Below are 143,698 nucleotides of genomic sequence, written 5' to 3'. Positions count from 1 at the left end.
TCTTCTTTTTAATTGCTCTAAAAGACAATTGGTCATCTAAAGCAGTGGTTCTCAACCAGAAGCAATTTTGGAAATATTTGGCAATGTCAAGACATTTTTGGTTGTCACAATGGGGGCAGGATTAGGGATGGGAGGACAGTGCTATTGGCATCAGCAAGTAATGGCCAGGAATGCTGTTAAACATACTACATCCTAAAAAGGCAAGCCCCATACTGCAAAGAATTATTCAACCTAAGATGTCAAACATGTCAGACTGCTTCAGCCTGACTAATAAAAAAAAAAAGACACTATTTACCAATGTGTGGAATGAAAAGGGCGACATCACTACAGGTCCCAAGACACTAAAAGAGTAAGACAATATCACAAACAAGGCATGCCTATAAATTAAAAAACTTGGATGAAATAAATTCTTTATAAGGTGGAAACTACCAAAGCTCACTTAAGCACATAACCTATATAGTCCTACATCTATTGAAAACATTGTTAGAAATTCTCAACTACAAATTCAAAGCAACCTGTAGGCCAAGATCCCTTCACCGCCAAAAGGAAAACATCAGGACAAGACTAGCTCTTCTTACGACACATCTATTTGACAGATGTTTACCTTAGTGCTATCTGTCTTAATGCTCAGGCTTCAACCTCCTGCAAATTACAAAAACTCCAGAATTTCAAGTTATTTTCTTTCTCTAAGGCACCATTTCAGGGACCTAAATATTTCACATTCTTTGATGAAGACACCTTAGTGCTATCTTGCGGTGCTGACTTGATCATGGCTGAAAGGTGCCCTTGGCTTTTGCAAGTTGAATGAAATCATGGAAGCCTCTGAAATTCAGCCTCTGAAATTGATTCTCTCCAACTCAACTTGCTAAGACTTTTCTGCTTAAAGCTTTCTTTATCTCTTGTCTGGATACATCCATGTGCTGATAGGTCTTCCCACACTTCATGGGGCAGTCTCACTTCAGTAAAACACAGGTGTGGATTACTGAAGGGTGTGGAGATCTAAGGGTCTAAGATCTAAGAGTCTAAGGGTGTGGAGATCCAGGTTGTCAACTACAAATTGTCTCTTGCCATGGGCATTTGCCATCTACCTGTATCCCGGGCTGCAGTCCTCATGGTGCTCCAAATAAAACTTGACTCGCAACTCTGATGTTGTTGTTGTTGTTGTTGTTGTTTTAGTTGACAAGGTTCTGGGGTTTGGTCAGATAGTGTAGCTCATGAGGCAAAGCCCTTTAAGAGCACAGCTGAGAGCGAGCCTCATGGTTGAAGGGGTAAACAGTGGGTGGGCAAAGCAAACTCTTGGGTCAAGTAGCTCACAAACAAAGCCAAATCATTCTAGTGGGAGACACAAACCTAAAACTGAATCACTCTGGAAAATGTGGGCAATAAGAAAACAAACTGAACCATGCCACAGAAGGCAGCCCAAAGGCTGGGAGAATGGCAGCAAATGCCCTGGCTGCAGCCACAGCAGCTGGGTGGATCCCTTTCACAGTAGAGTGAGGTAATCCAGTGACATGGAAAAATCTCAATACTGGCTGACGCTGGGCCTCAGCTCTCTAACATACACTTCTAGAGCTATTTTCCAGTGAACAAGAGGCTCTAGGAGGACTGGGTTAAGACCAGCATCTAATGCACATTGGTTTAGAGCTAACATCTTTACTCTTTACTACATCTTTTACTTACATACTACTTTTAAGAACCATTCAAAACACTGGAGGTTAAGATATTCAAGTCCACCTGTTGTGCATTTCCTAATTAAAGGAAGTTTAATTAAGCTCAAGTGAGAGCTTAAATTTACAGATAACCCTCCATTCTTATCTCTACTTCAGACCAGGGCACCAAGCAATTTCTTCACCAAAGCCAGTTGCTTTTTGAGGTGGTATGACAAACAAAAAGAAGTCAGACCAAGGCTGCTGAATCCCATAATTTGTAACAACATAATGATTTGCAGTAAAAGTTGGTGAGATGACCACCTTCCCCCTCTTACTTCTTCCTTTCGCTGCTGCTGCTGCTGCTAAGTCACTTCAGTCGTGTCCGACTCTGCGACCCCATAGACGGCAGCCCACCAGGCTCCCCCGTCCCTGGGATTCTCCAGGCAAGAACACTGGAGTGGGTTGCCATTTCCTTCCCCAATGCATGAAAGTGAAAAAATAAAGTGAAGTCGCTCAGTCGTGTCCGACTCCTAGCGACCCCATGGACTGCAGCCCACCAGGCCCCTCCATCCATGGGATTTTCCAGGCAAGAGTACTGGAGTGGGTTGCCATTGCCTTCTCTGTTCCTTTCGCTAGTTTTTCAATAATTTGCTTCTGCCAATCTGAACAATTAAAGAGCCAAAGTAGCACAAACAGCTTTACAAGCACCTGAATTGATTCTAGTGGCAACAGCTGACAGAAGTTTGAGCCTTCTCTGTACACGCAACTATAATTTTGAAATTCTAGAGCATGGTTAGGCTGCAGTTCTTTAAGTGCTGAGGCCTTTAGTTTGAAGTTACTGGGTTAGTAAGGTTGCGGGTGATGTGGGTGGTAGGACAATGGTAGGTAGGGTACTTTCTGGGAAATGTGAGTTTTTTGAGGAGAGGCAGCATTTCCTGAACTTTTAAAGTAAGCCGTTCCCAATACTCCAAAATCTTTAGAATAGAGCTCTCCAAAAGAAATGTGAGCACACATATAAAATTATCCAGTAGTCACATTAAAAAGTAAAAATGAACTGAAATTAATTTTAACATTTAATATATCCAAAATATAATTTCAACAAGCAATTCATTTTAAAAATAGAATATTTTACTTTAAAAAGTGAGACTTTGAAATCTGGAGGGCTTTGTACATGTAGCTGCTACTGCTGCTGCTAAGTTGTGTCAGTCGTGTCTGACTCTGTGTAACCCCATAGACGGCAGCCCACCAGGCTCCCCCATCCCTGGGATTCTCCAGGCAAGAACACTGGAGTGGGTTGCCATTTCCTTCTCCAATGCATGCAAGTGAAAAGTCAAAGTGAAGTCACTCAGTCGTGTCTGACTCCTAGCGACCCCATGGACTACAGCCCACCAGGCCCCTCCATCCATGGGATTTTCCAGGCAAGAGTACTGGAGTGGGGTGCCATTGTCTTCTCCGTGTACATGTAGAGCACACCATATTTTAGACAGCCACACTTCAAGTGCTTAGGAACCACCTGTAGTTTGTGGCTACAGAATTGGAGGGCATAGCTTTAGAACCTCCTTCTCCAAGTGTCTCTCTTCTTCTGAAGGATATCAAACAAGGCAGCCTCTGCTCTCTGAATCCCCCATACCCACTTGCACCAGCCCTTCCAAAGCACCTGTAAAAACATTCCCAGGACACCCATTTATATGTGATTAGCCAATTCCTTACCTGCTTCTCTCCTTAGGCAAGCAGCAAAGCATTGTTGCCTTCAGTGATATGGCATTTCCACATTTTGCACATTCTTCAAAGGCCCTAAAATATGAGGCAGTGGGGAATGAACACTGGATCACAAAGGTCTCAAGATCCCAACAACTCTCAGTGTAGTCGGTAAAATCACCCCTCCTCTGTCTCTTGAGGTGTCAGTAGCTCAGAGGTCTAGAGTAGAAACCTTGTAATTATATTTTTATATAATTAAATGTCATCAATGAAGGCCTCTGGAAAAAGAGGAGAGTTGGCACATAATTTGCTGGGCCCAGTGAAAAATGAAAATATGGGTCCTTTGTTCAAAAATGAAGAACTTTAAGATTTTGACTACAGAGCATTAAAGCAAGCACAGGGCCCTCTGAGAACAGTGTCCTTCTGAGCCTGGAGTCCTAGAACTGCACAGGCTGACCCTCTACAAAACTGGTCCCCGTTGGGCTTGTGTCTTTGGATGAAGCAGGCAAGTGGTAAGATTCCCTAGACTATCCTTGAGGATCTAGACCTTAAAGAAGACTCCAAAATCGTATCTACTGGAATTCACTGGGGAAGAGAAGTTTTTGAGCCAATGAAAAACCTTGGAAAGAGGAAGTGAGGAGATGAAGGAGACAGGTAAGACATGTGCCTTCGTTGATTAAACCACTGATTAGTCAGGGTGATTCACACGTCGGATGTTCATAAGGTCAAGGTTGGGCAACAACAGACTTACATCTACAAAGGTGACTTGCGGGCCTGAGCAGGAATCCCTTTAAAGCTACTTCCACTCAACTTCTCACCTCTCCTAGCCAGAAACAGGTGGTGATGATGAGTGACCTCCAGAAGGTCTGTGAAGCCCTGTAGGAGTCTAAGCTGTGGCGTGGTTTGTAGCCACCGACCGTGCTTGGGCGGGCTGAGGGTGAGGAGGGAAATTTCTTACCTACGGCCAGCATCGGCTCTTTCTGGCGTTTGCACTTCTGCTTCTCCAGGAGGAGGGGCACACAGACCTCGAGACTAGGAGATTAGGGCCGGGCCTGTCAGCCCCTCGACTAGAGGCACTGCCAGGTCTGGGAACAACTAACCCGAACCACCTCTACTGTTCCTGAAGCCCGTGATGGCGCTGCAAAAGGCAGCTGGGGCCACTGTGGACCTGAGCCTCAGAGATCCTTCTTCCACTGGCGTCCAGGGGTCTCAACCGCTCAGGGCGTCCACCTGCAGCCGTTCAACGGAAATTGGTGTCTGGAAGCAGGCAGGGCCAGTCAGGGGTTTCCTGGGCAACAGGCCCCCCCCCCCGACCCCCCCCCACCCCCGCCCTCTCCCGGCCACGCCCCTCTGAGGAGTAGCCCAAGGGCAGGAAGGATTCTGGGGTGTGCTGCCGTTTGGGATGCTGTAGGGTTCCTACTCTTTATTTGTTCTGTGTCTGCCACCCAACAAGGACGCTTGGCACACTACATGGACTAATAATTCTCATGTGTCAGATAAACTAGTGAAAGATTTTCACACCTTGGCAGGTGAGGAGACGCCAAGGCCTCAAGGATGCGCCCCCCGTCCACCGAGCAACCTCCAGCCTCTCAGCACCACCACTCTCAGCTCCGAGTCTTCCTCCATCCCTATCGGCTCCTCTCCTTACTGTAAGTCTTCGCAGGTGGCACTAGTGGTAAAGAACCCACCTGCCATTGCAGGTTAGATGTAAAAGATACAGGTTCAATCTCTTGGTGGGGAAGATTCCCTGGAGAAGGAAACAGCAACCCACTCCAGTATTCTTGCCTGGAGAATCCCATGGACAAAGGAGCCTGGCGGGCTACAGTCCATAGTGTCGCATAGAGTTGGACACGACTGAAGCAACTTAGCACGGAGTCACTACTGGCAGTCAAGATGATATGCTCACATCACAGGCAACTAAAATTTAAACTGCTTTATTTAAAAATAATAGTGACAAAATTAGTAAGATTCCTGCTAATGCAATATCTATGCTAATTTAGTTCTAAATTTAAAGGAATGCAAAATCTGTTACATGCTAGCAGTTTACTGCTTATTCATCTTTGCAGTAAGTGCAATGGTACATCAAAACCTTTCTCAGACAAATTTGCAGTTGGAGATGCTATTATAAGAAGTGTATCTTATTTCCAAACAACTGGATATAAAAGTTTGAACTGAAGATATAAAACCCTTCCTAATTACACAGATTAAATCATATAACAGTAGAATAGGTGTCCTGTAAATACTCTGATATTGTTTTTATATAATTACACGTGGATTAATCACATAGATCTTTTTTACCATACTCAGAAGTCGGTACATTTTCAAATCTGGGAAAAAAAGATGGAGCCAGGATAAACACCAGCCATCCCAGGCACCAACCAAAGTGCTTAGTCGAATAAGTCCTGCTGCCACCTGTGTTCAGATACTTCTGCAGAGAATTTACAGTCATTATGCTATTAATTTCTATAGGACATCTTTCAAGAGGAGGTACCAGGCAGCTTGTTCAAGTGAGAGTATGGGTGTGGCTTGGTTCTCAGCATCAGCCCACCCACTGGCAGCCTTGGACATGTCAGTTCAAAGTCACTTTCCAATACTGGCTCATCAATTGTAACAAATGTACAATGCTAATATATCATGTTTAATGATAGAGGAAACTGGATATGGGGACATTTTACCCTCAGTTTTTTTCTGTAAAGCTAGAATTTCTTTATAGTCTTTAAATTTTTAAAAAGTCAATTTCATATTGATTAAGAAGATATGGTTAATAACGACCTTTCCAACTTGACTCATAAAAGAATTGTGAGCCCAATCCAATACATAAGGGTTGAATTTTACTGAACTATATTTCTTTAAAAAGCTTACACCACTTTATAAAAATCCTCTAGGATAGTTATTAAAAAAGAAAACCAAACCAAAAAACCCATGACTTTGAATCTCAGGGATGAACTGGGTGCCTAAGAATCTGCATTTTAGTAATCACCCAATTACCCAATTCTGAGCTTAAGGATATCACTTTAGGTTGTCACAATTCATCAGATTGAAGAAAAAAAAAAGCATATCCTTATTTAACTCATGCAAAGGTGGAAATTTTGAAAGATGTTGGTAAATGAAATTAACATAACATGACTTAAATTTGTTGATAAATCTCACCTTAATTTCTTTCATTTAATGATAACTTATTTTCTTACAGTTTGAGTTTTAACTTTGAAAAATATTTAAACCATATGTCAGTCTTCTACTTTTTACTTTTTTGGATTGAAACAAAGCATCCTAGTCATTTCAAATAGTGAACAAAATATTAAAAAAAATTTTTTATAGACAAGATTTCCTTATGCAGGCTAAGACATTCAAACTCTTATCTGTTGTTAATGTGAGATTTAAAAATACCATTGAAAGTTGTTCTCTTAGTTTTGGTAATTAATTCTACAATGCTCCTGAGTTGTGATGTTTTTGTAAGAGTACTATTGATAAATGATGTGACCAGCTGATCCTACTAACCAACTGCAGCTGATATTCAAAAAATGCCATCAAAATGTGTTTTTTAAAATTGTTCTGAAACAATTTGTGTATCAAATGTTAACAATTCCATTTTATCTATTTTCAGTAATTTTACAAAAAAAATTACCCTCTTTTTTGAAATATCAAAAAATTTCATATTTTGAGGTAATTGTACATACATTCATGTGCAGTTGTAAGAAATAATTACACAGAGATCCTCTGTGCCCTTTACCCAGTTTTTCCCAAAGGTAACATCTTACAAAAGTATACTACAATATCACAACCAGGATGTTGAGATTGATGTAGTCAAGATACAGAACATTTCATCACCAGAAGAATCCCTTCTGTTGCTCCTTAATGGTCATACCCACTTTCTACTTGTCCCCACTCCCACCTTTAATCCATGATAACTACTATAACTAATTTGTTCTCTATTTCTATAATCATGTAATTTCAGGATTGTAATATAGATGGAAACAGTTTATAACCTTTGGGGATTGGCATTTTTTAAGCAGTATAATTATCTGGAGATTCATCTCCATTGTTTCCTGTATCAATAGTTTGTGCCTTTTTGTTGCTGAGTAGTATTCCATGTTGGATATACCACAATGTAGCCAACTGAAGGACATCTGGGCTGATTCCAGTTTTTGGTCTTTACAAATGAAGTTGCTATGTACATTTGTGTACAGGTTACTGTGTGATAAATGCCCAGAAATGCAATTGCTGAATTGCATAGTAAATGCATGTTCAGTTTTTCAGAAACTGCCAAACTGCTTTCCAGGATGGCCATACGATTTTATAGTCCCATTGGCAAGCTATGAGTCATCCAATTTCTTTGCATTCTCACCAGCAGTTGGTGTTGTCAACATTTTGAATTTTAGTTATTCTGATAGGTAGTGTTATCTCACTGTGGTCTAAATTTGCATTTCTCAATAATGTTGAACACCTTTCCTGTACTGATTTGCAATCTGTGTGTTCTATTCAGTGAATTGTCTCTCCGTTGGATTTTTTGGGTTTTTTTCATAGTTGGGTTTTTCCCTCCAGCTTTATTAAAGTGAAATTGACAAATGAAATTGTAAGATATTTAAAGTATACCACAAAATGGCTTAATATTTCATCATGAAAGCTTTCTTCCCATTGAATTAATTAACACATCCATCACATATGTACCTTTTTTGGGGGGTAAGGGGGTGGTAATATTTAAGTTCTACTCTCTGAGCAAATTTCAATGATACAACACAGTGTTATCAACTGTAGACACCATGCTATACCTCAGATCCTCTGACCTTATTCATCTTATAACTGAAAGTTTGTTCCCTTTTACCAACCTGTCCCTATTTTACTGTTGCATTTTGAGAGCTTTTAAAATACATTCTAATTAGTAGCTCTTTGTCAGATATGTGTCTTGCAAATATTTTTCTCCCATTCTGTAGCTGTTTTTTCATCCTCTTACAAAGTCTTTCACAGAGCGAACATTTTAGCTTAGTTCTGTCACATTATTTAATTTTATGTTTTAGTATTTTAATATCTACCATGCAATGTGTTTTGTAATTTTTTGAATGTATATGTTTATTCTAATACTTTGAACATTATTTATTTTTGATCTAACAATTATTGTTATAACTGTAACTTAAAATAAAACCTTTAATCCTATGTCTGTTTAGACAGAATCTAACTCCACACTGTGAGTAATCACAAATTATATATCCTTTTGCTTCAGTTTTACCCCTCCATTCAATATTAGTTACCATTTTTCTTAGCATTTACCTTTGTACTGCTAAATAAACTTCCTTTAATTTCACTTGATTTATTAGTTTCCAATTATATCTTTTGAAGGCTTGCTATAAAGTGTGAGTGAACGCAGCAAATATTAATACTTACTTATTCTCCAAAATCTCTTCTCAAATCGGTTATATATGTTGTTCCCATGCAGTCAGGATTATTGCATTTACATTCTGCATTATTACCATAGTCCCCACCTTTGCTTTCATCTTTGTCCTACAGTCGGAGAAGGCAATGACACCCCACTCCAGTACTCTTGCCTGGAAAATCCCATGGACAGAGGAGCCTGGTAGGCTGCAGTCCATGGGGTCGCTAAGAGTCGTACATGACTGAGCGACTTCACTTTCACTTTTCTCTTTCATGCATTGGAGAAGGAAATGGCAACCCACTCCAGTATTCTTGCCTGGAGAATCCCAGGGATGGCAGAGCCTGGTGGGCTGCTGTCTATGGGGTCACACAGAGTCGGACACAACTGAAGTGACTTAGCATTAGCATTGTCCTACAGTAAAGTAGATCAATCTCAGTGCCAGTCCTTATTGTCTTTCTCACTTATCTCCTGGCTGACTGAAGTTCATCTAGTATTTTCTACAAGAAGGGCTCATCAGATGTTCCAGATGTTTATTTCTTGCCTTTTCCCTCAGTGACATTTTACTAGTGTGTTAGTCTTTGCTTACAATTTCTCTTGAGGATTGATAAGCATTGCTCCATTATTTTCTGGTATGGAAATTTGCTCTTGGGAAATCTGAGACCAGCCTTATTTTTCTCCTTTGAAAATGACTTAGTATTTTTGCATAACTCCCCAAAGAATTCTTTGTCTTTGAAGCTCAGTAGCTTAGCTTTGCAGTATGTCTCTGTGTTACTTTTCCTGGGACATTGTGTGTCCTTGCAATTTTGCAATCAAATTTTAATTTTTTTTAAAAAATATCATGGTGAAATAGTCATAGTTTTCAAGTTGTCTAAAACAGATTTTTTTTTTCTCCTGGTAAATGTCCTTCAAATCCTGTTTGTTTTCTTTTCCTCTCTTATTTTTAATAAGATATTTGCAGTTTTGGTGATCTCTTGGTGGGCTCATTTTTGACAGAGATGAGTTTTTTCTGTATCAGATATTTACAATATTTCCAGGAGATTCCACATGGAGGTGCAGCCAGGCCTACATTTTAAGTTAGCAGAAGTTTTCTTTTGGTTCTGAATTTTAAGAGGGTTTTAATGGGTTTTTACAGCCTTTAGTTCTTACTAATGATGGAAAAAGGCAGCTACAGGGGTTTTCACTTAAGTCTCTGTTCTCCCTGCACCACACAAGGTAGACTGTTACCTGAAATTATGTCTTGTTGTTGTAATTCAGTTTTACCTTTTCCACTTTTTACCTCAAAACCAAGTCCAGGGAACCTGCCATTGTATACTATATCCCTTCAGTTCCAAAAAAAAAAAAAGGTTCGATTTTTGCAATTTAGAGCATGCACCTGTCCTTAGAAGGTGGGCTTTATGTACTTCATGATCTATTTCTGATCATGTAGGCATTCTCTCCTTCACTCTTTCACATACTCCTCATGTAATTCCAGTTCACTGGAATTCTCCCCAATCCTTCCTGTTTCCTCTAGTTTTGTGCATAGAGGTTTCAGCAATCTCCTACTTTCTTTGAAGGAAGAGTTTGCATTTCTGCCTCTCTTCCTACTGGTTGCTTTTAGATTCCTTTCCAAGGAAAGGAAGAAATGGAAACTTTATGCCCCATCTTCAAACCAGAGGTCCTTACATTAAATTCTTACCTGGCTGAAGTTTAGTCAGTTGTAGCTTCCAGCCATAATAACTTGCTGGAGACATTCTGGATGCACAAAGAAACAGGAGTATGCAAGGGAAATGTGGCTGGTGAGAAATTTCCAGTGGTGGATATTTCTCTTATTGCATGTCTCCTTTTCAATATCTATATGGTGACTCTTCCCTGATCTTTGTCCTTTTCTGATGAGATAAAGGGTCCTGTTCATAATGTACATAGATGAAGGATGGTTTTTTAAGGTCCCCCATTACCTGTGTGATATGTGGTATCTCAGCCTTTGTTGTCTCTTCAGTTCCCATTTCATTTGTGAACCACCTGAAAATACCCTGCCGTCAGCCATGAATCTGCTGTACCTCATATCTTCTTCCAGCAGTGTACTTAATGTTTCCTACCTCCTAGAAACACGTGAAAGGAAACCAATACAAAGACACTTCAGTTTATGACACTGGAGGCAAAGCCTTACAATCTGCTCATTATGAAGGGATTTTTCCTCTTTGGAATCCTTCCTTGGCTGCTTTTGTAGGTCAACAGATTTCCCCCAAATCATCAAACTAAAAATTCCCTTACCCCTACTACCTTGCATGAGAGAAAAAGAATTTTTCGAGACATTGTATGTCTGAAAACATCTTTATTCCTCCCTCATTTTAATTAAGAAATTGGTTGGGTATAAGCTTCTAGGTTGAATACAATTTTATCTCAGAATGTTGGAGGTGTTACTTCATTTGCTAGCTTCGAAGACTGTGGAGAAATCCAATGCCTGATTCTTGAACTTGTGAACTTCCCCATCTCTGGGGAATTTTAGGATATTTTCTTTATTACTACTATTCTGAAATTTCATCATAATGTCTTACTGTGGTTCCTTTTGTTGTTAAAGTGCCACACTTCTGTTGGTTCCCTTAAATCAACAAATCTGTGGTTTTCAGCTTTGGAAAATTATTCCTTTCCGTAATTTTCTTTTTCTGGGAATTTTACTGTTCAAATGTTGAATCTTAGATATAAAAAAATTATTTTACTATGGTCAGGACACAACATGAGAGCTATCCTCTTAACAAATTGTTAAGGATACAAGTTGTTGTTGACTATAGGTACAGTGCTGTACAGCAATCTCTTGCTTAACTGAAACTTTATGCCCATTGATTAGTAACTCCCCATATCCCCCTCCTCTTAGCCCCCCACAATTCTTCTCTTTGATTTTGTGAATTTGATTATTTCAGATACCTCAAATGAGTAGAACTGATCTCAGAGAGTCCACAGTGAGCACTGGCGTAAAGAGGGATCTTAATTCCCTGTTCAGGAAGTGAACCTGGGTAGCCTGGATGAAACCCTGAAAGCCTAGCCATCAGACTAGCAAGAGCTAGAGGCCAGAAGCTGTTTTTCCCTGGATCTTTGCCCCCAGTGAAAAATGCATTTCTTATGGAGGCAAAATGGAGAAGGAAATGGCAACCCACTCCAGTATTCTTGCCTAGAGAACCCTGTGGGCAGAGGAGCCTGGTGGGCTGCTGTCCAAAGGGTCGCACAGAGTTGGACATGACTGAAGCGACTTAGCATGCATGTATGCATTGGAGAGGGAAATGGCAACCCACTCCAGTATTCTTGCCTGGAGAATCCCAGTGATGGGGGAGCCTGGTGGGCTGCTGTCTATGGGGTCACACAGAGTCAGACACGATTGAAGTAACTTAGCAGCAGCGGCAGCAGCATGGAGGCAAAAACTATGAATGCAGGTACAAAGTTTATTATTAGAGACACAGCACAACAATAAGCGGGAGAGCACACAGAAAACAGTTAAGATAGAAGCAAGACAGAGATGCACGCCTGGAGAGAAAGGGTGTGGGCATCCCCTTAAATGAGGAGGAGCATGGGAAAGAGGCAGTTAAATCATTTATAAAGGGCAGTTCTTCCAGGTCTTTGTTTACCTTTGGCCAGTTATCTAGTTTCTTTCTCCACACCTGATCTGCCCTAGGACCTCCCCCCTCCTGCCACACGTATGCACAGCTTTTGTCCAGGATAGATTCTAGCCCAGAGACCTATGGGATCACATATTAGCATCACATATTATGGGGTGGTGCCTCCTGCTTTTGACTCTGAAGGAGGCTTTCTGAGTATGTGAAATATCTCTTACTCCAAGGATGGGAAATATATGACCTCCTGATGCATTACTGAAACAAGGTTCTTGCCTCTCTGTTCTTGCCATGATTGCTATTTTAAGGTGTCCACAGGAGACAAAGCCTGGCTAGTTACCTTATTTCAGTCATTACTTCCATTTCAGAGAGCAAACAGGAGGCTGGTTGTAAATATATAACCTGGAGCCCACCTATCCCCTGTTTCATGAAATGTAAACAGGAGGCTAGTTGTAAGTGTCTGGCCTGAGGCCCATCTTTTTCTTGCTCCAATGTAAACAGGTGGCCAGTTGCAAATGTCTAGCCTGGGGTCCATCTATCTCCTGCTTCAGAATCACACATCATTTCTGTGACTGGCTTATTTCTGTGACTGGCTTATTTACATTAGCATTACTGTTCTCAATGTCTCTCTGTCTGACCATAAAAAAGGCTGAGCACCAAAGAACTGATGCTTTCAAACTGTGGTGCTGGAGAAAACTCTTGAGAGTCCCTTCAGCTTCAAGGAGATCAAACCAGTCAATTCTAAAGGAAATCAACGCTGAATATTTATCAGAAGGACTGATGCTGAAGCTGACGCTCTAATACTTTGGCACCTGATGCAAAGAGCTGACTCACTGGAAAAGGCTCTGATGCTGGGAAAGATTGAGGGCAGGAGGAAAAGGGGTGAATAGAGGATGAGATGTTTGGATGGCATCATCGACTTAACAGACATGAGTTTGAGCAAACTCTGGGAGATAGTAAACGACAGGGAAGCATGGAGTGCTGTAGTCCATGGGGTCGCAAAGAGTTGGACACGACTGAATGACTGAACAACAACAATTCTTGCTTGGGCCCCAGTCCTGCCTTTCATAGCTCTGTCTATGAAAGCCCACAGGTAAAAACCTCTCTCCTGACACCAAATGTCTCTTATTTCTTTCTTTTCCACTGTCATATTCTAGCTGCAGCCCACTGTAAGGCTGAGCCCCCCATCCCCCCGCCAAAGTCTCAGGGCTGACTGCCCAACCCTTCAATTCCCCTGGCCAAAGGCAATTCCTCTTATTCTTCTAGATTTGCTATTTCATATTTCTTCCTAGGAACTTTGTGGTTTCCTTTTACACTCTGTCTTAAACTCTCTTCACCTCTTTCTGTTACTCCCTTCATCTTTTCTCCCTTCTTTCTTTTTTTCCCTCTTGACTACTGACCTTAGGAGGTCAGTACTTATTCTAACACTACTTCCTTTAAACATTTCTTTCTGGACTTTCCTGGTTCTTTCTCTTTTTATCCCCTCTTTCAGTCTCTCTTCCTTTCTTCTATAAGTTCAAACTTCTCTTTGCTACTTTATTTCTTAGTCTCTATTTCTTTCTGCCTCTCTCTGTGTGTTTCTCTTTCTTGCTCACATTCTTAACCTCTTTTCTTTTCCTTTTGCTGAAAAAAACCTTAATGTGAAACATAAACATATGTAAAAGAAGGGCATAAATCATTAACCATTTGTGGTTAATGGGGCATAAACCTTTAAAGTTTAGCAAGTAATTATAAATTGGGCACCTATGTAACTTCTGCAAAGGTGGCAAATAGATTAATGCTAGGATTCATAGCCTTCAGTATGTACCATCCTGACCACAAATACTTCAATCTTCACAAGCCTCGGTTTTGTATATCAGTTTCTTGCTTTTCTTTAGAGTGTGAGCACTTCTGTGTGTCTCCCAAACAGTGGAGTTTAGTTTTCCCTATTTTTGAATGGTATCGCCATGGAATCATACTGTATATATTCTTGCATGTCTTTCTTCTTTCACATTGGGTTTGTAAGATTTATCAATATTGATGCTTGTAGCTATAATTCATTCATTTACATTGATTCTTATTATTCATTGGATGGACATGCTGCTGCTGATACTGCTGCTGCTAAGTCACTTCAGTCGTGTCCGACTCTGTGCGACCCCATAGATGGCAGCCCACCAGGCTCCCCCGTCCCTGGGATTCTCCAGGCAAGAACACTGGAGTGGGTTGCCATTTCCTTCTCCAATGCATGGAAGTGAAAAGTGAAAGTGAAGTCGCTCAGTCATCTCCGACTCTTAGCAACCTCATGGACTGCAGCCCACCAGGCTCCTCTGTCCATGGGATTTTCTAGGCAAGAGTACTGGAGTGGGGTGCCATCGCCTTCTCCATGGACATGCTGAGATTTATTCAACTATCTGACATCAAATTGTAATTTTCAGACGTCTTGGTTTGCCTTTAAAAATAAGGGCTGGATTTGCTGCCCCCTTGTGTCTTTCAACAACTATAACCACATCATTGTATAGATCTTACTCTTCACCGGCAAAGCTCCCAAAATCCGAGTTTCACCAGGCCAGCTCGCTCAAATTACACCTGGGGGCTGAGGAGACCACACCTTTCAGCTGCAAAGAGTTCTGAGGGAGAGGCCTTTATGACCAGCACAAAGCTCAGTGCTAACTCTATTGAGGTTTGAGTTACCAGGTCTGAAAGTGGGGAGGTGCCCAGGTGCCTAAAAGAATGTTTTTCAAAAAGATATCTTTTACAATGTTATTAACTCAGATACCAAGTCTTACTCTGAAAGCAGGCTGGGGAAATTCACTTCAATAGGCATTTTATTCTTTTATTCACCTGATGTTTATTGAGTACCATACACTGTTCTAGGTATTAGAATACAAAACTAAACAAATACAGTAAACAGGCACATAACTTTTAAGTTATTTTTTTGTCACAAGTTAGTGATAAGTATTAAAAAGAAAGCAAATTAAATGTAACGAAATAAAGGATAACCAGCTGGTTCTTCAAATGCCATTCAGAAAAGGTGACATGCAGAAAGGTGAATGATGTAACAGAGCAAGCCACGTGAGGGTCTAGGGGCGGAGCATAGATGAAGGGAACTACAAAGGCAAAAGCATTGAGGAGGAAAAGAACTAATTATGCTTGCAGAATACTGAGAAGTTTAGTTTGATGAAAGCAGAGGAGGGAGGCTGAGATTAGCAGGAGATGAGGTGGAGAGATAGGTAGAACATTGCAGGTATGGTAAGAAAATTGGATTTTACTCTGACAGTGATGGAAATCCACTGGAGAGTTGAAGTGGGGAGTGATGTGGTTTAATTTATGCTTTGAAATTACCCCTATGGCTCCTGGGTATAAAAGTGATTCGAAGGGTACAAAAGTATAAACAGGGCAGTAAAAGGGAAAACTTGCAAAAAATCCTAGCCAGAAGTGAGATAACTTTGGACTAGGTGAAATGGTGGAGGTTGTGAGAAGTGGTCATATGAAGGGTGTATCTTGAAGATTGAGCCCACAGGACATGCTGATGAACTGGTTGTGGTGAATGAGGAAAACAGGAGTTCAAGATTATTTCTGGTTTGGGCTTAGCAGGTAGTAGAGGGGTGGAGATCAGAGTGGTCAGGGGAAGAGACGCATCTCAAGTTCTACTGGGAGTGCATTAACTTTGAGATACTTATTATGTTGTAGCCACGCGTTCCGGGAAACAAACTCACTCAGAAGGGCAATGCAGATAGTGGAGTGCAGTTTATTACACCGGCGGGCCCAAGGCAGAGTCTCCTCTTAGCCAAGGACCCCGACCAGTTTTTGTGAAAATCTTATATACCCTAAGTGTATAAGGTTCCCTGAAACTAGTCTGAACAAAGGAAAAAGAAAGGTACAATCAAAGTTAACCCATGATCATATGCCTTAAGCCTAGGTAGTTAACACTGGACAATTATCAATAGGCCTATGGTCATACCCCAATAAGCATAATAGAATGTATGATTCTATTCGGTTACACAGATAATTAGGGTATTCTTTTAGGCGAGGGAGAGCCCTGGGGCTCTTCCTTTGGGGGCCTGGTTTTCCAGTTGGTCTGTCGTTTCCATAGGTACTGGGCATACAGCTCAAAGTCCACAGTCCGGCCCAAGATGGAGTCCTGCTTTCAAGATAGAGCCTGTTCTGTTTCCTCCTTCAACTACACATCCAGGGGGACATGTCCAGTAGATTGGTGGTACATAAGTCTTGGATAGAGACTAGGACTAGAGGTATACATGAAGGAGTCTTTTGGGCCTAGAAAAGAAAACAACAGTTTCAAAGGCCCTTGATGAATCATCTAACTTCGGAGAAAACAAAACAGAACTTTAGGTCCTGCCCTGATGCTCCAGGCTGGTTGCATCTGTCTGGGACTTACCACCCCCTGTCCAGAAACCTTCCAGCCCCTACACCTGCCCAGAAGACTTATCACCCCCTGTCTGGAAACCTTCCACCCCACCACACCTGCCCAGAAGACTTATCACCCCCTGCCCAATTACAAATGCCATCTCAACTAAAGAATACCCAAAACATCCTGCCTGATTAATGTTTCCCTTATCGCTTCCACAAACCTCACTATAAATATGGAGCCTCCCTGATCCCTCTCCATGCTCAGCCTGGTCGTTAGGCCAACTGTCGCCCCTCCTTGCCTGAATAAAGGAAACCTACTTCTATTGAGGTCGTCTTTCCCCATTCTGCCTCGGCCCGAACTATACCTTACAATACTTGTGGGAACCATTGTGGAACTGAATGAGATTACCAAGGAGTGAGAGTAGAAGAAAGCATGGCTGAGGACTAAACTCTGGGACACTCAACATTTAGACAGCTGGAAGAAAGGTGGGGCCAGCAAAGGAACCTGCGCAGGAATGGGCAGTGAGGAAGAAGGAAAAGCAAGAGAGTTTAGTATCCCAGAAGCCAATTTCTAAAAGTGGTTAAAAAAAGGAAAGTATAAACTGCTGTCCCCTTCACCCCTGAAAGTGCTGAAAGGTCAAGTAAAATGAGAATTGAGAACTGACAACTGATTTTCTGGGAGGAAGTCACTGGTGACTTTGGCAAGGAATGACCTTAGTAGGGCTGATGGGATGGAAGCTTGATTGGAAAGAATTGAGTTAAGACTAGAGGGAGAGATGAGATATTGTGTGAAGACATTCAAGAAGTTTTTAAGAAATGCAATCCATGCTCATAAGAAGTTGAGTTTATAAAGGTTAATGAATATTTCAGAGGGCTTCTGTGTATTGTGAGTTTATATCTGTTACACTATAGGTAGGCAAAGAAAAAAAAAGTAAAAAAAAAAAAAGCTTTCATGGTTTGGTGACAGGAAAACAACAGAAACATTTTGAAGAAATCCCTTTTGCATTTAAGTGGTGTAAAAGTGAAGTAGAAACACAAAGTCACCCTAGATTAGGCATTAGCAGAAGACAGCGCACCAACTAGATATGTGACATCATCATGGTGAAGGTGTGGATCAGGAGGGCGTACCAATCAGTGGCTGAGATTTTGTACATGATCTCCTTTAAAACACAAATTTAATAACCTTATATATTTGTTTCCTCTTACTTTTTCATTCTTAATTTTCTCTTTAACTGCCTATTTCTAACCTATTCAATGTAACTTTTAAAAAACTGTTTAACTATTGAATTCTTTATTTTTAAAAGCTGTTCTTACATTTTTTTTTTTTTAAATCAGGGAAGTGATTTTTTAGCTGACCCATGTAGTTACTGATGTGTTTGTAATTCTGGAACATAAGGTGAGAGGAAGGCATAACAACCCCCCCTACTGGCAGCACCACTGAACTACAAACCTCAGCCCTAGGAGTAAATAGCCTGGAGAATTCTTGGTCTTGCAGCCAGACAATACAAAGGCCCATAGTCTTGGGGTTGACTATGGAACAAAGGTTGGAGATAAAAGGGAAAGACTTGACTGTGGCCCAACCAGCTATGAAGACTGTTGTATGTATTGTATAAGAATCTGCCTGCAATGCAGGCAATTCATGGATCAGAAAGATCCCCTGGAGAAGGAAATGGCTATCCACTCTAGTATTCTTGCCTGGATAATTCCATGGACAGAGAAGCCTAGAGGGACTGTAGTCCATGGGGTCACAAAGAGTCGGACATGACTGAGCCACTATTTTTTAATATATTGTGTATGTGTGTGTGTGTGTGTGTGTGTGTGTGTGTGTATATATATATATCCCTCCATTCCCTTTTTGATTGCAGTCATGCTGTTCAAGCCGGTTGACATCTCTTACCTTTCATAGCTCCAGTGTGGGCCATGATTGGCCAGACAAGTGATGCAATTTCAGCCCCTTTGCACAGTGGTTGGACCAATAAGTGATTGCCTTGGCTGATCTAATCAAAGGTGAGGGGCAGGATACCATTATTTCAAGATTAGGAGAAATAAGCTTTTCTTCTTCCACTGGATGTGAAAAGAGAAAACATATATTGTCTGGCTCATGTTGACAGCCATCTTGCAACTACCAGGGAAGCCAGACGTAGTTTAAGTTCCTGTCTCAAAAAGTTAGAACAGAAAGATGAAAGGGGGAAATGGAATTAAATGGATTTCAATGATTCTGTTGAGCCACTTGGTCAAGGCTTCTTGAAACTCAACCTATCTCTGATTGAGGGTATCTAAAAGGTTGACTTTTAAGCAGATTCCTTTAATTGTTTATACTATTTGACTTAGAATTTCTTTTACTTGAAGTAATATAGAAGCCTCTATAAATCTACTGCCCTAACTTTCCCTGCTTCCAAAAGGGCAAAAGATTGATTCTAGAAGCAGAGGCAGGACTGAATGTCCAGTTGGTAAGTGAAGGGGCCCAGCTACAGGACAGATTGCAAGTTGCTGAGCAAGACACTAAAGAGCTAAAGAGCAGAGGGGCCATGTCTGGAAACCATGAAAGAGGGAGTCCCCAGTGTTTGGAGGGGGCAGGAAGGAGTTCTCAGAAAGCCTGACTGACACCAGAGAAGACCTGGCTGTAGTTTTTGGAAAGCAGACAAATGGAGGTTGTCCAGGCTTCCCTCTCCATCCTCCAGAGCCCTCAGCCCACTATAGAGACTAGGAAAACTCTGAGTCAATTTTATGGGGGCAGATATATCAAAGCTCCAGCCCGTCAACTCCATCCTGTCCATGCTAGCAGAATGCCAAATGACAGGTAAACTCAAGAATTGATATGCGGAAAAGGTGGACAAGGGAGGTGACATCACTGGGTCACCTTAGGGAGTGGGAGTAACCTTGTGATACTCTTCTCTTCAACCCTCGTTGCTACCCCCTCAGGAAGCATCCTTGATCCTGACTCATGGGGAATGCTGCCGAGGCTTTCTCATAATGTGGGACTCGGCAAAACAGTGGATGCCCTTCAACTCTCTCTTCAGTCTCTTCTTCTACCTTGTACAGTATTTCTCACCCTGTCTCCATTCTGCTGCAAGCCCTCTGCTTCCAGAATCATCTTGATTTTGTGCAAAGAGTAATGTTCTCAGGGTCAGGTGATCTAGGGTCTGAATCCTAGTTCTGCCCTGTAGTAGGTCTGTGACCTTGGTTAGTCACTTGACCTCTCAGGATGGCAACTTCCTCATCGAAAGAAAAACTCCGGGGGCAGTGGGGGGGAAGAAGAGCACAATCAAAGGCATGTTGTGGGTTTTGCATATTCCGGAAGTGAAGAGTTTGGATCTGACTGACCTGCCCAACTTTTCCTGGAAACATCATCAATCATCTGAAGTAAATACATCTTTGCTTCCAAATTACTGATGTATTTCTGAGTGACGCGAATGTTTTCTCTGTGCAAAGTCTTTGTGTGCACAGCGTGCTTCTCCAGATTAGTGTTCATCATGACTTTTTATCATATTTCTGTTTCAGCCATTCTGAAAGATAATTGTTTCTTCCCACTGTCACTCAGCGACTTTCATAACTGTTATACATACCACACAGTCTCTAATTTAGATCAAATTATGGGAAGATTCTGTGGAGAAGGAAACCTACTCCAGTACTCTTGCCTGGAAAATTCCATGGACGGAGGAGCCTGATAAGCTACAGTCCATGGGGTCGCAAAGAGTCGGACACGACTGAGCGACTTCACATTCACATTCATTTCAAATATAGCATTCAAGTTTGGTGAAAATTTGTCCACTTAGATTTGAATTTTGTTGTATCTCTTAAGAGACAGAACCTTAATTGCAGTTTTAAAGATAGAAAATATGGCTGGACACGTTATTCCAGGTAAAAGAGCATGTTCAGAGTATTTCAAACAGGGCTCAGTTTGGAAACCATTGAAAAATCAATAGCTTGGAGCCCTTGAGGAGGCTTCTTAATAACCCAGTTCTCATTTTCTCATTCCAAGAGTGTTACTGATACAAAGGGCTAACTCCCACCTCCACAGAAACTACCCAAAGGGGAAGAGCAGAGAGCCATCCTCAGTCCAGAACATTTTAGAGAAAACAGTGTGAGTGGATGATAACGTCTACACTGCTTCCTTGGCCTGAGCTCTAGGCATTTCTGAGGGTCACCCTCTCACAGAACTAAGAGAACTCAGTGGTGAAGTGAAGTGCAGCCGGGGAGGTCAGTCACAGCCCCAGGGAAGCTTTCCTGGGTTTGTTTTGAACATGTTTTTGAGGATGGTGCTCTTCACGCAGCTCTCAGTGGCTCCTTAATGAAGACCCATAGGAGAGGATTTGCTTAGGACTCAGCATCAGGGAGGGTGTTCTGCCTGAACACCTGGTTTGTTTCTGCTATGTAGGCGTGGAGAATCATCTTACTCTGTTGCCTTTTTCACATTGTTGGCTACAAACATTGAGCCAGGATTATATGCAGTGTGTAGGAGTACATGGAATTCATTTGTGCACCAACTCCAGTTCTGTATCCATCTTTCAGTTTGCTCTCTTTTACCCTCTCTTTTGTATTTACTAATTTAAAAAATGTTTCAGTATGAAATTTCCAAATGTACTCTAGAGTAGAGAGAATAGTATAATAAGCTTCCACATATCTATCCCCCAGACTAAAGTGATCAACAGCAACAATATCCACCCCCCAGACTAAAGTTATCAAGATTTTGCCACATTTGCATTATTGGTTCCTTTTTCTTTTGGTTCATGCTTGGAGAATTTTGAAGCAAGTCCAAGGACCTTGTCATTTTGAGCTTAAATACTTAAGTACGTACCTCTAAAAATTTTGGACAGGTTCTTAAAAATCCACAATGACATATGAAGTGAAGTGAAAGTCGTTCAGTCATGTTTGACTCTTTGTGACCCCATAGACTATACAGTCCATGGCATTCTCCCAGGCCAGAATACTGTAGTGGGTAGCTTTTCCCTTCTTCAGGGGATCTTCCCAACCCAGAGATTGAACTTAGGTCTCCCACATTGCAGGTGGATTCTTTACCAGCTGAGCCACCAGGGAAGCCCACAATGACCTATGATACCCAACAAAATTAAGAATTTCTGATTAGACTAGAGGCCTGATTAGATTCAGATTTAGTTTTCTGACATGAATATTTCATGATTAGTATTGTACAATTCCTCCAGCATTATATCAAGAGGCACATAACACCTGGTTGTATTTCTTTTCATGATTGATTCACCCTGTCCTGTTTTTTTTCCCTGAGAGGGAAGAATTTTATTTGGTTATTTATTATTCCATTTATATTTATTGTATGCAAATATTTATCTCTCATCTTTAGATCAAAGGTGTGCATGCTCAGTTGCTCAGTCATGTCCAACTCTCTGCAACCCCTTGGACAGGCTCCTCTGTCCATGGAATTTTCCAGGTAAGAATACTGGAGCAAGTTGCCATTTCCTACTCCAGGAGATCTTCCCAACCCAGGGATTGAATCTGGTGTCCTGCATTTCCTGCATTGGCAAGTGGATTCTTTACCACTGCACCACCAGATCAAAGGTAGCAATCTCTATGTATAGTTCTGCCCCTTGATTTTTTTCTTTTCTTCTCGTTTTAAGTCAAGAATATATCCTGGAGACTATAATAGTCTATAGAGACAATCCTTATTCTTTTGTTCAGCTCCATAGTTCTCCATTCGGTGGGTGTTGCCTATTTATTCATCTAGTGCCCTACTGGTAAGCATTTAGGTTGTTTTTAATCTTTAGATACTAAAAATAACATTGCAACCAATAACTTTTGGTGTATATCATTTTATATATTTGCCAGTATATATTAGGCCAAGATTTCTAAACTTGGGATTGCTGAGTTGAAGGGAAATGCATGTATTATTCTGTTATATATTTTGGGTGTTTTAAGATACAGAAAATATGGTCATATTTTGTGCATATTTGAATGCTGTTTTAAACTTTTTTCTAAGAAACTTTGGGCATGAATTAATTTTTATTTTCATTATTATAATAATACTTTTTGATGCAACAAATAAATTTATGATTGTATGTATATCTATTATCTATAGGCATAATTTTCTGTTGTGAAAATTAGTGTTAACCAGGGATTATCCATATACTTCCCTCTCCCCCAGCCGACCAAAGCCAGCACCATCACTGGCAGGTCAACCTTTTCTATTTCCACAGGCTTTTCCCATCCTTCGTACTCTAAACTTGTCATTGCCAGTCCAGTTTCCAGATTTTATGACAGAGAGAAATGACCTAGGGAGAAAAATAGAGGACTGGGAGATGAGAAAACTGAGGCTACAGAGGCTGGAGGCGGGCAGTGTGGTGGAAGGATGGGGGCAGTAAATGAGAGGTGCTAGGGGACACAGGAGGTGGAGAAGGGGAGGGGAATATGCGAAATGCTGCTAAGTTGGTGAATTTGATCACTTTGTCTCATTTTGGCAAAGCAAGTAAATAAAAGTCTTCTGTAATTACTTGTTTGGTTTTTATAATATGCATCTTGAACACAGTGCCATGTAGACTTGAAACTTTATGGACTATAATTTCGTCTTCATAATGTAAGCACCTAATGTGTTTGCAGATAATACCAGATTGAGATTTAAGTTGGCTGTGAGCATGCAGTCCGTATGTGTGAATCAATATGTATGTACCGACTATGTACTGACTGAAACCCATCCATGTACTTGGGCGCACCACATGCAAGGTAGGTGTGTCTCCTAGTTATGAGCAGACCTAGAAAGCAAGGCTGGGTCCTACCAGATACCACGTGTCCACTTACATCCTAGTGCTTGAATCCAGGTCTTCTGGAATGAAACTGTGTGAATCCCTGGCAAAGTTTCTAAAAAAGAAGAAAAAATATATCAATAGAAAATAAAGCCTGACTCTAAGCACAGTCAACATATTAACTAAACAGGACAGGCCAAGTTGTCAAGACGTTGGCAAGTGTGGCTGTCACATAAGAAACTCCTGCAGTCAGGTTTCCCATGATCAGTGCCCGAGGAGCTGCCACATCTGTCCTGCACAGGATTCTTTCATGGGAAAGGAGCCTTCTGGTGACCTTGAGGGCTGATTGGGACCCATTCCCCAAGGGTAGCGTTCTTATAATCCTCTACTTAGTTTATCTCCATCTGTGGAAGACCTGGGGCCTGAATTCTTTTTCCAGAGAGTTTAGTTTTTAAATTTCTCTTTGCAGCAACCTGGGGAAGTCACAGACCTGTGACTGCTTTAGCCTCTTTCCTTGTCCCAGGCTTCATCTGGGAACCTTGGGTTGATTCTGCTTTACTTCTGCTCAGAGTTTCTCTCTGGATTATTGTACTGATACACATTGGTAAATTGCCAATGAGGCGCCTCTCTCTTTTTCTGCCCACCACTAGTTTAAGCTTGACGTTTTAAAAGTAAATGCAAACTTTCCATATACTTAACTAATTTATGCTCACAAACATTCTGTGAAGTTATTATCCTGGCCCCTACCATGACCCCCCAAATCAGCCAAATGAGGCTACAAGCTTTAGAGGATATACATTCTTTCAAACTCACACTCATAGTAAGTGGCAGAGCTGTGGGTTTCAGTCCTGTTTGTTTGACTACAAAGTGCATGCTCGAAACCACCATGCTTCCTGCCAAATCCTCCCAGGGGTAGACTATGACCTTGGCCTTCAAACGGCCACTCTGCTGTTTTTCTTCATGTCAATCCACCTTTTGTGCTGCTAACAAACTGTCCCTTTTCGAACATGGCTGTCTAAGACAGCACCAGTCTAACCATCCTTAATATGCCATCTCCCTCCTTCCCACCAGAATGTGCAGAAATACACAAGGGACACAATTGTAAAAGCATTGCAAATTAAGGATAGTAATGGACTATTTGCTAGTGTCTGAGAAGATTTCCCCACTAAGTGAGATGTGGAGGGGCTTACAATGACAAACTTTCCCCTTGACCTGTGACACAGAACAGCAGGACTAGCCATGATGATGCTACAAAGCAGATCTGACACTCCCCTCCCGGAGGTCCTCTCTCCAGGCCATAGCAACCCTTCATCTCTAAGTTGTCACATCTACTGGACAGCAATTCCCTGGGTGGAGGGAGAATGGAGAAAGTGTATGTGTTAGATTCTTCCTGGCACAAAATCTAGAGCCTTGGGGGCAGCGCCTTCAGGGGCTTTGTTTCCTGAGACAGCACTGCCCTGCCTCTCCCTCCCTTTCTTGTGCCAAGAGAAGTAATAGATGAGCATAAGGTCGCTTGGGAAGGAGGCCAAGAGATCTCAGTGGGGCGGGGGAAGGGTGATTTAACAGGTTTTGTTGAGGGAGGCACTCAGGAGAGCCAGTAAGGGCTAGATTTCTATGTTACTTCGAAGAAAGGAAAAGAAAAAGATTTTAGAGGAATATGCTATGGTAAACAAGAGATGGATAAGTGAAAAGAACATTTAGGACATGTTGCTTTGTGTTACACAATATAATTCACTCCCTGGCAACCCTCTGAGTAATGTCAATAAAAATATAAATTATTTTTCATTGCCTCTTTTGAACTGTGCTTCTTTTGGTTGTAGAACTGTGTAATGAATGATTGTATGGTGGTCCAAAGTTACCTTTCCTTCACAGTCAGACAAATGGACAGTGGAAGAATCAAAATATTCCTTGTTAGTCAGAGTGGGTCACTCCTGAAGCCTAATTTTCTACAGGACAATCACCTCCCTCATGCGTGTGACCTGAATGAGGAGAACTCAGGCAAGCAGTCGGTAAAAAGGGTATCCATACCAACAATTTTCTGGAAAACATGGAGCCTTCATGGATCTCCTTTCAAATTTGAGCAAAGAGAAAAACAAACAAGCCTCAAATAAAGCCAAATAAAAATAAAAACAATCCAAGTGGAATCAACAAAACAATTAAGCCACAAAAAAGCATAGTGATACTCTACAGTTGCAAACGAAATACAAATTTAAAAGAAGTTACTATAGGAAACAAAAGCTTGCTTTAGAGTAATCTGCTTTCCCTTATTGGAGAAGGCAATGGCACCCCACTCCAGTACTCTTGCCTGGAAAATCCCATGGACAGAGGAGCCTGGTAGGCTTAGTCCATGGGGTTGCTAAGAGTCAGACACAACTGAGCGATTTCCCTTTCACTTTTCACTTTTATTCACTGGAGAAGGAAATGGCAACCCACTCCAGTGTTCTTGCCTGGAGAATCCCAAGGACGGGGGAGCCTGGTGGGCTGCTGTCTATGGGGTTGCACAGAGTCGGACACGACTGACCCGACTTAGCAGCAGCAGCAGCAGCTTTCCCTTATTTCCTCTCCAACTTCCTTTTCTTTCTTCCTGTGACTCCCTTGTTTCTCATAATCTTTCACTGTTCCATATTCTTTTTCTTCTCTTCCTCCCTGTCCATATGACCTCTCTTTCTTCCTCCCTCTCTAATGTTTCCTATTTTCCCATTATCCTTTTACATTTCCATAGTCCTTTCTAAGGATGCCAAGGTGGACATCTTTAACTCTTCCCCCCATTCTCTATCCTGTGTCATGGGGGGCATGTGGGATCTGAAGTCCCAGGTCATCTCAGCCCCTGAGACACCTGGGGTTGGGGGGGAATCTCTCTTCCTGTGGTTGCCTCCTTTTCAGAGTTCAAGTTCACGTCTTACATCAGATTCCCTTGGCTCTATGTTCACTTGTTGAGGCTTGTTAGGGAAGGCAAGCTGCACCAGGTGTGTGTGGCAGGAGTGATGCCCTATGCAGAGTCCAAGGGTGCCTTGGATTGAGTTTCCTGGAAACAAACTCAGAGATGCAGAGTTGTATGCAGAGTTTATTGGGAAGTGCTCTCAGGAGTTATACCTGTAGGGAGGTGAGGAAGGCAGGATTGGATAGATAAGAAAGGAACATGCAATATGGTTGCAACTGAGCAATAGTCTGCCCTATGTGGGGCTCTGGCAGTAAGATGGTCCTTTAGAGTTGTCTCGAATCAGGCTTGGGGGGGCGGGGGCAGCACTTTGGATCCTTGAATCAGCCAGTCATTGCCCTTTGGAAGCCTACTGTGAAGGGCAATTCCCAATGAGCCATCAGCAGTCCCAGTATTCCTAGGTGAGGGATGCCCGGGGCATCAGCAGAGAGGAGGGCATCTAGGTGGAGAGCTGGAGTGATATCTTGGGGATGGGCATAATATATATTCACCCATCCAATATACTTCTGCAGTCAGAGTGATGAATGAGATGCAGGGTAATCAGACAGGGGTTTGGCCTTTCTTTCAAGGTACAAAAAGATCATGACCAAACTAATAAAGGAGCAAGAAAAAGCCTACAAAAGGGACATATCATCTTTGGGGGATGATGCAAGAAGGGTCCTGGGTGAGGTAGCATTGAATTGGGCCTGAGAAAAAGGCCAGATTTTGATAGTTAGAGATGAGGGGTAGGTAGCAAGAATGTAGGCAGAGAGTTATCTGGAAGGAGTTCAAGTCTTTGCAGGTCATCAAGTCCCAGATTATTGTGACTAAAGAGGATCTAATGTCTCAAAGATAATGTCCATTAAAGACACTTTGGATAAAGCATAGAATGGGTAGAATGGAATAGAAGAGAAGCCCAAGAGACCTTGCCCTGGAGGTGTTTTCATATATTAATACTTCAAATATGGCAGGAAGATGCAGATGTTTCCCAAAGGCTTCTAGCATCTTTTATTTAATAGAAGTTTATTCACAGAGCCATTTCTATGGCTTGTGTCTTGAAGTGAGTGTTAGAAAAGTTCCAAGGGTCATAACTGCAGCTGCCTTTAAATATCTGAGGGGTGCCTTAAAGTGGGGGAAATGGCTGTCATTTACTCAATGTGAATTCATAAGGCAAACCTAAGATCACTAATGGATGAAACAGGAAAACAGATGGTTCACTGCATTGAAAGAAAGAGTTTAAAGGAAGACTGTTTTTTCAGAATTAGGTAGGTTTTGAAGTAGTGAGTTGACTATAGGAGGAGATATTCAAGAAGAAGCTGGAGACAATATTAGAGAGAAGATTCTTTCTTTGGAATTGGCAGTTTATCTAAATAAACTTTAAAGCCCATTCCAGCTCAGAGGGGCTTCCCAGGTGGCGCAGTGGTAAAGAATCCACCTGCCAGCACAGGAGACATAAGAGATGTAGTGTGGGTTTGATCCCTGCGTTGGGAAGATTCCCTAGAGAAGGAAATGGCAACCCACTCCAGTATTCTTGCCTGGGAAATCTCATGGACAGAGGAGCCTGGTGGGCTGCAGTACATGGGGTTGCAAAGAGTCAGACACAACTGAGCAACTGATGCCAGACACAGATGCCAGGTCAGAGATGATATAAGAATGACAAACATTTATTCAACATTTGCTATATACCAAATACTATTCCAAGCACTCTGAATGTATTACCCAATTTAATCCTCACAAGTTCATAAAGTGGGCACTATTGTTCATTTTGTATATAGGAAATTGAAACTAGGGAGATCTAAACACGTCATTTAGCCAATTGTCACATAACTATGAAGAGGTAGTGCCAATGAATGCAGAAGGCTGACTCTAGAATCTGCTTTCAAGTCTGAGCCTGTGGCATCATTGACCACCCCACATCAGTAGGAAAAGCCCAGGAATAACAGTGACAGACTCTGATGAGTTAGGAAATGTCCCCTCCACTCTGTCCCCTCCACTCAGTGAGTTACTTAACTCAGTCATCTATAAAGTGTCCACAAATAATGGTACCTTGATGAAATTAAAAGATGCTTACTCCTTGAAAGGAAAGTTATGACCAACCTAGATAGCATATTAAAAAGCAGAGACATTACTTTGCCAACAAAGGTCCGTCTAGTCAAGGCTATGGTTTTTCCAGTGGTTATGTATGGATGTGAGAGTTGGACTGTGAAGAAAGCTGAATGCCGAAGAATTGATGCTTTTGAACTGTGGTGTTGGAGAAGACTCTTGAGAGTCCCTTGGACTGCAAGGAGATCCAACCAGTCCATTTTGAAGGAGATCAGTCCTGGGTGTTCATTGGAAGGACTGATGCCAAAGCTGAAACTCTAATACTTTGGCCACCTCATGTGAAGAGTTTACTCATTGGAAAAGACTCTGATGCTGGGAGAGATTGGGGGCAGGAGGAGAAGGGGACGACAGAGGATGAGATGGCTGGATGGAATCACTGACTCGATGCACATGAGTTTGAGTCAACTCTGGGAGTTGGTGATGGACAGCGAGGCCTGGCGTGCTGCAGTTCATGGGGTCGCAAAGAGTCGGACACAACGAGTGACTGAACTGAACTGAACTGAGGGGGTCATATCACTGCTATTTACCTGAGGCAGGAATAAGATAATCAAGCCCTTGACAGCCTCTAAGTGATGGATGTTACTCAGCAAGTCGAGAGTAAGTTTGCAGATGCATTTCTTTGCTTCTCTTGCGAGCTTACAGGGGGACCAAGAATATATGACCCAGTTGTCCTATCTGAGTGGAGGTCCTTGTGGCCAGGAAGTGGAGCTATATTTCTTGAGGCCCAGCATATTTCTTGGGGCCTTGCCTTGTGAGTCGGCCTGGGTTCCCAGACAAGAGCACCGAGCCTGGATAGTTCTGGCAGACACAACCCTACCCTTAAGGGGCTTGTGAACTATTAGATTTGCTGTCACAGTCCTAACTCACTCACACTCCAGATAACATCGCAAGTGTAACAGAGGCATCAGAAAAGAGTTTGCAGTGGCTTAGAAGACAAAGGGCGTTTTCTCACAGGGCAGAGTGGGGAAATTTCCCAGCGCAAGCAGGACTTCAACTCATTCATTCAGCTTTCTTTGATGCTATGCCTTACACATCAGTGAGCTAAGCTGGAGGAGGAACTTGTTCTCAGCTCAGCTCTTCTTGGACAAGACGGATTATCCTGCCATCATGCAGCACAGTGGATAAGAGAGTGGGCAGTGCCATCAGATTTCAAATCCCTCCTTCACCACCTGCTGACAAGTGACCCATGGCAAGATGCTGAACCATTTCACGGCTTGAGTCATCCATGAAAAGTGGAAAAACAAGAGCTTACTTTATAGGGTTGATATGAGAGTAAAACATGAACCTTTAGCAGGGTGCCTGCTTGGCATATAGTAATATAGTGCTCAGTAAATGCCAGCAACCTTTATAAACATGGCAGTATGGAATATGTGGGCTGCTGCAGAGAACATATGCGCTCCCTCCCCTTCCACCGTATAGGGGGACAAGCATACCAGGCTGGGTAAACTGGTGCTCTATGAAAATGGCAACAAGGCATGTCAGGTAGAAGAAACAAAGAACAAAAAAGGAGGTGGATTCCAGGTCCTGTTCTGGAGAAAGAAACATCAGCAAGGGGGGTTGAGAAGGGCTGATGTGGTGGGAGCTGTGCTTGGTGAATTAGACTGAGAGCAGGTGATGGGAGAACTTCAGTCCCGTGGGGACTTATTTCCACACTTGTACATCCATCCTCCTTTGCAGGCTCTGCTGAGTTTATGTGGAATCAGAAAAGACCTGGAGGATACACTGATTCAGGTAAAGACAATCTTGAATTATCTGGATGTGAGGGTAGTTATTTCATAACTTTGGCCATTTAAAAATCTGAGGAGTTTTCTAAATAATCACCAGTTTTTGTTTATTTAGAAAATATTTCATGAAGAAAACCAACGGCATAGCAATATCTATTCATTGGGAAAATAGAAAGTAGCTCCTTATATGTTTCTGAGTATCTAAGTAGCTTTTTAAAAATTAATTTATTCTTTCACTGAAGGATAATTGCTTTACAGAATTTTGTTGTTTTTTGTCAAACCTCAACATGAATCAGCCCTAGGTACACACACATCCCCTCCCTTTAAACCTGCCTCCCATCTCCCTCCCCATCCCACCCCTCTAGGTTGATACAGAGCCCCTATTTGAGTTTCCTGAGCCATACTGAAAATTCCCATTGGCTATCTATTTTACATACGGTAATGTGTTTCCCTCTTACTCTTACCATACATCTCACGCTCTCCTCCCCTCTCCCCATGTCCATAAGTCTATTCTCTATGTCTGTTTCTCCATTGCTGCCCTGTAAATAAATTCTTCAGTACCATTGTCTAGATTCTGTACATTTGCATTAGAATACAATATTTATCTTTCTCTTTCTGACTTACTTCATTCTGTATAATAGGTTCTAGGTTCATCCACCTTATTCAAATTGACTCAGATGAGTTCCTTTTTATGATTAATAGTCCATTGTGTATATGTACCATGACTTCTTTATCCATTCATCTGTCAGTGGACATCTAGGTTGCTTCCATGTTCTTGCTATTGTAAATAGTGTTGCAATGAACAATGGGATACATGTGTTTTTTTCAGTTTTGGTTTCCTTAGGGTATATGCCTGGGCTTCCCTAGTGGCTCAGATGGTATAGCATTTGTCTGCAATGGCAGGAGACCTGGGTTCGATCCCTGGGTTGGGAAGATCCCCTGGAGAAAGAAATGGCAGCCCACTCCAGTATTCTTGCCTGGAAAATCCCATGGACCGCAGAGCCTGGTAGGTTGCCGTCCATGGGGTCGCAAAGAGTCGGACACAAATGAGCGACTTCACTTTCACTTTCACTTTAGGGTATATGCCTAAGAGTGGGATTGCTGGGTCATATGGTGGTTTTATTCCTAGTTTTTAAAGGAATCTCCATACCATCTTCCAAAGTGGCTGCATCAACATTCCCACCAACAGTGCAAGAGCATTCCCTTTTCTCCACACCCTCTCCAGCATTTATTGTTTGTAGACTTTTTGATGATGGGCATTCTGACTGATGTGAGGTGATATATCATTGTAGTTTTGATTCGCTTTTCTCTAATAATGAATGATGTTGAGCATCTTTGCATGTGTTTGTTAGCCATCTGTATGTCTTCTTTGGAAAAATGTCAGTTTAGGTCTTTTCCCCACTCTTTGATTGGGTTGTTTATTTTTCTGGTATTGAGTTGTATGAGCTGCTTGAATATTTTGGAAATTAATCCTTTGTCAGTTGTTTCATTTGCTATTATTTTCTCCCATTCTGAGGGTTGTCTTTTCACATTGCTTATAGTTTCCTTTGCTGTGCAAAAGCTTCTAAGTTTAATCAGGTCCCACTTGTTTACTTTTGTTTTTATCTCCATTACTCTAGGAGGTGGGTCATAGAGGATCTTGCTTTGATTTATGTCATCTAGTGTCCTGCCTATGTTTTTCTCTAAGAGTTTTATAGTTTTTGGTCTTATATTTAGGTCTTTAATCCATTTTGAGTTTATCTTTGTGTGTGGTGTTAGAAAGTGTTCTAATTTCATTCTTTTACATGTAGCTGTCAAGTTTTCCCAGCACTATTTATTGAAGAGTATGCCTTTGCTCCATTGTATATTCTTGCCTCCTTTGTCAAAAAGAAGGTACCCATAGGTGCACGGGTTTATTTCTTGGCTTTCTATCTTGTTCCATTGGTCTATGTTTCTGTTTTTGTGCCAGTACCATACTGTCTTGACGGCTGTAGCTTTGTAGTATAATCTGAAGTCAGGAAGGTTCATTCCTCCAGCTCCATTCTTCTTTTTCAAGACTGCTTTGGCTATTCAGGGTATTTTGTGTTTCCATATGAATTGTGAAATTTTCTGTTCTAGTTCTGAGAAAAATGCCATTGGTAATTTGATAGGGATCACATTGACTCTGTAGATTGCATTTGGTAGTATAGTCATTTTCACAATATGGATTCTTCCTACCCAGGAACATGGAATATCTCTCCATCTGTTTATGTCATCTTTGATTTCTTTCATTAGGGTCTTATACTTTTCTGTGTACAGTTCTTTTGTCTGCTTAGGTAAGTTTATTCCTAGATATTTAATTCTGTTTGTTGCAATGGTGAATGGGATTGATTCCTTAATTTCTCTTCCTGATTTTTCATTGTTAGTATATAGAAATACAAGTGATTTTTGTGTATTGATTTTGTATCCTGCAACTTTGCTAAATTCACTGATTAGCTCTAGTAATTTCTGATACTATTTTTAGGGTTTTCTATGTACAGTATCATTTCATCTGCAAACAGTGAGAGCTTTACTTCTTTTCTGATCTGGATTCTTTTTCTTTCTTTTTCTTCTCTGATTGCTGTAGCTAGGACTTCCAGGACTATGTTGAATAATAGTGGTGAAAGTGGACACCCTTGTATTGTCCCTGATCTTAGGGGGAATGCTTTCAGTTTTTCACCATTGAGAATAATGTTTGCTGTAAGCTTATCATATATGGCCTTTACTATCTTGAGGTAGGTTCCTTCTATGCCCATTTTTTTGAAGAGGTTTAATCATAAAAATGGAATTTTGGGTGCTGAATTTTGTCAAAGGCTTTTTCTGCATCTATTGAGATTATCATATGGTTTTTATCTTTTAATTTGCTAATATGGTGTATCACATTGATTGATTTGCATATATTGAAGAATCCTTGCATCCCTGGAATAAACCCAACTTGGGATCATGGTGTGTGAGCTTTTTGATAAGTTGCTGAATTCTATTTGCTAAAATTTTGTTGAGGATTTTTGCATCTATGTTCCTCAGTGATATTGGCCTATAGTTTTCTTTTTTTGTGTTGTCTTTGTCTGGTTTTGGTATCAGGGTGATGGTGGCCTCATAGAATGAGTTTGGAAGTGTTCCTTCCTCTGGAATTTTTTGAAAGAGTTTTAGAAGGATAGGCATAAGCTCTTCTCTAATTGTTTGATAGAATTCTCCTGTGAAGCCATCTGGTCCTGGGCTTTTGTTTTTTGGGAGATTTTTTATCACAGCTTCAATTTTAGTGCATGTAATTGGGTGATTCATAATTTCTATTTCTTCCTCGTTCAATCTTGGAAGATTGAACTTTTCTAAGAATCTGTCCATTTCTTTGAAGTTATCAATTTTATTGCCATATAGTTGTTCATAATAGTCTCATAATCCTTTGTATTTCTGTATTGTCTGTTGCAACCTCTCCTTTTTCATTTCTAATTTTGTTGATTTGATTCTTCTTTTTTCCTTGATGAGTCTGGCTAAAGGTTTGTCAATTTTGTTTATCTTCTCAAAGAACCAGCATTTAGTTCTATTAATCTTTACTGATATTTCTTTCATTTCTTTTTCAATTATTTCTGTTCTGATCTTTATGATTTCTTTCCTTCTACTAATTTTTTTTTGTTCTTTTTCCAGTTCTGTTAGGTTTCCAGTAACTTTAGGTTTAGACAACCTAAAGTTGTCTATTTGATGTTTTTATTGTTTCTTGAGGTAGGATTGCATTGTTATAAACTTCCCCCTTAGAACTGCTTTTGCTGCATCCCGTAGGTTTTGAGTTGTTGTGTTTTACTGTCATTTGTTTCTAGAAATTTTTTTATTTCCCCTTTTGATTTCTTCAGTAACCTGTTGGCTATTTAAAAATGTATTGTTTAATCTCCATGTGTTTGCGTTTTTTACATTTTTTTTTTTTTTATGTAATTGATATCTAGCCTCATAGCATTGTGGTCAGAGAAGATGCTTGATATGATTTCAGTTTTCTTAAATTTACTGAGGTTTGATTTGTGACCCAAGATGTGGTCTATCCTGGGGGATGTTCCATGTGGACTTGAGAAGAAGGTGTATTCTTCTGCATTTGGATGGAATGTCCTGAAGATAATAATGAGATCCATCTCATCTAATGTGTCATTTAAGACTTGTGTTTACTTATTCATTTTCTGTTTTAATGATCTTTCCATTGGTGTTAGTGAGGTGTTAAAGTCTCCTACTATTATTGTGCTACTGTCAGTTTCTCCTTTTATGTCTGTTAGTGTTTGTCTTATGTATTGAGGCGCTCCTATGTGGGGTGCATAGATATTTACAATTGCTATGTCTTCGTCTTGAATTGATGCCTTGATCATTATGTAGTGTCCTTCATTATCTCCTGTAATCTTTATTTTAAGGTCTATTTTGTCTGACATGAGGATTGCTACTCCAGCTTTCTTTTGCTTCCCATTTGCATGGAATATATTTTTCCATCCTCTCACTTTCAGTCTATATGTGTCTTTAGGTCTGAAGTGGGTTTCTTGTACACAGCATATATATAGGTCTTCTTTTTGTATCCATTCAACCAGTCTGTGTCTTTTGGTTGGCACATTTAACCCATTTACATTTAAAGTAATTATTGATATATATGTTCCTATTGCCATTTTCTTAATTGTTTGGGGTTGATTTTGTAGGTCTTTTTCTTCTCTTGTATTTCTTGACTATATAAGTCTGTTTAACATTTATTGTAAAGCTGGTTTGGTGGTACTGAATTCTCTCAACTTTTGCTTATCTGAAAAGCTTTTTATTTCTCCATCAATTTTGAATGAGATCCTTGCCAGATACAGTAATCTTGGTTGTAGATTTTTCCCTTTAAGTACTTTAAATATATACTGCCATTTCCTTCTGGCCTGCAGAGTTTCTCCTGAAAGATCAGCTGTTAAGCATATGGGGTTTCCCTTGTATGTTACTTGTTGCTTTTCCCTTGCTGCTTTTAATATTCTTTCTTTGTGTTTAGTCTTTGTTAGTTTGATTAGTATGTGTCTTGGCATATTTCTCCTTGGGTTTATCCTGTATGGGACTCTTTGTGTATCTTGGACTGGATTGACTATTTCCTTTTCCATGCTGAGGAAAATTTCAACTATAATCTCTTCAAAAAATTTCTCATACCCTTTCTTTTTCTCTTCTTCTTCTGGGAGGCCTATAATTTGAATGTTGGTGTGTTTGATATTGTCCCAGCAGTCTCTGAGACTATCCTCAGTTCTTTTCATTTTTACTTTATTCTGGTCTTCAGTAGTTATTTCCACCATTTTATCTTCCAGCTCACTGATTCTTTCTTCTGCTTCAGATATTCTGCTATTGATTCCTTCTACAGTATTTGCAATTTCAATAATTGTGTTGTTTTTCTTTGTATGTTTATTCGTTAATTTTTCTAGGTCTTTCTTAATTGATTCTTGCATTTTCTCCATTTTGTTTTCAAGGTTTTTGACCACTTTACTATCATTATTCTGAATACGTTTTCAGGTAGCTTGCCTATTTCTCTTCATTTATTTGGACTTCTGTGTTTCTAATTTCTTCCTTAATTTGTGTAGTATTTCTCTGCCTTTTCATTATTTTTTTTTAAACTTACTGTGTTTGAGGTCTCCTTTCCCCAGGCTTCAAGGTGGAATTCTTTATTCCTTTTGGTTTCTGCCCTCCTAAGGTTGGTCCAGGGGCTTGTGTAAGCATTGTATAGGGTGAGATTTGTGCTGAGTTTGTTTGCTTGGTTTTCCTCTGATGGGCAAAGCTGAGTGAGGTGGTAATCCTGTCTGCTGATGATTGGGTTTGTATTTTTGTTTGTTTGTCATTTAAATGAGGTGTACTGCACAGGGTGCTACTCGTGGTTGGGTGAAGCCCAGTCTTGTATTCAAGTGGTTTCCTTTGTGTGAGTTCTCACTACTTGATACTCCCTAGGGTTAGTTTTCTGGTAGTCTAGGGTCTTGACATTATTTTGCCAACAAAGGTCTGTCTAGTCAAGGCTATGGTTTTTCAGTGGTCATGTATGGATGTGAGAGTTGGACTGTGAAGAAAGCTGAGTGCCGAAGAATTGATGCTTTTGAACTGTGATGTTGGAGAAGACTCTTGAGAGTCCTTGGACTGCAAGGAGATTCAACCAGTCCATTCTGAAGGAGATCAGCCCTGGGATTTCTTTGGAAGGAATGATGCTAAAGCTGAAACTCCAGTACTTTGGCCACCTCATGCAAAGAGTTGACTCATTGGAAAAGACTCTGATGCTGGGAGGGATTGGGGGCAGGAGGAGAAGGGGACTACAGAGGATGAGATGGCTGGATGGCATCATTGACTCGATGGACGTGAGTCTGAGTGAACTCTGGGAGTTGGTGATGGACAGGGAGGCCTGGCATGCTGTGATTCATGGGGTCGCAAAGAGTTGGACATGACTGAGTGACTGAACTGAACTGAACTGAAGGTCTTGAAGTCAGTGTTCCCACTCCGAAGGCTCAGGATTTGATCTCTGGTCAAAAATGAAGATTCCACAAGTGGTTTGTTATGATATTAAGTGAGATTAAATAACATACCCCAAAATGAACACCAGACAAATGACAATTACAAAAGCAGACAAATAATGATTAAAATAATGGAATATACACATATACACCCATAAGCAAAATAAAAACAGTCCAACAAAAATAAAGTACTGTAGATTGACCAGGTGAACAAAGGAAATCAAAAATTATATTTACCAGTTAAGAACAAAACGGACTAAAGCACAAACTGAAAAACAAAATTAAAGCAGGGTCCTAAGTGGGGAATAAAGCAATGAAAACAAAATTTAAAAATATGTTGAAAGGAAAGGAAAGAAAGAAAAGAAAAAAGAATAGATAAGTATAGTTAAACAGAGGTAGATGAAGAAGATTTATATGCATTAAAGATTAAATGCAAGAGGAAAAGAAGAGTAGGAAAGGCAAACAAAGGAATAAATGTAGAGAAAATATAATTGGTTTTAAAAGATTAAAAACTGAAATTAAAAAAGAAAAGAAAAAAAAGGAAGAAGAAAGAAAAAGAAAGGAAGAAGAAAAAAAAAGAAAAAAGAAAACTCTACAGAACTGCAAAAGCCCAATGTAGAGGCAGAGGTTTATAATAATAAAAAGTGTGACTGAATATTCACATATACATATACACCCATAAGCAAAATCAAAACAGTCCAACAAAAAAAAGTACAATAGATTGACCTGGTGAACAAAGAAAACCAAAAATTATATCTATCAGTTAAAAATAAAAACTAACTAAAGCAAAAAGGTCAGTTTTTATTCCAATCCCAAAGAAAGGCAATGCCAAAGAATGCTCAAACTACCACACAATTGCACTTATCTCACATGCTAGTAAAGTAATGCTCAAAATTCTCCAAGCCAGGCTTAGGCAGTACATGAACCATGAACTTCCAGATGTTCAGGCTGGTTTTAGAAAAGGCAGAGGAACCAGAGATCAAATTGCCAACATTCACTGGATCATGGAAAAAGCAAGAGAGTTCCAGAAAAACATCTATTTCTGCCTTATTGACTATGCCAAAGCCTTTGACTGTGTGGATCACCACAAACTGTGGAAAATTCTGAAAGAGATGGGAATACCAGACCCCCTGACCTGCCTCTTGAGAAATCTCTATGCAGATCAAGAAGCAACAGTTAGAACTGGACATGGAACAACAGACTGGTTCCAAATAGGGAAAGGAGTACGTCAAGGCTGTTTTTGTCACCCTGCTTATTTAACTTCTGTGCAGAGTACATCATGAGCAACGCTGGGCTGGAGAAAGCCAAGCTGGAATCAAGATTGCCTGGAGAAATATCAATAACCTCACATATGCAGATGACACCACCCTTATGGCAGAAAGTGAAGAAGAACTAAAGAGCCTCTTGATGAAAGTGAAAGAGGAGAGTGAAAAAGTTGGCTTAAAGCTCAACATTCAGAAAGCTAAGATCATGGCATCTGGTCCTATCACTTCATGGCAAATAGATGGGGAAACAGTGGAAACAGTGACAGACTATATGTTCCTGGGCTCCAAAATCACTGCAGATGGTGATTGCAGCCATGAAATTAAAAGATGCTTACTCCTTGGAAGGAAAGTTATGACCAACCTAGACAGCACATTAAAAAGCAGAGACATTACTTTGCCAATAAAGGTCCATTTAGTCCAAGGTATGGTTTTTCCAGTAGTCACGTATGGATGTGAAAGTTGGACTATAAACAAAGCTGAGCACCGAAGAATTGATGCTTTTGAACTGTGGTATTGGAGGAGACCCTTGAGAGTCCCTTGGATTACAAGGAGATCCAACCACTCCATCCTAAATGAAATCAGTCCTGAATATTCATTGCAAGGACTGACACCAAAGCTGAAACTCCAATACTTTGGCCACCAGATGTGAAGAACTAGCTGATTGGAAAAGACCCTGATGCTGGGAAAGATTGAAGGCACCTTCCTAAAATGCCCTCCAACACTGTGTTGATCCCTGGACCTGCTGTGGGGGCAGCTCAGATTCTAATCTGGTCCTACTCCTGTGTGTTCTTGCCTCCAAAGTCCACAGCTATCAGAATTAGTGCATTTTCTTTTTTGGGAGCTCTCAGTGTCCTTTTATATATTCCATAGACACAGAGTTTGCCTAGTTGATCATGTGGATTTAATCTGCAACTTGTTCAGCTGGTGGGAAGGTTTTGGGTCTTCTCCCTTAGTCACACTGCCCCTGGGTTTTAATTGTGGTTTTATTTCCACCTCTGCATGTGGGTCGTCCACTGGGGTTTGCTCCTGAAGCTTCCTTGGAGGACTTGGGTCTGTCCCAGTGAGGGCCAGGTGTGGAGGTAGTGTAGATGCTTGGCTTGCAGGGGTTCTGGCAACACCAGGTACTCAGGGGAGTTGGCAGCTAGGTCAGCAGGAAATATAGTGCTCTAGAAGGGTATGGCAACCAGTATTGGCCAATAGGCTCCAGTATTCTTCAATGGAGAACCCGCCTGACAGAGAAGCCTGGCAGGCCATGGTCACCAGTGCTGCAAAGAGTTGGACACGACTGAAACAACCCTGCATGCACAGACACAAGACTTTTTTTGCCTGTGGTAGCTCTGCCCCAGTGAGGGCTGAGCATGAAGGTGGCGCAGCTGCTTGGCTTGTGGGGACCCTGGTGGTGCCAAGTGTGCAGGGACATGGACTGTCTCCATAGCAGGAGTTATGGCCCTATCAGAGTCTTTTTTCTAGCCTTTTGTAGCTGGCGATCAGAAGAGGTCTTTGGCCAGTCTTTCTCCATAGCTTCGCCCGTTCAGGCATTTAGAGGGCTGCCTTGCCTGGGGTCCTTCTCTGTTGTCTGGAGCATCAGGCACATAGAGGGGACCCCCTGGCTGGGGTCCTACCCTGTGGATTGGTGTGTCAGGCACTTAAAGGGGCACTCTGGGTGGGTTCCTACTCTGTAGTTCTGTGCGTCAGGTGTTTGATGGGCCAGCCTCTCTATTGTTGAGCTGCTGACGCTGGCCTGTGGGGAGAGAAAGGCTATGGTGATGGCTCCACCTCCTAAGCATGACTCAGCATATCGCCTTGCTTCCATGGCTGCCTGGCTTTCCTCCACAGGCACTTCCCACCACAGCCTCCTCCCGCACATGCCCTCAATCCATCTCTCCACAGGCAACAGCAGCCCTCACCTTGGGATTGCTCCACAATCCCTAAACTCCAACTCCCAGCCACTGCACCTTCCAGGGGACCTGCATCCCTGTCCGGGGTATGTATGGCTGAGGCAAGGACTATTTGATTCTCATTCCATTTAGGCTGCCACCGATCAGCTGTTTCACTCTCAACCTTAAATGTTTCTCCTCTGACTCAGACAATTGCCCTGATGTGGGAATCAGACCCCTGATTCCCCCACCCACCGAGGGCAGGTCCAGTCCTACTAACATACCTGTTTTTCCCTCTAGTTCCTTCATCCTACTGAGTTTTGCATGGATCTATATATTCTTTTCCACTCATCAGGTACTCCTGTCCACTCTCAGCTGGTGTTCTGCATGCACTTCTGTGTCTGAAGGTGTATTCCTGAAGTATCTGTGGAGAGAGATGTACTCCACGTCCACCTACTCCTCTGCCATCTTATTCTCCTAGGTGGGGTTTGAAGAGGGAAATCCTACCTTTGCCAGAGCTTTAGGTGTTTCATGTAACTGTGGGCCCATAAGTGGTTAGGACAAAGAAGAAACTTACAGATATGTGGTACAATTCTATTAACCTTAGGGTCACAGAAATGTAGGACCAGAGAGGTCAGCTTCTCTGGGTAACATAGCAAGTCAGTGACAGAATGGAGACCCACCCCCCCTCAGTTTTTCTTGCTCTCATTCATTCCACAATCTTTCTACTTCTCTCTCTTCTTGTAGTTTCTGAGAATTTATATATGTAGATATGTACTGAATATCATATTATATATAATATGCAGGGGTATGTGGCACCATATAGTCAGACAAGAGGCCAGTTGCTTCCAGAAGCAGGTCAGGTGTCCCAGATGTTAAAATGCAATTCAGTCAAACAATGGCAAAGAGTCCAAAGAAAATAGTCAAGGTAACATTTACGTTGAAATGGCTATGCATGCCAAAATCCTTCTCAGTCAGGCACAAGTGGTCTGGGTACTGCCTGGGTCACTATAACCCATGAGCTCACTCTGGGGCAGACTTGGCTCATTCTGGGCTGGTGTGTTAATCTGTTTGAGCCTTCTAGACTTGTTCCCCATGGGCACTCAGATAAGGGGCTGAGAGAGGGATAACTTAGGAGTTTGGGATTAACAGATACACACTACTATATACAAAGTACATAAACAACAAGGACCTATGTATAACACAGGGAACTATGTTCGATATCCTGTAATAACCTATGGTGGAAAAGAATCTGAAAAATTACAGATATATATGTATAACTGAATCACTTTGCTGTACAGCTGAAACTAACATGACATTGTAAATCAATGGCACTTCAATTTTAAAAAGAGGCGGGGTTCATTTTCTATCTCCTTCACTCTGGCCCTGTGATTGCTTTGACCAACAGAATATGATAGGAATGATATTCTGGGATTTCTGACCCCAGACTTAAGAGGACTGGCAGCTTCCATTTCCTTCCTCTTGGAATGCTCCTTCCTGGAAACCATCCACCATGCAATGAGGAAGCCTAAGTAGCTGAGGAATGCCATAATAGTGAATAAGGAATTCTGAAAGTCCACAAGTGCCAGAGCATTATGAAGAAGGAAGAGAAACCTATATCCATAGTACTTGTCTATTTTGGTTAAAAACAAAGTTCTACCTATTTTCATTTCCCTGATGGAAATGGTCAAGTATAATCAAACTGCCACCAGTTTGATTAACTGGTGGTTAACTGGTTCCCCATGGGACTGTGCCCCCAGTCAAGGGTTCAGTGTTGATCTCTGCTCTTCTCATTTGGACACTCAGCAGTGAGCCTAGAGAATACCTTATTTGCCACTATGATATTCTGCATAGCATTGCTTGGGTTTATGCTCACAGAATTCATTTGTCTTACTAAATATCCCATCACTCTAAAGCGACTGACCTGAATAAACAGTGGGAGGCCTTTGGAAGACTCAGTTATAGAGCCATCTAGGTGACCTTGCAGGGCTTCCCTGGTGGCTCAGATAGTAAAGAATCTGGCTGCAATGCAGGAGAGCTGAGCTTGATACCAGGGTGGGGAATATCCCCTGGAGAAGGGAATGACAACCTACTCCAGTATTCTTGCCTGAGAAATTCCATGGACAGAGGTGCCTGGTGGGCTACAATACATGGGGTCACTAGGATTTGGACACAACTGAGCGACTAACACACAGCTGACCTTGTAGGACTTGGGTATTATTCTCCAGGATGTGGCATATACTCTGAATTAGCAACCAAGCTTTAGTGCTGTTTTCCTCAGGCTCAAGTATTAAGAGGTGGAAAAGCTCTCTCAAAATTACCTCTGATGGTACACTAGTGATTTTAGTTCAGTTCAGTTCAGTTGCTTAGTCGTGTCCGACTCTTTGTGACCCCATGGACTGCAGCACACCAGGCCTCCCTGTTCATTACCAACTCCCGGAGTTTACTCAAACTCATGTCCATTGAGTCGGTGATGCCATCCAACCATCTCACTCTCTGTCGTCCCCTTCTCCTCCCTCCTTCAATCCTTCCCAGCATCAGGGTCTTTTCCAATGAGCCAGTTCTTCACATCTGGTGGCCAAAGTATTGGAGTTTCAGCTTTGGTGTCAGTCCTTGCAATGAATATTCAGGACTGATTTCATTTAGGATGGAGTGGTTGGATCTCCTTGTAATACAAGGGACTCTCAAGGGTCTCCTCCAATACCACAGTTCAAAAGCATCAATTCTTCAGTGCTCAGCTTTCTTTATAGTCCAACTTTCACATCCATACGTGACTACTGGAAAAACCATACCTTGGACTAAATGGACCTTTATTGGCAAAGTAATGTCTCTGCTTTTTAATGTGCTGTCTAGGTTGGTCATAACTTTTCTTCCAAGGAGTAAGCATCTTTTAATTTCATGGCTGCAATCACCATCTGCAGTGATTTTGGAGCCCAGGAACATATAGTCTGTCACTGTTTCCACTGTTTCCCCATCTATTTGCCATGAAGTGATAGGACCAGATGCCATGATCTTAGCTTTCTGAATGTTGAGCTTTAAGCCAACTTTTTCACTTTCCTCTTTCACTTTCATCAAGAGGCTCTTTAGTTCTTCTTCACTTTCTGCCATAAGGGTGGTGTCATCTGCATATGTGAGGTTATTGATATTTCTCCAGGCAATCTTGATTCCAGCTTGGCTTCCTCCAGCCCAGCGTTGCTCATGATGTACTCTGCACAGAAGTTAAATAAGCAGGGTGACAAAAACAGCCTTGACGTACTCCTTTCCCTATTTGGAACCAGTCTATTGTTCCATGTCCCATTCTAACTGTTGCTCCCTGACCTGCATACAGATTTCTCATGAAGCAGGTCAGGTGGTCTGGTATTCCCATCTCTTTCAAGAATTTTCCACAGTTTGTGGTGATCCGCACAGTCAAAGGCCTTGGCATAGTCAATAAAGCAGAAATAAATGTTTTTCTGGAACTCTCTTGCTTTTTCGATAATCCAACGGATGTTGGCAATTTGATCTCTGGTTCCTCTGCCTTTTCTAAACCAGCCTGAACACCTGCAAGTTCATGGTTCATGTACTGCTGAAACCTGGCTTGGAGAATTTTGAGCATTACTTTACTAGCATGTGAGATAAGTGCAATTGTGCAGTAGTTTGAGCATTCTTTGGCATTGCCTTTCTTTGGGATTGGAATGAAAACTGAGCTTTTCCAGTCCTGTGGCCACTGCTGAGTTTCCAAATTTTCTGACATATTGGGTGCAGCACTTTCACAGCATCATCTTTAAGGATTTGAAATAGCTCAGCTGGAATTCCATCACCTCCACTAGCTTTGTTCATAGGGATGCTTCCTAAGGCCCACTTGACTTCAAATTCCAGGATGTTTGGCACTAGATGAATGATCATACCATCATGATTATCTGGGTTGTGAAGATCTTTTTTGTATAGTTCTTCTGTGTACTCTTGCCACCTCTTCTTAATATTTTTTGCTTCTGTTAAGTCCATACCATTTCTGTCCTTTATTGTGCCCATCTTTGCATGAAATATTCCATTGGTATCTCTAATTTTCTTGAAGAGATCTCTAGTCTTTCCCATTCTATTGTTTTCCTCTATTTCTTTGTATTGATGGCTGAGGAAGGCTTTCTTATCTCTCCTTACTATTCTTTGGAACTCTACATTCAGATGCTTATATCTTTCCTTTTCTCCTTTGCTTTTCACTTCTCTTCTTTTCACAGCTATTTGTAAGGCCTCCTCAGACAACCGTTTTACCTTTTTGCATTTCTTTTTCTTGGGGATGGTCTTGATCCCTGTCTCCTGTACAATGTCACAAACCTCTGTCCACAGTTCATCAGGCACTCTATCAGATCTAGTCCCTTAAATATATTTCTCACTTCCACTGTATAATCGTTAAGGGATTTGATTTAGGTCATACCTGAATGGTCTAGTGGTTTTCCCCACTTTCTTCAATTTAAGTCTGAATTTGGCAATAAGGAGTTCATGATCTGAGCCACCATCAGCTCCCGGTCTTGTTTTTGCTGACTGTATAGAGCTTCTCCATCTTTGGCTGCAAAGAATATAATCAATCTGATTTTGGTGTTGGCTATCTGGTGATGTCCACGTGTAGAGTCTTCTCTCGTGTTGTTGGAAGAGGGTGTTTGCTATGACCAGTGCTTTCTCTTGGCAAAACTCTATTAGCCTTTTCCCTGCTTCATTCTGTATGCCAAGGCCAAATTTGCCTGTTACTCCAGGTATTTCTTGACTTCCTACTTTTGCATTCCAGTCCCCTATAATGAAAAGGACATCTTTTTTGGGTGTTAGTTCTAGAAGGTCTTGTAGGTCTTCATAGAAACGTTCAACTTCAGCTTCTTCAGTATTACTGGGTGGGGCATAGACTTGGATTACTGTGATATTGAATGGTTTGCCTTGGAAATGAACAGAGATCATTCGGTTGTTTTTGAGATTTCAGTGATTAGTTAGTGATTTTAGTTAGAGTTTTTTGTTTGTTTGTTTTTGGTTTACTCTTTGCTTCCTATCTGCCACAACTTTGGACTCTGCTGGTTCAGAGGTCTTGGTTTCCAAGGGAGGAATGTTTCCATCAAGGAAGAAAAAAATGGTTTAATTAGGTGGAAGTTGAGATTACCACCTGGGCTCTTTATACCAGCAAATCAACAGATCATGGAGGGGCTTACTATTTGGGTTCAGAAAAGGTAGGTCATTTTAGGAAGGACAATTCTTTGTTATGGAAATGTCAGGTGTATTTAGATCCTTGGTCTCCAGGCACTGTGTGCCAACAGAAACGTCTAGTCATTGATCCAACCAGAAACATACCCTCTCCTTCCCAAATGCCCTTTAGGGATATGGAATTGTTCATGGTTGAGAATCACTTGTCATTAGTGTGTTATTTTAAGAGTGAGGATATTTATTTTTATAACATTTTGATAAGCAATAATAGAATAATAAACTTCAGGAAATATTTCTGCTTGAGCCAAATACCAAATTAGAGACATGGTTTTCTTCCTTCTTTCTCCCCCACTGCCACACTATTTTCTACTTGGGGATTTAGCTTTAAACTATTTAATGGATTTAAATTGTGATCACAAACTTTGAGAAACTGGTCAAGGTGATGCCATTGGCTTTAAAGACATCTATATTTGAGACAGGCTGGGACAAGGGCCCCTTTGCTGCAGTGCTTACAGCTGGACAAACATACCCTCAAGCAAAAAAAAAAAAAAAAAAAAAAAATGAAGAAACTATAAGGGGCTAAAAACAATTGCAGGCATGTGCAGTTGGGGCAAATTATGAACATCAGGATATGAAAAGACCAAAAGCCCACTGCCACTTCAGACGGGTTCAAAGCAAAAGCAAGGTTCTGTGCATGCCCCTTGCCCTTAGTACAAGGGTCAAACTACCTAAGCTACCCCTCTGGCACGAGCCCTGGACCCACCCCATACAAAGAACTAGCTCATTGCTCCCTTCAGGGAATGAGCAAGAGAACCCCTTACTTGTTTCTACCCATTCCTGCTGTAGCACAAGTCCCAGCAAAGCCTTGCCTGAATTTTTCCTCTGGCCTCTTATCAATTTGTATTGATTAAAGTCCAAGAATCCTGATGCTAAAAGACTGGCAATCTCTAAATTGTGGATTTCATGGCATCAGAGTTCATTTGACAGAGAGCAAGTTGCAATACAGTAGGGTTATTTGCCTTGATAGAAATATTATTATATTAGAGAAAATATTCTCCTATACAGAAGGATGTATTACATAGAGCTCCACAATAGTAAGCTCAGGTTCTAAATTAAACTTAATTTGTGCCAATGGGAATTGCATCAGCTGGTTACACACACACATGTGGACACACGCACACACACACAAACACACACACAACTCTGGTGATTCTTACCTTCTGTGTTCTTGTCTTTCATCATAATGTTTATTGTAGCAACAACTGCAAAATACTTCTAGAGAATTTGTTCCTGATATCAGGTAATACACTTTGGTTTCACAACGAGTTCACAGAAGCTTCTCTCAGCTTCATATACTTCCTGGAAATATCCTCAGTTTCCACTCTCTCCTTGGCCTGTGGCTGCAATGTAAGACAGCTCCTATCACACCTCTGAGGCTGGTTAGTCAGTTTAAGTACTTCTCTGGGTATCAACTGCCTTAACTCAGAGACAAGAACACTGACTTGAAGGATAAAAATTTAATGAGCCTAAAAATCCTTTCCAGCATGAATGTGCAGTGGTTCTGACTTAATTTCTGTCCTTCTTATTATGTCCTGTACAAAGCTAGTGGATTGACACCTCCCCAGAGATCTTTAACTATGTAGCAGCCCCCAAATGGACAGACCCTGGCCCCAGGCACTACCTGCAATGCCTCATGAGAAGCATCCTTCTTCCATCCAGTGGCCTCCAGCCTACATCTTGCCCTCCAAGGATTCAGGTTTCTAAGTATAAAGCTCCGTGAATTCATATGTGGCTACAGTCAGAGGGGACCTTAGCCTTGCCCTCTACTCTAATTCTTCACTGAACAGATGAACAAACTGAGGCTAAGAGAAGTGACTTGACCATGGTCACAAAGGAAGCCAGTAAAAGGGCTGAGGATATATGTTGATATCTCCACCTTCCAGTTCAGTGTTCTCTACACTGACCCTGGGTTGCTGCTGCTGCCGCTGGTAAGTCACTTCAGTCGTGTCCGACTCTGTGTGACCCCATAGATGGCAGCCCACCAGTCTCTGCTGTCCCTGGGATTCTCCAGACAAGAACACTGGAGTGGGTTGCCATTTCCTTCTCCAATGCATGAAAGTGAAAAGTGAAAGTGAAGTCGCTCAATCGTGTCAGACTCTTTGTGACCCCATGGACTGCAGCCTACCAGGCTCTTCCGCCTATTGGATTTTCCAGGCAAGAGTACTGGAGTGGGTTACCATTTCCTTCTCCGCTGAACCTGGGTGCCTCTCATCAAATGTCTATGACATCACAGGAATGGTGAAGCTGCTGATATTACCTCTGTATAGAGATTATTATTAAGATGAAATAAATTAAGACATATACAGTACTTAGGAAAATGCCTGATACCTCGCTTAAGTGCGAGTGATTGCTGTTACTATGCAAATTAAAAATGTATTCACATAAAACATCCACATACATTTTGAAATGATATATATAAATATATTAGGATACCCAAGAGGATATAAGAGCATTCAAAAAAAAAAAAAAAAGAGAGAGAGAAAAAAACCACCTAGGCAAGTAATTTCAGAGCTCCTGCTTTTAATCACCAGAGACACTGCTTCGTTATTATCCCACTGCCTATCTGAATAAACTGAGGCTAAAATAAAGGATGCCAAAGCATCAAGCATTCATGCAAAAGCAGAAGAATCACTTGGAAGACAGTCTCGGGTATCACATAGGCAATTTAGGCTGTTCTTTTTCATCCTTAAGCTTCAGAATCTGTAGGCTGTCTACAAGTTATGCTGTTGCAAGAGCCTGCTTATGTTCTAGCCACATCAAGCTTCTACAGGGAGTAGAGCCACAAGTGTGTTTTCCAACTGCAGGAAGCATCATCTCTCATGCCTGAAATGCAGGCCCGTGAGCTTCAGCAATAAGCTTTATTCAAATAGGAAGTGAGTGTAATTGTGAAATGTTGGGAAAAATTAATGCCCCCCCAAAGAGGGTTTCCTAAATAAATTATGCTCAACCATATAACAGCATATAGGCAGCTTCTGAGATGGAATAATATTAATGATGTATGTGTGTATATATGCATACACATGCACACACACACACATATATATACACTTGTACATGTACAGAAAAATAACAGGCAGGGTGTGCACATCATAATATTAACAGTGACTATCTTGAGCATGGGTATTAGGAAGAATCTTATCTTTGCCTCGTTTGATCTATATTTTCCAATTTTTCTATAAAAAACCTGTATGACTTTTATAAAGGAAAATGTATTAAAGATTAGCCAAAGAGGCACCAATAGTAAAGGTTGTTTTCCCCATGGGTATTATGTTCCTCTTCTATAATCAAGTTGAAGATTATCTTTTCTGCGTCTGCCAGGCTGATGCAATGGTCCCACCTTTGTGCACAGGTGACTGCTCTTCTACATGGCTGTCACAGCACAGATTCTGTTGCATTCTGGTTACTGAGTACAACTGTCTGGCATACACAGAGCCTGGCACATGGGTATGTTTGACAAACGAATTGATGGATTGGTACAGGCTCAAAAGCTTGGATTTTGCCAGGAGCTCTGCCATTTATATGCTAGGTGAGTCCCAGTCTCCTGATCTGTATAGTGGCAATAACAGTTGTGGGTCAAGAGACCTCCAATTGTTTTTGTAAATGGCAAAGTGCTGGTTGCAAGACAGGTGAGGGTGCAGAGAAAGGGTTTATTATTATTGCTGCATCTATTAACAGGTCTGCATCTTCCCATCCCTTATTTCTCTTTAGCTCCCAAAGGCATCACGGTTACCACAGCAGCCAGATGCTGATGATACCTCCAGGGAGAGCAAGGTAAAGCTGAGCCATTTCCCAGGTCCTCGCCTCTGCATGCCCTTGGCAGGCCATAGTGAGATGATCTGAAGCTCACTCTCCTTTAAGGCCCCCCACCCTGTCTAAGGTCGCTTAGATTCACAAACTGCCTCCGAAGCCTCAGTTTGGGGCCCTGAAACACCCCTTCAGAGACTCCCTCCTTCTCAACCTCTGTCTCTTGGCTCACTGCCTGGTTGCCGTGGAAACAGGTTCCACTGCGGACAAAGGAGGGAGCTGGGTCCCGCTTCCTCCCGGTCCTACTGATGAGGATTTTTAGACCGTGGAGACTGCGCTGCCCTGCCCTGCACCTGCCCTCACTCCCCGTGTTCTCACTCAAGTGGAGCTTGCCCTCCCTCGCCCCTGACGAGACCATGTGTAAAAGTGTGACCACAGATGAATGGAAGAAAATCTTCTATGAGAAGATGGAGGAGGCAAAGCCAGCGGACAGCTGGGACCTCATCATAGATCCCAACCTCAAGCACAATGTGCTAGCTCCAGGCTGGAAGCAGTACCTGGAGTTGCATGCTTCAGGCAGGTGAGTAGCCCAGGAAACAGGCTCTGCAGGCAGCCCCGGGGATACCTTTCCAGAAGAGACAGAAACGTGGAGAACCCATGTGCTAAGGGTCAGCTTTGCTGTGAGGCCACTGTAGACTCGGAGGCAGAGGAAGAGGAGCTAACTGGGAGTTGGGATATGTGAGTTTGACCCCAGTTCTTCCACTGAGCACCTGGTAACTTTCCCTCTCTGAGTCATAGCTCTAAGTGCTGATATTTTATCTATTTTTATATTTAATAACCTCTTTGATAGCTCAGTTTTAAAGAATCCACCTGCAATGCAGGAGACCCCGGTTTGATTCCTGGGTTGGGAAGATTCACTGGAGAAGGGATAGGCTACCCACCCCAGTATTCTTGGGCTTCCCTTATGGCTCAGCTGGTAAAGACTCTGCCTGCAATTCAGGAGACCTGGGTTTGATCCCTGGGTTGGGAAGATCCCCTGGAAAAAGAAAAGGCTACCCACTCCAGTATTCTGGCCTAGAGAATTCCATGGACTGTATAGTCCAGGGGGTCACAAAGAGTTGGAGGACATGACTAAGCAACATTCACTTTCAACCTCTTAAAAAGGTTGAAAGCCAAGAGAAGGGGGACGTGCTTGTGGGTCAAGAGATCTGTGTTCTGGTCCTGGACCAATTCAGTTTCAATCTATTTAATTCAGCTTGACTTAATATAAAATACTGAACACATGAAGTATGTTGGAAACTAACTCTACTCTTCATGGCCTTTGAACAATCCAGTTTCCTTCTTGGATCTCTTTCCCCACTTGGTGGAAGAAAGGGTTAGATCCTTGTTCCTCAGGGAACAGTAGTATCGGCATCACCTGGAACTTGTTAAAGATGCAGAATCTTGGGTCCCATTCTAGACCTACTGAATCAGAACCTGCATTTCAACAAGGTTCCTAAGTGATTCGTACTTACAATAATGTCCAAGATGACTTTCCAGTACTCTTGTCCGTGGGTAGATTATGTAAAGACTTGCCGCTGGGGCACAAGGTTTGGAGGCTGAGTGGTGCAGCCTGGGGGTCAGAAGCAAGGCCTTCCTTTCTACTTTCCCTGGTTCAAGTCACTCAGTTTAATTCAAGAAACATCTACTGGGCACCTGTTATGTGTTGGATACCAGCTCTGCCTCTCACTCACTGTGTGTTCCACTTTCTTACTCTCTGTGCCTCAGAGTAAAACAAAGGGCTAACTAGGTGACTCCTAAGGTCCCTCTAGTTCTGACATTTTCCATTCCAAGTTTTGTAGTTTTGTTTCAGAGAGGGGAAACTGTCCCCAAAGGATGTGAGTAAAAGAAAATAGATAAAAAATGAAAATGTGGAACCCCTTACCCAGCTGACAGGACAGATGCTAAAGGACTGGACACTCGTTGACAGGGCCCAGGGCTTGTGGGGCTGAGTGAGGAGGGCTGGTGTCTCCTCCGGACCCAGCTGACAGCCTGAGAGCCCCAGCTGGCTCCAGTTAGCTCACTCTGGGTGTAGACTGCCTCCATATCCAGGACTTCAGACACTTTAATCTTGGCACTGGCCCAGAGGCTAAGAAGCCATAACGGTGTCATTTTCTCCTGATTTGGGTCTAGCCTGTTCACAGTCAGTGTTGACAGGTAAGAGCGTGTGGATGGATTTTGCGTTTTCTAGGTGATGTGGGCCATCCCTGCTATCAGACTCAAAGGATATTTGAGCAGGAAGAACTCTTTTCGTGCAACGTGCACGTTTTACATGTGAGGAAAGCTGCCCAGAGCCACTCTCCTAGAGGCAAGGCCCTTGGGCATTGAGATGGAGGGCACTGAGGCTTCTGCAGGACACAGAGAAGGGCCCCGAGATGGCTGAGCACTGCTGGATGCCAAGCGCATCCTGAGGCGGGGGCTCTGGTCCTAGCAGAGCGCACAAGGGGGCGGGCTGAGCAGCCACCTGGGAAAAGCTAATGAACTCAGGGAGCCCTAAACACATCGCCTCCACCTCCCAGCTCTGCCTCCTGCCCCATACCTCCTTCCTGCAGTCTGTTTCCACCGTCTCCACTCTGTCTTCTCCTCTCCTCGTCCCCGCAGGTTCCACTGTTCCTGGTGCTGGCACACCTGGCAGTCGCCCCACTTGGTCATCCTCTTCCACATGTACCTGGACCGCGCCCAGCGGGCGGGCTCGGTGCGCATGCGCGTCTTCAAGCAGCTGTGCTATGAGTGCGGCACGGCGCGGCTGGACGAGTCGAGCATGCTGGAGGAGAACATAGAGTGCCTGGTGGACAACCTCATCACCAGCCTGCGCGAGCAGTGCTACGGAGAGCGCGGCGGCCAGTACCGCATCCACGTAGCCAGCCGCCAAGACACCCGGCGGCACCGCGGCGAGTTCTGCGAGGCCTGCCAGGAGGGCATTGTGCACTGGAAGCCCAGCGAGAAGCTCCTGGAGGAGGAGGCGACCACCTATACCTTCTCCCGGGCGCCCAGCCCCACCAAGCCGCAGGCCGAGGAGGGTTCTGGCTGCAATTTCTTCTCCATCCCCTGGTGCTTATTTTGGGCCACGGTCCTGCTGCTGATCATCTACCTGCAGTTCTCCTTCCGCAGCTCCGTCTAAGATTCCCTTGCTGGGCCCAGGGAGACGCTGGGGGCCCAAGGCCCGAGGGGCCAGCCAGCTGGTGGGAGCGGGTGAAGAGAGACCTGGGTTGGGAGTGGGGTTAAGTTCTAGCGCTGGTGCCACCACTGACTCCACAGGGACCCTGCACAAATCACCCAGCTTTTCCATCTATAAAATTAAGGGTTTGGGTTTAATCATTGGCTTTTCGAAGTGAGACCCAGGGCCCCAGTGCTCTGCATGGTGCCTTAGGGACTTTTGCATTTGGAAGGGAGACTGAGGGAGTGGCTTTCCCACCCTGGTCCTACCTCCCATCCCCAACTCCTATTTCCTCCTCTTGCTTTAATCAGAGCAGCTCCATGTTAGATGGAGTTTTATTTAAGAGTTTTGGATGGAAAAAGGTCCAACTGGTTTTAAAAAGTTTGAAAGTTACAGGACTAGGTGATCTTAAAGGGCCTTTCCACAGTGATGAGCTCACCCTTGCCTTCTGGTTCACCCTACCCCTACCCCTCATTATCGCCCACATCCGGAGCTTCGGCCTTAAATTAGCCTCTGCCTAGTGTATGAGTCTCTTCCAGAGCTCTGTCTCCACACAAACAGCAGAGGTTCCTCTCAAAGAGAGAGAGAGGTGGGGGCACTAGGCTGCCCTTTTTTCCTGGGTATGTCAGGGTCACACTCCCAGTTTCCAGCTTCCCTCCATTCAGGGAAGTCATGGGATTAGGGTGGAGTCCCATAGCGCTTGGCTTCCTACCTGCTGCATATGAACCATCAGAGAATTTAGCAGGGGTTTAGAAGGTAGAGTGTTAGAAGTAAAGCACAAAATTCCTAGGAAACAAATCAGTGTGTCTCCATTATAGTGAAGAGTCTGCAAAGTTCAGGGACCAAGTGCAACTGATTCTCAGTGGTTCTGGTGGTCAGAATACAGGAAAAGAGACCTGGCTTCCTGGGCTGTTTGTTGAGAGACTTTCCCATACTGGCCAGGCTTGGTTCCTCTCACCAAAGATCAGCAGTGCACCCAGAACTACAGGGTTGGGGGTTCATTAGTAAGAGAGGGAGCATTAAAGATGCAAAGGGTTTTGCCCATAGAGAAGTGCATAGGTCGGTGCAAGAATCCTGATAGTTTTCAAATGGGATGCAATATGGTTTGGAGAGGGGGGAGAGATGATTTCTAACAGTAGGTGTATAGAATAAGGTATGGGGGAGGCAGAGAGCAAGAAGCAGAACACCACCTTCATTTCTGATGGCCCTCATTCACCTCCCTTTTGTTAATAACCGACTCCTTCTTCTTCCCTCACCACTCCCCTTTCTAAGAGAAAGTCACCACCATCTGTAGTGGTGGAAGGAGCAGGGCCATTTATATATAGGCAGGGTACTTTAATAAAGATGAGATTTCTTCAATCAGGCTTTGTAGTCATTAATGTGTGCTTGAGATTCACCAGTGTCCTTGATCTGTAATAGGCTGTTGGACACCCTGATCCCCTCTCTCCCCTTTCTGGGGTCCTCACATAAACTTGATCTGGCTCCAGCTTCCAGGTCAGGGCCAATCATGTACATAATCAGGAGGGATGCAGGCAGCCCTTGGCAAATCATTCAGGGGAGGACTCAGCATAAGATCAGTCTTATTCTCAGCCTTGCTCTGATTCTAGTAACTAGCTGGTGACTTCCTCTGCTTCATGTACACAGTATTCTTTCCTTTATCCAGGAAGCATACCTGAGCACCTTCTGTCTGGCCAGGCTTGATGCAGTGGCTACTAAGGGATGGGCTCTGTCTCTCAGAGATCTCTGCTTACAGCAGATGTTCTCAACCTCAGCTGTCGTTTAGAAATCCTGGAGAGCTTTTAGAGAAATGTCAGTGCTCAGCCACTACCTCAGACCCATAGAATCAGACTTTCTGGGTGGCACTTGAGGATCTGAATTAGAATCAGACCCCCAGGTGGCCCACCTGAGTTGCCTGGGGTAATGCCTCCTGCCTGAGGAATAGGTTTTCTTCAGTACCCAGACTTATGATTATAAGCCCTGAGATCTTCCTTGATGACTTCGCTTGGATTCTTTAGGATTTGGGCACAGTTTCCCTACTCACTACCCCTCCCTGCTGGGAACTTAACCCTCCCTCAAACCTCCCTGCTCCTGCCTGTCCACCTGTGACCATGGCTTTATCTTGCTCTGAGAGTCTCCATTTTTTAATCTCTGTCACCCTTGCCAGATGCTTGTCAAACTTGGTTGCAATTATTTAATACTGGTCTATAGTTATACTGCATGCTAGAGCATGATCAAAGTTACCCCAGATTCCACTGTCAGGCAGTGGCAGAGCAAGGAGTCCAACTCTCACCTGGTTTTAGTCCAGAGCTCTTTGCTAAAGCATTAGGCTTCTTACTGCTCTGTAGGAAGATGTCTACAATCTATGAACACCTCCTCTGTCTCCCTTATTGTCCCTTATACTTGCTAGGCTTGCTCACAGCTTAGCCTTTGTCTTAGCAAAGACTTCTCAGGGACAGTTCTTTCTTTGCAAACATGGCCACATGCCACATGATGAACTCGTTAGATGTACCCTAGGTGTTATAAATACACACCTCAGGGATGTTTCAGGATCCCAGGCCTCTCCCAGTGGAGGTTCTGTGCATTTGTCTTGATGTTCAAGCCAGGAGGAGACCTGTAGGCACTGAATTGGGATTGGAGAGGCTGCAATCCTTGGTTAGGGTCAGCAAGAAGTGCTGCCTTGATCACTTCCTTCAAACTCAGCAGGTCAGGAGATCAGCTCACTCTTCTTGGGGCTCAAGAATCCTGCGGCTCTTGAGGGGGGTCCAGAAGATCACCAACTAAGGACAACTTCTAACATTGGTAAGTCCATAGGCCATCAGAGCAATAAGACACATTAGAGGTGTCTTGATTAAGTGCCCTTATTTTATGGGGAAGAAACTGAAGCCTAGAGAAAGCACCAAAGTTACACTCTGAAGTAAGGCAAGATCATGAAATCTGAGGAAGAAACACTTAAGTTCTGGTTCTGCTACTTACTAGCTGTATTGTTGTTGTCCAGTTGCTAAGCCTTGTTTGACACCACGGACTGCAGTATGCCAGGCTTCTCTGTCCTTCACTGTCTCCTGGAGTTTGCTCAAACTCATGTCATTGAGTCAATGATGCCATCCAATCATCTCATTCTCTGTTGCCCCCTTAATCCTCCTGCATCAGGGTCTTTTCCAGTGAGTTGGCTCTTCACATCAGGTGGCCAAAGTATTGGAGCTTCAGCTTCAGCATCAATATTTCCAATGAATATTCAGGGTTGATTTCCTTTAAGATTTACTGATTTGATCCCCTTGTTGTCCAAGGGACTCTCAAGAGTTTTCTCTAGCACCACAGTTAGAAGGTATTAATTCTTCAGTGCTCAGCCTTTGTATTTGACATGGCCTTGGGACAATTAGTTAAGCTCCTTAAGCCCCATTCTCCTCCTCATCAAAATGGGAATAATAGATTTGCCATGGATGTCTATTATAAGGAATAAATAATACATTATCTATGACATTCCAGATTCAAACCCCATATTCATTCTCTTCTTTCTGATGAGACTGAACAGTCATCCTTATCTTTCTTCTCCTTTCCCTTTCAATTGGCAGCCTCCCCTTTGAGGCTTCAAGGGCTCTTCCTCTTTGTGATTTTGGTTATGTTGCTAAATAATTTAGGAAAACAAGGGTTAACTTCCCAGCCAAGAGTTGGAAACTGGTTTATTTTAATATATGTAGTATCATTTCTTTTCTTCTCCTCATATATCTCTCAAAGCAATGACTTCATTTTTCCAGCAGCATGGTAGCACTCCTCATTCTTCAAAGATAGCTATTAAAAAAGTCTCCCCAAACAGAAAACATCAGTGATTTCTGGGCTCCATTCCCATTGGCTGAAATAGCCAAGAAGGAATTTAGTTCTTTTCCAAGTCCCATTCTGGTTCTCTGTAGGACTCGCAGCTAAGAAATGTCCTTTGGGATCGTTTTCGGCGTTGCGTGGGTACTGCTGCATGCATCAGGGGAATGAAATCTGCCTATTTTATGGCTTTATTGTGACAGGGCCTTGTGAGGGTGGGTGGTGGTATAGAAAACTCATTGACCTGAGAGCTGGAAACCTGGGTTTCAGCCCTGGCTTAGCCATTATCTAGGCATCTAGGCTGCTGACCTTGGGTGACCTAGTCTTTTCTCTTCCCTGGCTCTCAGTTTCCACACTTATCAAGCAAAGAGGTAAGGTGATCTGAAGAGTCCCTGCTAGCTCTGACATCACTCAAAAACTTCTGCTTAGCCTTATTTTGTCCTCAGGCATTTGGGATGGTGCCCTGACCCTGATCCCTCTAATAGGTCATCTAGTTGTTACACCAAGATTTCTGTCTGCTTAGGTCAGCTTGGAGTTGGACCTTCTTACCTGAATGCCCATAGCATCTTCCTTTCCTTTCTGGCAGCAAACTGTTACATGTCTTACTTTGACTCAACCTCTCTTTAAAGGTATTCACATTTTGAAAGGTAGTTATTTTGAAAGGTGTCACTTTATACAAATACTTGTGTGGTAGTCATGAAATTTCAGCCTGTGTCTTATTCTCTCTCTTCTAAAATAAGCCCAATAATTTTTCTTCACTTCCATCTTAATAGGCCTATAATTTTATTTTGAGGACATAATAAGATACTCAGTATTTTCAAGATTCATTCACTCAATGAAAATTTGTTGAGTATATATTATGTGCCAGTCATTGTTCTAGGTGCTGGGATACATGGAAGAGCAAAGTGACTAAATCACTGACTTTATGGAGAGTAGAGGAACTAGACAGAAAGCAGTATAAGTAGGCTGTGTGGTACACTAGTTAAAGGACTAAGAAGAATAAAAGAGGCAAGGGGGACAGGAAGGGCAGGGGACAGTTACAGTTTTAGATTAGGTAGCTAGGGAAGGTCTCACTAAGAAGTGACATTTGGAAAAAAAAAAAAAAAAGATGAAGAAACTGTAAGGGGAAGGGGAAGGGCATATGAAGGCGCAGAGGTGGGAGCAGCCTGGAATGCTGAACCATGAGGAGGCCAACATGGCTGGAATGCAGTTCAGGCTTAGTAGCCATTACTAAGTGGGAATGCGGTGATGGATTCAGAGCATAGAGTCCATATAGGTCATTATCAGGATATCGATTTTTAACTTAAACGAGATAAGATGCCATTGGAGGGTTTGAGCAGTGGGGTGATGTAATTCAGTTTACTGTCACTGTGTTGAGAATGACCACAGAGGGATAACAATGAAAAAGGAAAGATTAGCCAGGAGGCTGGTGCAACAATCCAGCAAAGAGGGGATAGTGGCCTGTTCCAGGGTGGGGGCCTGTAACAGGGTGGCAGCAACTGGGATTGAGTCTGGCTATACTTTAGGGTAGAGCTGAGAGGGTTTGTTGATGACTCAGATGTGGGGTCTAAGAGAAAGGGGAGTCAAAGACACCCTAAGATTTTGGGTCAGGTCATCTGGAAGAGTAGAGTTACTGCTTTCTGAGATGGGAAGGCTGTGTGAGGAACCGATGTGGGGGCCATATCAGGAGCTTGACTGTGGACACATGAAGGTTGAGATGCTAAAGGCATCCTGTTGGATATTGAACACAAGAAACGCCAAGGCAGGTGAATATTCATACCTATGGTTCCGAGGCAAGGACCAAGCTAGAGATGCAGGTCAAGTCATTAGCATTTCCACCATATTAAATGTCATGAGATTAGATGAGATCTCTGAGGGAGTGAGAGTTGAGAGTCCAGAAAGGAGGCCCAGAGACTGAGTCCCAGGGCTGTCTGAGTATAGAGGCTGGAAAGGAGACACTCTCGGGGACAGTGGAAACTGAACAGAGAGCATGAACCACTTGAGTTTTTGGAACTATCAGGCGGCAGAGCTGGCTCTGGAGCCCGAGTCTTCAGGGTCAGGGTCCAGGGCTCTTCCCCTGAGTCTAAAGTGCCTTCTCTCCCAATGGCACCAACTTACTCCTCGGATTGGAATCCTGCCCACGTCCTCCACGTGGGATGTGTTGTTTCGGCAGGTCTGAGCTGGACACGGATTTGTGTCTCTGTTTTTTTCTTTTTCTAAAAAGCATTTCATAATGTTGAAATGCACTGAAATAAAAAGACATAATGGGAGGCCTAGACTGCCAACATGGATTTGGGCCTTGGGCATACAAACTCAGACCAAAGGGAGTTGTTGTTGGAAAGATTCCATTGTCTGGGATCCCGTCAACAGGTCTGGGCCACATGTGAGTGTTTAGTGGGCCTGGGTTAAATAAGCCAGATAATGCCAGAAGATGGGCAAGATGGAATAGTGGCATAGGATGAATAGCTCAGGGGGAGGCGAGAATGCTCACTGTTAAAGTAGGTCAGCATTTCTGAGACCCCCGGGCCTGCACTGCATCTATGCTGTGCCTTTCGTATGCCTGGGGCTGTTTGGTGCTGGCCCATTGGCATGTTACTTAGCAGAGTCTTCCCCTGGGACTGGAGGATATTAGAGGAAGAGTTCTGTTCCCACCCACACTAATCCGTTCATCATTCTGCACACTCGCCCTGGGCACAGGCCCAGCGTGACACATTTTCCCCTTGTCATAACACTGTTTTGTCCTAACGCCCCTTCCTCACAGGGGCCTCCCGTGGAGCCTTTGCCTAAGTATTGGCAGGGTCCTGGCTCTTTTTCCTGTGATCAGAGGCTCAGTGCTGAGAACACAGCCTGTGTTTCTGCATACAAAAAACATCTTCCTTATCTTCTTGAAAAAAGGTCAGCACATACCAGACACAGCAGGGGGCCACAAAGGCCCTGTTTGTCTCTCTCTCTCAAGTTCAGAGAACGCCCTGGCTTTCTTTCTGGAGACCGCACTGATGCTGGAGGGTCACAGAAAGTCCAGGGACCTGAAAACAATGACTGCCTTTGGGTTTTGGCCTCTGCTCTTTCCCCTCTGTGCTCTCTACTTATTCACTCTCACACGTGAACAGAAGTTTGAACCTCTCTAAAGAGGCTTCTCAGGGCCCAGCCCTAGGTCCTCAGAGCCCCTGGAAGCGGGTTCCTCTCTTCCCTCTCCTCAGCCTGCCCTTGTTCAGGGCCAGGGGGTCCCTCGCCTGTTGTTCGGAAGCCATATTGAGTCTCCTTATCTTTAGGCTCTTCTCCCTCAGTTTACTCTCTGCAGTAAAGCTTGATTTTGAAAGATATAGCCGATCACGTTTCTCCTTGGTCTACAATCCTCAAATTCCCTGAACCATGCTGAGCATCCCAGTCAGGACTTCCTGAAGGTGTTCTTTTTTCTCCTGATTTCTCTGGCTCTCCTGGGACAATGGGCCACTCAGTTTTCCCCGTTCACTATCCTTTCATCTCCCTGCTTTTTCATATCCTATTGTTCAGTTGTTTGGTTCAGAGACTGGGATGCTTTCTTCTTCAGTTTGCAAAGTAAAAGAACATGGTTCTTTCCAGGAAAACACTAAAGCAGAATGTCTTAGTGATGGTGCTGCTGCTGAGTCAGAGTAGTTCTGGATCTAGGGCCAGAGGAGGAGGGTGTCTGCCTCGCCTCTGCCTCCCACCAGATGTGTGACCTGAGTTGAAGACCCAAGCCTGGGAAATACTCCAAAGTGTTACTATCTCCCATAGAACTATTTATATTGATCTAATTTAGTTTCCAAAATTTTTTCCTGTATGTTAATTCATCTGATTGTACAACCCTCAGACAAGGGTAGGGCAAAGATTTTTCTGCCAGTTTGTAGATGGGAAAATTAAGTGAATAAAGAAGTCAACCAATGCTTGGATTACAACCTAAGTCTCTTGATTTCAAGACTCACTCTAGACCCAGATTGGCTACTGTTTCTGCGGCAAGAGGCTATAGATTTTCCTTCCCTGATTCTTGCTTACCTTTACTTAAGGACTTCTTGGTGGTGCTGATTCTTTGATTCTGTCACCTGGTAATAAGTTTAATTCATTGCAGAAGGAAAGTGCATACTCCAATTCAGAATAGGCTACTCATCAACCTGGTGCCAGAGTCTCTGAACCAAACAATTGAACACATGATCCAAAAAAAAAAAAAAAAAAAGTTTTTTCTATTCTAGGTGTGGATGCATCAAGAAATGTAACTTGGATATTGAAAGATTGTCTTCCTGGAATATTTTGATAACTTACAGGAACAAAAGAATAAGGTATTTCATCAGTACTGACCTAAGAAGCCTAAGAAGTGCTTTGGTATCAATGATTTGATTTTCCCATCATAATCTCTCTCTCTCTCTTCATGGTACAGGGATCCTAACTGGATACAGAGAACTGTTGATAAATGACAATACAACTCACCAGAACCATCAGTCCATGAAAAACATACAAGCCAAATAGGATGCTTTGACTCAATACAGATGTTTATTGGAAAAAATGTGCAGTTACAGCTACACATGTTGTAGAGCAACAGTTTCTGTTTCTGATGAAATTGGGCGTGATCATTGTTGCTAATAACAACATTCCATGGTACAGAATCCTAGCTTTAGATATACTAACTATTCTCTGGGAGGTGAATTGTGGTTGCATAGAAGAGAGCCCTCTCTAAGAGATAGTCATTTTGACATTGAAATTGGCTATATTTGGAGGTAGCTAGTGTCATATCTTTAGATATGCTCAAGAATGAGGTCATAGAGTTAGACAATATGGTCCTAACAGACCCTCCAACCCTCTGCTTCTACAACCCTGTGAGACATTTGGGTTTCTTGAACCTTAGCAGCAGTGCAGGGGCTGGTATATCTAGTAAATGCTCATAGATCAAGGGTAAGGTAAAGTCCAGCAGCACATCTAGACATCCCTTAGATAAGGATGAAGTTGCAATTGGAATAAACAAGATAAACTCATCCAGCCAGAAATTGGCATTTGTACACAAATCTTGAGGCTGCTTCAAGTCCCAGAATTGCCTGAATTTAAGGAGAAAAGTTCTTCTAGATATTGACTCTGATTCCAGAGTCAGAGCACTGGTCTGCTGGACACGTCATTTTTATGAGAGAAGAATGGACATGTGCTCTTACTGTTGTGTCTAGAAGGCCTCCTTTTGTCTTACCTGTAGAAATGCCCACCTTCTTCAAGGCCAACTCCAACACCGTCTCCTCTGAGATGCTTTCCTGGTGTCCCCTCCTCCAATGCCTGCATACAGGAATGGCCTTTCTTTCACATCTGTGCTGTTCTGACACATAGCACGCAGTAGGGTTCATTCTGTTATGGTGGATACTTGTGTAGGTGTCAGTTCTTCGTGCAGGAGCTCCTGGAAAGTATGAATCATGTTCCCTTCATTATGGTGGTACCCATAGCAGTCATGACAGCCTGGCACAGGGAGGGACACTCAGGCAGTGCTGTGAAATGAGCAGGCATGATGTTTGGAATGCTTTAGGGTAGTTCCAAAACTTTGCCTTGTGATTCTTCTTTGGTATCTAAAATAGAGCTCCAGTTTGCTTGACAAATGTCTGGTGGGACTGAGTATGAAGGCTGCCTTCTGTGTACAGAACAAACAGCAGGGCACAGAGAGGTAGAATGCCCTGTTCAGAGAATCAAAAACAGGCTGTAAATTGCTGTCCCTGAGGGGTCAGCCTAGGGCTTAGTGTTCGTAAGTTCTCATTCCCAGTATCTTCTTTCGGCAAGAGACCTTGAATGACTCCGGCGGCTGCAGTGCAGGTCAAGAACTGAAATCTCCCATGAAGACCAATTTTGGAACAGAATTGAAGACAGAACAGAAGACAGGACTTGGAGCTTCTGATCCCTTGAAGGGCTCACATCTCAGAGTTCTGGAGGGGAGGAGGACCCTGGAATCTTCCTGAGAGAGAAGGTGGCTCCTAAAGGGAAGAGGCATTCTGCTTGGGAAGATTTTATGACCCTGCAGTGCTGGGGTGTTCTGGCTGAGGAACAGGGGTGAGGAACCAGGGGAACGGTGCTTGGGGTCAGCTGTGGACACAGGGAGGGAGAGTACAGGGGCCTGAGTCTGGCCTCCCAGGGCCCACCTCATGCCAGGTTCCCAGGAAGAAAAGGAGGTGGGCACCTAGAACAGAGGCTCTGCTTAGGAATAAGAAAAGGCCCCTAGGCTTGCACTCTGCCTGGGCTACATCCTGGGGAGCCAGGGTGTGGTGCACGCGGTAGGTGTTGCAGTAGCAGCAGGATTTGGTCTGCATCAAAGCTCTACGGGTTCTGGTGGCTCAAGTGGTAAAGAATCTGCCTGCAATGCAGGAGACCCGGGTACAATTCCTGGGTCAGGAAGATCCCCTGGAGAAGGTAATGGCTACCCACTCCAGTATTCTTGCCTGGAGCATCCCATAGACAGAGGAGCCTGGCGGCTACAGCCCATGGGGTCACAATGAGTTGGACATGACTGAGTGACTAACACTTTCACTTCAAAGCTCTATTGGCCCTTTTTGACCTTTTGGTAATTTTGGCTTTAACTCATCTCATCAGGGAGAAATGGCTTTGTTGGATCCTTGACTGTCAGAGCTGGGAGGGTCTTTGTTGGGATGAGGGGAAGGGACTTGCATAGAGTCACAGGGAACTGGGGGCAGAGCTGGTTCCCAGTCTCCCCTCTCCCTGTCTCTGCTTCTCTCAGGCACTCTCACAGTTCAGTATCCAGCTCAGTCATAAGTGCATCACTATGGGACCTGCAGAGACTCAGACTGTCTCTTTTACCTTTTCATGGAGAGGGGTGGGAACTGGGGTTGGGGAATGCGTGGCAGCATAGAGCATTTGGGGGCAGGCGAAGGCTATGGTCAAGGTTGAGGGGACAGGTACACACTTGATCAACCCTAAGGCCCAGTCAGGATTTATAAGTGAACGCAGTGTGCCTAGTAGACACACCGGCCTTCCACTAAGTCACAGTCATTGAGCACTTAGTTTATACCTGCACTGTGCTGCTGCTGCTAAGTCGCTTCAGTCGTGTCCAACTCTATGCGACCCCATAGACGACAGCCCACCAGGCCCCGCCGTCCCTGGGATTCTCCAGGCAAGAACACTGGAGTGGGTTGCCATTTCCTTCTCCAATGCATGAAAGTGGAAAGTGAAAGTGAAGTCACTAAGTGCTATGAAATAAATTTGATCATCATCATATGTTTCTGAGGAGGTAGGGTAGGCCATTTCCATCACAGGGATGAAGAAGCTGAAGCTCAAAGAGGTGAAGTCACCTGTCCAGTGTTGCAAAGCTAGTAGGTGATACAACCTGTGTTCTGATCACTCTGCTACTCTGCTTCTTTAAGGAGAGTGAGAAGATGGCTGAGATGCCCCCTTAATTGGCCAGTAATAGGTGGGCTGAATGAGGTGCGGGTAGGGTGAGGGCCGTCTGGCATCAGATAATTATCCTCTGTTGCTGACTGACCATGGGCAGGTGAGGCAGAGGGTGAGGAACTGAACTCAATTGCTCATGCCGGTGACCCTCCTGATCCAGTCCTTGTTGTGGAAGATGTACGAATACACTCCGTAGCGGTCCTTCTTTCCGCAGTCCACGCCCCAGGACACTGTGCCCACCAGGTACCACTGGCCTCTCTGTGTATCCAGTGTCACCATGGGCCCTCCAGAGTCACCCGCACAGGCATCCCTGCCCCCTAGAGGAAGAAGTGACCCGGGTTAAAGTGACTCCTTCCCTAGACCCAAATCCAGAGGGCCCTCCCTCTCCCTACGACTGACATGTAGTTCAGAGAATTGGACACCAGGGGGCGCAGCAGACCGTTGGACTCAAACTTGGGCTCTGAGGGTTGTAGTCAGGCCTCCTCCTACCTCTGTGATTTTAGAAGGCGTAGGTTCAGGACTCTCGGTTACATAGGGGGAAACCTGGGCTGGGAGAAGAGAAGTATGGAAATCCCTTACTTGGCACACTTTTCTCTGATGTAACTTCTCCAGTGGAATCTTTCCTGTCATGATCTTCCTCCCCGTCCCAAGCCTCGTTCCTCCCCTTCCTCTGCTGTTCAACCTGCCAGCTCCAAGGTCTGCAGGGCCGCCTTTGCTGGGCTTGGTGCCCCGCCCTGGCTGGTGGCGCCCTGCTGTAGGCAGGCGTCTTGACTCACCTTCCTTCTCCCCAGCACAGATCATGTCTCTGGTCACTTTTTTCTTCAGTGGAGCATAGGCCTCCCGACAGATGTGGTGGTCAACAATTGGGATTTCGATCTGGAACACAAGACTGTTGTCAGTCCCCAACCCTGGCTGAGCCCTGCTCTTCTGACACCCCATCCCCCGCTCTGTCTCCTTCCTGGACGAACCTGGGTCTGCCTTAGACCTCGCCTCAGAAACTGCCCTCTGGTACAGGTACTGAACGCAGAACCAGGAGGTCTGTGTTCTGGTACAGTCTTAGTCATGAACTTGCGGTGTGACCTTGCACATGTCATTTGCCCCCTCTGGGCCTCAGTTTTCTCATCTGTCAAATGGAGATAATTTTGCTTAGCATATGCATTATTTCAAACACATCAGCATATGCAAAACCTATGCGCAGTCTTCTTTTCCCCACCCTTAACATTACTGGTTGTGGGATGTGGGACATGTAGCCTTCACTGTTTTTTCAGATTTCTGAGACTCTGTTTCCTCATCTGAAAAATGGGAATCATAATATTTGACATGCTAATTAAATGGAGTTGTTACGAAAAGAGGAGTTGAACGAGCAGATGCTCTGTAAACTATAAACGCTGCATACGCAGTGGGTGGCGTAGGCTTCCCAGGTGGCGCAGTAGTAAGGGATCTGTCTGCCATTGCAGGAGGCGCAAGAGATGCAGTTTCAATCTCTGGGTTGGGAAGATTCTCTGGAGTAGGAAATGGCAACCAACTCCAGTGTTCTTGCCTAGAAAATTCCATGGACAGTGGAGTCCGTGGGTATTGCAAAGAGTCAGACATGACTGAGCCACACACACACTCGCATAGAGGTTTGTGAGGCTCACGGTGCAGCAAGCTTCACTTATGTTCTCCCTCACCATGGTTTGAGTTTCCATACCCTCAGACTGTATGTTGCACATTTCTATCTTATATAGCTTGGAACATGGTCACTGCTCAGGAAATGTTATTTTGAATTGAGGTGATACATTGATACATAATGGTAAGGTATTGCGTTTATTATTGCCCTTGATTCAGCTTGGGGGTAAATGTTGGAGTGGGTGCCTAGAATAAAAAGAGGAATCGCATGAGTCTCATTCAGCCAAATCAAGAACTGAATGAGTCACATCTCCCACAAAGCACAAGTCCTATTGGCCCTTGCTGGGAGGGTACCAGAGGTATCCACATCCCTTTGAGGCATGGCCTTCCCAGAGAGGTGGGGGAGGGGAAGCCAGGCAGGGTGGTATAAGCACCTGTCCTCAGCAAACCATCGAGTGTCTGACTAACCTCTATCCACCACTCATACATCGCTTAACTGTCACTTCCTCTGGCCTTCTGCACTCCCAAGACAAAGTCAGAGCCTGGTTATACATCCTGAAGCATCCTGCACCTCTTCCTCATTCCGATGATCACACTGATGAATACTTTCTGTCTGTCCCTATAAGCCAAGAAGACAAGGGGCCAGATTTGTCCTCTTATCCCCCTGCATACTTAGTAGTTAATACAATACAAAGTCTTTAATACAATGTCAGTCGTGTCTGACTCTGCGACCCCATGGACTGTAGCCCACCAGGCTCTTCTGTCCATGGAATTCTCCAGGGTTGTCATTTCCTTCTTCAGGGGATCATCCCAATCCAGGGATCGAACCCAAGTCTGTTATGTCTCCTGCATTGGCAGGTGAGCTTTTTACCACTAATGCCCCCTGGGAAGAGGCACTGAATAAACACTCAAGAGTGAATGATTGAAGGGGTAAAGGGTTGTTGCAAACCCCAAAATTTAAAGTGTGTTAAAATAATGTACACTGAATGGTTTAGAAACTAGCCGTGGCTCTCGTAGAACCTGGTAATGTCCAAGCCAGACAGCTCTTGGAGGACATCTAGTGTTGCTGGTGGCTTTGCAGCTTGAGAAAATACACTGCAGTCCAGAGGCAAGATGACTTGTTTAAGATCACCCAGTAGGTTACTAGGGGCTGGGACTTGGAAGTGTGGCTCCTTACTCCTGGTTCAGTGTTCTTTTCTGAAATGATGAGAAATGTAAACTCTCAAATGCCATAGTCAAGTTCATTGCTGCAAGGACTGTGGCTCTCAGGGCCCATCCCTTGACCCATTCTTGGTTACTGCTATGTGAGTCTTCCTGATGTATATATAGATGGATCACCTTTTAGGGTGTCCAAGCCTGCTGTTTTTCTGGAAGTGTTTCCATAAATTGAGCTTTTAATAAGCTACAGAAATACTAAACAATGTTTACAGACTAGAGTCTTATGACATGTAGAACAAATAGATCAAACTAGTTGGGATTCAATCTCACTTAACTTTGAAGGTGAGTCTGGTCCCTTTGTACCTGTCTCACTCATCCCCAGTCCAAACCTCCAAACCCCTGAGAGACACTGGGGCTCAGAAATGCCCAATGTGGGGCAAAAGTGTCACCCTCTGAAGGGTATATATTGAACTTCACCTCCATCAGGGTCTCTGGGAACCTTTGCAAGAACTGCTTCCCCCAACCACTGACGATGACCATGGCCCCTGGAGGAGAGAAGACACAGTGAGAGCGGTCAGGCTGTCTGCGGGTTTTTGGAGGGTGGCACCTTGCAGCCCCCTCATCACCTGCATGTGGAGGAATCACTGAGTTTTCCCCCTGAGAAAATGCCAACATGGTGAGGAGGAAGACTTGGGCTGGAGCTTACCTGAGACAGTGGTTTGGGCATTTGTTTCTATGAGATGTTAGCTGGTTTATGTGTTTAGCTGTCTGTTCTCTCCCACTCCCAACTAGCTTGGAACCTCAGCTCCGTGAGACCAGTAATCTCATCTGCCTTATTCAGGGCTGTATCCTTATGCCTACAGCAGGGCTGACACAGAGTAGATGCTCAATCAATAACTGAATAAATACAAAGTCCAGCCTAGCCCACAACAGGATGTGCTCCCTCCCCTTCTGATCCTTAGTTTTCTCATCCATAAAACGAAGAGTTCAGACTCGATACCTCTAAAACCCCTCCCAGCTCTGATGTTCTAGAAGTCTGTAAGGTTGGCAAATCTTGAGGCAATGTGAACATGGGCTGGGCACTGATAGAGCACTTACTTGTTTCATCATTTGAAAAGAGCCTGGATACTGAAAACAGCTCTGGGCCTTAAGTTGGAAGATCTGAATTCCAGCCCCAGATCTACTTCTTACAAGCTGAACCTCGGGTAAAGCACTTCCCTTTGCCAAGCCTCAGTTTTCTCACCTGAAAATGGGACTACAATACTACTTCACAAGGCTTTTATAAGTAGCACATAAATTAATTAATGTAAATCAAGTGCTACATGGCAGACACATGGTATCTGATGCATCAGAGCCATACCTGGGCCTTTCCTGTGGGCTCACTTCCCCTCAATACTTCTCATATTCCATTCAGTCATTTTTTAAAAATAACTTCGTTGAACTAAAGAAGGTTAGCTGTGACATGGCACCACTGAATTTAGAACAGGATGAAACAAAAACCAACTTCCCTGAGTTGGACTCTCACTCTATGCTGAATATGTTTGATTATTATTTCACTGAAACATCACAACCACCCATGGGGTATTATTCCTAGTGTAAAGGGAAGGGGCTTGAAGTTAGGCAACTTCTTCAAGGTTGTCCAGCTAGGAGATGGCAGCCTGGAGAGTTGAGCCTGTGCTAGCGATTAAGTCATTATCTCTCAGCTCCAGACGTACCCTTTTATACTCTGCTTTGTGATGCTGCGAATGAGACTCTGGAATGGTAGATCCATTTTGTCAGGAACATTCCTGAAAATAGGGGGCAGTTCCAGGAAGCCCTGCTGCTCCTGATGGCATCACCCTAGTGATGGCTCCCCACCCCAGCAGTGGCTGGGTTGCTTCCCGGCACCGTCCGCACAGGGCCTCTTCTGCAGAGTCTGAGTTCCTACTTCACACAGCCCCTGCCTAAGCTTCCAGGTTCTGTAACTCCAACCTCTTCCCTTTGTTCCTCTAGCCTCAGGAGTGGTAGTTCCTCCCTGCAAGTGCTCTCTCTCTGATCTCAGCATCCCGCTTTACTTCTCCAGCCCTCCAATACCCTGTATTAAATTCTTTTTGTTACAGTAACTAGTCTGGTTTCTGTTTTCCTATCTGGACCCTGACAGATACTTGCTTGAAATACTGACCAAGCCTACCTGCTTTTGTGTACCACCTTGAAACCTGTTTTGACTTAGCTGTTTTAGGGAAGGTGGCTGAGGAATCAGGCAGACACAGTCAGCTGACTCAGCTGGCACTGAAGCCTGACCAGCGTTGGAGTAAAAGCCTCCATGGAGGCTCTGCCGAGGTGGAATCACAGGTGGGTGCAGTACCTTCCTCTGGTGGCCCCTGGGGTAGACAGATGGGCATCACAAAATCATTTAGCACCGGGCCCCTCAACAGCTCCAACAGAGCGACGTCATTCTCGTACGTGTTGGGGTTATACAGGGGATGGAAGAAGACTTGTTTGACACTGAGACTCTGTTCATTCTCATCTGACTGGGTCCTCCGAAGCTTGCCTGGGCAAGAAGAAGGCATGTGAGGCATGAGGGCAGCGGAAGCTTGGAGGATAAAGTCCCACCTTGTTCCCTGTCAGCCCCTGTCCCATGCAGCCCATGCTTCCAGCCCTAACCCTTACAGTGCCTTTCACGTACCTGTTTTAAGCCATCCCTCCCCATTTGCCTTTCCCCACATATTGTCCTGGGCTCGAACCTCTATCTTTCTTCATAATCTGATCTGATCCCATTGCCTTGTAATTAATACTCATTCCAGGGCCCATTACCATATGTCCAAACCATAGTCACCCTTCCGTACCTGGGTAATGTGTTGCCTTCTCCGTGAAACCTCGGAGATTCTTGAGTTACACGCTTCAGTTAGGAATCTCTTCCCTATGAACTCCCTCTGTTCCTCTCCTACAGAACTTACTGCTTCCTGCATTTTATTAGAGGATTTTGTGCTCATATTTTATTCCTTTATTAGACTGTCAGTCCTTGTGGGCAGGAACTTGTGTCTTTAGATCTGACATAGTGTCAGAACATAAATATGTGGTGAACTGAACTCCATCAGCCAGTTTACAAAGGAGAGGGGAAGCTTGGATTGTTTGTGTATGAATCACTTGAAACCACGGATTCATAGAAGCCTGAGACATCTTTGGAAGTTATCCAGATGGGAGTCTTTATTATAAAATCTAAGGCCTCAACTTCAATGATCTGTTCATGGTCCTAACATCCGAGAATCACTGCCTTGGGCTTCGACTGTGATCCAGGACTTGGGCAGGTCCCTGGACTCCAGTCCTGGCTTGTCCTTCATTCCCAATGACTCCCTCCCTGATGACTGAGTGAGTAGATACACCCCATCCCCAGAACCACAGCTGGATTCAGGAATCAGCTTGGCCCACACTCACCCATGATGATTTTGAAGGCAGAGGGGCTGAGCAAGCCCAAATCATGAAGACTTAGGCCCTCTGAATCCGGCGCTTCATGGAGACAGTGAGCCGCAGTCACAATCCATTTGGAGCCTGAAACAGAAGTGTGGACACACCCTGTCCTCACCTTGCGTCCCACTACCTCAAGCTGAGGGCTTTCAGACCCCTCTCCACGGCACCCCTCTCCCTTGCATTTCACAGCCCCAGGGCAGAAACTCATTGATCTTAATCTGAAGATGAGGAGTTGAATCTGTGATTTCATCTACTTCCCCAACCTAGGTCAACACTGAACATTTTAAAAGTGATTCCAGGTCTCCCTTAAATGCATGGGGTTGGCAAGCTCCAGACAGCCCAAGGCGTCCATAGTCTTGCTCACGGGTTGCCCCTTGGGCCTTGCTGCTCAAGGTGCGGTCCCTGGACTAGCGGCATCAGCCTCACCTGGGCGCTTCTTGGAAATGCAGACTCTCAGGCCCCCACACAGGTCTACTGAATCAGAATCTGTACTCAGTAGTAAAATCTGAGAATCTTAAAAGGAACTTCAAGTAACTTCTAGGCGTATTAAAGTTTGAAAAGTATTGTTGCACATGATTCTCCTCAAATGTGAGTACACATTTATAATAGAATCATGTGGGGAATTAAAAACAAACAAAGAAATCCTCCCCAAACAATGTCTGGGCTTGAGCCACACCATCTAAGTCGTGGAGTGAGGCCCAGGTACAAACACACTTTAAAATTGCCCCCAAAGTTCTGCTGTCACGAAGGCTGGGAACCACTGCTCTGACCCAAACCTCTCATTTTATAGACATGGATTCTGAGGCCTTAGGGGAGAGGGGATGTCTAGGGCAGCTCTGCAGGTGGGTGGCAGGACCAGGGCTGACCGTGGGTCTCCTGATGATCAGCCTAGCACATCTCTTGTATCTTGGCTCTTTTTCCCTTGCTGGACACATTCCTGCCCTTTGCTTAATATAGGATCAGGGCTTGGTTCATCCCTCAGATGAATCAGGTGACAAACCCATAAATAGCTGAGCCCAGAGACATACTGGGATGAGCCAAACAGAAAGAAAGGTACCAGGGCTTTGGAGTGTGGGTATCATAGCAGAGTTCAGAGTTGCGGGTAGAGGTCCCTTTCTGTGCAGGTCCCTGGCCCTCTCAGGGGCAGCCATATGCTCCGGCTACTGGCTTCCAGATAGTGCTCTACACAGGCCATCCTCTTTCCCCTGGTGGTATTTTTGATCCCAGTCTACAGCCAGGGGCTCCTGGATAATTTTCCAAGTGGATAAAGTGGAATGAGGCACCCAGATTAGGAAGCCTGCCATGGAACAGGGCTGGGGAGAGCAATGATGAGACCAAGACATAGCTTCATCTCCCAGCTCTGCAGATAGTGAGTCCCTGAGTCAGGACCTCTCTGCACAGGCTTCATGGTGGGCACTGAATGGGCAGGTTCCCTCTGTCTGTCCCTCAGCTTCTTCTCGGTTTCTTACACCCTCTCCTGCCTTTCCTTCCCTCTACAAAACTAGACAACAGGAGGAGGAGGAGATTCTAGATGAGAAGGGCTATGGGCAAGGCTGAGGATATCTTGCAGAGCTCTTGTAGCTTGGCTGAGGGTAGAGAAGTGGGAACAAACGTGCAGTAGACACAGTGAGCACTGAGCATCATTGAACTGAAACACCCAAGGCTTCAGAACAGGAATCTAACCCTTAAACCGTGGGTACTTAAACCATCTCTCTTACATATAATACATTCTAACAAAATCAGAAGTGTCTTTGCTCTCGTCCACTCTCCCTGTCTGCTCCTCTCCTCTCTGCTTCTTTTCTGATGTTTTCCTCTCCTCTGGTCCCCCTGCTTTTCTCCTTTCATGATTCTGTATCTCTCATTTCCTGCCCTACCAGTTTCTCTTTCTCTGTTTGTACTTGTTTTCTTTCATTTCGCCCTTCGTCCCCCTTCGCTCTAGGGAGAGGGCTCTAGGTCTGTGACACGCCCTCTTACTCTATTTTTGTCTTTGTCCTTCTAACCCCTCTCATTCTTGGTTCTCTCCCCTGCCTGCTCCCCACTGGGCTCCCCTTTAACCTGTGCTCACTCACTGTGACCCTTTGGGAGGCTCCAGAGAGTGAGAGCTCCTGTCTTTGTGTTCGTGGGAATATAAGGATCAGCCCCTCTGCCGGGTTACCATTTCACGTAACCCAGATGTCCAGGCTGCAGCCTCACCAGTGCCTGCACCTTCCCTCAGGGGTCCCTAGTCAGGGAGCTGTCCTCCCCTGAGCGCACCCTGGAGGAGAGGGTGGGTCAGGGTGAGGCGAGGCCAGCAACCCTAGAGCTGCCCAAGCAGAGGTGGACCAGTCCATGCCTTCCTCCTCTGTGATGGGGTCAGAGGGACTCTAGATTGCTATTAATTTTTATCATGATGTCAGAGCTGGGATGGACCTTAGTTCATCTTAGCTGAACTGTGATAGGAAGAGCCATAAATCATTTCTTTCTTGCCTTTGCTGCCACTCCCAACCATGTTCAGTCCATTACAAACGTCTGGCAGTTCCCTTTTCCAATGGCTTTGAATCTGAATCTGCCTGTTTCCATCCCTCATCCCCTATTCTTATTCTGAGGCTAATGACTTCCCTCCTCACTACTGCAATCTAGCCACCTCACTGGACTCTTGGCTTCCAGATTAACCCTTCTTTCAATCCATGTTGTCTCGGGAGAGGACTTTTAGGAACATGATTATAAACCTGGAGTAGCATTTAAGATGCATCTTGATTCCCAAGCATCGCATTCAAAGCGTTGAAAATCTCCCTTCTTTGACTCCTCTAGGGTGGGTTTCCTGGTTCTCCCTCGGCCCAGGGCACTGGCACACCCTGACTTTGAGCTGCATGGAAGTGCTTTGTGTTGTAGTCCATGTTTAAGGGTCTGACTCCCTGACCCTTCTCAGTGCCAGAGAGTGACCAGGGCTCAGGAAGTGTTCCCTGAAGGAGCCAGCTGGAACAGAACAAGTGTCTCCCTGCTCCAGCCAAGGGCTCTTTCTACCACATTGTGCTTCTGGGCCCTGCTGCTAGAGTGGAAGCTTCTCAGTGAAGAAACCTTGTCAGTCTCCAAGAAGAGGGTCAGGTCCCTTTCCTCTACCCCACCCTCTAATCCTGGATCCTCCACCCCTTCCACCTCTCCTTACCTAGAAGGGAGCCCCCGCAGAAGGGCTGCCCATTCAGGTGTGACAGCATGGCAATCCAGGGGGTGGTGCCCTTCTGGGTGGGGCGTCCATTGATGATCCTGGCCAACAGATTCCGGGAGAACTTGGGGATCCCACACACTGCAGCCAAGGGAAGGAGGATAGGTCACACTCTGGGCTCCACCTTGCCCTTTGCAAAAGCTGCTAGCTCATCACCCTCTGTAAGGAATATCTGTTATTTTTGATTTCCCAGCACCCATTGCCCCTTTCAGTAATAGCACCTGAAGTTTCCTCTAAGGTCCTCCCTTCCCCCATTTCTTCTCCCTTTAGCCTGAGTTGCAATGATCTTACCTCTGGTTCTAGGGGTAGGAATGTGACCATGATCTGACTAGTGAAAGCCTTTTATACTCTGGTCACAGTGATTGCTCAGAGATGGGAATGTAACCCTGGACAGGCCAATAAAAGCCTGCCTTGGGAGTTTTGCTAGAAGGTCCTTCTCAGTTGGGGTTGCTAGACTATGGACTATAAGCCCAGACCTGCCAATCATCACTTTATGGAAAGTCTGTAGAAAAAGTTTCAACAAACAAACACAAAGCCCACAAGAAACTATCCTCCTTTGTATCTACTCCCTCTCTAAACATCTCTTCAGAACTGATTCTGGGCTCTGGATCCCCTCACTTCCAAACTCTTGGGGACCTGGTTTTGAGGATTCATACCCTTCTCCTCTATCTTGCACTTCTCCTTTCTTTATGCCTCCAAAACATGATCAAGACTTTTCATGCTAAAAATTGCATTTTCATTTTCTCAGCTTCTCATTCATTCCATAGTCTCTCCCTGTCCTTTCTTCCGTAGTCAAGCTTCTGGAAAGAAAATTGACACTCAGTATCCACATCCTTCCCTGTCCTTTGGAGGTGGACTCAAAAGAACAAAGTACCATGGTTCACACAAACTTGGACATAAAGTGGCCATTTGACAATCTAATAGATTTGTAGTCATACATGGAGACAGAATGGCTCTGGACCCATAACTGGAACTTCAGTGGTGATATTTACATGTATAGGAGGACACTATTTCTGAAATTTTCTCTCATGTATTCTTCATCTCTAAGAATTCTCCTCACCTTGCAGCTAACCACTGTTAAAGCTGGAGCATCTGTTGTTTTAGGTGAGGCTAGATACAGCTTTGACTCATGAAAGAGCAAAACAGAAACCAAAGTCTGAAAATACAAACTCATTTGAAGAGTCAGACAAGAACAAGAGGTTTGTATTAATTGGTTTCAGGGAAGCAAAACCTGGAGAACTGGGCAAAGATGTCCCAGAGAGGCTGCCTCAGGAAAGAGATAAAAAACCTAGGAGAAGCTTGAGAGAGAGAAAGAGAGAAGGAGGGAGACAATGGGAGGAAGAGAGAGAGGAAGAGAAAAGTGGGAAAGAAGGAAGAGGCTATGGAGGAGGAAGAGGAGGAGGATTAAGGACATGGAGCATAAAGGAAGGGGGAGGAAGGGCTAGGGACTTAAACATGAGCATGGGTCTGTCCCCTGGATCCTCTTCCAGACTTGATGGCAGTTGTTGGTCCTGGTGCCTAGGAACATCCAGCCTGGAAGTGTCCTCTGGACTGTCCCGGCTCATTTGCATTGTTGATCACTTTTTTCTTCTTGACACTTTCTCTCCTTGGCTTCTGAAGCTCTTTTCTTCCAGTATTTCTGATTTCCCTTTTCTATGTCTTTCTTGGGGTTTTTCTTCTTTTCTCCATGCAATCCATGCTGGTGTTTCCCTTCTTTAGTCCTCAGCCCCCTCGTCTTTTCTTTTCTTTTCCAGTGGATGATGCCACTTCTTCCCATGCCTTCACCCCACTTAGACCCTGATGAATTTCAGATCAGTGTCTCTAATCTGCCTTCTCCTCTGGACTCCTCCTTTCTACACCTCCAGCTGGATTGCTCATATACTCCTCAAACACAGCAAAACCAAGTCCTGGTCTCCATCCTTCACCAGCCATCTCCCCTTTGTTATTCCAGATGTCTGTTAATGTCTGCACAGACAGTGTCCTTGTTGCCTCCCTTTTCTTCAGCCACCATCTTTAATCAGCCACTGGTAAAAAAAATCATGCAACCCCATGACACTTTAGTGTCTCAATACATCAACAATATAAATCCAAAAACCTAGAGAATGTGATGGAACACAAGACTGATAATCTCTGAAACCAGCTGCACATAAAGTGTAAGGTATAATGTAGGATTCTTTTAGTTCTCAGTAGTGTAAAAAGCATGACAGTTTCAATATGATACGAACCCCAAACACAAACTGTGAGCGTATGACATGGGAGCCCTCGCTAACATATTAGCTTGTGTTCCACCACATCTCCTGTCTGCACTATTTCACACAATGCCTCTGCACCAAGTTCTACCCACTACACTACTTGAATGCTTTCAGACTGCACCCCCACATCTTCAGTGTCACGCCCTTGGCCTGGTGGTTTGCACCACCTCTCTCCAGAATGGTTGCAGTGATTTCCCTATCACTCTCTCTAGGTTGGTCCCTCCCTCCACCCCCTCCACTTGCCACAGCCTGCTGCCCACACTTAGCCTACTGATTCAGAACCTGCCATGGGTGAGACCTAGGAACCTGCATTCCTAATAAACACAAGTGATTCTGATATGCCCCAAATTAGGCAGTCACTGGCTACAGGACAGGGCACTAACACAGGTATGACATTCAAGACTGTCTACTCTCCCCTACGCCCTCTGTTCCCATCCACTCGGGGCACACTTTCCTACTTGACCTTTGTCCCCTCTGCCCTGCCCTCCCATCTCCCAGTGTATTCTTTGTAACCTCTTTGAAAAGTTACCCAGACCCCTTTCAGTTGTGTGAACCTCTCCCTCCTTAAATTCCCATAACACTACGATCTCCACTCCGCTCATGACATTGAACTCCCCTTGCCTGCATGAGACTTGGGTGCACACGATCTTGCTTCCTGTTCTTATCTGGGCACTTTGAACTCAAGGACTTAAATGGCAGGCACTTCTATGATGGAACAGGTAGCCTTTGAGAGGACACATGTCCATAACCATCTCCATTTCTCATCACCCTATTTTGGATAATGTCCAGGTGACAAAAACTGTACCCTTTCCACAGTGAGAGAGATTGTGGCTTAATGAAGGGTCAGATTTTCTTCAAAAGGTCAAAACAAACAAACACCAACAATAACCAAACCCCCAAACAAAGGCTGTTGGTTATCCACAGAGGATTTATTTTCATTTTGGTCCCCTGATGGAGGAAACAGTGCAGAGGAACCTTACAGAGGAGTGAAGCTTGTGATATAAATATACAAAGTATAGCATCCTCTACATGCATCGCTCACAGACACAGGAGTGTGCTGTCAGGACCCAGCTGGAAAAGCAGATGCTTCCCAACTGCCCTCTTGGAATCCTTCTCAAGGCTTCTGTCTCTGGTGGGGAATCCCCAGGAGAGCAAACCCCGAGGAAGAAGACGGTCAGGCTGCGGATAGCCAGGGAGAGGTTGCTGGCATTGGAAGCAGTGAACGCTGGAGCTGGAAGGACCCTGAGGGGGTCCGATGCCTTCCTTTTACAAATGGGGAAACTGAGGCCCAGGGAGGGAAAGCAATTTGTCAAAAGTTACAAGACAGTTTGGGGGCAGAGCTGCGGCTTGAACCCAGGACCCTGGGCTCTCCTTCTCCTCTTACTGCCTTTCTTGGGCAAGTCCCTGCTTCTCTTGACTTGGCTCCTGGAAGCTGGAGGAGTGGGTCCCTCAGAACATTCATGCCAGGTGGGTTTCTGTAGAGCTCAGATTGCAGGCATGCTGTGGGGGGAACGAGGTCTGGTGCAAGGAGGTCACTCATATAATCCTCCCTTCTTCCGTTTCCCTGCCCAGAGGCACAGCAGCATGGTGTGAGCCTTCTCTTTCTCCAAGCCAATCGGGTTGAATCTCCACATCTAGGGCTGGGGCTCGGATAGCCCTTTCAGGTGACACATTTCAAGACTGAAAGCTTGCTTCGTGCTTGTCTGGAGAGTCAGTTGTGGATGTACCCAGATAAGTGTTTTGCGTTGATGATAGGAATTTCATGGGGTTGGAAAACTTCCCACTGTTCTTCTCCCCCCGGTCATCATAGAGTTTCCCAGCTTTCTCTTTGTCCTTTGAGATTCCTTTAACAGGGAATAGAAGAGATAAGACTTGGACTACAAGAAGCTTTGGGGAGAGAAAACCCAGGGATGAAAGTACTACAAGGCCTTATATTTAGAGAGAGGGGCCTCTGGGGTGTCATCCCTGTCTCCTCAAATCTGAGGGCTTTTAGGGTCTAGACCAGAGGGCAGAGTGGGGAAAATATATGGACTCAGCTCTAGGCAAGGAAACATTTTCTAACAGTCAGGTCCAAGCTCAGTTATACCAATGGTGGTGCCACTGGATTTGATGAACAACTAGGAGTGAATGAGGCCCTTGGGGTGGGCATTCCAGGAGAGGAGTCCGGGCACTGGCCCGAGTCTAGCTCCCTCCCCGTCCTGCGGGAGAGTGAGGCCCAGAGAGGGAAAGGGACTTGCCCCAGGGCCAGGGACCCAAGTTTCCTATGTAGGGCCTTTTCCTGTACCACACTGCTGCCTCCAGGGAGCCAGGAGCCATCTGGGGAGGGTGGGAACAGTGTGTCCATCCCTTGGTCTTGTGAGTAACAGTGGAGTGTGTTGTCATTAGGAGGGTGCAGTCTTGCTGGGGCTGGGCAGGGCGGTTGGCAGGCAGGAGTCCGGCAGCTCACCGCTCCACCTGCAGCTCGCCCAGGCCCTGCGGGGAACCCATCTGCTCCCACACCCAGTCCACATAGTTGGAGACCTTCGTGTAGACCCCATACACCTGTTTGCTGCCACATTCTTCAGGGCCTCCCCAGGACACCAGGCCTTGGGCCACCCAGCGCTGGCTGGCGTCGTCGAGGATGACAAAGGCGCCACCGCTGTCTCCTAGGCACGTGTCCTTGCCGCCCTCATAGTAGCCGGCGCAGAACATGTTCTCAGTGACGCTATAGTTGCCTGACCGCGACTCGTAGCTGGTCTTGCACTCGGCGTGGGGCACCACGGGTAGCTTGACATACTGCAGGACGTCTGACAAGGTCCTCGTGCCGCTGCCGATGATCTCGTCCACTGTCACGTTCGGGTTGGAGATGCCCCAGCCGGCTACCAGCCCCAGCACGTGGGGTGCCGGGCCTGCGGGCTCGGGCAGCGGCAGGCAGACGGGGAGGATGTGGGGCCCCAGGGGCACGGGCTCCCGCAGCTGCACCAGGGCGATGTCATGGTTGTAACTCTGGATGTTGAAGTCCGGGTGCAGCACCACTCGGGCGGCCGAGCTGTTGACAGCCCCGGATTTGTCCCGCACATCGTGCAGGCCCAGGTGGACGGTGACGTGCTCCTTGGAGACCGGTGTCACTGTGTTGTCTCTGCGCTGGGAGCGCAGCACGTGGGCGGCCGTGAGGATCCAGGACTCGGAGAGCAGGGCCCCGCTCCCAAACCACTTGTCATTGGGCACCCTTGAGGTGTCCTCCACCACAATCAGGGCCTGCCATGGGAAGAGGCCGGGCTCGGCGTTGCGGCCCCCAATGATCCGCTTGACCAGGTTTGGCAGCGAGCGCGAGGGCTGACCGCACACTGTAAGAAGGAGGGGGCGGGACGAGAGAAGGAGACTGGTCAGGTCAGCCAGGTGCAAAGAGCCTCTTAAAGAAATGCACATCTCACCCACTGTAGATTATGCCACCGTGGACCCTGGCCTATGTCTGGGGGCCGTGCTGGCCTGAGAAAGCTCTGAATGGGGTCATTTTTGGCCTTTCTAGCCTGGCTCCTCTGTAGTCTGACTCTTCTGTAGCCAGGACCCTCTATGGACCAGACCAGTTTACTTGTGGGCCTTCACCATCCTGAACCCTTCCAGCCAAGACCACCTGTGATCTGGATCATCTTTAACCAGGACTATCTCCAGCAGCAGTCCCTTTGCCCCTTTCTTCTCTAGAAAAGGCATCTCAGAACCCAGATGTGGTCCATGCTGTGGGCACTTGGAAAACTTCTGAGAACCACAGGTCAATGGCTTTGAGAGACAGGAGATTAAAAGACTATCTAGCAGGTCACAGCAAACACTGGAGTGGAAAACAAGACATTTGGGGTCTTGATCTGGCTTTTCTCCCCTCTGTCCTGTGTGACTCTGGTAAGTAAATTTCCTTCTCTGGATTTCACTTTTTGATCTGCTAGATGAAACTGTTGGTCAAAATGATCTTCAAGGATCCTTTAAATTACAAATTCCTTTGATTTTTATTTCATTTGCCCTGGCCACTCTCATTTTATAGGTGAATAAAACTCTCCAGAGGGTAAGTGACTGACCCAAGTTCACATGGCTGTTAAGCTGGTTAGCAGGGGCTTAACTAGATTCTAAGACGAATGTCTTATCCTGTATTCCACAATGCCTCATTACAAATGAAGAGCATGGTCTCATGCCCTGTAACCTTTTCTTCTCTGGCCTATGGGACACATGCTGTGAAGGGATGGCCAGGGCATCCGAGCTTAGAGAAAGGTGGCGTAATCTACAAGCAATGATGCATGGGCTCTGCTCTGAGCCATCCATCATTGCACCCAGGAGCCCAGTAGTACCTTCAGGGGAAGAAGAAAGGTCTGATCAAACTTCGTTCCACCAAGTTGTACCCCGAGCATGCACATGCACCACCAGTCTCCTGCAGCCAAACGCCTTTGGCCCATGAGCAGAAGGTCTTCAGTACCAGCCCCCTGCTGGCTAAGAACCAGCTCACAAGGGCCCCTCTCAGCAGAGTGCTTAGGTCTGGTAGGTAAGCCTGGTGTGAGCATTGACCTCCTCTTGGTTGCAAATTGCCAGGGCTACACCCCTTGGCCCTGGATACTTTCAGTAATCCTTTAAAGACCAAGGAGCATTTGAGTTGTCTTGGCAACTTTGAGAGGTCAGGCTTCCAGCAACCTAATGCTTTTCAGATGCTCTTCTTCCGGATGTTTTATGTGATCCTGAGGCACCCTGCTGTTCACCCCAGGCCAGATGTGAGCTGGGTTTTGCTAATTGGCTGTGGCCGAGCCTTTCAGAGTTGAAGGCCAGAATCCCAATTATAAGCAGCAACCTACAGAGTGACTTCTCAAGGCAGGTCTGTGACTAGCCCTGTGCAGCAACTTATTGAGTGCTGAAAGACCCGCATGTGATGAGGGACATGCCTGTGGCTCAATCCATGGTCAGAACAAAGCCAGCACTGAATGGTGCCTTTTTCCAAGGTGCCTGTGGCATACCCAGGTCACAGAATGTCTCCAATTTGGGGAAGCTTGGAGAACGGCTAATTTACTGATGGCGAAATTGAGGTTCAGGGAATGCAAAAGATATATTCAAAGTCATTAGAGACAGAGCCAGGAGTGGAGCCTGTTTCTTTGGATTCTAGCTTCATTTTTTCCACTAAAGTCTTTTTTTTCTTCTTTATATGCTCTTGTCCTTTCAAGACGTTGAATGATGCCACAAGCCTTCGAGAGTGCTCACTGAAATGGGGCCATTCTTTTTATCTGCTACCATTCTCCATCCAGTCTTTCCTGGGACAGAAGACTTGACTTGAAATACTAGAGCTTCAGCTGTGCTGAAATGAGATTTGGGCTCTAGAAGACTGGAGGTACTGAGGGAGGGCCCTAAAAACAAAATTGTGATATTCTGGAATCCTGGGTTCCTGAAGATGGCAGAGTCAAGAATGGCTCAGCATTGCTTGTGTTGACATCAAAAGTCTTGAGTCCACCTTCCAGTTTTGCCTTTAACTTTTTGCAGGTAACCGTGGTTAAATCATTATACCTTCTTGGTCCTTAGTTTTCTCAGTGTAAAATAAGGGGAAAATAATATTTGCTTAATAGTTTCCTTGGAAAGGTGGATATTATGATGCCAGATGAAATGGCTTTCTCTATTCTGGCTTGTCTCTGCATTCAATCTCAGTGTTTTAGAAGAGAATTTGTAATTTCCTGGCCTGGTCCAATGATACACCATGTTCTGCTCAAGACTAGGTGTTACCAGAATTTCAAGACTCATTATATCCAACATGCTTTGTATGAATCTAGAGGATGATGACCATCAAGAGTCATAGAATGTCATGGATCACCTGATTCTGCTCCCCTACTTCTGCAGTATGAAATCCTAGCCCCAAAGAGGTCAGATGACTTAACAAAGATGGAGATCAGGAAAAGGCAACACCAGGACTAGGAGCTGGGCCCTTGCCTCCCAGCGTAGTACCTCATCCCCTTCTAGACATCACAGCAGTACTGCCCAGGATGGAACCCCCCTACACTGCCATTTTCTTTGGCCCACATAGTATTAGCAAAATCAGGAATTGATCTCCAGTTTGCCACAGCTGTACCATTCCCCATCTTCTCCAAGGCTTTCCCAGCTGTGGCCCTTAGGTGTGCTCCTGGCTAAGCCTAACTGAGATGACAGGGGCCAGCAGAGTGTGGATGGGTTGACCTTTTCCTTCTTCCAGATCCTCATGAATTCTTTGAATTCTTGCTTAGATTGAAAGCACTCTTAAGTGAAGTCTTCCTAACCCGTCCTCATTTCTCTGCTCCCAGACAACCACATGTAGGAATGTCTTCCTTCTCTGAGATCTGGTAGCAGTTGTGATGGCCAAAGCTGATGCCCAAACGCTAAAACTTTCTTCAGGTCTGGTAGATGGCTCCATAGCCTTTCCATTTTAATGCCTAAATCTAGAAATCTACTGAGTGAATATTGGAGGTTACTAAAATGTACCATTCAAATAATACACTATCTCAGTTTACCCAACACTCTAATTCAGTAAAATATGAATGCCACTCAACCCTGAACCATATGGTAAAGCTACTGCTGTTCAACCAAATGATGAAATCAACACTGCTTCTTTTGAATGATTATATCTTTCAATCACTATTGATTGAATCACTAGTCTTATTTCTTTTTGAAGTGTAAATTTCTGCGTTGTGAATACTTAATTTTTGGTGGGTTATTTATTTAACCCTAGAGTGTGCATTTAGGGCTATACTATTCTAAGTCAATTTGAATATGTGCATACATCATTATTACGATGTAAATCATTCATCCGTTTAATACCAATGCAAATATCCATAAAATAGCCCCCAAATCTATATGCACAGGGACACTTCCTGTTACCACAAAACTCTTTGTTCATTTTAAAGTAGGGTCAGTAAGTGAGCTCAGGGGATACAGCAGTCACTAAGACTTGAGCATACTGCTTTTTGGAAGAACTTGTTGCTATGTCCTGTGGTTATTTGGTGCTTGTCTGATTTCCACCTCCTCTACCCTGTGGTGGCTCAGATGGTAAAGCATCTGCCTACAATGTGGGAAACCTGGGTTCGATCCCTGGGTCAGGAAGATCCCCTGGAGAAGGAAATGGCAACCCACTGCAGTATTCTTGCCTGGAAAATCCCATGGACAGAGGAGCCTGGTTGGCTACTGTCATGGGGTTGCAAAGAGTCGAACACAACTGAGCAACTTCACTTCACTACCACACAGCGAGTGCTTGAGGAGCAGGTGCCCACTTTCTCACTTTTCCTGGTGCACAGCCGATACAAATATACCAACTTTGTGAGATGAGAAGTCTGGCAGGAAGAGAGCAGAATGGCAGAGAGAGGAGGCAGGAAGTGTCCTGTTGTGATAGAACAGGTTGAACATACAGGCTGGTTTGTTCGAGAAGATGTGAGGCTAGGCTTTTCTGACCTTTGACCATCTAAAGATATCTCTTCAAAAGCAATCAAAGCATCATGCCCCCTACCCCTTACTCCATTAACAGCCAAAGCACCCGTGGACCCAGTGCCTTGCATGGGACCTTGAGGCAGAGAACTTGAGAGCAAGGTACCTGGCAGGCAGGTGGGCTGGCTTCTCCCCAGGACTTCATTCATCCAGACTCCTTGGGCAGAACAGGTATATACACCTGGGTGAGGGAAAAAAGGTTGAAGAAAAAGGAGAACGTGGTTGATTCATAGCACATGGAAAATAGATCTGACCTCTTAATTCCTCCACTGTGAATCACTGCAAGTCTTCCAAAGAGTCTTTCTGATGCTGTTCTCTCTGAGCCAGTCTGGTCTGCAACTTGAAGCATCTTTCTAAAACGGGAATCTGATTTTGTCCTGTCTCTGCTCAAAATCACAATAGCTCCCCATTGGCCTCCAAAATAAATGGCATGCTCTTCAGTATGGTGTCTCTGAGCAATCTGACTCCTGCCTGTGGGGGCCCCGCCCAGACCCTGGAGGGCACTTCTCATCATTAGTCACACAGCTCTGGGTGGCGCACTTGCCCTGCCCCTGCTTCCCCACTTAATAAACCCTTTCATAAACCACAGTCGTGCCTACCATCTCATGAGGCTTACACTAGCTCTGTGAGCTCTGCCACTATTCCTCTTCGAAAGAGAGGACTTGGAGGCTCTGGGAAATTCGGAGCATTTTCTTGGTTCTCATCTGTGGTGGAGGCAGAACTGATTGGCCTTCACATCTTTTTGAGGGTTCCTTTTTTGCGGGGGGCTGTGAGTGTGTCTGTGTGGGTATGTCATATAGGTCCCAGCAGTATGTCATGCTGCTGGGGTGTCATGAAGCTTAACTCTCAGGGTGCAGGCCTGAGGCAGGGAGAGGTGAGGTACGTCTCCAAGGGTTTCTCCTCCCAGTTCCTCTCAAACGATGGCCAGCGGACTGGCTGTGTTAGCCCCCAGCCTAACCCTGAGCCCAAAGTATGAGGAGGGAGTGGGCTGGGTAAGCATGCAGGGCTCACCTGTGATATTGTGTAGCATCTTGTAGTAGGGCCTCTGGCAGGAATATCTGATCTCAGACTTGTATGTGGTGAGGTTGTTCCTGGTGGAGAAGGTGACCACTCCGTTTTCCAGCTCTGCCGGAGCTCCACAGTCCGCAACTGAGAGGGAAGAGAGCAGACCCCTCAGATGGCCTTGCCCCTTCTTCTTGGGGCCACGTGGTGGGTCTGTCCCATACGATGTGCAGGTTGTCTACTGCACACAGCTCCAGAGAGCAATGTTACAGCATTGTATTTGGGGTCTCTCCCATCTGTGATAGTCCTGCTGGGTGGTCAGCTCACCTGGCCTGGTGTCAATTCCAGGGCAGGGGCTGGTCTGCTGAGATTCAAGCAGATCCTAGACTTTTCCCCACCAGGGCCCTCTCCTTGACTTCCAGTTCTATTGTGCAATCCTCTTATCCTCTTCTGTCCAAATATGAAACCCGTGGCTCAGTGAGAAAATTCTGGCTCATATAAACTAAAGAAACTTCACTTCTTCCAGCCCCAACCACATGCTGAGTAAGAGCAGTTACTGTGTTCACTTTGAAGCTTGGCATTTAAGAAAAAACAAAAACAAACAAAAACTCAGCTCCTGCATGCCTGCACAGCCCCACCCTGCTGGCTCCCCACAGGCACAGAAGGCAGGATGGGGGCAGCTGGGGTGAACCAAACTTTCATCTTCACCTGCACATTTTCTCTGGTTGTGGGTGGCTGCTCCTGGGGGCTGGCTGAAGGACAAGACCAAAGATACCTGCTCCTCAGAGGTGGTCTTAGGAGAGCTTGCCAATCTAGGCAAGTCTTGGGAGTTGCCAGCACAAGTCTGCCAGGAGCCAGGACAGGGGCTGAGGAGCCAGTTTGTCAATATCTCTTCAAGGGCCTTGTTAGGGGGTGATGCTCGATTCTAAGGAAATCATAATCTTAGATCAAACAGCCTCTGTCAGAACTGAAGAATCCCAGGGAGCTCAGAACTTCCCAGGGGGAATGGAATCTGAAGTTAGGCAATCTAGAACATCATCTTTACTTACAGATGAGCCAGAGAGGAGACTTGACTGGTCTAAGGTCACACAGTGAATTAGTCAGAGAACTAGACCTGATCTTAAACTCAATGCTTTTTATAAGTAAACCAGACTGACAGTTATTAGAATCTGTTTTCTAGTGAAAATGGCCTATAATCAATATTCTGGGTAAGGCTAGACATTAGCTGTCTGATGTCAGAGGATCACATTCTAAAGCCAGTTTCCTTCCTCCTGAATTTTCTTGGAAAACAGAAACAGGGACAATTTACCTGTGAGATGCTACTCAAAAATTGTGATTTTTTAATATTAGAATTCCAAATTTATCTTTTTTACTGAATAGAGTGTTATCTAGCTTAAAACATAGGTGATCTTAAGAGCCTCCAGCATGGAGGAGAGGGATGAAGGATGGAAGTAAATGCAAGTAGGTACCTCCTATCCACAAGAAAGGCAAACACACCCAGAGAACTGGTTAGTGGTGTTTCCTGGCCTCCAATCCCCCTGGATGAATCACTCCCATTTGTTTTGATCGCCCAAAAGTTGAGACACCCTTCTACTCTGGGAGGGGTGGGGGGCCGTGGGGGCGGGGAAAGTGTGTAAGGGTCAGCACTACGACAGCAAGAGGGAATAATATTTACTATCTAAAACTGTAAACAATTTTACATGTATTTTCCTGATGAGTCTCAAAGCAGCTTTTTCTTCCTCTTTTTTTAGGAAATATCATTGATTAGTGTCTGGATCTTTGTATGAGCCTTGTCTCCCTTAACTTAGGTCTAGCAGTTTATTTTGCCCAAATTATCCTCAAAACCTAGTATCTAGCATTAGGTGGAGCAATTCCAGGGTTAGGTGTTCAAGCCGCTGAGAGCCTGTACGTGTCCAGCACTAGCGGAAATTGTCTGGACTGAGGGTCTGCTTTCACTTCCCTCCAGAGAAGTCACTTGGCCCACTGATGAAGCTGCTCTTACAGCCACACAGAGGGTGTGATAAATAGTGGAAAACAGAGGATCACTGCAGCTTGGATATAGTGAGTGGGGAAGAGGTGCACCTTCTCTCCAGGTCTACATTGGTAGGCAAATTACTGTATCTCTGTGGGACATGGAGACAACTTCCCTTAGCAAGACCCTTTGAGCTCTGCCTGACACAATCCAAGATGCTAGATCACGCCCTGACTCCTCAGTCTATCTTCTTCGCTTGAGGAAGGGTCTTGATGTCTTCTCTAAAGTGCACCTGGTCACTTCCGCACTCTGGACTCAAAATGAGAGAGTCAGTTCCTAGGCAGGTTGATAGGGAGTCTAGGGGTCCCCAAGGACAGCAGGGTCTGGAATTCTCAAGGAGGAAGAAAGGACAATCTTTTTTTCTTTCTCCACATTCCTTAGGATTATATAACAATAATGTATCCTGCCTAAGGACAGTCTTTGGATTCAACCTTCTCTTATCTTAAAATGTAAATTATGGGAGTAGGTCTGATGAGGTCTTTACACCCTCCAGATATTCTTTGGATTATATAACCTCATTGTTAACACTAGCAAGCGGGTACTCTTTCCACCCCCTTCTGATGCCTATGTCAGAAGCTTTCTCTATCTCCTTTATACTTTAATAAAACTTTATTACACAAAAGCTCTGAGCGATCAAGCCTCGTCTCTGGCCCTGGATTGAATTCTTCTCCTCCGGGGGCCAAGAATCCTGGTGTCTTCACGTGATTCAACAACAACCTTTCAAAAATACACTTCTTCCCTCCATTCCCTCGGCCCCCCTTTCTCCTGCGTCTCTGCATGGGGCTCTGCTACCCAGACCCTGTCTTCACTCTCTCTCTTGCTGTGGTTTATTTCCCTTCAGACATGTCTTTCTTGATCCGCCATCCTGAAGATGCTTTGACACAGTCTAGGGGAGTCCTAGGCAACCACACACAATTGGCTCACCTGACCCTCAAGATCCGGAAATGCCCGGCCCAGCCCACCCAGCCCCCAGCCCCATCTTCTGGGCATCCCTCCCGTAGTGCCCTTGTGCTCCAGTGTCAAGGACCCCTCACTGTGCTGCTGCTTTCCCACTCGGGGAAACTCTGTGGTTCATGCTCTGCCCACGCTTTGACCTTGATCAAACATTGCTGCTTCTTGAAAGTATTTTCTCATTCTTTTAATTGGGTACAGCTGCTTCCACATTTTTCTTTGCATGGCCCTTTATTCTTCACCCTCTGATGCATGTATCTTTTGTTTCCTGGTATTGTAATTATTTGGGTTCATATCATATCTTCTGCCTAAATGATGATCCCCTCTATCACACTGAATGCAAGGCCTGTTATCCTTTGTGCTGTTAAAAATATTGATTCAACTGATGATTATTTTTAGTGATTGCCCCAGCTCCTCTCTCAGGGGCACCCTTGACCTAGAATGGCACTTCAGTCTCTGGACCATTCTTTAGCCAAATTTGCAGGATTCTGCCCTCATCAAGAGGCCATTCAATCAGTGAATAAACTAATAAGCAGTCACAGTGTAATGCAAGGGTTCTTTGATATGTCTACCTAGATTTTGTTCAGGCTGAAGTAGAGACTCCCAACCTCTGCAGCCCCTTCTTCATCATTGTCCATAACCCAATGATGTCCCATGACTCCAAAGCTGAACACTGCTGTTTTCAAGTCTGATGCCTATCTTTTGAAAAACTTTAATTAGGAAATTTTCAGAAATGCAAACTTTGTAAGCCCCAGAGGAAAGATCTCCTGGTGATGGGATTTTAGCCCCATTTTAGGTACAGGTGGAAGAGAAACTTTTGGGCATGAGACTAGATCTAGGTTTCCTAAAAACGCACACTATATGAGTTATTGTTAACTTCACCTACTCAGGGTTGTTAAGAAAGTAGCAACAGGTACAAATATTAAAGTCACAAAGTGACTCTGGCCCATTTAACCTTGAGGTGTGGAATAGAAATCAGGGCTCACTTTGACCTGGTCCTCCTAAGCTTTTGAATATAAATTAAATCAAGTGTCTCTAGAATCAAAGCCATTTTTCCTTTCAGAAGAGTATAGTCCACATAGAAGTGCTAAAAAAGGAATCCCCCATTGTCTTTTCATTATTTTCCAGCATAATGTTTAAATGATGGGTGAACCCTCAGAAAGAGAGTTGTTCTCATACACGAGGCAGTTTCAACTGCTTGGGCCTGAGTTGCCTTGTTCAGCATCCATTCTAACCCGCATTGAAATGGGAAATGGAGTGTTGGGAAGATGGGGAAGGATGGAGGAGCCCTGGGACCCAGGGTCTTGTGAGTGGTCCATTCCTGGATGTCTGCACAGTGTGGGGTCCCAGCATTCACTCTGCCACTTGCTCTGACTCAGGTTCGCTTTCCACATCCATTTCCATTTCTGCCACCATGATGAAGATCAAAGAGGGGTTAGGAGGTGCAGAGAAAGGAAGCGGAGAGAAGGGAGAGAGAAAAAGAAGAGAAAGAAAAATTAGCAAGCAAAGCAGAAACGGTTTATGCAGGAAATACAGAAATTGCTCCACCAGAATTGATTAAGAATGCGCAGTGCAGGTAGTCAGTGTGAAGGACAGCTTGGGATTGTGGGATGTGTACCCTTCTGAGAACTCGCACAGTCATAAGTCCTGGCTCGCGGCAATGGTAACATTCTGCTCCCTGAGCAAGCTTTGCATTCATCTGTTCCAAACCCTTATTTGACAGATGGCATCAGAGCAGAGCAAGACTTGTTTGGAGTCACCACAGCAGGTGGAGGCACGGCCAGGACCACAACCCATAATTCCCACTTCCTGTTCCCCTGCAGGTTTCTTCACTGCACATATACACTTCCTGTCTGTCTCAACCCCTTTTCCTGGGGACTCTCAACTTCTCAGTCTTTTTTGCCTTTGCATCTCTCCTAGGACCCAGCACATGCCTGGAACAAAAGTGCTCAATAAATACCTACTCATGGAACAAGCAGAGATGCCGGTGTGTCTGAGAACTGGTATGTGGGAGAACCAGGCCATATTAGGAAGGAAAAAATTCCTCTTTTCCTAATACTTTTGTATATTAATATGTCACATAAAAGTACCATCAAACACATGAGTTGCCCTGCTCTGTCAACACTTCTGTTACCATAAAATGTATGTGTCTCATTAGGGAAAAAAAATTATTACCAAAATTTCCAAAAGCATGAAAGAGAGACCAAAACCTCTTCTTATAAAGGGTGTTGGATGGGGGAGATGAACAAGCTTCTACTGAGTTTTTACTTATTCCTGGTGCACCTTAGGTATGATGTGTACATTAACTCAGTTGTGCTCAGTCATGTCCAACTCCTTTTGACCCCATGGACTGTTGCCTGCCAGGCTCCCCTTTCCCATGGGATTTCCAGGCAAGAATACCGGAGTGGGTTGCCATTTCCTCCTCCAGGAGAACTTCCTAACCCAGGGATTGAGCCCGAATCTCAATTAGTCCTCAGAACAATCAACAATGCTGGAAACTGAGGCCAAATGAGGATGAGCCAGTGGTTCAGGGATGTTGAACTGGTGGAGTCTGGATTGGAATCTAGAACTTCTTGTCTCCAAAGCAATATCCTGTCCTTTCTACCCCTTGTCCTCCGATTCCTTCAGAACGCTCCCTTGCCTTGTCCTGCAGAGTGCTTCACAAAGGCCTCAATCACAGCACCACACAGGAGCCACCTGCTGGAGGAGGTGGCACACGTGTCTGCTGGCATTTGAGTTCTTTACCGTCTGACCTTGTCTTTTTCGTCTGAAATCCCTATGGACTTCTGCATAGGCAACCAGGGGCTTCCCTGGTGGCTCAGAGGTTAAAGCGTCTGCCTGAAATGTGGGAGACCTGGGTTCGATCCCTGGGTCAGGGAGATCTCCTGGAGAAGGAAATGGCAACCCACTTCAGTATTCTCGCCTGGAGAATCCCATGGATGGAGGAGCCTGGTAGGCTGCAGTCCACGGGGTCGCAAAGAGTCAGACGCGATTTCACTCACCTTCACTTAAACGGCTGTTGAAACTTTTTGTTGGAGACATAAAATGCCCCTCTTTCCTACCCTGGGCTCTGACTCCATCCACAATGTCCCATTAAAAAGAAAATTTAAAACAAGCACTTTCCGATCCAAAATTATGCCTGGGATTTGCTTCAGGGGAGCCCCACCCTGAGAGTGTCCCCTTGGGAATGCATCTGCCTGCTTACTGGACCCGAGTCATTTAGGACTAGGGAAGGGAATAGCACTTCAAAGTTTATATAGGGTCATGAAATGGGGCTGGGGCTGGGTGGAGACCCACTCTAGTTCTTGACGTCTCACCTCTCCATTCAAAAATAAATCCTTCTCCTCTCTTTCCCTTCTTCTCTTTCACTTTCTGTCACTATGCCTCCTCCCATCATTTTTGCCACAGATGTCCTCTAAAACTGTGGTCCTTACAAGTCTTGCATTAAAATCACCTGGGTAGCAGGAGAGGGCGTGGTGGCGGTCAGTTTGTATTTTTGCAAAACTTACTGGAGGATTTATATGGATCGCATTATTTCAGAACCACTGGGATATATTCTAGAATATTAAGGCTAGTCCAAACTTCTTTGTAGCTGAGGTGAAGGATCTTATCCACGATCACAGCATGGGTTAGAAGCAGAGCCAAGGCAAGAACTCTGGGTTCCAAGAATCCCTGCTTCGCGCAGGTCCGCTGTGCTGATCTCACCACCCTGCCTTCACAGCCGTCCCAGGAGACAGCGGATACAGCTGATGGCCACTTAAAGACGGTCAAGGTCACCAGCGCCAAAATAGTGTCCTGTATTAGCAAATGCCAGAGCTAGTTTCAAACGTGGAGACAAGCTATTCCTCTAGCAAATTTGGCAACCTGTCTGCAGGCAGAGGTAAAATTAGTATTTGGAAAGCAAACTGGGACTCACAAGCAGTGTCTTTTGAAATCCTAACACCTTACTGCTGAAAGGAACATTTGAGAGCTTTTCATCCAACCGACTGTGTCTGTAAAATTCCTGCCCCATCCCTCTCAGGGTGCACTTGCTAGGCTCCCCCCACCCCGTGTGGGCTCTGCTCACATCCCCCCAGTGCTGGGGGCTCATGACCCTTATAACCAGCCAACAGTGTGTTCTTACTTTTACAGGTGGGAATCTTGCTACTCCACGTCCCGTCCTTCAGACACTCCATCTGGAATGTGTCCATCTCCACATTATCCTAGGAAGAAGCATGAAGAAGGGGAGGAAAGGAGGAGGAGTGGGTTGGTGACTGTTTCCCAGTGTAACCAGCTCACTCTCCAGAGCTGGCTGTTCTCCGCTGGGCTTTCCCAACGGGGGCCTCCGAGGGCTTGAAATCAAGGGGAGTACAGACACTGAGTTCATGCCGCCCATTCCTACTCTGGAGAGACACCTAGTGCCTGGGCGGGGCTGGGGGGGAGCCGGTGTTGGTTGGGGGCTGGGCAGCTGTCTGTGAAGGGACACCTGTATTGGTGACGCCTTCTTCAGAGCTGTGGTTCTCAAACCTCACTCAGTGAGCATCAGTGTCGCAGGCCCCCTCCCAGAGTTTCTGGATCAGTGACTCTGGCCTGGGAACCAAGCCCTTGCATTTCTAACTAGTGATGTGCTGGTGTGGTGGGGACCCCACTTGGATTATCATTCCATGAGAGCAGCAGTCCACTAGCTTGGCTTACACTGGACTCACCTAGGCAACGTAACAGACAAAATGATCACGGGCCCCGCCCCAGATTCTACTTGATCTCAGGTGGGGCCTGGGAGGTGGTTTTGTTAAGTTAACTAGTGGATTCCTAGGAGAACCACTGTTGCAGAGAATGAGCAATGCTCACCTGCCACCTTTAAAAGCTCAGCTTCTGTCCCAGGGCTACTCGGTAAGCCTGATGAACTTTGTTAAGGCTGTTTGTACTGACTGTCAGGCTAAATGGATATTTTGCTCGGACTTTTGTACCACTTTCAGAAGGGAGAGTCTGGGACACATGCTTTGAATTTTCAGAAGGCTGGAATTTTTGGCGCATTGTGGGAAAGCTTGGAAATACCGTGGTGGGACCAGGACAAGCTCTGGAAGCCCATCCGCCCTGGGAGGCTCTGGGGAATTTCTCTAGCCTGGAGACCCACCCCACCCCTGGCAGGACCCTGTACCTTCAGCACTTTGTAGCCTGTGTCACAGCTGATGAGCACCTGGTCTTTGAAGGAATACGTGGTTTGCAAGGGTTCGATTTTCCCATGGACAGGAGGCTGCAGCTTGGGGCACTCATTCCCTGGTGGGGAGCAATGAAAGGAGTAGGTGAGAAAACAAAGGAAAGGGTGGTTATGAGAAGCCTTTCCCTAGAATTCAAGGCCTGATGGAGGTGGGAAAGAACACATGAAAACTGCACCCCCAGGGCATGGGGGCCTAGACCTACCAGGCCCTGTAGAAGGCTTACTTTGGACACTTGAGCAGGTCACTTTCCAACTTGGACCTTTATTTCCTCATCTGTAAAATGAGGTGGTTTGCCAGATGATTTCATCAAAACTCAGGGTAGGAAAAGGTATTAAATGTCTGAGCGTAACTCTTGTCTGATGTTTCCTTTCCATCTTCCACAGTAGGCCTGTGGGACACTTCCCCAGGGACGAGGAGCTCAGTACCCACCAGTGTGCACCTTTCATACTAGACTCCTCCAATAAGAGGAACAGAATTTTCATATTCGGCTGAAATTTACACCCTTGAAGTTTTTACTCAGTGGGAGTAGTGGGCTCTTTTGGGCCACTCACGATGACCCCACTCTTTCTTCCCAAGATCATTCTTCACAGTGCTAGAGAGACTGTGATTTGCACTTCAAAAGGCTAAACTGGATAGAATTCCTATGCCTGATGTATTTCCTGGATTATTCTCCCTCATTAATATCCTCTTCCTGCCTCTCCCCACAAGCAGGCACTGAAGCTGGTGATGAGCCAAGGCCAGGATATAGCGTCTTTGCACTGTGTTAGGCACACCCAGCTGTGGTCCTGCCGCCGCCCCTCTTCCTCCAGTTACTGTACGCCCCTTGGTCAAGTAACTCCAGCGGGGTTTGGACCAGGACCGGGTGCCTCAAGGTATTGGGCGATGAGGCCTGTGGGCTTTGTCACTCTGGGTGCACAAGGAGGAAAGCACCATGATGAAACATTTTGTACTAGAGGCTTACACCCAAATCTCTGCCCCAGACTTTAGAAGGCCTGGGGCTGGAAGGATCCTCTCCAGGCCCAGTCCATCACAGTGTGAAGTTCTGGAAACTTTTTTTTTTTGAAAATTATAGTTTAAAAAAAATTATTTATTTTATTGGAGTCTAATTGCTTTACAATGTCGTATTGATTTCTGTTGTACAACAAAGTGAATCAGCTATATGTATACATTTATCCCCTCTCTCCATCCCCCACCCCCATACTGTCTATCTAGGTCACCACAGAGCACCGAGTTGAGCTTCCTGTGCTTTATAGCAGGTTTCCACAAACTATCTATTTTAGATAAGGTAGTACATGGGATCGCAACTGAGCAACTTCACTTTCACTTTTCACTTTCCTGCATTGGAGAAGGAAATGGCAACCCACGCCAGTGTTCTTGCTTGGAGAATCCCAGGGACGGGGGAGCCTGGTGGGCTGCCGTCTATGGGGTCGCACAGAGTCGGACACGACTGAAGTGACTTAGCAGCAGCAGCAGCAGTACATATATGTCAATCCCAATCTCCCAATTTGTTCCACCCTCCCCTTTCCCCCACCCCGTGTCTGCATGTCTATTCTCTTATGTCAGCATCTCTATTCCTGCCCTGGAGATAGGTTCATCTGTACCATTTTTCCTAGGGCATATACTCTGAGAAAACCATAATTCAAAGTGACATGTGTACCCCCGCGTTCACTGCAGCACTATTTACAATAGCCAGGACATGGAAGCAACCTAAATGTCCATCGACAGATGATTGAGAAAGATGTGATGCATATATACAATAGAATATTACTCAGCCATAAAAAGGAACGAAATTTGGTCATTTGTAGAGATGTGGATGGACCTAAAATCTGTCATACAGAGTGAAGTAAGTCAGAAAGAGAAAAACAAGTATCATATACTGATGCATATATGTTTTCTGTTTTTAAAAATCTCCCCACATGATTCTGAAGTGCAGCCAGTTTTGAAAAAGTCTTATCCAAACCCACCATCATTGCTGCCCTTTTTCCTATTTATAGATGAGAAACTAGTAAGCAGAGAGAATCTGCCTTGGTCCCAAGCTGCTCAGTGGCAGGGTTGGGAGTCCTGCCACATCCCCGGAGGAGCCCAGGCCAGCACCCCCTCACACTCCCTGGCTGCTACACCATGAGGGCTGAGCATGGAAGCCAGGTGTGACCCAGGAGGGGAGAGGCTGTGTTACCTGTCGCCCTGTATGACAGCCTCCAGCCCCGGTTCTCCCCCGAGTTGTCACTGCGAAACAGGATCTGGACACTGTGGCTCTGGGTATTGATGGGTTCTGGGGCTTTCTCTCCACAGAAGGGTCCCAGAACTTTTGGACCGGCTTTAATCTGTGAGGGGCAAGATAGAAAAAAAGCAGAGTCACACCTGAGTGGCAGTGACTGCTTCTGGGATCATCGCTACTCTGCACCCAGGGTTTTCTGGAAGCTTCCATGTGAGTCCATGGTGTTCACTCACATTCTTAGTGGGCATTACCACTCACCAATGGGTTCCATCTCCACTCTGCCATTCACAGATTACAATGACCTTGGAAGTGGACAAGGCAGGTTGATTTTCCTCTCCTCAGAGATGAACATATTATGGTTCAGAGAGGGGCAGAGCCCTGTCCAGGTACACAGGACAGAAAATGCCCCTGCTTGCAAAAATCCTGCAGTCTAGTCCGGGCAGACTAATAGATAATAATAATAAAAAAAAATTACCAGCTGTAGTAAGTATCACAAAAATAATCAGGGTGATATATAACATACATATATAATATAAATGTATGCTATATGTTTATAATTTAAGTAGTAAAATCTATGTAGTCTCTATAATTTTCATCATTAATATAGTAGATGTTGTTTAGTTGCTAAGTCATGTCCAACTCTTTTGTGACCCCATGGACTGCAGCCCACCAGGCTCCTCTGTCCATGGAATTTTCCAGCCAAGAATACTGGAATGGGTTGCCATTTCCTTCTCTAGGGGAATCTTCCCTACCCAGGGATCGAACCCCTGTCTCCTACATGTGTCTCCTGCATTGCAGGTGGATTCTTTACCACAATACCACCAGGGAAGAAGCTTCAGTATAATAGATAATAACTTTAAATAGTTAGGGAAGGCCTCTTTGTGGAGGTAACATTGGATTTGAAATGTAGGTTGAGTAGGAACTTGTCATTTGGAGAGGAGGGGAGAATACTTTCCAGGCAGGGAAAACAATGTATATAAAGGTTGAGGCCAAAAGTGGGAGAGAGCCTGGTAAGTATCAAGAGCAGGAAGGAAGCCAGTGAGGCTGGAGGAGAGGGAATGCCGTGGCTTGAGGATGGGAAGGCAGCCACAGGCCATACTGTGTTGAGGAATTCATGTTTATTCCAAGTACAATCTTGATATAACCTGGCTTTTATAAAATTTACCCTGGATGCTAGAAGAGAACATACCATGCAGAGCAAGAGTGGATGCCAGAAAACCCTCCAGGTAGCTTTGCAGCTGACCAGAGAAAGCAGGGATTGGACTCAGGTAGAGGCAGCGGAGATGGAGAGAAGGAAGAGGCACTCTGGGCTGGTCCAGATTTCCAGCCCCCAGGCCTGGGTCCTGCCTCTGCTTTAACTCTTTCTCCTTCCTCCTCTGAGGATCAGCACTTCTTAATCCTCATTTGATGACTTCTATAATCCTGGGTATATCTTCATCTTGTCACCCTTACTGTGGTGAGGGGGACAGTGAAGCCCCTAGAGTTACCTGCCTAATGATAAGCTCATAGCATAGCAGCTGGGATATAATGCATGGTAGACAGAGTTCTGGGCCTCCCTTGCGGCTCAGATGGTAAAGAATCTGTCTGCAATGTGGGAGACCCGGGTTCCATCCCTGGTTTGGAAAGATCCCTTGGAGGAGGAAACCCACTCCAGTATTCTTGCCTGGAAAATTCCATGGATAGAGGAGCCTGATGGACTACAGTCCATGGGGTCATAAAGAGTCAGACATTTTTTGACTGAATGACTAACACACACAGACAGAGTTCTAAGATGGTCCCCATGATCTTCACCCTGGTGTCACTTCATGATGATATTATGTTACCTGGCAGAAGGGATTTTTCAGGTGGGGCAAAGGGCTGATTTGGGATCAGGGAAGTTCCCTAGACTGGGTCCAATGAAGGTGGTGGATGTTATTTTAAATAATTACTTTTTAGGAAGCCACCTGCTTGGCCCTCTATCCTGGAAGAAGGTAGAGAATGTCAATTTCCCCAATTCAGCCAAGATTCGTCAGTATCCCCAGGGCATATAGCCACTGCTATCTTACCTTGATGTAGTCATAAGGGCAGGACACCTCAGGATGGTCCTCAATGTCGAAAATGTCCTCAAACTGCAGGCTGATCATGAAACCCTCCTCTAGCTCAATGGTGTAGAGGCATTCGGAGCTCTTGGGGTAAGGGCTGGGGAAGTCGGGGCTGGTGATCATGCCGGTCCGCTGGGTGAAGAGGTTGTCACTGCACTCCACTGTGGGAAGCACATGGGAGCAAAGTGGTACACCACACTCATGGCCGCAGCATCCCGTTTCTTATCTGCTATGGTACAATTTTCCCAGTGGTTCTGAGAGGCAAGTGGGGGAAGGAGTCACTATCCCCATTTTACAGATGGGGAAACTGAAGTTCAGTGAGGGGAAGATTTACTCAAGGTCACACAACCAAGTAATTTTCAGGGTTAAGACTCAAAGGCAGTGAGTGTGATATACCTTTTTGTCCAATTCTCTGATCTTGGTGTGGGGCATGAGGGGTCTCAGATGAAAGGTTTTGAGATGTGTGGTCAGGGAGAGGATCTTCTCCTCTTTTGTGCTGCTCTCCCCTCAGCCCAGGACTCCATGAGATCTCTGCTCAAAGCCATCCTTGATCCCTCATTAACACAGGACCCTCACACATACCCTCACTCTCTGGCCCCTGGCCTTGCCTTGTTTCTCTTCACGCTGTTGACCATTGCTTGCATTGTGAAATGTATTTCTTGGTGGATTTTCCTGCCCCCACAAGTTCCCTGAGCTCAGGGAGTCTGCTCTGTTCCCCATCACAGTTGCAACCCAGCAACCAGTGTCTTGGATCCTGGCCATGGCTTAACCCTGCAAAGGCCCTGTTATATGCCATTGAACCATTGTCCTTGGATCTGGCATGTCAGTTCTTTCTGGTCATTTGTAAATGAGAAAACTGTGGCCCAGAAAGGGGGCATAGCTAACCCTAAAGTCCCTCAGTTACAAGCTACAGAACAAGGTTTAGAGTGGTCTCTGAATCCCTGTGCTTTAATATTCTACCCCAAGCATTTTCATGGGGATGACATTGCTCCCAGAGGGGCCAAAGTTGGTTCTTGGAGAGGGGAAGTTGTTACTCTTTTTATGCATAACACACAGGCAGACATATAGTACATTAACATATATACAGGGTATTTGTGCTATTAAATTTCATGGGTGAGACAATTAAGAACAGAAAAAGGCTCTTGGGGGGCAGAAGCAAAAATGAAAAACAGGATTCATAAACATTGCTCAGTCTTAGCCCCTCTGTGGTCAGCACATGGTAGATACTCAATAAATACTTACTGAATGAAAACCATGGAAAATACAACCCTCTTCAAGAAAACTCAGGTATGTGCCTGCTTTATACGGAGGGGTTTTATTCAGAAGTAAAAGTTTTTGAAGGAGGAAGGAAAAGACATCCTGTTTCTCACATGCCCTCCCCCAACGCTCCCTCACTCAGCTTCCAAGTGGTCTTTCTGGGACCCACATCTTTACCCTGCAGTCATACTGATCCTACTGGCAACTCCCCAAACATTCCGAATCCTGTCATGCTTCTGAATGTTTGCAGAAGCTGTTCTCTCTGCCTGTCATGCCCTCCCTTTCCTTGTTCTTTTTCCTTCATCAAGGGCATCATCTCTGGGAAATGCTTGCTCACTTGGTGGAGACTCAGGTCTGACGGTGCCACACCCACACTTCATTTACAACACTTACTAGATTTTATTATTTGCCTGTGTGGCTATTACCCGCTAGCCAGGAGGTCCTCCTGGAAATGTCTGGGTCCTCCTACTTCTCCCTCCCCACCTCAGCCTGGATACTATGGCAGAGAAGGCACGTGGATGAGAGGGGAGAGCAAAGGGAGCAAGAAGGAAAGGGATGTTTTCTTGCTGTCTTATCTTTGTCTCCCTCTCTCCCCTTCTCTCTCTTGCACTGGGGTTCTCTCTATCACAATATAAAAGTGAGAGGCCAGGGAAGAGCAGAAAAAAAGGAGCTGGTGGGTAAAACCTAGTGCAGGGTTCAGACCTGGGAAACTTGGGTTTTCCCTTGACTTGGCCTGTTACTTACAGGAGGAGAGGAAATAGGGACTAAAGAGCAGATAGCCCTGCTCCCCAGGAAGAAAGATGGCCTAGAGGCCAGGGCTTCTCAAATGCAGTTCTCTGAGAATCTGAACCCGACTTCCAGGCTGGTGGGCATTTCAGCATCTTTATCCTTGTGGTCTGATTGCACTTTTAATTGTTCCTACTGCCTGTCCATCCTTCCTCTGAGCCTCCCCTCATCTTACTGGAAAATATGACTCCTAACAGTGATGCACAGAATCAGTGCTGGGCCCCACCTCGGCAGGTCCTGTTGTCTGTGTGGAGAATGTAGCCGAAGCGACAGGAGCAGTAGTAGCCGCCGATGTAGTTGTGGCAGTAGTGGTCACAGGACAGCTCCTCGTCCTCCCGCTCCGTGCACTCATCCACATCTGTAGGGCAGGTAGAGCCTCTCACAACCAATTCAAGTGTGATGGTGAAGAGAACAGCCAACGTTTACAGAGCACTCAGTGGAGCCACTCACTTTGTTGGGAGATACCTCCATTGTCTCATTTAAGCCTCACCTAAGCCTCCAATCACAAATGAGGAGACTTACCCAAGGTCACAGAAAACCTGGTCAAACCTGGGCAACCTGACTCCTGGTGGTGCCACTGTTCTCTAACAGTTGTGATGACAGCAAGCAGGACGGTTATGACCCCCTTTTTATAGATGAAGAAACTGAGACTTAGAGCCATTAAAGAACTTACTCCAAGTCACACAGATAGTAAGTGGAGTCCTCATTCAAATCAAGGTGGGCTGGCTCTAAAATCTGGGTTTTTAACCTCTCCTCCATGTTGCTTCTCTCTTTCTAAGTTTCTAAGGTGGGTCAAGCCCTATCTTAGGCATTGGAAATATAAAGATAAAAAGATGTATGTTCTCAACCCAATTTGAACACATATTTCTTCCCAAAAGATACAGGAATGGCCAAGAAGCTTACACATGAACAGATACTCAGCATCACTAGGTGCCAGGAAAGTGCAAACTAAAACCATAATGAAGTACCAACGCATGTCCTCTGGAATGGTTAAATTTTTTTTTTTTAATTGATGACATCAAATGTTGGTGAGGATATAGAGCAGCCAGAACTCTCATATGTTGGTGGAGGGATACAAAATGGTGCAAACACTGTGGAAAAAGACTGTAAGACAATTTCTTATAGACCTAGACATACACCTACACTATGATTAAGCAATTTTGCTCCTAGATATAAATATATATCCCACAGAAGTGAAACATATGTTTACAAAATGGCTTGTACAAAAAAGTTTGTGGAAATTTTATTAATGAGATCCAAAAAATGGATAGAACCCAGGTGTCTGTCAATAGGAGAATGAATAAATAGATTGTAGTATATTTATATAATGGAAAATTACTCTGCCAGGAAAAGAAACAGTTACTAATGAATTGGAATATTAACGAAAATCAAAAACTTTGTGCTGAGTAAAATATTTCTCATCTCCAAAATATAATCGTATGTGTTTATTTATATTAAGTTTTGCAAGAGGCAAAACTAATCTATGGTGGTGGAAAACATGAGGACTGTTGTGGTGACCTCTAAAGAGGTTGGGGTGTGGTGTAATTGGAGAGGAGCATAAAGGAACTTTGGGGGTTAATGGTAAAGCTCAACATCTTGTTAGAGATTCAGTTATGTACAAATGTAAATTTTTCAAAGCTTAACAAATGTACTTAAGATTTATGCATTTCATTGAATATACAGATTTTACATGAAAAGAAGAAACTGTGAATAGCTGTTGAACCCTAGATAAATAATATGCATGCTAAAGTATTTAGGAAGAAGAGTACTGATGTCTGCAATTTATTTTGAAATGTGTCAAAAAAAATGAATTGATGGATAGAGGATAGATAGATGGATAGATGTGCGATAGACCAAACGCAGTAAGACATTAATGGTAGAATTTATGTAGTAGGTGTTCATTTTAAAGAAGAGAGCACAAGACACTTAATTTTGAGAGAGAAAGGGAGACGTGGGGATGAGTCACCCACTTCTCCAACTTACCCACAGCCACGTAGTGGGCATCAAATCCTGTGAATCGCTCTTCATCGGAGAAATCTGACCGGAAAGTGATGGACATAAAGGAGCCGGGGGAGAGAACCACTTCCTGGCCAGGGGTTTGTTCTGTGTCCGTGGTCTCCCTGCCACAGAAGGTTGCCAGCACCTGGTCTTCAGTTTCTACCTTTAGGGTCAAAAAGAAAGGGAACATGATGTGCAGCTTCCCAAATTAGCTTCTCTGCTGGTCTTAAGGAGAAAAGACAGAGGAGCTGCCCACAAGTGGACCAGGCAGCCTGGGAAGCCCAAAGAAAGAGGCTTAGGAATTCTAGAATTTGAGGAAAGACACATTACAGGTTAAGCCAATGTGTCTGTCCTCTCCCCGTTTCATTCATTTTGTTTAAGTCCATCAGAAGTAGCTTCACATTAGTCCTGTTGGCAACAAAATGGCTTATTTGTTAAAATAAAAAAAAATTCAATGTTAAAATAAATTTTCATATTTAATAAAACAGAAGAGTTAGATTTCACAGATGGATTCTAGATACAACAGGAACTTACATTTCCAGGAAAAGAAACTTTATACACAATATAAGTCATTCATTGAGAATTCAGTGTGTGCCAACCACGGAACAAAGTGTGGGATGGGGATGATGGGAGATGACTAAGCCATTGAGCTGTGCATGCGGAAGGGCTTCTCAGGTCTCTCAGTAGTAAAGAACCCACCTGGCAATGCAAGACACACAGATGCTTGGGTTCAATCCCTGGGTCAGGAGGATCCTCTGGAGTAGGAAATGGCAACCCACTCCAGTATTCTTTCCTGGAAAATTCCATGGACAGAGGAGCCTGGCAGGCTACAGTTCATGGGGTCGCAAAAAGCTGGACACAGCTAAGCGACTGAGCACACACATGCCCATGGGGAAGCAGTGTTCAGATGGCGGAAAACAGACAGAGCTATCATACAGTGTGACAAGTGTCTTGTGAAGGATGTACTCAGAAGGAGGCAAAAGATCCCCATTGGAATATAAGCTACGGGAAGGCGAGACTTTTAGTTAATTAATTACTTTATTATTGGTATATTTGAGCTTTATTTTTTAATTGATACATTATCTATATCAGAATTGGAATTTTTAAAAATGTAAATTGTAAATAAACATTGTAAATAAACCATGTGTTTAGTTACAATGTATTAGTTTCAGGTGTAAAGTGATTCAGTTACACACACACACATATTCTTTTTCAGATTCTTTTCCAGATTCTTTTCTTTACAGTTATATCTTCAGTGCATGGAATAGGACCTAGAATATAGCAGTTATCCAATAAATATTTGTCAGCCAGAACTAAAAGTGCAAGACCTAGTCTGAGAACAATGAGAAGCCAGAAATTTTGTGGGGATTGTAGGAAAAGATATATTTGGAGGCATAGGTTGAAACTAGATTATTATTGACCTTGAATCACGTAACAAGTGACTTGAAATCCCATGGACAGAGGAGCCTAGTGGGCTACAGTCCATGGAATTGCAAGAGAGTCGGGCACGGCTTAGCGACTAAACAACAAAAAGGCAAGTCACGTAATCAGAACTATATTTAATAGGTAGTCTTACTAATACAGAAACTACTGGAATCACCCCAAAATAGTTGCATTTTTTTTAAGACTCAGCTGCAAAAATTGCCTATTTGCTAAAGAATTCCCTATTTTGCAAGAGCCAGGGGCCCTGGGTAGATTCAGAAACCCAAGGAGAGATTCTAAACTGGTTGTCTAAAGCAGATTTTGTGTGTTCGGTTTGGGAAGCAGTGTTGTAGCTGGCTGGTATATTTTTATGACTACCATACTTTGCTTACCGACCATTCTATCATTTATACCTATCTCGATCCTTTTAGGACTTCCCTCGTGGCTCAGTCGGTAAAGCGTCTGAAGCATTTCTATCTGCATCCTCCAGATTGATGTTTTAGCCAAGATGCATGAGAAAAATCTGACCAAGAATGATGTCTGCTGCCTTTCAAAGTCTTTAAAGGAAAGTTCTCAAAGGCTGCCTATCTCTAGTAGCTTCTAATGAATTGTTTTGTTCATTAGCTTAGTGTGTCAGAAGTATCTTGACATTTGACACTTCTGTTTTGAAACTAATGATTTATTTATTTAAAATAAGTGGGAGCTTTAAAGGAAAACAATTTGCCCTGGCAACAAAACATGAGGACAATTAATCACTAACTTTGGGAATTGAAGTGTAAACAGAAGATGAGATCATGGCTTTGCTATGTTTTCCTCTACTCTGCAGATACTAGCCAAACTCACACCAGCCTTATTGCTGTAGAGTGTTCCAACCTGCACAGAGCTGAAATGTCACTTTCTTGAACATCTCAGCTGCTTTGTTGTTTTGATGATCTGAGTTTTCCAGGTAGCTGAAGTTTTACCTATGATTTTTTAAAAAACTGGGGTGTTTGTAAGTGTAATGCTTTTCAAAGCGCTTTATTCAAATCCCTGCTTTCTCAGGTAAAATATACTAATCCTTCTTGGTGATCCAAGGACAGTGTTATGAACATCAAGTTTCTTGGGGATATTGGGTTTTGTAATGTTGCTTGCCCTTCATTGAAAGCCCCCAGACTATAAAGCCTTTGCAATTCTTATATCTTCTTTATGTAGACAGGGTTTTATTTACCGTTTTAAATTCAGGTAGAAATTCATTCAGAGAAGGCAATGGCACCCCACTCCAGTACTCTTGCCTGGAAAATCCCATGGACGGAGGAGCCTGGTGGGCTGCAGTCCATGGGGTCGCTAAGAGTCGGACACGGCTGAGCGACTTCACTTTCACTTTTCACTTTCATGCATTGGAGAAGGAAATGGCAACCCACTCCAGTGTTCTTGCCTGGAGAATCCCAGGGACAGGGGAGCCTGGTGGGCTGCCGTCTATGGGGTCGCACAGAGTCGGACACGACTGAAGCAACTTAGCAGCAGCAGCAGCAGAAATTCATTAAGCTTCTATCATTAGAATTTTATGAGAATAAGACTAAATACATAAAGAGTGAGGGTCTGAGAGGAGGCTTCTTCTATGAGTAACCACATGAGCTGGAATGCACTATCTCGGTGACCTCTGCATTGGAGCAAAATGTATGGACCTGGCTGTTAGAGGTCCGGACCCCTATTTCTGACTCCACCAAAAAGTGGTATATGGCTGACTCCTGTAGTGCTCAATTATCCACCTGGTAAACTAGGGGTTTGAACAAGCTGAGTTCTACGTTCTCTTCCAGTCCTGACATGCTAGTATTCTAACAAGGCATTATATCCATACATTAAATAAACCAACTAGAGCAGGGGTCCCCAACCTCTGGGATCTTAATGTCTGACGATCCGAGGTGGAGATGATATAATAATAATAGAAACAAAGTGCATAATAAATGTAATGCACTTGAATCATCCTGAAACCATCTCCCACCCCCGGTCTGTGGAAAAATTATCTTTCACAAAACCAGTCCCTGGTGTCAAAAAAGTCGGGATTCGTTGAGCTACAGAGTGGTGAGGAGGAGTTTCAACACAGAGAGTGCTTCCTACTTAAGAACTTGAACTTGTTTGTGGTCTATACCATGTGTTCTAGAAGCAATTACTAATGAAGAGTCAAGCCTTGAGCATCAGCGCTTCTAGACACGGCAGCCTCATTCCTCGTTTGTTAACCCCGAGGTCTCCAGGGTTCTATAGTACCTGTAGCATGAGACTTTCAAGTGAAACCAACCAGAGATCTTTTGGATCAAGGAGAGACCTAATGAAGGTCTATGATAAACAGCCTCCCTTCTTGTAACTTCCAGGCTTAAGGATACCTAAGTTTATGATGGCAGATAAACAATCCTCACCTGTAGTGCCTCACTATTTCAGAGGACAGGTAAGCATGCCCCAGCTGAGACCCATGGGAAAATCTGAGTCTGATAGACTTTTAGAAGCAGGAAAGAGAAGGCCCCAGGGCCCTGAAAATTCAGCTTGCAGCTCCAAATAGAGCCTGGAGGGAGGGACCTTTAAGAGCTGTTTCAATACCCTCCTTCTAGAGGAAACTGAGGTCCAGAGAAGGGCAGTGACTTGCTCAAGAGTAGAGAGATAACCACGAGCATTTCCTGATACCAGATTTGCTTTTGGAACAGTTCTGACCCTGGAGAAAGGAGCCCACCAATCCAGAGACTGCAAGGCAAATGACACAGGCGCTTTGCCAAACAACTTTTTGGCTCAAGGGCCTCTTGAAACTTTATCTGGCGTGCATGGACTGTCTCCCAGAGAGGATGTGGCTCAGTGACAGCTTTGGTCGTAACCTAAACAGAGGGGTCACTGGCCTTACTTAATATTTGCAGCCCTTGCTATGACTGTAAAATTCTACAAAACCCATTGACTTCTGAGTACAGATGGAGGATTGAGCCCTGGCTTCTGTTTGGACTGTCCCTGTACTAGGGTCATTATATTAACATGATGGGGGGAAATACCTTATCAAATGAAAACAAAAAATTCATAATAGTAGAAAACCATTTGGCTGGGGATCACAGACTCTTTTATTTTTCTACTTATTATGGGCAGCCATGTCCTTTCAGCCATGTCCTATTGTGATTTTCGGCACTAACATATGGATGCATGTCCTCAATTTGCTTTCTTTCATCTCAACAAATATTTATATACCAAGTTCTGTCCTCATTATAACATGAAGGATGACAAAAACTACTAATTTGTTGCATGTGTTTAATAAGCAAGCCCCCTGCCTCTGGGAATATAAAACTTAGTAGGAGAATAAGTACTCACATGTGTCTGTGTTAGGGAATTACCAGATTATAGTTATTGCAATGAAAGCTAGGAAGTTCCTCAGGTTATAAATGGGAAAATATTTCCAGCCTAGGGAATCAGAAAACAGGAAGAAGAGAATGGTCTCTGAGCTGGGACCAAAAGGTGAGTAGGACGTAGGCAGGTAGAAATTGTAGATGGAGGGCTGGAAAGGGGGCAGAAAAGAGGACATCTAGGTAGAGGGAATAGCAAAGTTCTGAGGGCATTTGGAGTCTCAGCTGCCCCTCCCTACCCACCACTACCTGATATAGGAAAGGGGTTCTTGAGGACAGGGAACAGGAAAGAGAGATCGAGGGAGGAGAAACCAGAGCCTGCTTTCTAGGAGCTGTCCACCTTAGTAGAAACAGCACAAACCTCCTAGGCAAAGCTAAGGCAGGGCAGCAGAAAACTTGGTGAACTTTCTGTAAGAGTACAGCTATGGCTTCTTTCCACGTGTCCATAAAATGATTCCATCAGAGACGATCAATGCATTGACATCCACCCAGTGACAAACTTGAAGCCAAGATGATTTCAGTGACTCAATCAAAGCCATTATCTAGTGAGTGGTGGCTTCAGGTTCACACTGCAGCTTTCTGATTCCCCAGTCAGTGATGTCTCCCGCTCCTTTAAATCACAAGGTGAACAAAAATGGCTGTCCACTACTATGTGATATCCCTTATATGTGGAATCTAAAATATAATATGAATTGACGAATATAACAAAAAAGAAACAGACTTACAGATACAGAGAGCTAACCAGTGGGTACCAGTAGGGAGAGGGGAGGGGAGGGACAAGATAGGAGTAGGGGATTAAGAGGAAGGAGCTATTATGTATAAATAAGTAAGCTACAAGCATATATTGTACAACACAGGGAATATAGCTAATGTTTAATGATAACTATAAGTGGAATTTAACTTTTAAAAATTGTGAATCACCATGTTGTACCCCTGTAACTTACATAATAATGTATAAAGAAGGTTGAATGCCAAAGAACTGATGCTTTTGAACCATGGTGTTGGAGAAGATTCTTGAGAGTCCCTTGGACTGGAAGAGATCAAACCAGTTAATCCTAAAGGAAATCAACCCTAAATATTCATTGGAAGGACTGATGCTGAAGCTGAAGCTCCAATACTTTGGCCACCTGATGGGAAGAGCCAACTCATTGGAAAAGACCCTGATGCTGGGAAAGCAAAGGAGAACAGGGTGACAGAGGATGAGGTGGTTGGAAGGCATCACCGATGCAATGGACATGAGTTGAGCAAGCTCTAGGAGATGGTGAAGGACAGAGAGGCCTGGCGTGCTGCAGTTTTTGGGGTTACAAAGAGCTGGGACACGAGTGAGTGACTGAACTACAACTGTATATCAACTCTACCTCATTTTTTTTTTTTTTTCAAAAAGGTTGTGATATAAGTCCACATACCTCAGAGATTTGCTTGTCAAGTTCCCAAGCTACATCCTTGAGCCCCTTTGACATCTTCTCTGAGCCCTTGAAGAGCTATTCAGGCTTAATTTAGGCAGATATTCAGAGTGTGCTGTTACCTTCAGAGGTCACATGGCTCCACCGACACCTTAATTTCAGACTTCTGGCCTCCAGAACTGTGACAGAAGAAGTCGCTATATGTTTATTTATTTATAATTAAATTAATAAACCACTAGGTTAATGGTAATTTATTATGACAGCCCTATGAATTGGAAATGCTCTGTAAATAGGTTTTTCTCATTTGTAAAATAGTGAAAATAATAGTATTTGTAAATCAGAGGACTTGGTGAACATATATGTAAACTATGTAGCTAGTTATCTGAACTATAGTCAGCACTCAGTAAATCAGAGAGAAAAACAGGAGCACTAAGACTGAGCCAACTGAGGTGACATCTTTCTGGACTCCCGGATAAGTGGAGTGTGGGTAATTTCACACATTTGAAGAAGAATTAAGAGATTGGAACCATTCCTGGATGCCTTGTTTTCTGGTTCCACTCCTTCATTCCTAACCTCGCTGGAGCCAGCAACACAGACCTCTCTTTTTATGAGGCCCCCAGATCACAGGTTAATGGGGTGGGAAGGGAACCAAGGTAGCCCTCGCCACATGGCCTCCTCATCTGACAGGTGACACCTTAGGCCTCTTTGACTCTCTGTACTTTACAAGCTTCCTAATGGTCCTGGGAGGTGGGTGACACAGTGAAGATATTTTCCTAACTTTATATGAGAGGACCAGAGTAATTTAAAGGATCTCTGGCAGCTTATATCCACAAGAGAATAATATTAAGTCTAGAGACCTCCCCCTTACTGTCCTGGGTTTCAAAGGATTTCTCTAGGTGTGTGAATTTAGGCCAGTGTTTCAGTGACAGCCCTGGACCCAGAACTCCTGATTCCAGGGACTGGGCCGGGGGCAACAGCCCAATGTTACTGCTTTACTCAGCTGCCCAAACTGCAGTTAAAGATCATGAAAGTGAAAGTGAAAGTCACCCAGTCATGTCCGACTCTTTGTGACCCCATGAACTATACAGTTCATGGAATTCTCCAGGCTGGAATACTGGAGTGGATAACCTTTCCTTTCTCCAGGGGATCTTCCCAACCCAGGGATCGAACCCAGGTCTCCTGTACTACAGGCAGATTCTTTACCAGCTGAGCCACCAGGGAAGCCCAAAGACCATGAGAAGGAGCAAATTAAAAATACCAGATGCTAGACAAGAACCTGGGACTGAAAAAAAAAAAAAAAAAGGAGATGTGTGTATGTGTTTCATTTCAGAAGTTCTTGAAAGCCACGTAGGTGAAAATAGCACAGCTGGTGTGGTTAAGACTCAAGTTGGCCATATTCGAGAGGGGCTGTAGGTTGTTACTTCAGTCCTGACCAAGTCATTTGGCTATAAATTAATAATGATAATAATAACAAAAGCACTTAATAATTAAATAATTATTAAATAATTAAATATTTTATATTATTATAGTTTATATTTTATTATATTTATATATTTTTATATATTTTTATATATTATATTTTATATTAATAATAATTAGTAGTGTGTGCTTAGTCCTTTAGTTGTGTCCAACTCTTCGCAACTCTGTGGACTGTAGCCCAACAGGTTCTTCTGTCTATGGGATTATCCCAGCAAGAAGACTGGACTGGGTTACCATTTCCTCCTCCAGGGGATTTTCCTGACCCAGGCATCAAACCCACATCTCCTATGTCTCCTGCATGTCTAGGCAGATTCTTTACCTGCTGAGCTATTGGGGAAGCCCACTAGCAGTAATAGTAGTAGTTCAGTTCAGTTCAGTCACTCAGTCGTGTCCGACTCTTTGCGACCCAATGAATCGCAGTATGCCAGGCCTCCCTGTCCATCACCATCTCCCGGAGTTCACTCAGACTCACATCCATCGAGTTGGTGATGCCTTCCAGCCATCTCATCCTCTGTCGTCCCCTTCTCCTCCTGCCCCCAATCCCTCCCAGCATCAGAGTCTTTTCCAATGAGTCAATTCTTCGCATGAGGTGGCCAAAGTACTGGAGTTTCAGCTTTAGCATCAGTCCTCCCAAAGAATACCCAGGGCTGATCTCCTTTAGAATGGACTGGTTGGATCTCAATAGAAATAATCCACCCCCACTTTCCATGTGGATTTCCAGTTGACAGGGTATTTTCAACCATCTTTAGGTAGTCTTATAGTGAATGTACTTCAGGTAGATTGTAGTTTCCGAACCAGACTGGTGATATGAATCTCCAAGTTCACATAGCCTGGAAATAGCAGACCTAAGACAAAACCTAAATGTCCTGACATGAGTCAGCCCTGGTTCAATAACTGGAATTACAAGACCATAGCAGATCAGAGATAGAAAGGATTTTAAGGCTATCTTTTTCCTCTATTAGATGAGGAAACTGAGCTCAAAGAAGTGAAATACATGGTTGAAAGTCACATGGCCACATAATGGTGAAGCCACTGTCAAGGCCCAGCTCTATTGAGAGTCCCAGTAAAGTGTTCTTATATATTTGTTAGTTCAGGTAAGAACCTCTTAATGGAGCTGGGGGAACCCCCTAACCCTAGCAAGGTATGTATTGTGCACATACAAATACTGGACATCAATACTGGACGCCACTAACAGTGTGAGGGCCTAGACCCGCTGGCAGGTGCTTAGAATCCAGGAATCCCACTGCTACCAGGAAGGATTGCCCATTTGCCAGGAGGGCCCTGGGCAGAAAAGGAGATGGTCTCCAGGCAGCAGAGCATGGGGAGAAGAAAGAGCTGGCTGGGGAGGGGTAACCTCCAGCGTGGGAAGCAGGCATCCCGCAGGTGGGAAACTGGCGGTGCCCGGCATCTCAATGTGGCAGGGCTGGGGGTGTGGGCTGAAGCGTCTGGGAGTCATGGCTGGGAAGGGGGGCCAGGAAGGACTTTACTCTCATTGGCCTGTGAATGGTTTAGACTCTCCACACACCCCTTCTGTGACTTCAGAGACAGGCCTATTCACATGCAAATCTCCTTTGGGACTGGGAGGCTGAGCCCCAAGTGGTTCAGGGGCAGGAAAATAGCCTGGGGACAGGCAAAAACAAAGCCTTGTTGTGTTCTTCTGTGGCAGAGGCAGCCTGGCTCCAAGTCAGTCGCAGTCAGCACTGGGGTGAAAGCAGTGATTAAGTAAGTGCCTAGCAGAGAGAAGGGACCTGCCGCGGGCCAGCGTCGCCAGGCACTTTCCAGGAATGTGTGAGCTGGTGTGTCCCTCATTAGAGGGACATCGCCCAGGACTCTGCCCTGCACCGGCCTGAAAGCACATCCTCAAATCTTCGCAGGGAAAATTTTAAGGTCCCTGGAATAGGGACCTAAAGACCTGGGTTCTGGCCACCACCCTACCACTCATATGTGTTATTTCAACCTCTCCCCAGCACGTGCCCTGGAGCTGGCTCGTATCAACCTATAGGGACTAGCTGTCACTTCTCAGGGATTTTTGCTATGCTTTTGTTAGACACAGCCATTATGAAAGATTTAGTTTTATAAACTTACAGTTAAATAAATTATATTAAAAAGAAATAAATTATGTAAAAACTCATCAGTTCAGTTCAGTTCAGTTACTCAGTCGTGTCTGACTCTTTGTGACCCAATGAATTGCAGCATGCCAGGCCTCCCTGTCCATCACCAACTCCCGGAGTTCACTCAGACTCAAACTCATCACCTCCTAACAATTCTAAAATTTTACCATTATCTCTGCAGTTGAGTTTACTAACTTCTAGAATATTGGAGTGGTGAAGAGCGGGCTCCTGTCTGCCCTCCCAGTCCACCCCCGAGTCCAGACCCTGTTGCTGATTATGATAAGTACACTGCTGGCTTCCGGCTCAGTTTTCACAAACATACTACTAGGTGGAACTTCCTTCTATCCTCTAAGAGTCAGGAGGTCAAATGACACATGGGCAGAAAAGCAGCTAGTAAAGTCTGCCGTTGCCTGTGCGCGTTCAGCAGGGCCCTTATTTCCCAGGCCCCGAGGTGATCCAGCTCCCAGCTGTACCTCTGTCTTCATCTTCTTTCCCTCTCCCTTGTGCTCCAGCCGCACAACCTTCCTTGAAAGTGAAAGTCGCTCAGTTGTGTCCAACTCTTTGCAACCCCATGGACTATGTAGTCCATGGAATTCTCCAGGCCAGAATACTGGAGTGGGTAGCCTTTCCCTTCTCCGGGAGATCTTCCCAACCCAGGGATCGAACCCAGGTCTCCCACATTGCAGGTGGATTTTTTACCAGCTGAGCCACAAGGGAAGCCCAAGAACACTGGAGTGGGGAGCCTATCCCTTCTCCAGTGGATCTTCCCGACCCAGGAATCGAACTGGGGTCTCCTGCATTGCAGGCGGATTCTTTACCAACTGAGACATCAGGGAAGCCAGCCTTCCTTGCTATTCTTCAAATACACCAGGCATTTTCCCTCTAAAGCCTTGGCTGTTCTCTGGTTGAGAGCTTTTCCCTGAAAGCCACATGGCTGACTTCCTCAGTTTCTTTGTCTTTGCTCAAATATCACCCTTTCATCTAGGACTGCCTTGACCAACACATTTCAATCGTAACATCCACCTTTCTTTACCCTGCTCTATTTCATTTCTTTGCCTATTACCTTACTGGTGGTGGTGGTTTAATTGCTAATTAAAGTCCAACTCTTTGCGACCCCATGGACTATAGCCCGCCAGGCTCCTCTGTCCATGGAATTTCCCAGGCAAGAATATTAGAGAGGGTTGCCATTTCCTTTTCCATATCTTACTACTCACTATATAATTAGCTTTGGATTTTGTTTAGTGTTTATTGTCTGTTCCCCCCAGTGTAATGTAAGCAGTGCCAATAAACATTTCTGTCTTAATTACCGCTGTACTCCAAGTGCTAGTAAATGGTAGGCATTCAATGAAGATTTATTGAATAAATGAATACTTGCCTTTTTCTTGTATGAGCACCCCAAAGTAAATTCACGCTCTGCTTTTTACTAAGGTGTGTCTGAGAGCAGCCTGTGTACACTTACACCCACAGATTTGCACACCAGGGCACTCCAGAGCATTCCACCTCACTCTTGCCCACATTTTCTGCCTCAGAGCTGGGACCGTCCTCCTGTTTTTCATCACTCCCAAGGCTGTGCTGCTTGCATCTCCTGCATAAAATAAGACTTTGTCACACTGTTTCTGAAGCTCATTTTCACTTCCTGATTCTTCTGAATCAATTAGAATGGATTTGGGAAACGGGCATCTCTGGAGTGGAGGAATTCCACCAGGGAATACCATTGAAATTCATGAGAAACATTTGCTTATTCTTCTTTTCCTTCAGGGGCAAGGCCTCCTGTCTACTCCCAGAGAATGAGCAGAGCTGCGTCAGTAGTTGAAGGTCAAGGGCATGTTCAGAGTAAACACAGAGCACTGCACAGAAATTAGGAGCTGGGGGTCAGAGGAGTCAGTCTTGGAGCAGGGTCATGGGAGGGACTTATCTCTCAATTATACAGCAGGGTGCAGACTGACCCAGCGAGGCTTGGGAAAGGAGAATCAGGCCTGGAAGGACTGGGAGAGGCCAGCCAGTCCAATTTCCTCATTGAGCAGATGGAGAAACTGAGGCTGAGAACAGACAGGTGACTTGCCAATGTCTCGGCAGGAGTCAGTGGCTCACCTCTAAACCAGAGCCTTTTCCTTTATGCTCACCACCAGGAGACCCATGCTTTTTCCTGCTCTGCCCCCCAGGATTGTGTTCACTACAAGAAACAAACACAGACACAGGCCCTGAGCTCATGAGGCTGACAGTCCATGAGATGACCTTGAGTTTACTGTTAGAACTTGTGTACCACAAACAGATAAATCAAACACTTTCCATCCTTCATAGCACAGAGTCCATTTCCTCTTATTTTTGTAAAATATTTTTTCCTCACAAAGTCAGGATAAGAGAAAAAGTTCTTTAACAAAACCTAGACAACATAGGGACCCTCAAGGTCCCACAGTTTTACAAAATTTTACTAAATTTCTCTTGTAACCCAGGAAGCATATAAAAATCCTGATACTCCATTCAGGATAAAACCTGTTCTGAGAAAGGCCAAACAGAGAGACCCAATCTTAACTTGGGAGTAAGAAGACCAGGGATTGAGACCTGGCTTTGCTATAAAGTCCTAGACGAATGCACTTAAGCTCTTGATGCTCAGCATCCTTTCCTGTAAATTAGGTGTAATAATTTTGACTCTCTGTAGTCCATGAGCATCAAAGAAAGTAATAGATTAGAAAGTTCTGTGAAATGAAAATATCTCCTGCCATATCAATAAACAGGAAATATCATAGCCATTGTTGATTTCTGGCCTCCAAATGTGAATGAAGGCTCCCAAAACTGGCATCCAACAGATGCTGTCAACCCTCTACCGTGATTGCTAAGGAGTTGGGGGAATGCAAGAAGCAGCCATCTGCCACTCCTTAAGGTGAACAAGAAAACAGGGTTTGCACCCCCCACCCCTCCCCCCAGAGCAGAGGTGCATATGAAAGGAATGAATTCACTGAGCCCAGAAGCTTGTATCTTCCCATACATAGAACACTAAATTCCTTAACTTGAAATCTGATCTTTGATGTTCAGATTGCCTGCTCCGTTTGTTGCAAACCAGTATATAGTTGGACTCCTCCTCCGGCCTCCTTGGAACAGTTTTCTCAGAGCTACTGAGATGCTGCCTCCCGAGCTTGGAGTCCTAAACATTCCCACCAAAGAAAATAGCTCCCTGTTTTCAGGTTGTAATTATATTTTTTAGTTGACATTGCCATAAACTTGTGTTACTACAAGGTGAACACACAGAAGAAATAAACAGCCTCTTGCATTTGATCAGTCTGTTCAAAGTACTTTCCCATAAACTGAGAAACTCAATGACTTGAGCAAGGTCATAGGCAACCACTTAGTGTTAGAGGAGATGAGGAAACTGACACTCACTGAGCATCCAATAGTATCAGCTGGCACTTCAGTACTCACACCCTTGCCATCATCACCACTGAAACAATATTTACTGAGCTCATTACATAGGCATCGGACACATGCAAATACAGCATCTACCTCACTTGGCGTTCACAATAATAAGCCCAGGAGACAGGCATTATTGTTATCCCTATTTTACCATAAGTAGTGGAGATAGGAAATGGCAACCAACTTCAGTGTTCTTGCCTGGAGAATCCCAGGGACAGGGGAGCCTGGTGGCCTGCCGTCTCTGGGGTCACACAGAGTCGGACATGACTGAAGCAACTTAGCAGCAGCAGCAGCAGCAGTGGAGATGGGACCTGACTCTAGGTCTGACTGGCTCTAGGCCCTGATCTCCAAACCACTGAACATGTTTGCCTTTTCACAGTATTGATTCCACTCAGAGCCATCATTTCACTTAAATCCTCATATAACCTTTGAGGAAGGTACTGTATTATTAAGTCTTTTTTTTTTTTTTTTTTTGGTATACTCAAGAAACCAATGCTTAGGGAGATCAAGGTATTTAGAGAATTGTTAAATAGAAATTGTTAAATTCCTATTTATCCTTCAAGACTTATCTCAAACATCAACCATTTCCAAAGCCTTTTTTGAACCTCCAGAAATGACCACTTTACAGCATATATACTGCCTCATACTCTTGTGTTCCTCTTTCTGGCTTTAGCTTATTAATTTTATATTTGTCTCATGAAATACTATGAAACTGTGAGTTCCTGTAGGGCAGGTACTGTTTTACTCATCTTCATGGGCCCCGTCTTTGGTGCAGTGTCCAACTTACAGTAGGATTTCAATAGAATTCTTGGACTTCATTCTATAGACAGTGGGGAACTGTTGAAAGGTTTTGAGGGTGGCAAAATCAAAGCAGTGTTTAAGAACATTTCTCTGGACACATGTAGCAGAGGATTCGATGGAGAGAGACTGACCACTGGTAGACATTTAGGAGGCTATTATAATAAACTAGGTGAGAAGAACAAAAATTGGAACTAAGGGGCTAAAGTGAAGAGAATGGGGAAAAAATGTTGAATATATCAAGAATATAGGATTAAGAGGAGAAAAATGGTGTTACATCATAAGAGCATTTAACAGTTGCCAGTTGAGTTGTATGCATTCAACAAGAGAAGGAAAAAGAGAGAAAGAGAATAAAAGCCAAATGTAGGTTTTTATTATCTCCTTTTCCAATGAACAGATGCCATGAAGTGAACTCGAAAATAGGATGTGTGAATCTGCTGTTCCCTTGGTGGTTCTGATTTCTGAGTACCTTTTGTAGTAAGTATAGCTCCAGGGCTCCTTTCTCAGCACAAATCAGTTACTTCACCTGATGCTCAATTAAAGGAACCATAATTGGTTGCATTTCTGAAGAAAAAAAAAAAGTCTCTTCTGGACATTCTAAAAGACAGTGCCCTCCTGTATTTAAGAGATTAAGTTTGATTATAGACAACACTTGCCTTCAGTTCCGTTCAGTCGCTCAGTTGTGTCCGACTCTTTGCGACCCCATGAACTGCAGCATTCCAGGCCTCCCTGTCCATCACCAACTCCCGGAGCCTACCCAAACTCATGTCCCTTGAGTCGGTGATGCCATCCAACCATCTCATCCTCTGTCGTCCCCTTCTCCTCCTGCCCTCAATCTTTCCCAGAGTCAGGGTCTTTTCCAATGAGTCAGCTCTTCACATCAGGTGGCCAAAGTATTGGAGTTTCAGCTTCAGCATCAGTCCTTCCAATGAATATTCAGGACTGATTTCCTTTAGGATGGACTGGTTGGATCTTCTTGCAGTCCAAGGGACTCTCAAGAGTCTTCTCCAACACCACAGTTCAAAAGCATCAATTCTTTGCCACTCAGCTTTCTTTATAGAAAGAAACTCTCACATCCATACAACACTTGCATTACATTATACTTAAAAGCCTAAGCATCCATATGATGGGGGATTTCACTGTGACTTAATATTTTTAAAGGAAAAAAAGACTGAATGTTTTGAGATATAAATTCTGGTCCTAGTGTGACCTTGGCCCAAGAATTGCCCTTCGCTGTGCTTCAGCGTGATGATCATGAAGTTGAACCATGATTCCTGGGGTCTTTGACGCATAGACTATCAGGGCTAGATGAGCCTTAGAGACTATCTGGCTCACTCCCTGTATGTGAGAGAGGAATCCCTTGCCTAGGGTCTCTTAGTTATAGAGAATGGCCACAAGAATCCAGGCCTCCTGCTCCCTGGCCCATGTCTGCGCTCTGCCCCTCGCCTGCAGCATTAACCAGATGTGACTCCTACGCCTGTCTGTACACTGCAGGAGTCCATACACTGCAGCCACATTCCAAGGAGGCAAGTACTATCATGTAGATGCTCATGAGCCTTGAAGACCAAGGACTGCGGGAGATTAGGCTGGAGAGGAATTTTCATAAAGTGAGAGTATCTGGACCACAGCCTTGGGGTCCTGCTCTTCTTCAAGCTGCTGATGTGCAGTGTCAGCAATTCCATCATCATGACCCTGATGGGCCAGGATGGGAAGGGCAGTCTGTGGAACTCTGGCTGGGCAGAAAGGATTCCTGTGAACTGGAGGGTCCTTTAATCCCACTCCCAGGCCTGCCAGGGGAATTCAGTCACAGAGTGAAAAATCCCCAGGACAGGAGTATTATCTCACCAGAAGGAAATGTGTGATATTCAAAGTTCCGTGGAAGAAGAACAGCACTAGAATGATATATTTACAAGTTCTCTTTAAATGATGTGTCACTAAGGCAACTCCAGCAGACTGTGGTCTCTTACTGGAGTGCTTATGGCCAAGGAACTTGGAGAAGTGGCTGTTGTACCATATTATTACTATTTTCTGGCATTATCCTACCTAGGATAATGAGGATTTAGTGAGGTCATCTGGAAAGCCCTGGAAAGGAGAATTAAGATTAAAATTCTGGAATTTTAGGGACCTTAGGGATCATCTCATCTTACTCCTCATGGAACAAAAGAAAGAACAGAAGTTTGTAAAGCCTTATTGACTTATCTGAGGGTGATATAACCAGCATGCTCACGCTTCATTCAGATGAGAAGGGAAGAGCCTCTTTCTCATTCATAGCCAGAAAAGCCACATATCCTGGGGGCAGAGGGTTAGGGAGAGAATGCAATTTGAAAAATTCAATTGGGTTCAACTATATGTGGAAGACTTCTGGGTTTGAAAGCTTCTGAGTTCTCAGATGGAACTACTAGTCTTGTACCTGAATTGAGAACTTAGGGAGTATTTAAGCTGTAATTGGGGCTTCCCAGCTGGGCTTCCCTGATAATTCAGTTGGTAAAGAATCCACCTGCAATGCAGGAGACCCTGATTCAGTTTCTGAGTCAGGAAGATCCACTGGAGAAGGGATGAGCTACCCACTCCAGTATTCTTGGATTTCCCTTGTGGCTTAACTGGTAAAGAATCTACCCACAATTTGGGAGACCTGGGTCTGATCCCTGGGTTGGGAAGATCCCCTGGAGAAGGGGAAGGCTACCCACTCCAGTATTCTGGCCTGGAGAATTCCATGGACTGTATAGTCGATGAGGTCTCAAAGAGTCAGACGCAACTGAGCGACCTTCACTTTGACTTTCAGGTAGTGTGAGTTGTAGAGAACCTGCCTGCTAGTGCAGGAGATGAAGAGACGGGGGTTCAATCCCTGAGTTGGGAAGATCCCCTAGAGGAGGGCAGGACAACCCACTCCAGTATTCTTGCCTGGGAAATCCCATGGACAGAAGAGCCTGGAGGGCTACAATCTATAGAGTTGCAAAGAGTCTGATACAACCGAAGCAATCTAGCATGTGCCCATGCATGCATACAAACTGTAATTCCTACAAGCTGTGACCTTCAAGGGGACCAAGAAGACTAAGTGAGCAGAGTGAGCTTCTGAGCCACCTTCAGCTCCAACAGCCCCACTTCTGTTTCCTGAATCAGGACTACTAGAAGATTTCTAAGGAGAAAAACGTCGACGGGGCAGAAAGTATTTGAAAAACAGTAACAACAACGTGGGTCTAGGTGGGTCTCCAGGGGCCCTCTGCAGTCTGACATTCCATAAGTTCTTGAGTCTAGGAGGGGAACTCTGCCAGGGGCGTGTGAGCAAGGGCACTGGGCCTGTCTCCACGTGAGCATCAGTTGACAGCCTATCGGGGTGCAGTAGGAAGGCCTACTCAGGCCCCATGGCTGCTAAAACCTCTGAAGAGGGGTCAGTGATGATGCTAGACAGCATTCTGGAAGGAAGAGAGCTGTGTAAGCCCGAGGAAAGAAATACCTCTCTGTCTAACATGTTAATCCCTTCTAAAGGAATTGGGAAAACTGTCGGGCACTTCAGATAGGTGGCTCAAACTCTGTGTTGTCTCACCCAGACTGATTCTTTGCTATGCTCAGAGGTCTAATTTTGGAGCAGAGAGTGCTAAATTATTGTCTTGTCCACTCCAGATCATTCGGGAGTTTGTGGCAGATCTGGGACCAGAACAGGAAGTTCCCAAACTCCAGGCAAGGACCCAAAGCATGCTGCCCTTCCAGAGGGCCTAGTCCCATCTCCTTGAATTTTCAGGAAGGTGTCATATCACCCTGGATAGAAATCATCAATTAGTCTCCAAAATATTCTCCAGCAAGAAAAGCCAAGCTTTGGGCATCTATGTATTCCAGTGTCCCTAATTCAGGGTCAGAAGAGGTCTTCATATTCTGTTGTGGCCCTTGAAAACTACAGTGTGTGTGTGTGTTTCCATTACAAAATAGCCAATGTCAACCCCTTAATCTATCTTGTCAGGAGAATCCACTTATTTGGGAGCAAAGGAATGGGCTGCGTCCTCTGTTGTGTGTTTATCACCTTGGTAATGGAGTCCTGTGCTGTGCTGTGCTTAGTCACTCAGTTGTGTTCTACTCTTTGCAGCCCCACGGACTATAGGCCACCAGGCTCCTCTGTCCATGAGGATTCTCCAGGTAAGAATACTGGAGTGTGTTGCCATGCCCTCCTCCAGGGGTTTTTGCCAATCCAGAGATCGAACCCAGGCCTCCTGTACTGAAGGCAGATTCTTTACCAGCTGAGCCACCAGGGAAGCCCCAAAGGTGTCCTAACAAGGTCAGACTTGAGCTCTGTCTCAATAATAGGAAAACTTGTTAGAAAAAAAAACAATTGCAAATGAATTGAGAGTGAATTCTTGCAGTGGAGGGATGGGAAATAATGAAAAAAAAAAAGTCATTGTCACAGCTAAAGAAAAAAAAAATTGCAATTTTCTGTGGTCTTGAAGCCTCAATTACTAATAAAGGCAAATGTTTCCACTGGCAAAATTTCTAGATGTTTGACATGTTTGAAAGTAGATAAAAAGCAGTTAGGAAGTTCACATCTAGCCTTGTCTAAATCCATGGAATTTACTCTTGTATTAAGCAATGTTTGGTCATTTTTCTTCTGCTAAGTTCACTCTCCAACCTAAATATTTGAGAATACAATGGTGGTACAGCCAGCATTAGCTAGGGGAATGGGCTGGGGGATTCTGCTAACCAAATGCCCCTTACCCATAATACATCTGGGATCCTGGAGTTTGGTTCTTCCAGAGGCTAGATTATATCTTAGAAGACATAACTAGCCTGTTTGTTAGAAATTTCAATTTACGATGATGAACACTTAGGGCCTTGGTGAATACTCCCTGTTTGCTCCTTGTGACTCTGAGAAGTTGGCTCCATTTGTAATGAATTTATAGAAACTGTATTTGATCTAGATTACCAGGCCACATCATCTCTGAGAGCAGATAGTTTCAACATTTCTCATTCTTTCTTTGTCAATCTTTTATCATCATTACTCTTTTCCACCTTGTGCAATGGCTCTTTTTCTAGGGTCATCTCTTTTGGTAACGGACTAGATTTCTAGGTCCTTAAATTCTCACAGTTCCTAGCACAGGACATTCAAAGATGGGCAGCAGCACAGAGAGAGCAATGGTTCTCACATGTGGAGTTTTTGCTCCTCTGGGGCTATTGATAACTGCTGGAGGCATTTTTGGTTGTCACAACTGGAATGTGAGTGCTATTGACATCTAGTAAGTGAAGCCAGGGATGCTGCTAAACATCCTATAATTTGCAGAATAGCTTTCTTCGGCAAATACTTATCTGGCTCAAAATGTCAATAGTGCTAAAATTGAAAAACTGTGCCATGGAGGACCAATTTTAGAAAGTTTTTAGTCACAGAAAATTTGCTTTAAATGGGATACTTGATGCATATCCAACATATGTAATCAGCAACACTCACCATTCAAAATGAGTTAATCAGGGTAGGAGTTCACAGCCCCAGTTACTAGGCTTTCCCGGCCCCTACCCCAGTGCTCTTGTCAGCCTCTGCAGTATCCTAGGGCTCAGTGGAGTGCAGCTTGTGAGCAGTTTGGAGGAGCCAAAAGAATGAAAGTCATAAGACATGGATTTGGAATCTTGATCCATCATTTACTAGCTGTACAATCTTGGGTGAGTTGCTTCACCTTCTTGGGGTTGTGTCTTTGCCTGTAAATGGGATAGTAAACCTATCTCATAGGATTGTTTTAAAGGTTGAATGAGATTATAAGTGTAAGCACCTTGCCAACTCACTTCTTTGCTGATGATCAAACATTCTGGTTAATACCAGGTTAATTCTTACTGAATTACAGCTGTAGAAAAATGAAACTATACTAACCAAAAATATAGGAAATTTATGCTAGAGTGGTTTAATAAGAGCTTCTTCCAAGAAGCCAGAGAGAAGTTATAAGTAGGTTCTTAGGTCTTCACCTCTTTTTGAACCAGATACAACTGTAATATGTGTCATTTCTCAGAAGTACTTTGACCTTTCTTAGCTCCACTTTTAAAAGAAAACAGCTTCATATCTATGGCATTGCTTGTGGATTCTTTCTAAATTCTGAGAAATTGTTGTTTGATGCTGTAATCATTTCCTGCTCCTCTTTCCTTTGTTTTTTACATCCATCGTCACTTCCATTTTTTGTGATGACCCCTTACTGTTGCCCATACTCTTTGTTAATAAAATCCAAACTTTTTAGCATTACATTCAAAGCCCTTCAGGACCTCATTCCAATCCAACCTTCCAGCCTCACCTCTTATTTCCCCTGTGGCATACTCTACACTTTTATTACCTTGATCATTACCTAGGGAACTGGACAATGCTTTCTAATGCCTCAGCTTTGGATATAATGATAGCTTACTCTGGAGTCTCTTTTGCTTGTTGAACTAAAGGTGACATTGGAGCAGAGGTTAGCAGAAATGTTCGACTTTGAGAACAGAAAGGCAAAGGGAAGGCTGTATTTGAGTAACACGTTGCCAACTTCATCTTCCCTTAAGATCTTTTCTAGGTCTTCCTACTCAACCTGCTCCTAGTGTACCACCTGCAATCTTCATTTATCATGTTATGATACTGTATGTCTCCCTCACTGGACTGCCAGCCTGCGGGGCAAACGCACGATCTAATTCATCTAGGTTCCTCTAACTTCCAGCAGATTCTCCAGTAGAGAACCAGCCAGGGCAAGGGAACATCAGGATCTCACCTTCACATAGTCGTATTCACAAAGGTAGGAGGATTCCAAGTTGAAGTGCATGAAGTAAAGCTTGATTCGAAATCCTTCTGGGACAGTGATATTCCAAGTCACCTCTGAATCACTTGGATAGGCGTCCGGATAGCCAGGAGACTGGATCTGGCCAAACATGTTGTTAAGCTCCACAATGTGGGCCGAGGCCTTCAGCAAGGAGAAGCACAGCGCATGGGAGAGAAGGAGCCACCTGAAAGACATGAATGGATTCACTCACACTCGGGTAACAGTCCTTGTCATTTAACTAAATCAGCAGCCAGGAGACCAAGTTCCCAGCACATCACTGACCTGCTGTAATGATTTTTCCCTTATGGGCCTTGCTTATCCACTGTATAATACTGGAGAATAGTAACTTGATTTCTAAGGTTACTCCCAGTTGTGCTCTTTTAAAGATTCAATAATAGTTTTAAACTTTCCCAGAAAAGATCATATTTGGGACTCTGAGACATATTGTTTTTTGGTTTAAAGTATAAATGTCATAGTTAGGTAAAAGCTGATATAATTTCTTCAGCTCAGCTTAATTTAAGAATCATAAACTCTTGATTCAGTTTCCTAAAAAGTAATAGTAACATGGAAATATTGAGATAAGGCTTGTACTCAATGATGGGATCTGCAGTACCTTAAACAGATTTAACAAAATTAATCAATAAATAGAAAATTTTGAATTAAGAAGAAATTACCAAAACAAGTTGTTTTCCCCCTCCTTTGATAAGTGTTCTTATAAAAGGATAAAAAACTTACAATCTATTTCCAGTTGTAGGAATCCAAGATAATAGACTGTTAAGAGTTGCATAAGGGACATGGGAAATTCAACTAAAACTTACAGAACACACCCAAGTGGCTGATTCAATAATGAGGCAGAATGTCCAAGACTTGCCAAAAACCTAATGGTCAATGTACAGTACAACCAAGGCATCCAATAGATTGTTCCCCTGCAAGACTCGAGGACCTTGAACTCAAACCTGGCTTGTCAATTTCTCCCCTAAAACTTATTTATTCTGATTCCTATGTTTTGGAAACCCTCTGTTTCTCCTCAGTCAATTAATTTAAACGTTCTTATCTGGACTATTGCTACTGAATCCTAACTGATTTCCTTGGCCCCCATTTCATACCATTTAGCAATCTTCTGCCAAATTTGATTTTCTAAAACACAGACGTGTCCATGTGGCTTCACTGTGCCTGCAGGGCAAAGCATCTGCTACTGGGCTGGCTGATGAGCCCTTTTTGATCTAGCGCTGATTTGCCTGTCCAGCTTCATCTCATACCAGCCTGAGGCAGATCATTCTGGAAGCACGCCACACCCATCTGGGCCTCAACGCCATCACACATGCCCCACTCATTCCTCCCCTGGTCATCTCATTTATCCTCCACCATCCAGCTCAAAGCTTCCCAGGATACCATGGAATATCCTTCACTCCAGATTGCAGCTCCCTGTACATGCTTCCAATTAGAGCAATGCTTTAGGCACGGCTCTGAAGTTAGGTGTATTTGGGTTCAAATCCCAGTTCACTTCCTTACTGGCTGTGAAATCTTGGGGAATTAGTCTCTGAGTTCAGGTTTCCTCAAATGTAAAGTGAAGATTATAGTCTTTAATTTACAGAGCTCACATGAATATTAAGGATGATGTATGTAAAGGGCCCAATATAAAGCCTGGTATATAATAGATAATGAATGAATGAATGAGCTAAAGCATGAATGTGGGGCTGGAGCCTTATTAATATATAGTCTAAAAAGTAAGTTCTGGGGAACTATACCAGCATTTTAACATTAATAGTTAGAATTTGGCTAATCAGAAAGTTGTTTCTCCCAACCTACCCCTCCCTGCTCATTAAAAAGATGCATATATGTGTCTACATGCATATATATGAATTTTTGAGTGTATAAACACAATGAGATAACTGCAATGAAATTATCTAGCTGTTTTATATAATATTTACATAAAAGGTAAATACATAAGTGCAAAAAGGCCTAGAAGGGTATCACTGGGGTATTAACAGTGGTTATCTCTGAAGTGGTAATATAAAATTACACTCAATAAAAATGAGTGCTTTCAATTTTACTTTTGAGTATGTAAAATGTTCAAATTGTGCTATTTTTTCAATTAAGAAAAATAGAGGTATATTTTTTTCCAAGGCCCCTACAATAGCAACACATGAGATGCAACTAAGGAAACAAAATGTTTTCATCCAATTGCCAGGGTCAATATTTTTATAAACCAATCTGTGGAGGAAGGGCCTCCAAGGCAGAGAGAAAGGCAGGCATGGGTCCAAGCTCTCTGATGAAGTAGTAGGAAAGGTAAGTTTGAAAACTCTGGCTTGCAGGGGTCAGGCAGCCCCACTTTGAAATGAGGAAATATACTGATATTTCCAACCTGCACTGGAAATTCTGGTTAAGTGCCTCTTGAGCAAGGGAGGGCACTAGTCTTGGGTTGGAAGAGCTGGATTCCAGTCCAGACTTTTATTTCATTCATCTAACCCATCTCGGGGAAGTCATGTAAGGTCTCCCTCTCAACCTCTTCATTCATTAAGCGTCATAGTAATGACATCCCCCAAGGCTGCTGTCACAATAAAGGATTGGAGAGTAAGTACTTTGTCAGCTGTCCAGCTCTAGTTAAACATTAGTTACTATTACCCCATCAGGTTGCTTCCCGAAAAGCAGGGGTTAGGAATGAGCTTTGGTTCCCAAACTGGACTTCCCTGCAATAGCAACACCCGGATTATGCAAGGCTGAAAGGTCAGCTTTCTCCACTTCTGCTTTTTTCACACCACATGGAGAAGACCCTGAGCTTCCTGCTGCTAGTTCTGTCGTGGGCTGGCCCAGGCGGATGGCTCCATCTATCCTCAGAGGCCTCAGACCACGTGTAGTAGGCAACTGGTCAGCGTAGGAGGAAGGCCTGTGAAGCACTCTGTTCTATTTTGTTTGCATTTCAAAACAGTTTCAAACATATGAAACAAATCTCTCTTTTCACATAATAAGCCTGAGCATATGCTCACTTGCTTGCTTGCAGGGCTGCAAATCAAAGAATGTAACTGGCGGCTTCCATTTCCCATCACGCTCTCTGAGTGTTTTTGGCTTCTTATCCACCAGGCACCGGCTGTACAAATTCTGACACCTGCTATCTATTCTCCGACTAATCAAAAAGTTTAGTTATGTTTGCTTGAAATGTCACAAGTAACATATAAAGCCGGGATTTCATAAGCCCTACTGTAGGCACAGGCTCTGAGGAATGCATAAAAAATGCCAGCATATAGCCATGGCTGTGGAACGAGTAGCACTTTCTATCCTTTCCATTCACTCCTCACTTCAGCCTACGCAACACCAAGACTGTTTTGGGATAGAAGAGTTGAAAAGGTTTGTGTAGATCTCTTTGACAGTCTTACTTGACAGAGGACAAAAAGGATACCCCAAGAGGTGACATGTCACGCCCAATGCCATATGGTGAGTTAGCTTCCACAGAAAAAAGCAATAACAAAAGCTCACAGAGGAAGCTGGGTCCATGCCCATATCATGCCTAGGCATCTGGCCAAAGCAATTAATCCTGTGAAAAATAATTTCGAAAACCCATAGCTTTATTTGAAAATTAAAAAAAAAAAACTAATACAAAAGTATTGCGTTTAATTGGTCAGATTTTAGTTTAATTGGTCTGGAGTGAGGCCTGGTCATTGGCATTTTTTTAAAAGTACTATAAATTGTTCTAATGTGCAGCTAGGGTTGAGAGCTGCTGATGTACAATAATATACTTGGTTGAGAGTCTGGCACAATATTATAGAAAGAAATCCTAAACTTGGAGCCCAAAGATCCAAATTTGGGTCTTGGCTTTTTCAAGATCATCAGTGTGGCTTTGGGCAAGTTGCTTAACTCTTTTATCCTCATGTCTCCATAAACCCTTACCTCATCCAAAATCTGAAGACCAGATGCAACAGTGACTATACCAGTGCTTTGTAAACTCTGAAGTGTTGTGTTTGTATGAGGCAAGACCTTTTGGAGACTTCTGCTGCTGCTAAGTCACTTCAGTTGTGTCCGACTCTGTGCAACCCCATAGATGGCAGCCCACCAGGCTCCCCCATCCCTGGGATTCTCCAGGCAAGAACACTGGAGTGGGTTGCCATTTCCTTCTCCAATGCATGAAAGTAGTGGAGCACTTTTCCAGGAGAAGTTTTGCTATTGAACAACTGAATTCAATTCAGCCAGTATGGATTGTATGCAATGAAATGATCGTATGTATGAAACAGACATTATGCTAGGTACGAGGCATACAAAGGTGAACAAGCCACAGACCCTATTCCTTAAGGAACATTCAGTCTTGGAGGAGGAGGTGGACATTTCAACATGATAATATTAAGAGAGATAACTCCCAAGGACAGAAAAAGCACAAAGGATAAGATGCTGACTCTGGGGAAGCTGAGCAGGGAAGAGGAGGTGATGTTTGAGCAAGCTTGAGTGATCGAGTCTTGTAGAACAGTGGTCCGCAACCCATGGGCCGGCCGAGGACTGGTACAGTCTGCCGCCTGTTAGGAACTGGGCTGTGCAGCTGGAGGTGAGCAGCAGACCAGTGGGCAAAGCTTCATCTGTCGCTCCCTGTAGCTTGCATTACTGCCTGAACCCCTCCCTCCTTCCCCCCATCCCTGGAAAATTTTCTTACATGAAACCGGTCCCTGGTACCAAAAAGACTGGGGACCACTGCTCTAGAAATAGGGGAAATAAAAGAGTTGAGGGATGAGCAGATGCCAAGACAGAACTGATCATCAGCCCTATAGTTTGGTATGGCTGGGGTCCTGGGTGGTAGGGTGAAGACTTGAATAGTGGACAGATGAGTCAAATTGTCATTCCATGTAGATGGGTATAAATCTCATCTCTTTCAGGAGAAAGGAAAATGAAGTTAGACAGCAGGTTTAACATTACAATGGATTTAAAAAGAACCGAGTGATTGGATTAACCTTAAAGACCTGATTATCTCTCTAAACCACAGGTAATCTGAGTTCAAAGAGTTAACACAGCCTGAAGCCCCTCATTGGCCCCAGACCCTGAAAAGTTGCTAGGTGACTGCAGAAGAGAAACAAATAGAAACCCTTTCCCAATTGAGAGTAAAATTAACGGGAAAAGAGGTGTTCAGAGACTTAACACATCTCTGGAGTGTTCGTTTTTTCTTTTTTGTATTTTTAACAGTATTAGCACTTATAAGTAGTAAAAATAATTATGGTGGCTGGATTTTGACACTTAGAGAGGAAAACTTACAAGAAATGTCTGGTAACAAGCAGCTAGTAACTAAGTATAGGCTGAGACATTGGAAATATTGAAGAGCTTGGAAACAATTGCAATTTAAAATCTTAGGTTCAGAAACAGGAAGACTTTTTTTTTTTTTTTTAATTTGAAATATCCCTTTAAGAGTCATTTGGTGCAATTCATAGCCTGATTCATGCTACTGGCGGCCTCTGATTTCAGTGAGAAATGCAGAAATTTATAGGGGACTGTAAAATGTGGACAGGTTTTTGCTTTTTTAAACTGAGGTTTAAACTAGCAAACTTCTGAAGGTTTAAGAAGCCACAGAGCTGAGCAATGGGAATCTGGTTTCTTTTCCGGTCAGAACAAATAAACACACAAACACATATTTAACTCACAGAGTGTTGGAAGAGAGAAACCAGTGCTCTTTTCAAAGGAGGAAAACAAAAACGCAACCTTGTAGGCAACAGGAGAAAAGTCACATTGGCCGGCGGGCAGCACCCTGTGTTGGCAGAGGAGAAATCTGAGCTCCAGCGGCACCGGCGGCATTTGCACACAGCCACAGCCTCCCGTTTCAAGTTGCAAGTCTCTGGAGTCCCAGGCAAGGCCCCAGCCTGGCTCCCTTCTCAGAGCCCCAAGAACTGATGAGGAGCCCCTGCACCAACCATAGGACACGCAGGTGAGTCTGCCCAGAGACAAGGTCAGACCTTCCAGAGCTACTTGGCTTCTGGTCCCTGAAAGCCTCCCCCCACCCACCCCATGCCCACTTCTGCCCTGGCACTCACCTCATTTTCCTGCCTTGAGTGCTCCTGGCTGCCTGGTCCCCTTGGCCTGGCTCGTCTGCGAGCTCGTCCCCAGTGTGGTATCAGCCTTATCTTTGTTCTGAGGTCCCTGTGTGACTCTGGAATTGGCTGGCATTCTCCATTCAGGTCACGCCTTCCCCTGCCTGCAACAGATCCCCTCTCCCCCTCTCTCCCTCTGCCTTCTCCTCTCTCTCTCTCTCCTCTGACTTGCTCTTACACACACTCAGAGGAACCTGACAGAACAGAATCCGTCTTCTTCCTTACAAGATCTCCTCCTCCAGTTCCCTCCTTCATCCTGTACGGCTGCTTCCAGCTCCCGGGAGAGAATCACTGAGCAGCTCAAATAGGTATTTGTATCACCGTGTGTGTGTGTGTGTGTGTGTGTGTGTGTGTGTGTGTGTGTGTAGACAGTGGAGAGGGACAACGTCAGCTCTCCCTAGTCTCCCTTGCCAGATGGCTATAATTCTCTGCTCGTCTTCAGGACACTGGCAAAAGGACATCAATTAACCAAGGACAATACTAAGAAGGCAATTCTAGTATCCTACACTAGGCAGGAAAAAATGATCCAAATCCCAAAGCTTGTCTGTCTACAAACAACCACAGGCTTTTTGGTGAACCGAGCAGCTGGCCGGGCTTGTGAGCTAGCAGCCAGTCCTTCACTTGGCTAGTTGTTCCTCACCACTTGAAAGTGAGGCTTGAGCTTATTACCAACTCAGACTGAGCAGGGGCCTGTTACCGCCCAGGGAGGACCCACCGCAGTCAAAGAGCCTCACACCCCATGGCTGTGAAGAGACCTGGGCCTGTGTACGTGGCTAGACCCAGGGATTGTGAAGAAAAGCAGCACCGGATCTCAGCCGAGCTGAAGAAGGAAATTTCCTTTCTCCACAACCATGACCACCAGTCCTGAACAAGGAGAAGGATGTCTGGTTATAAAAAGTACAGTTCACTGATACCCTTTTCTGTGTTAGGCACAGGGCTGGGTGCAAACGTCATCTCAATTATTTCCACAAACTTGAGAGGGTCACACTATCATACCCATTTTACAGACAAGAAAACTGAGGCAAGAGAGGTCCATAACTTGCCTAGATTATCCAGCCTCTTATTACTCCTACTGCTATCACAGCTAACAGTTAACATTTACTGAGCACTATGTGTCAGGTACTGGTCTAGTAATGGGTTAACTGCTTTTGATTGTCTTTACATTTTGCAGAGCTGAGTAAGTAATATTATTCCTGCTTCCAGATGAAGAAACTGCTCAGAGAGTTTAAGTAAGTCACCCAAGATCACACAGCTAGAAAGTGATGGGGAAAAATCTGAGCTGGTATCCACTATGTTGTGCTGCTTCTCACTAACATATTATAGTGCATATGGCATTACAAATACATACCACATTCACAGAGAAACTCAATTTGAGGCATTTTTTGAAAAGAGCAATTAGACTCAGTCAGAGTTAGCTATAATCTTTCCTTTCTATTCAAGCGAACTGTGTACTTTGGACTCAAGAACATCTCTGATCCTATTTCCTCATCTGGAAAATGGGGTTTGCTATGAGACTTAAAGGAAATTATTCTTATGCTTTTTTAGCTGTTCAGTGTACTCAAGAGACGGCTCCCACCCATTCCAAGCAAGGCGGCAAACACATGCATTCTCCACACTCTGATAACACTGCTTTGGCACATTTTGGGGAACAGTGCCTTGAATCTTACTGAAGTTCTCCTTGTTCCATTTTTTCTCCAGTTTCTCTGTTTTATCACCTTTAAAGGTCAACTTCGCTATGCTGGGCATTATTAAGAAGCTGTGTTTGATGTTGTGGGTGCAAGTATATGCGATGAGGAAATGTTTGAACCTAGGCACTGTTTTTGCAAAATACTGCTTTCTGGTTTATGCAAGAGACAAAAAAAAAAAAATTTGTAAAAGTCCCATTAAGAAGACTCACAGGCTCCTCAGACATCAAATAACTCTCACCAACATTTTAATGATTTAAGTGTAAATGAATCAGAAACACATGGACTGCATTTCTCTTGGAATATACAAGCATTTTAAAACCAAGAGAGGAAGAACTTGGCACAAAGAACCCTGTGCCATGCAGAGGGCCCTGCCCACTAAAGACATTCCCTCCATTAGGGCTGCAGATGAGCTGGCCCTCTCCTAATTTAGGGCATATCCAGGGAAATGCAGTCATTTGTTCTGGGCAGAGAGGGGAGAGTTTGGGAGGGAAAGCCATCAGCTTCTCCTTGTAAAGTGTCACAGAGCCACTGAGCCTCCCAGAATAATTTCCTGACTATGTTTTTTTTTTTTTTAAGGCTGCCAACGCTCAATGGGAGGCATTTGAAATATGTTCTGAGCCAAAGTTCTGCCAATATACAGCAGAGCTGATATGTGCTTCCTTGGGAGTTAGCCAAGGCTCAGATGGAATCTGCATGAAAACTGGGTGGCTCAGGACTGATCTGGCCTGGATTCAGGGCAATTTCCCATTGTGTGGGGCTGCACTGGTGATACCGTCCTGATCTTTTGATAAGAACGTCCTGGAGCGACATGAATAAATCATGAAGAGTGGGAGGAATGGAAAAGACAGTGGCCTAGGAATAGGCTCAAACATGGGTAACTCATATGTGACCTTGGGCAAGTCACCCATTTTCTCTGCTGCAGGAGGGGAAGGAGGGACATCAGTTTGCTCTACTATAAACTCAGGGGATAGGAGTCCATTGGGAGCACGGAGCACATGTAAATGTGTGTGAGGACTATGGAATGAAATTGCAGTGGGGGTGGCGAGGTGAATTGCTAATAATCTGTTAAAAGTCAAAGAGCCCAGAGTGGCCTTCTAATCTTGACACTTGCTTTTATCTGTGGTTATAATATCACATCACTCAGGATTTAATCACAAGTATTCAGAAAGATAATTTCTAAGAAGATTCAACTTGTTTTAAAAAATGTTGATGAAAAGGTTCACATACTTACATATGTAAGAAACTAACAGTATGTCAGTTAGAATCATAAAAGTGTAGAATGACGGATGTTGGCTCAACATCCCGTTTATAGTAAGGGAAACGGATCAGAAACCTACTACTAACAGAGTAAATACTACAGCATTCCTACAACTAGAGCAGGGCTTTGTTTACATGTTCTACCAAAGTGTTTATTATATACAACTCTTCAGCACAGACTTTCTGGAATTCCATGAATGCGTTGGAAAAAGTAAAATATTTGGGCAAAAAGTTTTTATTGACCAAATGTGAAATCCAGGCTTCCTATAGAATATCTAAAAACTGATAAATGGCCCCAGAGATTACACCTTAGAATTAAATTTTGGGTTATTCAATACACTGACTGACAGAATGCTGGAAACCCTGACTTCAGAAACTATCAGATCATCAGACTAATATGGGAAATTAAAAAAATAACAATGCCTGAGCTTCATCTCAGAAGATTCAAATTCAATGAATCTTGGGAGGGGCTTTTGAATCTATAATTTTAAAAGCTCCCATGCACAAGTGTCCCGTTTTGGGTACACATAATGGTGTGTCATAATTAATGACATCTTAGATTTGATGTAATATTCTTAGTATCTGCCAGATACCTTCATGTGCATCACTACATGTAATGTTGACATGTGTTTCCAGATGAGGTTCAGAGAGACTAAGTATGCCAACAAGAGGATGATCAACATCTAGAGCCTTGGACTCCTGACCCTAAATCCGGCTCTGTTACTCCTCATCTGTAGACCCCTGATTCTGCCTGTGAATTTTGAGCATTCATGAGCCATGCTGTCATGTGACTGCAAGATTTTAGGGGAGGGAAAAATAATTTATATGCAAAAAATAAACTAGGCTCTATTATGGGCTTAATTGTGCTCCTCCAAAATTCATATGCTGAAGCCCTAACTCCCAGTATCTCAGAATTTGTTTGGAGACAGGATCTTTAAAGAGGTGATTAAACTGGAGGTTGTTAGGGTGGGCTCTAATCCAGTATGACTGGTATCCTTATAAGAGGAGGAGATTAAGATACAGACAACACAGAGGAAAGATGGGGTGAAGAGACAGCCATCTGTGAGCCAAGGAGAGAGGTCTCAGAAGAACAACCTTGATCTTGAACTTCCTTAAAATACCTGCCAACACCTTGAGCTTGAATTTCTAGTCTCCCAAACTGTGAGAAAATATATTTTTGCTGTTTAAACTACCTAGTCTCTGATCCTTTGTTATGGCAGCTGGGCAAACTAATACAGACTGTCTAATAGAAGTTCTCCCAAAGCATAAGTAAGCCCATACTACCATAGTGTTAAGCTAATTTCAAGCACCACATACATGGAATTAACAAACACTGGGTCAGTTAAGGTTTTGTTTGGTAGGTGATAAGAGAAACCTTGACTAGTGCTGAAACAGAGTTTATTTTCCTTGTGTAGCAAGAAGTGAGGCAGAAGGTGGGCCTGGGGACATTTTCTTTTTTTTTTTTTCTCTTCTGCCAGTCCTAGGAGGGGTGATGTGTCCTAGGGTTAGGTACATGAAAAATAGACCATCTATTATGGGCTGAATTATTTCCTCCCCCAAATCATATATTGAAGCCTTAACTCCCAGTATCTTAAAATATGAACATATTTGAAGACAGGAGCTTTAAATAAGTGATTAAGTTAAAATAGGGCTGAATGGGCCTAATCTAATTATTAATGTAAGAAGAAGAGTTTAGGATACAGACAACACAGACAGTAGGTAGACCATGAGGGAATGCAGTAAGAAGGCAGCCATCTGCAAGCCAAGGAAAAGGCTCTCAAAAGAAACTAAAGCTGCCAACACCTTGATCTTAGACTTCTGGCCTCTAGAACTGTGAGAAAATGAATGTCTTTTACTTGAGTGACCCAGTCTGTGGTATTTCAGTATGGCAGCCCTGGGAAGCTAATACACCATCTATACTTGCCTTACCTTTGCTCACCTAAATATGTTTGTTACAAATTATAGTTGCTATTCACTCATTTTAGGTCTCCCCTCCCCCAGAAGTTCCTCAGATGCTAAGACCACATGGATCAAGAAGATACAACCATCAGACAGGATTAATTAGGCCTTAAGAAGCAAATGAATAGCAGGGGTCAGACCTTGTGTAAGGTCAGGGGGTTCAGGACTATCACCTCCCTAACTCTCTAGTGCTGTTTCATGACCATTACTTTTCCAAACTCCTTCTAAATTCCCCTGCTTTTCTATCATTCTGGCACACTCTACTCATCTCTACTACTGTCATCTTCCAATTTCTTTACCCTATCCTCTGTTCCTTTCATTCATAACTTAGGCATGTGACACTATGCTCACCTCTCCTTCCCGATTCCTCCTGACATCCTGAGTAACAGTGGTCTCTCATTGCTTGACCTAGTTTAATGATGATTTCTTCCATTTCACCATAGCCAGCTACTCTACTTATAGCTATATCTATGTCTGAAATCTCACTCTTGTGATACCCCATTCCCTGACCACTGTCCCCCATCTTTCTAAGTCTGACTTCTTCAATAACCCAATAATTCAACCTCATCAGGATAGCTAGCCGTCTAACACCATTCCAATTCTAGTCTATCAGATTCTCTTGGCTTTATATCTTTTCTGCATTCCACAAATAAGCACCATCACTCCTTAGTGGATTCTTTTTTTTTTAACCAGTTTCTCGACTCTCTTCTTACTTAAGAGGAATGATTCTTCATATTTCTGGTAAATCATTGAGAATCTAATGAAAGCCAGATTCCTTCTGTTTTGAATATCCCCAACAAGACCACATAATTCATTCCCTCACTCCTTCATTTCTTTCTAAAAATGTCACCTTATTAGTGAGGTCCTTCCTGGACACTCTATTACTTCTATTCTCACCCCCATTTGCTCTCCCCATATTCTGCTTCATTTGTCTTTGTGGCACTAGCCACCAGCTAAGATGGTATTTATTTTAAGTTTTTATTGGTTTGTTGCTTGTTCTCTACCCCATTAGAATAACACTGTCTATGAATGGACAAGTATTTTTGTATTTTTTTTGTTTACTGCTCTATTCCCAGTACCAAGAATAATGCCCTTGGCCTGCACAAAATAGGACCTTAATAAACATTTGTGAAATGAGTTTTCTTCCAAGAAACATTTAATAGGCACTATTCTTCAAATTTGGGATATAATTACAGGGGCTTGATGGCTCTCCTAAAACCATGAAGCTCAGAAGCTCAATTGTAACCAGTCTTCTCAAATATTCCTCATACATCCCACTATAGTTTTAAAAATCATTACATACTGATCACTAGCAAATCTACTACTTCTTTAGTCTAAATGTCTTTCCATAATTCCTCATGCTCAAGTCAAATGTCTATTTTCACCTCCCCCTCAAGGTTCCATTAGGCAGAAGTCATTTTCTATATCCAACTTGCTCATTCTCTCATATGAACAATGTTCATGAACTACTAGCAAATAGAAATTCAAGCCAGATATTTGCATGTCATCACTGACTTATTTTTTCCTTTTCTTCTCATCTGCCATCAATCAATAACTCCTATTGTTTCCATATAAGTATCTTTAAATCCATCATTATGCATAACATCCATTCCCCATTGCCCTTGCAGTAGTGGAATGATTCATTAGTTTTCATTGGATTATTTCAATAACTTCTCATTGGTTTCTTTACCTTTAGTAAGAAAGGTATACTCTTATAAGTATACAAGTCTCATTAATTCTCTCCCTTTGATAGACCTTTCAGATCCTTCCTTTGCCTAGAGAATAAAATAAAAATACCTTAGAATAGCCTTTGAGCCTTAACGTCTAATGCTGCCATGAAACTGAAGTAGCCTGCAGTGCTGAGCCAACATGTGGAGGACAGCTGCCTGGAGAATGGCCTGGATCCACAGCAGACTTTGCCTAAGCGAGAAAGAAACTGTTGTGTGAAGCCACTGAGCTCTTGGTATTGTTTGTTACCGTAGATAATTTAGCCTGCTCTGACCGACACAATACTCTTATATGGGTTTACTCTTTCACCTCTGTATTTTCCCCCAGAACCAGCACGCCTACACATCATACTTTAATGTCTAGAACTGGTACCAAACTAGTTTCATATTCCAGATTTTATCATGCTCTCTCATGTCTATAGGCACTTACATACTTGGTTCTATTGGTCTTTAATGCTATTTTCTTCCTCATTTGTCTATAGAACTTCCTCTTATTTATCATTTGAAATCTTTCTTAAATGTCAGCTTCTCTGGAAAATTTTCCCCAATCATTCAGAATGGAAGTAAACACTACCTTTGTTCCTTACACTTAAACTTTAAATTATACTTTAAATTGCATGTGTCAAATTATAAAGCAATTTTTTTTGTTGATTTGTGTCATTCTTTCATCACAATAATTTGAGGGTCTGAACAATATCCTTTGTACTTTCAACTCAATAAATGCTTATTGAATGTATAGATGTCTAAATAAAATTTTAGAAAGATATCAGGACAGGTAAACATATAATTAAGTCTATAATTATAAATTATGATGACTGCTACACAGAAAGAGAACTATGAGAGAGGCTAATAGAAGGGCTTAATTTATGCAGAGTGGTCAGCAAAGTCATGGTGAACTGTTATTTAAAATCAATAGGAGGAGTACAAGTTTGCTAGTGAAGAGCTGGTGATTTCTCAACGATGGACTACCCTACTTGGACATCACACGTATGGAAACTCCCCATTTTTATAACCCAGTTCATAGAAATAATAAAGATATAGAAATGTGAACAGCTGCACTCAGAGGCAAGAAAAGGAATGACCTGTGGATGAGGAAGTGGGAAAGTCCATAAAAGGAAGGTGGTAGATGAGAAGCTATGGCAGTGAGTTTCCCACAGTGGGAACCCATCTTGACCATGTGGGGGTTCTTCATAGTCCCTCTGGGGCTGACAAGACTGTATGTAAAGTCACTGGGAAAGGAGAGAGAATCACCAACACAGAAAAATTGCCAAACAAGAGTCAACAAATATTTCTCAAAGCCTATATATGGAAAAGTGATACTAAACTCAATAAGAAAAGGGTTTCATGGAAGGAAATAGAGTTAATAGAACCACAAGAACAGAATTTTAAAATAACTGTCTCCAGAAAGTTAAAGTAGGGGATATCATCTATGAGACAAGGAGAAAGATTTGAAATATAAACAGGTTGAAATGCAAAAAAGAAGCACTGGACAATTAATGAAATTAAAGTAACAATTTGCATTTATTAAATGTTTATTGAAATTAAAAAATAAGATGCAATTGTAAGTATAAATAGCTGAATGGCTGCAAATGAAAAATTAATTAATGATTTGAAAAATCAAGCTGAAGAATTCTCTCAAATAAAGAGATCAGAAGTATAGAAAAAAAATAAAGGGATATAGATTCTGAAGTTCTTACATATGTCTACTAGGATTTTCTTTAAAAATGAAATAAAGAGGGGGAATGTGAAACAATCTTTGATGATATATTGGCCTTAATTTTCCCAGAATTGAGAAAAGACAAGAATTCTCAGACTGAAAAGATCTACCAAGGCCCAGGTGAGATATTTACATAAAATTAGACCTAGAATCCTTGTCATGAAAGGTCAATGTATTAAGAATAAAATTAGAATCTTAAAATTACCAATTTTTAAGAGAAAAAAATTAAATTAGATTATCATTCATACATTTTCACCAGCCACGTGGAAACAAAAGGGAAATAGAGAATATCCAAATGTGAAAAAAGAAAATACCTTTAAATTTATCATTTTTTTACTAAGGATTATGTACGTGAAGCTGAAATAATGAAGACGTTTTCAGACTCTAAAAAGCCTACCATTTGCAGGCCCTTTCAGAAAGAGTTACTGGAGGATGTTGGAGCTGGTTAGCGTTGGTGAAATTGTGGAGAAATAAGCACATTAGAACCTTGGTGTCTCAGATGGTAAAGAATCCATCTGCAGTGTAGGAGACCTGGGTTCGATCCCTGGTTTGGGAAGATCCCCTGGAGAAGGAAATGGCAACCCTCTCCAGTATTCCTGCCTGGAGAATTCCATGGACTGGTCTGGTGATCATGGAGTCACAAAGCCCCTGGGTTCACAAAGAATTGGACATGACTGAGCAACTAACACTTTCAACACTTTCAAGTACACACGTATCATGCTTGTCAGAACATAAAGTGGCCTGGCTACTTGGAATACAATCTGGGGATATTAACAAAAGAAAAATGGGCATATCCTACAAACCAATAATCTTACCTCAAGATATCTGTCTCAGAGAAACTTCCATTTGCAAACATATTTACTGTAGCATTATTTGTCAAGGTGAAAAATGGGCTTCTGTGGAATAATGGCTAAATATAATATAGTCATACTATGGAACACAAAACAACAATAAGAAGGGATACGGAAGATCTATTGATATATGCATCAACCTGGATTTATCTCTAAGATTTACTGTTGAGTGAAATGGGCAGGTTGAAGAATGGTATGTGCATTAGGATACAATTTATTTAATGAAAAAGCAATAGGTTCAACACAAAATAAACATTTTGCTCATTTCATAGATATTTTGCATATATTTTGCATGTATAACTGACAAAAGTGGAATGAAATAAATCACAAATAACTAGTTACTTGTGTGGAGGATGTGGTAAGAGGCTTTATTCGTATTTATAATAACCGAAACTTTTAGTGACTGATCAAGGCTGTTTAAGCAGGGAATTTTAAGGGTAAAAGAGGACTCTGGGTATTGTGAGGAAAATGGATTTGGAGGCCAGTTTGGAGCCTGTTGCAGTACTTAGGACCGTTAGGCACTCTGGGCACAGAGCCTGGGGCCCATGAAAATGTTTTAATTTCTTTTAAAATCAGAATTAAAAAATAAAATGATAATGGATATATAATAAAGAATCCAGTTATCTTTGTAGCAATGCAACACTAAAATATAATATTTATTTGTTTTTATTTATTTTTATTTATTTTTTAATTTTTATTTATTGTTTATTTGTTTATAATATTTGTTTATTTATTTATATTTTTATGAATAAAGCCCAGGTTAGGAGAGAGAATGCCTGAATGGATTGGACTGGTGGTGGTGAACATGGAACCCAGAGGATAAAGACAAAATATATTTTGTCTTTCAGAAAAGCCTGAACCTGACCATAGATTGAGAGTGAGAAATTGAGGGAGAGGAAGACAACAAAGACAACTCCCAGAATTCTGACTCAAGATTGTGTTGTTGCCACTTACTGAGATGGGGGAAGAGAGGTAGAGGGTGAGTGGGGGTCAGGGTGTAAGGGGACTTGCATGCCACACTAGATACAGAAAATCTACTAGGCAGGCTGGGGATTTTCTCAACTCTGGATAAGTGCGAGAGTCACATGGGGAGCTTGACAAATTCAAATTTCTGCCACAGCTCCCAGACTTGATCCCATCCAAAATCTTGAAAGGGTTGAGGAATGCTGACATTTTAGGTCACAGAAAGGCAAGATTTTTAAACGGAGAATGACCTGATCAGGTAGCATTTTGTTTTGTTTTTAAATTCATATTTGATAGCAGTAATGAGTTCGCAAGAGATTGGAGGATAATCAGGAACTATAATACCTAACAAACCCAGGCTGCCTGATTCTCAGCCACTCCCAGGCTAGGAAAAATTTAATGGAACTAAAGCTGTTTGGAAAAGAGCTGAAAAGACCTCCTGGCCAGACCCAGCCCAGAGCACAGCTTGGCTGAAGCCCAGGGGCATTTGGGGCACATGGGCCTTGGGGCCATCAGCGTTCTCTGGCCAAACCGCAGTGCTAATTTAAATGTTCAGTTGTCACAAAACAGTGACCCTGAACCATAATGAATTTTTAAAAGCAGGATTTTAAGTAAAGTATTTCACACACACACACACAAAAGCATTGCAAGAAAGCTGGCCATCCCTCAGATAATGATTTTTAAATGGTGGGCTTCAAAATATTTTCGGGCCCTAGATGAGGGGGCTGAAGCAGGAAGGGGCACGAGCTCTGTGTGTGTCTTTACCCATATAGGACTGTGAAGTATGACTCTTCTGAAGACATGCCAACAGACCCTGATAGTTAACATGATACTCAATGCTGCGCTCATCAGGACAGTGAGGGTATTTGGGTAAGCTGTGGTAACTCTCCGGGCCTGAGTGGTTTTGTTTTTCCCCACAAAATGGGAGAAATGACAGCACTTTTTTTACATCTTGTTCAAGGAAACAGTTGTTCTTAAAGTCTTTTAAATGAGTGATACCTTTGGGATTCTAAGGAAAGTTGACCTTCTCTGGAGAAAAGTATAAAGTTTTCCTGTATCTAGATATTTATAAGACTGGTGATTAATCCTTGGTGAAGTGAAAGTGAAATTCGCTTAGTGGTGTCCGACTCTTACGGAATTCTCCAGGCCAGAATACTGGAGTGGGTAGCCTATCCTTTCTCCAGCGGATCTTCCCGACCCAGGAATCAAACCTGGATCTCTTGCACTGCAGGCGGATTCTTTACCAACTGAGCTATGAGGGAAGCCAATCTTTGGTAATGTTTATAAATCACCTGCAAAGCTCCTGGCCCTTTGTGGAGATTCAACCAATAGTAATTGTTATTAATATAATTAGAAAGTAAGAGTAAGGACCATAATAGGTATAGAAAGAAAGTGGCCTTCAGGATGGGCCTGAAAAGATGAGTAGGCTTTCAACAGGCCGAAAGAAAAACAAGAGCTACAGTAATGGCAAAAATTGAAGTAAGACTCAGTGATGAAAGGAGTTTGCAGGATGAGTAATACTACTGAGACTTAGCTCCGTTCTAGGTGTGATATGCATTATTTACTTCAACCTGCACAATGAGATATTGTTAGAGAATAGGGAACAGAGAAAAGGAAATGTTCTTACTCAGAATTACCCACTCCACTTTGCTCCTGCTTCCTTAGCAAATAATTGATTATTTTTCTGTCACTACAGGTTCATTTGCACTTTCTAGAGATTTAAGCCAATGGAATCACATAGCATATATTCATTTTTGTCTGGCTTCTCTCACTTAGCATAATTATTTTGAGATTCCCTCATGTTGTTACACATGTAATTAGCTCATATGTCATGATTCGCTTATTCATCTGTTCATGGACACCTGGATTATTACCAGGTTTCAGCTATTACAAATAAAGCTTCTATGAACATTCATGTATGTGTCTTTATTTGGAAAGATGCTTCTGTTTTTATTTGGTCCATCTCTAGGAATAGGATGGCTAGATCAGATTGTCGATGTATGTCTAATGTTTTAATACACTACCAAACACTTCTCCAAAGTGGTTGTACAATTTTACATTACCATCAATAGTGAATGAGCATTCCAGTTGTGCCATACTTGTGCCCAAACTTGGTAAGTTCGATTTTTGAAAAACTTTAACCATTATCATATATATGTAGAGGTATCTCACTGGATTTTAATTTGCATTCCCCTAATGATGAATGATTTTGAGCATTTTTAAGTGTTTTCATTCATGTATCATTTTTGGTAAATTGTTCAAACCTTTTGCCTTTTTAGAAATTTTTTGTGTTTTTTGTCTAATTATTGATTTATTTATATATGAATCCACTGTATATGGGACTTCCTAGGTGGCACTAGTAGTAAAGAATTTGCCTGCCAGTGCAGGAGACACAAGAGCCATGGGTTTGCTCCCTGTGTCAGGAAGATCCCCTGGAGGAGGAGATGGCAACCCACCCCAGCATTCTTGCCTGGAAAATCGCATGGACAGAGGAGCCTGGCTGGCTACAGTCCATGGGGTCATAAGGAGTCCGACATGATGAAGAGTCTAAGCACACCACTGTATATCAGATGTGCAATTTGCAAATATTTCTCCCTCGTCCACAGCTTGTCTTTTCATTACTTTAATGTTTTTTGCAGAGGAAAAGTTTTTAATTTTGATGAAGTACAAGATCAATTTTTTTCTTCTATAGATCATGCTTTTGGTGTTGTATCAAGAAAATCTTTGCTTAACCCAAGTATTCACAATAATAAAATACCAGGTACTGGGGGTTTAAACAACAGACATTTATTTTTGACATTTATTTTTCAGTTTTGGAGGCTGGGAAGCCGAAAAGCAAGGTGCCACAGATTGGGTTTCTGGTGAGAGCCCTTTTCCTGGTTTGCAGACTGCCTTCTTGTGGCATCCTCACATGGGAGAGGGAAAGGGTGTCTTTTCTTATAAGGACGCTAATCTAATCATGGGCACCACCCTCATGATCTCCTCCAACCTTAATTACTTCCCAGTTTCCACCTCCAAACTATCTCACTGAGGGACAGGGCTTCAATATACGAATTTTGGGGGATACAAATGTTTAGTCTGTAACACCAAGGTCACAATAGTTTTTCCTTTTTTAAAAAATTTTATTTCTTCTAAAATTTTTAGATTTAGATTCACATTAGGTCTATGATACTATGATTTACATTTTGGTCTATGATCCATATGGAGCTGATTTTTGTATATTGCATAAGATTTGGACTGAAGCTCATTTTTTAGCATATAGCTATCCAATTGTTTCAGCATCACTTGTTAAAAGGATCATCCTTTCTCCACTGATTTGCTTTTACACCTTTGTCAGTTGTCCTTAAGTGTGAATTTGTATCTGGTTTCTCAATCTGTTCTGTTCATCTATTTGTGGATCTTTATGCCAGTACCACATTGTCTTAATTACTGTAGCTTTAGAAAAATCTAGAAATATGAAGTGTTAGCTCTCCTGCATTGTTCTTTTTCAAAGTTGTTTTAGAAAGAGTTTGTTAATTCCTACCAGAAAGCCTGCTGTGATTTTGATTGGAATTCTGTTGAATCTATACATCAGTTTGGGGAAGAATTGGCATCTTAAGAATAATTAAGTATTCATATTAAGAACATTCAGTATTCTTAAGTGAACACCATATATCTCTTAACTTATAAAGTTCTTTAAAATTTCTCTCAGTAATGATTTGTTGTTTTTAGTGAATAGTTCTTATCTACCTATTGTCATATTTATCTCTAGGCCTTTCATAAATTTTGATTTCATTGCATATGACACTTTTATTTTGATTTCTGATTGCTCATTGCTAATATAGAAATATAAATGATTTCTTTCTGTCTTCTGCAATCTTACTGAATTTACATTTTAGTTATAATAACTTTTTTTAAGATCCCATCAGATTTTTTACATAGATGATCATATCATCAAAAGAATAAAGACGGTTTTACTTGTTTTCTTTTCCTTGCTTTGTTGCACTGGCTGGAACCAAAAGTGTAATATTGCATAGAAGTGGAGACTGAACATAAAAGTTTTATTCTTGATCTTATGGAGAAAGCATTCAGTCTTTGCCATTACGTTATTTGCTAACTGTGGGGTTTTTGTAGTTGTCCTTTATCAGATTGAGGAAGTTCCCATCTATTCTTAGTTTGCTAAGAATTTATACCAGGAATGGCTGTTGGGTTTTATCAATTATTTTTTTCTGCCTTTATTTATTTATTTATTTTGGCCATGCCACACGGCTTGTGTGATCTCAGTTCCCCAACCAGGTAGTGGAAGCACAGAGTCCTAACCACTGGACCTCCAGGGAATTCCATTTTATACTTTTATTGACATAATCATATGATTTTTTGTTTGTTAATATTTAAAATGTCAGTATTAAAAATTTACCACTTTAAAAATATGGTAAATTACATTGATTTATTTTCTCGACTTTTTCAGAAAGTTAATCTTGCATTAACTCTACTTGGTTATGATATATTAATCTTTTTGTAGATTGTTGAATTCAATTTTATAAAATTTCATCAATAATTTTTTATATATGGTTTTGTGGCATACTGGTATGAAGTTTTCTTATAACATTTTAATATGATTTTGGTATCAGGAAAACACTGGCTTCAAAGAATGAGTTGAGAAGCATTCCCTTCTCTTCAATTTTCTGGAAGAGTTTGTATAGAATTGGCATTCTTTCTTTCTTAAGCATTTCTTAATACAGTGAAATTATATATGCTTGAGTTTCCCCCCTTCTTCTCTGTGGGGAGATAATTTTAACTACAAATTCCACTTATTTAACAGATAAAAGGTTGTACAAATTATCTGTTTCATCTTTTTTTTGTGTGTGTTTTTCGAGGAATTTGTACATTTTATCTATGCTGTCTTTTTTAAAATTTATTTTTAATTGGAAGTTAATTACTTTACAATATTGTGTTGGTTTCTGCTTAATGGCGTAACATTGTTTACTGTAGTATTGCTTTATTGTACTTTTACTACTTATAAAATCTTTAGTAATGTCACCTCTCTTATTCCTGAATTTGGTAATTTGCATCTTCTCTCTTTTTGTGCTGATCAGTTTTGATAGAAGTTTGTCGACTTTATCACCTCCTCAGAGAGGCTGCTTTTGATTTCATTGATTTTTTTTTCCCCCAACATATCTCTATTGCATATTTTTAATGGATTTATCCTCCATTTCTTTAAAGTTGTGTATCTGGAAAGGTCTTTACCCTTCTTTTGTTTCAAAAAGATATTCTCATGGAAGCAAAAGAGTCTGTATTATTTGAGTGCAAAGAAAGGCATAATTAACATGACAGTATACATATATCAAGCACTTAGGTTATGCCAACAATCTTCTGAGTTAAACATTATTATTATTTGCATTATACAGACTTAGAGACTGAGGCTCAGAAAAATTTAAGTTTTCCAATGTCATATACCCAACAAGCAACAAAGCGACCTTCACACAACTCCAAAGTCTCTAATCTTAACAAGATAGACAAAATTCTGCTGTCTATCAAGAAAATAAAGGACATATGAATATATACTCCAGGAAATGCCTCATGCTTGTAGCCCTGAGAAAAAAACTTAAGTCACTTGAGAGTCATTCCAGACTTTTTCCAGGACAATGGTCTTAACAGGAAACTCCTGGGACCCTGTGAAACCATACAGCTCCCCAGAGACACTTACAGAGAACACAACCAACAAAACTCTAGGACATAGCTTACTGATCAAAGCCACCCAAAGTCATTCCCAGAGCCTGAGAAATGGCTCCATAAAATTAGCAGCTGGGGGTTGGAATGGGTGTTGGTTCTAAGAGGGCATTTCCCTATGGAGGGCTGCACACACTTAGATGAAAAGACAGCCTCACTGATAGTGTTGGGTGGGGCAGCATGTTCTTTTTTCAAATGTTCTGTGGAAATAGCATGGACAAAACAAAGAACACTGGGTCTGCACACATGCTACCTGAATGGATGAATTCAGATCTAAGAACCTGAACATCCCATGTTACTTGCCTGGGCCTGTTTCCTCATCTATAACAAAAAGACATGAGTGGTCGTTCAGCCTACCATTTGGTGCTACAAAAGTGAGAAGGATAATTATTGTTGTTGCTGTTAATACTTTTCTGAACATTTCAGGATTCTGCATGGAGATACAATGAAAACATTTTATATCACACACTGAAAACTGAAATATACCAAAAAAGCTGCACCAAGTTAGGATTTGGAACAGAAATTATTTACAAAATAGGCAATGCTACTGGGCATGTTTTGGTCTTCAATTAAATTCTTTTTAAACTCTGGCTCCATGGTGTAATGGTTTTGGAATTAGTAATAATAAAACTTTAGTTACACTGGTGAGTAATGGTTTTATTTAAAACAAGATGAAATGTTAACCCGGTGATGCCCACAACCAAATGTAAGGCCTCTAAGTTAATGTCAGAGGCCAGCAGTGGGGTCATTGCTACTAACCATTAGGTGGAGGGCTGAGATATACACAGCACAGCTAACTGCATCTCACCTTATTGTTTCACCTTGCTGTTTATCTGTGTCCTAACATCCTTTGGAAGCACTCAATATTGACTTTTTTTTTTAACACTGGCAGAGACACCAGGACTGAGAAAAATTGATTGGGTCAAAGTCTCATGGCTTGTAGGAGTGCAGGGCCCAAGAGGTTGTGACTGTGCAGAGAGCACTGTCTGATATCAGGTGTCAGTTGGGGCAGGTGCCTGTGTAACGGGAGCATCCACTATGTGAACATGGGGATAATACCTACTTCAGGTGCTTACTCAGCGCCTGACGCTTACTTAAGTACTAAATAAAAGTTAGCTATTCTTCTTCATCTCCCACCTCACTTTTCATTGCAGCACATGTGGGTCTTGGCAAACACAAGCACAGCCACAGGTAAGCTCCCACTTCCGTAGTTCTTCACCCACCAGGAACATGCCCCCAACAAACCAGTCTGGAATGGACTCAATTGTACTCCCCTCCCAGCTTGTGAGTCTTGGGCTTTGGAGGTCCTCCCCCAGGGCTCCTTTCCCTTCCTCTGCCAGGGAGAACTTCAGAACT

The 143,698-nt window shown here is 43.6% G+C and overlaps 2 protein-coding genes and 3 long non-coding RNA genes across 26 annotated transcripts in view; 2 read left to right on the top strand and 3 right to left on the bottom strand.

Annotated features, from left to right (window-relative positions):
• LOC112585225 overlaps window positions 1-5,080 on the bottom strand; it is a 21,077-nt gene extending 15,997 nt beyond the window's left edge. For 2 of the 4 annotated variants that reach the window (XR_006551436.2, XR_006551435.2), the window contains exons 1-3: window positions 4,869-4,998; window positions 4,306-4,604; window positions 3,360-3,443 (exon numbers count right to left, since the gene is read on the bottom strand). This is a non-coding gene — a long non-coding RNA (uncharacterized LOC112585225). Of the gene's footprint in view, window positions 1-3,359; window positions 3,444-4,305; window positions 4,605-4,868; window positions 5,008-5,035 lie in introns of those variants that run through there. The other 2 variants (XR_006641134.1, XR_006551437.2) reach the window with 2 other exon arrangements.
• On the top strand, window positions 4,877-53,694 carry RTP1 (receptor transporter protein 1). Of its 10 annotated transcripts, none has more exons than XM_044943713.2 (6): window positions 4,880-4,996; window positions 23,211-23,333; window positions 30,051-30,104; window positions 48,635-48,697; window positions 48,925-49,250; window positions 51,311-53,694. In XM_044943713.2, exons 5-6 carry the CDS (start codon window positions 48,979-48,981, stop codon window positions 51,828-51,830), a joined length of 792 nt encoding a protein of 263 aa, XP_044799648.2. In that variant the 5' UTR covers window positions 4,880-4,996; window positions 23,211-23,333; window positions 30,051-30,104; window positions 48,635-48,697; window positions 48,925-48,978; the 3' UTR covers window positions 51,831-53,694. The 10 variants fall into 10 exon arrangements, with proteins under 10 accessions (XP_044799660.2, XP_044799648.2, XP_044799653.2 ...); XM_044943718.2 differs by having other exon boundaries at window positions 48,785-49,250; XM_044943732.2 differs by lacking the exon at window positions 30,051-30,104.
• Window positions 16,243-51,386, bottom strand: LOC112585223. Its single transcript, XR_003109685.3, has 4 exons — window positions 51,249-51,386; window positions 46,084-46,266; window positions 23,409-23,468; window positions 16,243-16,550 (listed from the first exon to the last, which is right to left on the bottom strand). It is a non-coding gene; the product is annotated as an uncharacterized LOC112585223 (long non-coding RNA).
• Window positions 53,695-60,160: 6,466 nt separating the features above from the next.
• Window positions 60,161-126,723, bottom strand: MASP1 (MBL associated serine protease 1). Of its 9 annotated transcripts, none has more exons than XM_044943699.2 (17): window positions 126,415-126,723; window positions 120,368-120,599; window positions 99,681-99,858; window positions 97,924-98,055; window positions 95,619-95,815; window positions 93,532-93,679; window positions 91,295-91,413; window positions 90,281-90,359; window positions 83,184-83,321; window positions 82,279-82,353; window positions 72,418-72,555; window positions 69,240-69,353; window positions 68,170-68,355; window positions 66,303-66,370; window positions 63,836-63,935; window positions 63,151-63,376; window positions 60,924-61,630 (listed from the first exon to the last, which is right to left on the bottom strand). In XM_044943699.2, the coding sequence occupies exons 1-16, from the start codon at window positions 126,417-126,419 to the stop codon at window positions 63,186-63,188; spliced, it is 2,100 nt and encodes a 699-aa protein (XP_044799634.2). In that variant the 5' UTR covers window positions 126,420-126,723; the 3' UTR covers window positions 60,924-61,630; window positions 63,151-63,185. The 9 variants fall into 9 exon arrangements, with proteins under 9 accessions (XP_025142476.3, XP_045021784.1, XP_045021787.1 ...); XM_044943702.2 differs by having other exon boundaries at window positions 60,924-61,516; XM_044943703.2 differs by having other exon boundaries at window positions 61,047-61,065.
• LOC102398510 lies at window positions 126,643-138,893 on the top strand. Of its 2 annotated transcripts, XR_006551417.1 has the most exons (5): window positions 126,661-126,779; window positions 127,643-127,700; window positions 128,736-134,939; window positions 136,519-136,649; window positions 137,407-138,893. It is a non-coding gene; the product is annotated as an uncharacterized LOC102398510 (long non-coding RNA). The 2 variants fall into 2 exon arrangements; XR_006551414.1 differs by having other exon boundaries at window positions 126,643-126,779; window positions 127,643-134,939.
• The last annotated feature ends 4,805 nt before the right edge of the window (window positions 138,894-143,698 follow it).

The sequence above is a fragment of the Bubalus bubalis genome, chromosome 1 (genome assembly GCF_019923935.1).
Source record: "Bubalus bubalis isolate 160015118507 breed Murrah chromosome 1, NDDB_SH_1, whole genome shotgun sequence".
NCBI lineage: Eukaryota > Metazoa > Chordata > Mammalia > Artiodactyla > Bovidae > Bubalus > Bubalus bubalis.
This window is presented reverse-complemented; position numbering and strand designations above follow the sequence as displayed.

Bases quoted from the DNA above. Each gene is read 5' to 3' on its own strand.
- RTP1 (XM_044943725.2), top strand. From the start codon at position 48,979: ATGAGGATTTTTAGACCGTGGAGACTGCGCTGCCCTGCCCTGCACCTG. The intron at 49,251-51,310 runs GTGAGTAGCCCA...TCGTCCCCGCAG, and splicing joins GAGTTGCATGCTTCAGGCAG to GTTCCACTGTTCCTGGTGCT.
- MASP1 (XM_025286691.3), bottom strand. The intron at 95,816-97,923 runs GTGGGGCCCAGC...TGCTTCCCACAG, and splicing joins AGACAACAGGACCTGCCGAG to TGGAGTGCAGTGACAACCTC. The intron at 93,680-95,618 runs GTAAGATAGCAG...TGCCCCTCACAG, and splicing joins GCCCTTATGACTACATCAAG to ATTAAAGCCGGTCCAAAAGT.